The 141,878-nt window shown below is 45.2% G+C and overlaps 11 protein-coding genes and 1 long non-coding RNA gene across 23 annotated transcripts in view; 8 read left to right on the top strand and 4 right to left on the bottom strand.

Annotated features, from left to right (window-relative positions):
• The window catches only part of LOC1277403 (palmitoyltransferase ZDHHC6), a 5,077-nt gene extending 2,588 nt beyond the window's left edge, over positions 1-2,489 (top strand). The window contains exon 5 of the mRNA XM_316863.6: positions 1,726-2,489. Within this exon, the coding sequence (XP_316863.5) occupies positions 1,726-1,900 (175 nt within the window). The 3' untranslated portion in view covers positions 1,901-2,489. The remainder of the gene's footprint in view (positions 1-1,725) is intronic.
• Positions 2,490-5,324: 2,835 nt separating this feature from the next.
• Positions 5,325-11,238, top strand: LOC1277402 (aminopeptidase N). Of its 3 annotated transcripts, none has more exons than XM_316862.5 (4): positions 5,325-5,763; positions 7,143-7,342; positions 7,420-9,821; positions 10,665-11,238. In XM_316862.5, exons 2-4 carry the CDS (start codon positions 7,145-7,147, stop codon positions 10,930-10,932), a joined length of 2,868 nt encoding a protein of 955 aa, XP_316862.6. In that variant the 5' UTR covers positions 5,325-5,763; positions 7,143-7,144; the 3' UTR covers positions 10,933-11,238. The 3 variants fall into 3 exon arrangements, with proteins under 3 accessions (XP_316862.6, XP_061507139.1, XP_061507132.1); XM_061651155.1 differs by having other exon boundaries at positions 5,325-5,802; XM_061651148.1 differs by lacking the exon at positions 5,325-5,763 and adding an exon at positions 5,854-6,301.
• An 881-nt stretch (positions 11,239-12,119) lies between these two features.
• Positions 12,120-20,121, bottom strand: LOC1277401 (uncharacterized). Of its 7 annotated transcripts, none has more exons than XM_061651127.1 (6): positions 19,235-20,121; positions 18,529-18,766; positions 17,497-18,443; positions 15,612-16,131; positions 12,781-14,196; positions 12,120-12,653 (listed from the first exon to the last, which is right to left on the bottom strand). In XM_061651127.1, the coding sequence occupies exons 2-6, from the start codon at positions 18,547-18,549 to the stop codon at positions 12,621-12,623; spliced, it is 2,937 nt and encodes a 978-aa protein (XP_061507111.1). In that variant the 5' UTR covers positions 18,550-18,766; positions 19,235-20,121; the 3' UTR covers positions 12,120-12,620. The 7 variants fall into 7 exon arrangements, with proteins under 7 accessions (XP_061507111.1, XP_061507079.1, XP_061507118.1 ...); XM_061651095.1 differs by having other exon boundaries at positions 18,539-18,766; positions 19,235-20,113; XM_061651134.1 differs by having other exon boundaries at positions 19,648-20,111.
• Positions 20,122-25,211: 5,090 nt separating this feature from the next.
• LOC1277399 (elongation factor 1-gamma) lies at positions 25,212-27,754 on the top strand. Its single transcript, XM_316859.5, has 2 exons — positions 25,212-25,421; positions 25,792-27,754. The coding sequence occupies exons 1-2, from the start codon at positions 25,413-25,415 to the stop codon at positions 27,064-27,066; spliced, it is 1,284 nt and encodes a 427-aa protein (XP_316859.4). The 5' UTR covers positions 25,212-25,412; the 3' UTR covers positions 27,067-27,754.
• A 547-nt stretch (positions 27,755-28,301) lies between these two features.
• On the top strand, positions 28,302-31,781 carry LOC1277398 (retinol dehydrogenase 7). Its single transcript, XM_316858.5, has 5 exons — positions 28,302-28,445; positions 29,370-29,472; positions 30,438-30,647; positions 30,718-30,926; positions 30,994-31,781. Exons 3-5 carry the CDS (start codon positions 30,466-30,468, stop codon positions 31,638-31,640), a joined length of 1,038 nt encoding a protein of 345 aa, XP_316858.5. The 5' UTR covers positions 28,302-28,445; positions 29,370-29,472; positions 30,438-30,465; the 3' UTR covers positions 31,641-31,781.
• A 918-nt stretch (positions 31,782-32,699) lies between these two features.
• LOC1277397 (putative aldehyde dehydrogenase family 7 member A1 homolog) lies at positions 32,700-35,024 on the top strand. Its single transcript, XM_316857.6, has 3 exons — positions 32,700-33,130; positions 33,237-34,647; positions 34,736-35,024. The coding sequence occupies exons 2-3, from the start codon at positions 33,238-33,240 to the stop codon at positions 34,946-34,948; spliced, it is 1,623 nt and encodes a 540-aa protein (XP_316857.3). The 5' UTR covers positions 32,700-33,130; position 33,237; the 3' UTR covers positions 34,949-35,024.
• Positions 35,025-37,099: 2,075 nt separating this feature from the next.
• Positions 37,100-41,592, top strand: LOC1277396 (suppressor of cytokine signaling 7). 4 transcript variants are annotated; one of them, XM_061651030.1, is made up of 7 exons: positions 37,102-37,256; positions 39,138-39,653; positions 40,069-40,476; positions 40,568-40,674; positions 40,772-40,940; positions 41,017-41,215; positions 41,322-41,592. In XM_061651030.1, exons 2-7 carry the CDS (start codon positions 39,221-39,223, stop codon positions 41,479-41,481), a joined length of 1,476 nt encoding a protein of 491 aa, XP_061507014.1. In that variant the 5' UTR covers positions 37,102-37,256; positions 39,138-39,220; the 3' UTR covers positions 41,482-41,592. The 4 variants fall into 4 exon arrangements, with proteins under 4 accessions (XP_316855.5, XP_061507014.1, XP_061507007.1 ...); XM_061651023.1 differs by having other exon boundaries at positions 37,108-37,709; XM_003437076.2 differs by having other exon boundaries at positions 37,109-37,552.
• A 22,398-nt stretch (positions 41,593-63,990) lies between these two features.
• Positions 63,991-70,201, top strand: LOC1277395 (protein yellow). Its single transcript, XM_316854.6, has 2 exons — positions 63,991-64,404; positions 68,290-70,201. Exons 1-2 carry the CDS (start codon positions 64,170-64,172, stop codon positions 69,702-69,704), a joined length of 1,650 nt encoding a protein of 549 aa, XP_316854.5. The 5' UTR covers positions 63,991-64,169; the 3' UTR covers positions 69,705-70,201.
• A 16,996-nt stretch (positions 70,202-87,197) lies between these two features.
• LOC133391646 (uncharacterized) lies at positions 87,198-114,004 on the bottom strand. The gene is made up of 5 exons (XR_009765128.1): positions 113,798-114,004; positions 91,324-91,504; positions 90,832-91,144; positions 90,265-90,486; positions 87,198-90,194 (listed from the first exon to the last, which is right to left on the bottom strand). It is a non-coding gene; the product is annotated as an uncharacterized LOC133391646 (long non-coding RNA).
• LOC5666740 (uncharacterized) lies at positions 98,073-100,334 on the bottom strand. Its single transcript, XM_001688918.2, has one exon. The coding sequence runs from the start codon at positions 99,819-99,821 to the stop codon at positions 98,658-98,660; it is 1,164 nt and encodes a 387-aa protein (XP_001688970.2). The 5' UTR covers positions 99,822-100,334; the 3' UTR covers positions 98,073-98,657.
• A 790-nt stretch (positions 114,005-114,794) lies between the features above and the next one.
• LOC1277393 (cytochrome P450 4g15) lies at positions 114,795-117,059 on the top strand. Its single transcript, XM_555875.5, has 3 exons — positions 114,795-115,549; positions 115,678-116,528; positions 116,603-117,059. The coding sequence occupies exons 1-3, from the start codon at positions 114,873-114,875 to the stop codon at positions 116,761-116,763; spliced, it is 1,689 nt and encodes a 562-aa protein (XP_555875.5). The 5' UTR covers positions 114,795-114,872; the 3' UTR covers positions 116,764-117,059.
• A 4,015-nt stretch (positions 117,060-121,074) lies between these two features.
• LOC1277392 (achaete-scute complex protein T3) lies at positions 121,075-123,684 on the bottom strand. The gene is made up of 2 exons (XM_061647090.1): positions 122,063-123,684; positions 121,075-121,942 (listed from the first exon to the last, which is right to left on the bottom strand). Exon 1 carries the CDS (start codon positions 123,200-123,202, stop codon positions 122,087-122,089), a length of 1,116 nt encoding a protein of 371 aa, XP_061503074.1. The 5' UTR covers positions 123,203-123,684; the 3' UTR covers positions 121,075-121,942; positions 122,063-122,086.
• Between the last annotated feature and the right edge of the window lie 18,194 nt (positions 123,685-141,878).

The raw sequence follows: 141,878 nt of genomic DNA, 5'->3' as shown, positions 1-141,878 counted from the left end.
CATATATCTCGAAAGATTTACAAATCTCAAGGGACTCATAAATCTCCAAAGAATCATAGATCTTGAGCTTCTTATTATTCTTTTGTTTGGTGTAACAATCTACGTGGTCATGTCAGCCTACACAGGCTTTCGAAACTTCTTGCCATGTACAACACAGCCGGGCATGTTGTTAAGTCGTGCGAGTTCTTACGAGATTCATGAATCATAAGAGAATTGATGATTTTATAGAGAATCATGCATTTTTAGAGATTCACAAATCTTTGGAGAATCGATTCGAGATTCGAATGAATCTGAACGAAGGATTCATAAAAGCCAACACTGGTCTATTATCCACAGTTTATTATCCACAACTGAACCCTGCTAGCCGGTCTCGTGGTACAGTCGTCAACTCGTACGACTTAACAACATGCCTGTCATGGGTTCAAGCCCCAAATAGACCGTGCCGCCATACGTAGGACTGACTATCCTGCTATGGGGGAAATAAATTAGTCACTGAAAGCCAAGCCCCACACGTGGTTGCAGGCAGGCCTTGACCGACAACGGTTGTTGAGCCACAAGAAGAAGAAGATGAAGAACCCTGCTGAAGCTGGCTGCTTTTTTGTAACCGTCGTATATAGTCCACTTTGTTTTTCCAAACACCCCCTCTTAGAGCTATCGCAATTCTGTGTTACGTAAAGCCTGCTGAAAAAAACCTTTCGTAAACTCATCCGCAATTTGGGTTTCGCTTGGAATATATGTATTTGTAGCCACTTGTAGAATGACGACACTCCATGTCGCTACCCCAATCTGCATCTGTAAATCCTATAATTGGCTCCTCTTAATTATGCCAATATGCTAGGAAATAATCCTTTGTACCTTGCAAATACCTTAGTACACGGTGTAGATGTGTCCAGTGGCCATCTGTTGCATCACTCTGGTTTCTAGCGGTCCTTTCGACGGTTTGCAATCTTCCATACCAAAAGTCCTTGACGTACTTTAATTGATTAATTTTTAACGTACCTTGTTGTTATGTCGTAATCAATTTTCATTAGAATGAAGTTGGTTATTTCTTGCATATCTTCCATTTCGAATTCGAATTTTCCAGTTGATTTTTTTCCCAAAGAGTTTGATGCCAAAACTATATCATCGACGTATAGGATTAGATACATCTCAGCTTTCGTAGTTTTCCGAGTATACAAACAACTGCCAAACAACTGCTGACCGTGCAAATTCGAGTGTGAACATATAAATGTGGAACATTTCATTGCAGTCTGTTAAATCAGAACATATCAGAACACAAGTTTTCATTGTTGTAAACCCACCAAATTATTTTCGAAATTACCAAAATATTGTTCTAGATTTATTTTCCGGCGGAGGGTTTGATGTCGAAAACGACTAGCTAGAATCGATTCCTGCATCGACGGAACACGTAGTTATTCCTGGTATTTGACACCAGGAATGACGGTTGAATGATCGAAAAATAAAAATTTGTTTAGTAATAATCAACTTGAACACTCGATTGCAAGAAAGGCATAAGCTTGAATACGTTTTGCTACAAACCAGTAACATTAGAATAGCCACCGTTTCAATTAATATATTTGACGAAGTACAATCTGTTCTCTGAAAGCATTTAAACTTCATTCCTTAAACGCACTTTGACTGTTGAAAGAGACTGGTTTAGAAGAAGAAAATATGAATCAAAATGCCATCTAACATCTATATTAACATAATTTTCCACCGTTTCAGGCACTGGTTGTTTGGCGAAAAACTACAGGAACCAACGAAAAAAACTATTCCGAAGCGGGTTCGCGGTTGGTTTCCTCGGAAATGTGCCGTGGAGTATATCGAGCTTGATGATGACGATGCTGTGGTGAGCGGCGTACCACCAATATACGAACTTGCGAATAAAAAAGACGTTTAAAAACACGCTTGAAATACAAACCATTGGAAGAAGAAACAAGTAAGAGAACATGCCGTCCGTTCCCGAGATATGCGGTGAATGTGTTCCGAAGACATCCGCGTATGGCAAATATCACGGTTTTCTGCAAAAAATACAATTGAAGAGTGGGTAGTTTTGATTCATGACATGTTCATGTAACTTCACTTGTTTCAATATGTTTGTACAAGCAGAGAGTATAATTTTTGGAGCAAACTGATTACTGATTTGACACATGGCCAAAAAACTTAATTCAGAACATCCGCTTATTTTCAAATCCGCGCATATCGAGAACCGCATTACTCGGGAACAGACTGTATAGTTGCCCTCACAGAGTGCGCACCGTACATTAAGCAACAGATTTGAAAGATAAATATTGTTCTGATGGAAGAAAAGAACAAAAAAAAAACAAATAGGATGCCGTCAACTACATCAAAGAGATACTGTGGTTTGATTTGTTTAATATTTACTGCACACAGGCATAGGTATGTCTGCTGCAAACGGTTCCTTTATTTTCTTTTTTTTTGCATTGTTTTCGAACTAGGTTTTAGAAATACATATTTTCTGCTTCAAACGTTGTATTGTATAGTGTTTTCAGAATATGATCGAATTCACGTTGTCGCTTTGCTCATGTTTCGGCGAGAGAAACGCTGCATGTCGGCTACACCAAAAATACATATATTTCCCAAATACTTTCCAAGCCTTCATTATCTTCGGTAAGGTTATATCAAATGTAATTCTTCTAAAGCAGTGGTCGGCAAAGTCCGACCTGCAGCAACATTCAATCCGGCCCGCGAAAGGATATGACCGATTTTGAAAGATGGACAGAAACTATTCATACTCAAATTACTGAAGATCCTTAAGTATAACATTTTATACTGTAATGTTTCAACTTTAATTAAAGTACATACTATGATATGATGGACCGTTAAGTATGTTCGAACTCTAGGTCAATATCCCCGTAACATTTGCATAAAAATGGCGTTTGCAGGAAAAAAATGTCTGCTGGATGTAGAAAACAAACTAGTTGAGATAACTTCTTTACATTTACATTTCTTTCGCAATTGAAATGTGTTTATTTAAGCTTACTTGTACAAATAAATCTAAGACTTTACGAGTTGCCTTTCGTCAGTTATCCGGAACTTTCGCCATGGTGGACGAAGACGTGCGTGTAGGCACCAAGTTCTAGCTTCGATTTTCGTCCAGAAAAATGGATGGGACACATGGAACATATCGAAATATTGCCAAATTCACCTGAAATGATCACATTGAGTTTTGGCATCATTGTTTGCCGCTGCGAGGCCAGCGGAGGGGATTTCTAATTCCTGATCTGTTGATTCATGTTTCCCAAGTACTATTTCACTGTTTGACGGGTTGCATCAATCTCCCTGCCCCGTCTAACGCAGTAATGTAGCCACTTGTCCCTCTGTCTTCATTTTCAGCTTTTTTTGGCCTCAACAATGAACCTGGGCTCTCTTTCGATGCTTTGATTGTTGCCTAACAGTGCCAAGATGTTGGCTACCAAAAAGGCGGGCTTATACGACGTACACAAACTTCCACACGGAGTAGATTTTAGACGCTATGGGGTGCCACGCTTTTGAACGCCGTTGGTTTACTTTTTTGGCCATCATGGTTAGAGTTCGAGCGATAGAGATGTCAAATTTTGTTCACTGATTCATGAGATACTACTGTTCAAAGTGCTATTAACGTTTTGTTAGTGCAGCTGAAGAAAACCCCATGATAAACCTATTAACTTGTTCATTTTTGTAATGGAACCGTTTTGTAATTTTAACATGTTTTTAACACGTCAATAAGACTTTCGGAATGAAGGAAGTCGGATACGAAATTTTATATAGATAAGATACACTATAGTCTTGTTGCAATACATTTATTTATTTACAAGTTTTGCATGCGACTTTACGAAAGCATTTGACTTTCGCATACGCAATACATGCAATACAAAGTTTTAAATATAGCAAAATAGGTCTATAAATTTTTCTCGCGACAATATATTTTCTGCTATTGGTTTTTCTTAATTTCACACAAATTAGATGGTTTCACTTTTGTCTATTTTATGGATATTTTCAATCGTATTTGAGAGCAAAAACGAACATTAAAAAACCCTGTTGTTTTAACGAGAATGACGATTCCACTTTGTTGCTGTTTACGAGTACAGCGATTGTCAAAGTGCTTTTTCATAAGGTATCAGTTATCACTTTATCTGCCATGGCATTACTTGTCCATAAAGCATTTGGATAATTGCTGAATGCATGTTTGCTTCGATAATTTGTCAGCCGTTGAGACTTTTGTATCATCCCCAGAATATCGTCAATATTTTTTGCGGCGTGAGAGGAAGGGGAAATGAAAAAGCCTGCACCTGGCCCGCGGCACTCGATCATTTACTAAATTTGGCCCTTGGCCTAAAAAGTTTGCCGACCGCTGTTCTAAAGCATAAAGCCGCCCTGTTGCATAATTTATTTTGTATTTGTAGATGATGTACCTAACGATTGTTTTGTGATGATGTGAGGTGGCAAGCTTTCTAGTCAAGTTTATTTTACTCTACGAATATTTTACTTTCAGTTTAAGTTTCCTAAGGACACTCTTTTGAATTTTTCACTTTTTATACTTTTTTCTCCTCCTTTCTTTCTTATTTTTGAATTTCTTATTCTTTTTGTCCTGCTTCTAATCTAATAGTGTAAAGTAGATAAGTTAGTTTAATTTTAGTTTAAGTTAAGTTAGCGTAACAAAAGGCCCTAGGCCTAGCACCCTTTTTTCTGAAATCCTGGCAAAACCCTCCACAGCGGTGAAAAGCGAGCGTTACGCAAAACAAATGTACACATGAACTTAAAAGAAAAATACCAATAATCATATATGCTGATTCTGATTCTGATTCAGTTTAAGTTTGCGTTTGCAGGGTTTGTTGAGAGTTTCCAAGACATATTCATTACCAATAAACGCAGTTTCGGTTTGGTTGGTTCTTAAGAAATTGAATGTTTTTAAAGAGTTAGGTAATTATTTTACTTTTACAAAACAAAAAAAAAAAACAAATTAAAAACTGCTCTTCAACTGGTAGCTACAATCGAATTATTTGTTACATTTTGCCCAGTGCTATTAACTGTATCACTGTTTATACTGTACTTTAAATCAAGCTAACTACATAATCGATTCGCTGTAAGACGACTGTGCGATCGTGCAGTTGCGCTTAAAAAATTGCTACAGAAAATTACGTATAATACGAAGATAAGGCGATGGGGCTGGGGTACGTGCACGGGCATTTATAATTTTAATTCTTAAGGTTAGTGATTGAAATTCAGATGCTATCACCTCGTACGCACACTGCTGAAAGACGAATAAACCGGTTTGATATTGCGGTTTAAGGTCAGTCCTCCGTCTTCCACTGTAAAAAAAGTGGCAAATTATGGTAGGCCGTGTGTTTTTTATATTTCTATTTACCCTGTTCACTAGGAATAGGATTAAGGCAAAATGTACGTTGCGTTCTTTATAAAATACTTCCCATGTTTTCATATGTTGGTACAAGTGGAGGCTTTAATTGAAAGACCATACAAACGTGTGTGTGAGTGTGTTTTGTGTAGGCACGTCGATTAGGGTTGGCGTTCGATTGGCGTGAAAGTGCCACGAGATGCGTTGGATCAATCAGAAGAGTTAACCTTTTCTCTCTGCTACTGCCGCTGCCGCTGTTTGTATATGTGTGTGCTTTTCTGCGTGTGGTTGTTCCACAGTACTGTAAACGCCTTCAGCATATTACATGAAGCACAACACACCGATGATTCGCATATAAATTCCAAGTTCGTCGGCTGTCCGCGGGAGAAGAACCCGTCAAGATCTCGGTGAGTGCGGTCGTGTGCTGTGCTGCTACTGTGTTTGCGGTGGGCTATTATTAGTGTTTGCTCCAAAGTGTTCAATTCCCTCGAGACATGCTGTGTAGTGATTTGTTGTTGTGTTAATGTTTGATAACCTAAAGCGATTTTTATTTAAATTGAACTGCTATCAAAAATTACCAGAATTATCTGCCCATACACCACCACGATCAGCTTTTGCCTATTGACAGTTAAATACAGTGTGCAAATACTTGCAAATACGCTCAATGCTCAAATCAATGAAATTAAACCCTTCAAATCGCTTTCAAAATGTTAGCTCAGCTTAATAAGTATGATGCTAATTTTCTGTATTTTTACTTAAAAGGTTGTTTTGGGCATTTTTTAAAGTGCCGTTGCATAACCGTAACGTTAAAAAAAAGTGTAAATAATTGAACCGTTGCTACACCAACAAGAGTTACCTAATAGTGATGGGAAAAAATGAAGTTTTTGTCGGAATCGATACGATCGGCTAGCACCAAAGTTTTCTGGACTCGATTACGGATAATAGGTTCGGAATCAGCTTCCGGATTCTGGAATCGGCTCCGGAGTCGGAAATGACTTCGGAATCGGAATCGATTCCGGAATCGAAATCGGCTCTGGCATCGAAATTGTCTCCAGAATCAGAACCGACTTCAAAATCGGAGTTGGTTTCGACATCTCCATAAGAATAAGCGTTTGGGTTCAATAATGCTTTTGATGTCCGCAAAGAATCCAAATTTACTTGTAAACGATAAATTCTCATGGAGATTCCCGGACTGATTTCGCTTCTGAAACTTCTGATTTCAGTTCAAGAACTGATCCTCGTTCCGGAGCTAATTCAATTTCTGGAGTCAATCCTGATGAGCAAAAAGCAATTCCCAGGTCGTTTCCGAAGTCGGTTCTGATTCCGGAATCGATTCTGGATTCGGTGTCAACTCGAGAATTGGCTCCGGAATTGGTTTCCGGAATTGGCTCAGAAATTGGCTCCAGAATCGGATCCGGAATAGGAATCGGAAACAGAATCGGAAACAGAATCGGTTTCGATAGCCGCAAAGAATCAATATTTACTTATAACGATCTATTCTGATTCCAACTGATTCTCATTCCGGAGCTAATTGCATTTCTGGAGTCAATCCTGATTCCATGACCGGGGAAAATTGCGAATCCCAGGTCGTTTCCGATTCCGGAACTGATTCTGATTCTGAAGCCGACTCTGAAATCGATTCCAGCATCGGACTCGACTTCGGAATTGATTCCGAACATGGAGGTCCAATTCCGAGCTCACACCGCTAGTTGCTATTCGAGTTTTACTGTGCTGTTACTTTGTTTGATTTTTACGGTTGTTTAATTCCCGATTCCCGTTTGCTTAGGTATGGCGATGGGTCGAAGCTCGATGCTGCTCGCAGTAATTGCTGCAACCATTATAGGAGTGACCGTGGGTGACACGGGAGTGCCGTACAGCGGTTACCGATTGCCCAAATCGATCACTCCCGAGCATTACAATCTGCGCGTCTACACACATCTTGGCGATGAGCGAGGTTTCATATTTTACGGCCAAGTGGCGATGCGGGTAAGCAACCAAAGGAAGCGGACAACAAAAAAGTCTTGGACCTAATAACACGTGTTTGTGTGCGATGGATTTTACAGCTCATTTGCCACGAGGATACGGAGAATATAGTGCTGCACTCGAAAAACCTAACGCTTCCCGAGCAGGGCATCTCGTTGCGCGAACTGGGCTCGGCCGGCCAGCAGAACGGCTCCGCCATAGCGATCAAAAGCGTGCAGTACGCCAAGGAGCATGACTTTGTGATACTGAACGTGGCCACCGTGCTGCGCAAGGGGAACCGCTACGAGCTGGTCGTACCGTTCGAGAGCGCCCTCGGCACCGGCCTGCTCGGCTACTACCGCAGCAGCTACGTCGACAAGGCGAGCAAGCAGAAGATCTGGCTGGCGGTGACACAGTTCGAGCCGACGTACGCCCGCCAAGCGTTCCCGTGCTTCGACGAGCCGGAAATGAAGGCCACCTTCGACATCGCGCTAGCGCACGACGAGCGGTACGTCGCGCTCAGCAACATGCCGGTGAACAGCAGCGCCCCGGTGGACGGTATGCCGGGCTGGGTGATGGACGTGTTCGGCACCACCGTGCCGATGTCGACCTACCTCGTCGCGTACACGGTGAACGATTTCGAGTACCGGGAAGCGATGGCGGCGGAGGAGGGCGACGTGCTGTTTAAAATCTGGGCCCGGCGCGACGCGATCGAGCAGGTGGACTATGCGCGCGAGATCGGCCCGAAAGTAACGCGCTTCTACGAGGACTACTTTCAGCAGAAGTTCCCGCTGCCCAAGATCGACATGATCGCGATACCGGACTTTGCGTCCGGTGCGATGGAAAACTGGGGCCTCATCACGTACCGCGAAACGGCCCTGCTCTACCATCCGAACGTGTCGACGGCGAGCAACAAGCACCGCGTTGCGTCGGTCATTGCGCACGAGCTGGCGCACCAGTGGTTCGGCAATCTCGTCACTATGCGCTGGTGGACCGACCTGTGGCTGAACGAAGGCTTCGCGACGTACGTCGCCAGCCTCGGCGTCGACTATCTGCACCCCGAGTGGCACTCGCTCGAGGAGGAGTCGGTCTCGAACACGCTGGACATTTTCAAGTTCGATGCGCTGCAGTCCAGCCACCCGATCTCGGTGGAGATCGGCCACCCGAACCAGATATCGCAAATCTTCGACGCGATCTCGTACGAGAAGGGCTCGATCGTGATACGCATGATGCACCTGTTCCTGGACGAGGAAACGTTCCGCGACGGCGTCGGCCGGTACCTGCGCCGGCACGCGTACGGCAACGCGGAGCAGGACAACCTGTGGGCGGCCCTGACCGAGGAGGCGCACGCGAACGGCGTACTGCCCGACCACATCGACGTGAAGAAGGTGATGGACTCGTGGACGCTGCAGACGGGCTACCCGATCATCACCGTGACGCGCAACTACGACGCCAACACGGCGGAGGTAACGCAAATGCGCTTCATTTCCTCCGACGTGCGGCCGGACAGCAACGTGACCGACTACTGCTGGTGGATACCGTTGACCTACACTACCGCGAAGCAGATCGACTTTAACGACACGCTGCCGAAAGCGTGGATGGCGTGCAGCGGCGAGCCGAAGGGCTCGCACCAGCAGGAAGCGAAGCTGCTGGAGGATCTGCCCGATGGCGACCAGTGGGTCATCTTCAACGTTGAGCTGGCCGGGCTGTACAAGGTGCGGTACGACAGGCGCAACTATCAGCTGATCATTGCGCAGCTGAACGGGCCCCGGTTCGGCGAGATCGGGCTGCTGAACCGCGCGCAGCTGATCGATGACGCGATGGATCTGGCCTGGACGGGGCAGCAGAATTACGGCATCGCGTTCGCGATGCTGAACTACCTGCGGCAGGAGACGCAATACATCCCGTGGAAGTCTGCACTGACCAACCTGAACAACATCAACCGCATCCTGAAGCGCACGCCACTGTACGGCGTGTTCCGGAGCTACGTGCAGTACATCCTCGAGCCGATCTACGAGCAGCTGGACATCTTCAATGGCAGCCGGGCGACGACCGAACGGCTGGACGGGATCAAGCAGATCACGCTGATCGCTTCCTGGGCCTGCCGGTTCGAGGTCGGCGACTGCGTCAACCGGTCGGTCGAGCTGTTCGCCCGCTGGATGAACGAGAGCAGCCCGGACACGGACAACCCGGTGCCGGTCAATCTCCGCCCGGTGGTGTACTGCAACGCGATCCGCCGGGGCGACGAGGCGCAGTGGCACTTCCTCTGGCTGCGCTACCTGCAGAGCAACGTCGGGGCGGAAAAGATCATGATCATCGGTTCGCTGGCGTGCACGCGCGAGGTGCGGCTCGTCGAGCGCTTCCTGCAGTGGTCCCTTAACAGCACGTCGGGCGTGCGCAAGCAGGACGCCACGATTCTGTTCAGCGGCGTGTCGCGCAACGATGCCGGGTTCGCTGCCGCCAAAAAGTTCTTCCTCGAGCGGGCCGACGACATATACAACTAGTAAGTAACGGACAGCTACCGATGCCGCCGGCGCTAAACGCGTGCGTGAAGCCTCCAGCATTCGAATTACCTACCCGAGTCCGATTCCGTGTTCGGAACCAATTCTGGAGCCGACTCCGATGCTGGAATCGATTCCGATTCCGGAGCCGAATCTGGAGTCGATTCTGCAGCCGATTCCGGAGTTGATTCGATTTCGCGATCGGAGTCGGCTCAGGAATCAGAATTGACTCCAGAACCTATTCTTAACACCTATTCTTAAGGAGATGCCGAAACCAACTCCGAGTACGAGCTAATTCTGATTTCGGAGCCAATTCCGATTCTGGAGCCGATTTCGATTCCAAACCCGATTCTGAATTTCGGAGCCAACTCCGGAACCAGATCCGGAGCCGATTCTGGAGTTGACTGCGAATCCGAAATCGATTTCGGAATCAGAAACCGAAATCGACCTGGGAATCCCAATTTGCCCCGGTAACGGAATCAGAATTGACTCCAGAAATGGAATTAGCTCGGGAATATTAAGATGTTTCAGAAGCGAAATCAGTCCGGGAATCTCCATGAGAATGTAAATTTGGATTTTATACAGCTTTCAATATGTAGCATCATTCAACCAAAACGCCTATTCTTAAGGAGATTCTGATTCTGAAGCAGATTTCGACTCCGGAACCGATTTCGATTCCGGAGCCGATTCCGATTCCGGATCTAATTCTGATTCCGGAACCAATTCCGGATCCGATTCCATCATCGATTCTGGAAACTAATTCCGAACCTACAGTCCCAAAAATCTTCATTTTCCCCATCACTAGATCGAATACTAACCACACCGTTCCTTTTACTCCGTTACAGCCTGAGCCCGGACACGTCGCGACTGTCGCGCTACATCAAACCGCTCGCGGAGCAAATGTTTTCCAGCGAGGAGCTGCAGGAGCTGACCGATCTGATCGAACAGAAGGCACCGATCTTCGAAAAGGCCAACCAGGGCGTCAAACAGGCGCTGGAAACGGCCCAAACGAACAACCGGTGGTCGAAAGTGAACATTGACAAGATGGAACGCCTATTGCCAATGCTTACTACCCGGTCCGTTTCAGTGTTAAGTTTAATCGACGACCTGTAGCAAAGGGGCCCGCGCGGGTGGACGGTGCGCCGATACATTTCCGTAGGCGCCCTTCCCCAGAAGTGTAGTACTTAAAGCATACCCCGTTTACCTTCAGCCCCATCAGCAGTACAATTACACAGTCCTGCCGCAAGCATTTCTCTACATTGAAGAGGGAGTTAAAATATTAAAAAATAACACACGCACATGCTCGGTAGATAGTTAAGTTACTTTAAATATTTTCCTGACTATACCGTCCAGTCTAGGGAGTAGCTGTAGCACGGTCCTCAATTTTTTATAGAAATAAAACTAAAACATTCACAAACATACACACACCTGTTGTAGCTGATTGTGACGAAAGACGAAAGCAGTAGTGTTGGGTTTCTTGAATCTTTCGTTCAGGTTCATACATATGAATCTTCAGTGATGAGTGATTCGAATCTCGAGTCGAATATTCAGATTCATGAAATATAAAGATTCATGAATTCTTGGGGATTCACGAATCTTCAAATATTCTTTAAACAATCATGAATCCCCAAGGATTCATGAATCTTGAAAGAATCAAGAATCTTCTAAGAATCAGGAATCTCCAAGGATTCATGAATCTCTTAATATTCGTGATTCTATAAGATTCATAAATCCATTTAAGTTCATATATCTCCTGGGATTTATGGATCTTTAGAGTTATATGATTTCCAAAATATTGAATTGGCCCGATCCCACCTAAAACTTGTCCGAGTAAATCTTTCGAGATATAAGAATCTTTTTCAAGATTCATGGATCTTTCGAGATTTGAGATTCAAATTGAATGAATCATTACAATGATCCATCACGTTCATAAATATGAATCACCTGAATTTACCCAACACTAGCAAGCAGCAAAACCTTTCTTTCCATTGCGCTACAGTCTCCATGTTTGATGGTTGGCCTTGACCGACAGACGCGTTATTGCGCTCAGATACGAAGAAGAAGCAGGTTCAATCAAGGTTTGCGATTGAGGGTCATCAACGGTCATGCATAAAACAAACGCAAACGATCCCGCTAAGTATGCTTGTTGTAGATGAGAGGAGAAGGGGACGAGAGGACGTTTTATAATATTCATTTTGGCATTGAAACATACAATTTTGTGATTTTAACCATTTCAGCAACTTAAACATTATCTGATGATATTCCAGTAACAAAGTGTTTACAACAGTAAAGCGGTATGCTCTGTTTGTTCTGTTTTGTTTTATTATTCCTCTTTAAATATATTGAACATTACTCAGTTTCTGTTGCTGCTCTAATGCGGTCTCTCATATACCATATATTGTTGAATGATGTTACGGCGCACTACTCCAAACCCTCTATCATCTCTAACATTTCTCTTAGCTTTTACACTGTTGCTTCTTATTTGTCTGTCAATAAGTTAGAAAGCCGATTTTGAACCGGCTTCAGGTTTCACGATCTATCTTCGCCCTAATATAATTACTATATGCGACTCGAATGAGGAGGTCAACTATATTGCCATGCTGCTAAAGTCTAGATCTCTCACGCCACAATTCCGTGGCGGTCCCTATCCCCCTGCTCCACGTCGCACGTGATCCAGGCAGCAAGCACTGACTATCCCGTGGCGCTGCGTGCGTTGCCAACTTAAACAGGGGAGGGGATGGGGAAGGAGTGGGAGTGGGGGTTGATTTACAATAAGCCAATATAAGGCCGGGCACGACCAGCTAGGTGGTCTTGGCGCCAGGCAGGAAGTATTCCTTGAATAGAAAGAAACGTGTTTAATTTTTAGACTTGCCAGCATACGTGCCTGGAGCCTCGTGCGCGTCAAACTTAAACGGAGATGGTAGCAGATTTGGTCGCCGCCGGGACATGCTTGGTTATTACCTTATGCATTTTGTGTTGATACTGCTGTTGCTGATGCTGCTGCGTGGGCGATGCCGACTGCTCTTTTGGTTGATTATGTTCCTTTCGCTCAATGTCGTAGCGCGCGTAAAACAGCAGGTATGGCGTGGTCACATGGCGCCGGTTCGGTGACAGTATCTCCTCGAACTCGAGCTGCGTCATAATTTTTACCTTGTCATCGTCGCACATGTACCAGGTTAGCTGCTGCTGCTGCTGCTGCTGCCTTGCAACGGTATCGTCCATGAAATTGCCATAACTTAGCTCGCTATTACCTTGATTGTTAATCGACGAGCTGGACAGCAATGAAGAGTGACAGTTGCCGATGGTTGATTGGCTTTCGCCGTTCGCACCATCCAGCTTGTAGCGACTTTGTGCACAGTTCATTTCGCACATTGACCCCGCCACGATAGGCGATAGGTGATGGGGGGCGCTGCCCGGGCCACTGCTGCTGCGCAAACCGTCCCCGATCAGGCCGCCGCCCTCATCGGCGGTCCCGCTTCCGGCGTGAGCGCATCCCGCATGCCGGATGTCATCGGCGAGTATGTTTTTCGCCAGCACGGCACAGCAACCGACGCTCTGGCAATGGAGATCGTGCAGGTTCGACGCTTTGTCGCAAATACTGCGCAGCGGATGATTCGTTTTGCCGTCGCACGGATTGCTCCCGCCGCCCAGCGAACAATCGACCGCGCTGCGCGCCGAGCTGACGCCGTCCATGCTTTGAATGCTGTAAAAGTTATCACTATAGCCGGCCCGCACCGCCTTCTCGATGCAGACGGTGGTGGCGTGCGCGTTCAGCTGCAGGTTTTCGATCCCATTGATGGGGGAGAACCGATTAATAACGTTGTTTTTCAGCTTTTTGCTAATATCACCAGCACTGGAGGCTTTTTTGCTGCCAAACAGCTTTTTTAATTGACCGGAAGCACTCTTGTCGACGCCGCCGCCGTGCCCCTTGCCCGAGATTCCGACGCCTTTGATGCCGTTCGACACGCCGGCCGCCTGCGCTTCCAGGGAAGAGGCAGCGAGCAGTGCCCTTCGTTGGCGATCCTTAACACAGTTGACGTAGTGCAGCGGGATCTGCAGCGAGCTGGTGTAGGCGATGTAATGTCCGACCGACATGCGCGCACCGACGTGCGTTATCACGCTGTACAGCCGGTACACGTGGCGCTTCTCGCTGTCCGACTTGCCCAGACAGTCGGCGCAGAAGCACTGCAACACGAACGGCGTCGGGATGTAGCTGTTAATTTTTTCCATATCGCCATTGAACCGCTTCAGCTGCAGCACCAGCAGCCGGGGCAGTATATCGAAGGATATCGTACGGCAAGCCTCGGTGTAGCCCGAGCACACTTCGCACCGGTACTTGTTATCACCACGAAAGTATTCCTGCGTTATGCAAGCGTCCTGGCGGGGGAGCAAACGAAAAACATCAACCATTAATTGAGTTTTTTTTAAATCTCAGTTCATATATTTAATGTTGCATGAATGTTTGCTATAATATTGCTTGCTTTGCTATAAAAGTGAACGTGGTACAAAACAAGCCGAAATACGACGCTTGATGGATCGATTGAATTTCTAATATGCGTAACAGGGTTTTCCAAGTCACTTTCGAATGTGCACATAATTATTCACTGCCTCCAAGATGTTTTTCAACAGCTGTCAAATGGTGTTTTGCGTCATGATAAAATTTCAGTTTTTACACATAATTTTCAACACAAAAAACTGACAAACTCAAGCATCAGACATGTTGAAAATCATCCTGAAGAAATTAATGAAAATCATTCTGTTGAAACAAAATATCAAATTGATGTAGATGATCAATCTTGCACGAGATGAACAACAACGTTTACATTCGAAAGTCACTAGGAAAACCTGTATTATAATTTTTAATTTATTCGGCATGATTTTGAATAGATCCAGGCTAGATTGAGTTTGTCAGTTCTTTGTGGTGTGTTGTGAATCATGAGTAAGAACTGAAATTGTATTATGAAGCAAGTACACCATTTGACTGCTGTTGAAAAACATCTTGGAGGCGGTGAATAAGTACAGGGGGTTTCAAGTCACTTCCGATTGTAAACATTGCTTTTCACCGCGTGCAAAATGTTATTCCACATCGATGTAACTTTTCATTTCCGTCACACAGGGGTTTCCGAGTCAATTTAAAATGCAACAATGTTTTTCAACAGCTGTCAAATGTTCTATTTACATCATCATAATTTTTCAGTTCGTCTAAATGATTTTCAACACGCTGGAAGTTGGATTGAGTAGTTTGACAGTTTTTTGTTATGTGTAGAAAATCATGTGTAAGAACTGAAACATTATTGTGATGCGAATACAATGTATGATCGTAGCTGTTGAAAATAAATCTATAGGCAGTGAATAATGATGTGCCCATTCGAATGACTTGAAAACCCCTGTAATAATTTTTAATTTCTTCAGCATGATTTTCAACACTTTAACCTCCGCATCGCAGCACCTCGTCATCGTTTTTACACCGGGGTTTGAAACCGGATCGCATCACCCGCTGACAGGTAAAGTGTTGAAAATCATGTTAAAAAAATTATTATTATTATTATTATAGAAATGAAATATCAGAGTGATGGGAAATAACTTCTTGCACGCGGTAAAAAAAAAAACAATGTTTACATTCGAAAGTGACTTGGAAACCCCTGTAATTACTCGTTGGGAAATTCAATTAACTTTCATTTTGGTTCACAGTTCGTAATACTTGACCACATTTTTTTTAAAGAAATATAACCGCAAAAACAATCATTTTTACATTCCGCACATAAATGAGCCACTAACACCCAGCAACGTACCTGATAAAATTGCTGAGGATTCTTTAGCGCCTCGCTGATCTCGCTGGAAGTGATCGGAATAGCAATGTCGATCATGATTTCCTTTTGCTCGGTTACCGTTTCGCACGACAGGCACCGCGTCCTGGACACGGTAACACCTTCGAAATCTTCGCAAAAGAAGTTTAACCCCAACGTGCGAATCCGTTCTTCGAGCCGTTCCTCCGCCGCGGTCGCACCGTGCCCACCCGTCGTTGTTTCGTGCGGTAAGCTGGCCTTGTCTTTGCCCGCCCCTGCATCGGCACATTTGCTAACGGGCGCCATCGGTTTAACGCTACTGGCCAGCGGCAGCTCCACTGCGGCATTCGCTTTGCTCTCCTTCGCCGCGAAGGACTTGGCATTGCGGAGCGATTCTTTACGCCGCCGGAATATGTTGCGCCCGATGAATTGTGTGCTAGACTTCGTTTCGGTGCTGGCAGTCACCGAGTCAGCACTATCGAACGTGCCCTTAGCGGGCGCAGGCTTTTCTAGGGATGGAAGCGAGCTAAAACGATAAAGAGAAAAAGTTTGTTTAAAAATCGCACAAATAAACGGTATAAGCTGAACAGCTCCAGGACTGTTTAAATATTGCTTTCGAAATTAATGGTGGGAGCTCGGAATCCGACCTACTCGAAACCGATGCCGTGTTCGGCATCAACTCAGGAGCCGATTCCAATGCTGGAAGCGATTTCGATTCCGGGATCGATTCCGGAGCCGATTCCGGAGTTGACTCTGATATCGGAGTCGGCTCCGGAATCTATTACGCGATCGGAATCGACTACGGATTCAGAATAGACTCTGGGAATCGAAATTTGCTCCGGAAACAGATTAAGAATTGACTCCAGAAGTAAGAAGTTTCAGAAGCGAAATCAGTCCGGGAATCTCCATGAGAATGGATCGTTTATAAGTAAATTTGGATTCTTTGCGGCTATCAATACGTAGCATCATTGGGCCCAAATCCCTATTCTGAAGGAGATGCCGAAACCGACTCCGATTCCGAAGCCGATTCTGATTCCGGAGCCGAATCCGGAGCCGAATCTGGAGTCGATTCCGAATTTGATTCCGGAGCCGATTCCAGGGTTGGCGGAATCAGAATAGTCCAACAGAATTGGACCCAAAGGCATATTCTTAAGGAGATGCCGAAACCGACTCCCGAGTTCAAGCTAATTCTGATATCGGAACTAATTATGATTCTGGTGCCGATTTCTATTCCGAACCCGATTCCAAATATCAGAGCCGATTCTGGAGCCGATTCCGGAACCAATTCCGGAACCGATTCTGAAGTTGACTCCGAATCCAGAATCGATTCCGGAATCAGAAACGATTCCGAAATCGACCTGGGAATCGTGATTTGCCCCGGTAACGAAATCAAAATTGAGTCCAGAAATAGAAATTAGATCTTGAATGAGAATCAGTTCTTGAATTAAAATAAAAAGTTTCAGAAGCGAAATCAGTCCGGGAATCTCCACGAGAATAGATCGTTTCCAAGTAAATTTGGATTCTCTACGGCTATCAATACGTAGCATCATAGGACCCAAACGCCTATTCTTAAGGAGATGCCGAAACCGACTACGATTTCGAAGGCGATTCTGATTCTGCAGCCAATTTCGATTCCGCATCCGATTCCAATTCTAGAGCCGATTCTGATTTTGGATCCAATTCCGATATCGGAGCCAATTCCGATTCCGGTGCCGATTCCGGAGTCGATTACAGAATCGATTCCGGACCTGCTATTCGGAATCGATTCCAGAAATTTTTGGAGCTAGCCGGAATCAATTCCGACAAAAACGTCCTTTTTCCCATTACTATTTCTAACAGGCCAGGTAGTTTTAGGGGCTACCCCTTGCCTACTATGTATGCCACCCCTTACCTTATTTTGAGGAAATCTGGATTTTCGATGAGAGTTTTGTTCAGCTTTAAACACGATTCCCTCACGCTATCCAGTATGCACATGAGAAATTCGTGCGCGTCCTGCTGCTGATTCCCTTCGAACGTGCTGCTCACGCGCTGCACCGCCTGCAGCAGTCCGCCGGCGTGGAAAGGCTCTATCGTGTCGGCCGCCTCGTTCCGCGCAAGGCTGTGGTACAGCTCGTGCAGCGTTTCGCATACCAGCTGCCGGTTGGTCTTGGCACCGTTCCCATTGCTAACGCTCGGTTCGCACTTGCGGGACCGATTGTAGCTATCACCGGTGTAGGCGGGGGTGGACGCACCACCGTACGCGTTGCAGCCACGGGCGTGATTGGCGGGTGCGCTACACTTCTCGCTCTCGCTAAAGCATATTTCGCTGACCATCGCCGAACCATCGGACGCACTCGACGATCGGCCGTACGGTGCTGCGTGCGTCTCGTACCCGTTCACGTGCTTTTCGTGCAACCCTAGCTCCTTGCCGTTCCAGCTGTGCCCACCGAGCGCGTCCGGCCCATCCGAGCCCGCCCCGAGCAGGGAGCCTTTCTGCTTGCTGTTGATTGCGCTCTGCTCGTCCTGCCCATGCCCCTGCTCGTCGTGCTCGGGCAGGCACCGTTTCTCCGCGTTCGCTTTATGCAACGTCAGCTCCAGAAACTCGACCAGATGGTGCAAATTATGCGTAAAGTTCGGTGCGAAGCGCAAGGTGTACAGCACCGAGTTCATGTAGCACGAGTTGCCGATGTTGCATAGTGTGGCCAGTGAATTGCTCATGGTGTGGGTGACCATACTGTTGAGGCTTTTCATAGCAGTCTGCAGTGCCGCAGCAGTGGCGATGGCGGAATTACACTTGTGATGATGCTGTTCGCAGAAAAGCTCGTACGCGTTTGTTCCATTCACAATTGTTGCTGTTGCCTGCAAAGGGCCAAAGAGGAAGAAAACAAAAATTAGTATTTGTGCAACCTTGAAGACCAACTTGCTTTAAGCCTAACATGCTTACCGATACATACTGCTGAACCATGACGTACAGAACGGACAGAACAATCCACCACCATTCAATGTGCTCGTCCCAATGGGTAAGTGATCAAATTAGTTGTTAAAACAAAGTATAAAAAGTTCCTCTAATCACAATTATTTGTAAACAATCAAGTTGTATCGCCGCTTTACTGCCGTTTTTATGTTGCACCTGTCATTTGCCACCTGATTGCTAGCGTTCATGATGCATGATGATGATGGACCTAAAACAAAATTGCACCAAAACGGTAAAAGGCGGTCATATAAGGCTCAATAGAGCACACGGGATGTTAGCAATTATTATGTATCAGTATTTCTTTTCGCCATTAATCCATTGGGGAGCCCAATGGTAATCGTGTATTATGTATGATGAAAGTGTGTACATGTATATATACATATACATATCTATGCCCACACACGCACATGCAAACATTGTCCATACACATATCGTTTCTATGTTTTGGTTATCACTTTTTGGACAATTTTTGCAAACTGCTTCTATCATGTAGTGAGCCCGAAAACTAATATCTACATTTGATATGCCTTTTTTGTCACTGCTTGTTGCTTTGCAAAAGTAATCGAAAGTAAAGGCAGGCCAAACTAAGCGTACTGTCACTCGAAGCAAGCCAGCAAATTACAAGTGTAGAAAGGCCAGGCAGAAGAAAGAAGCAGTTTACGAAAACGATACTTACAAAACTATGCTCCGCAACACTAAACGCAGCCAGCATAAATGTTTGCAAAACAAACGGTAAGCATAATGTAAATATTCACACTATCTCTCATACAACCCAGTAACATGTAATACGGTTTGCCGCAAAAGGGTATCTCAGCGCAAGGTGACATCGTTTATTGATTTGATCATCATCATGTACATTGCCTGTCCAGAACTATGCTTGCGAACATTGCGAACAGGCATATAAACTATCTTAGCTCATTGGTAAGTACGTAACAGTGCCAGCATGTAATAAGGGAGTGTTGGCCGATGAACTTTACTTCCGATTATTTATCGTTTTTTTTTGTTGTTCTTCTTTGGCAAGCTGAGTCGATGCATGCACGGTCCGTGATACAGGTTTCGTCTGGTGCTTGCGTATTGTGGTTGATGCACCTTGTGCGATGTTGTGTCGCTTCCTGTGGCGGCTTTAAGAGTTCGGCAGTACGTTTCGTACACAGAACGGATTAACAATTTTTACACGAACAACTATCGATCTCTCCGCATTGTTATTAATTGTAACTTTCTTCGTCCGACTTTGGCATACACTTTGCACTCCGAGTTTTGACATGTGTGAAGCGGTGTGCTGACAGTCTAGGTTGTTAACAGCAATCGGCTAGGGGCAGACGGTACGAAACGGCAAAGCAAAGAGTGTAGTAATCGTTGATGACGCCATCAGTACGCTCGTTTATTCTGTCTATTTAACACCAAATATTGCAATCGTTTTCGGCCCGAGAAGCTTGCATTTTAAACGGTAAATATTTTTTTTGTTGCTTCGGGAATAGCGACGGGTGACGAAAATAAAGATTTAGCGTAATTCTTGGAATACGTCAATTGTACGCAAACGTACGGGACTCGCGAACATCCATGGACCTATCGGACAGTGTGCAAAAAACGGAAGCATTATGGTCAACACCCAACCAACAAAAAATAACAGTACTCGCAAACTAACTTCGAGCAGTCTGCGAGCTCTCATGTAGCCTAGCACTCCCTACAACTTCATAGCTCCAGTGGCCTGGCATTTTAGCAGCTTGTAAGGACAAGCAGTATTTTCGCCCATATAGTTAGCAGTTATATTTATAGCATTCAGCGAAACGTTAGAACAGTGTAATTGACCCCAAGTGACATTTGGTCGAAATTGTTTTCCCATATTTTACTCGATTAGTACTCGATACGCTTGAAATTGTGGATTTGTGTGTGATCAAGTGTGTTGAAAGTGCCAAGATTTGGTGTGTTCGTAAATAAGGCGTTCATCTATCGAAGGACGATGCCGTCGAGGTCAATTTTCATGTATGGCTGTGGTTTTTTGATGAAAAAACAGCTAGTTTTGTGTGACGTTATTTTATAAAAAATGGATATTACCCAAGTGCCACAAATCCACTAAACGACCACTAAACGACTTCTAAACGACTCAAGTTCTCTTCCTAAACGGAATATAGAAAGACTTCGTTTAGCAGACGGCAAACGACTCATGCATTCTAAAAATAGCGAAAAAGCTGGTGGCGCTCTCTGTTGGTGGGATACCCCAACCAGTTGAGCTTCATCGCTTGGAGCAGAGCTTTCTCATTTCCTCTGTACTGTTGTATGGTTTCGCATTGAAGTTATGCATCGCTAGAACTAGAACGGCGATACGATTGTTTAAATACTAAACTCCAATGGAAACCACCAGCACTGAAGCAAGTGAGATTTGAGTAATGGTCGTTGGTGTCGGTACCCACGTATCTGACCACACGACCATTCATATAGATTTTTGCTCGGAATGTTAGAAGGCTATATAGGTCATGATAAGATGAAACTTGTCGAAACACATTGCAAGAAAAGGATAGCAATATAATAATCAGTTTTAATACGCCATCTATTGATCAAACCAATGAAGCTGTGGAGCTTTCATTTTTTTTCTATGGATATTCAATTTTCCAGTCGTTTAAGCTTAATCTGTGGCGCTTGGGTATTTAAGTATCAAATGGAAACATAGCCAACTATAACGATAGGAAACATCATTTCCGAGTGAATCTAGAAGAAAGTAACGAAAAAGTCGCATCACAGTTGATTTTAAAGAACTTTTTCAAAATTCCCTTAAACTGGTGGAGTTTAAGGGAAGTTTAACGCTTCAGTTTAAGGGAATTTGCTCGAATTCCCGATTAATCGTGCTCGAAAATGTCAATTGAGATAGCTCACCTAAGACCTAAAATTGGATATTTCTTTGTGAAAAATCCACAAAAATATCCCAAATAGCCAGCTCGAACTGTATAGCTGATTTGAGGCTGTTTAACAAAAAATCGTTCCGATGTCGTACTTTAAGGCTGATTAAGAGAAAGATGGTACTTTGCGGAACTTTGAAGCTTTTTAACAGGCACTTGATACCCTTTGGAACCTTGCAGCTGGTAAACCTCATGTGTATGGTTTAAAATGGAAATTGAAGGGTTGTTGTGAAGGTGTGCCAAACTTGGTTGGCTAGCTTTTTATAGCTTTTTATTGCATGACATCGGTACGACGCTCTTGTCACTGTTCAAATAGACATAGAGTGACGTCTCGCGCGACAAAAAGTAGCAAAAGTAGAACCTACATGTTGTTTTGTTTGAAAACGAAAAAAATATGCTAAAGTGTTTTCTAATTTATGTTTTAATGTTTTGAATAAGTCTGGCTCGTAACCCAAGCGCCACAGATTCTAATCATGACCTAATCATCTAATCATGACCTATATAGCCTTCTAACTTTCTGAGCAAAAATCTATATAAATGGTCGTGTGGTCAGATACGTGGGTATCAACACCAACGACCATTACTCAAATCTCACTTGCTTCAGTGCTGGTGATATCCGTTGGAGTCTAGTATTTAAACAATCGTATCGCCGTTCTAGTTCTAGCGATGCATAACTTCAATGCGAAACCATACAGCAGTACAGAGGAAATGAGAAAGCTCTCCTCCAAGCGAGGTAGCTTCACTGATTAGGTATGCCACCAACAGATGGCGCCACCAGCTTTTTGATATTTTTAGAATGCATGAGTCCGTTTAGGTTGAGAGCTTGAGTCGTTTAAAACCCGTTTAGTGGTTGTTTAGTGGATTTGTGACACTTGGGAAACAAACTGGATAATTCGTTTATTTCGGATAAAGCAGAAATGTCGCGCGAGAAAAGTAAGTAAGAAAAGTAGTGTTTGCAAAATTGAGCTACTTTTTGTCGCGCGCGACGTTATCAATGTATGTCTATTTGAACGGTCAAAGTGATATAGACTGGTACCGTCAAACATCTCATTGCTTGTTGCCCAAGCTAGATAAGTTAAATGAAGAAGGAATATTGAGTACAGTGATTATGATATTTTAGTAAACTATGTGAAATTCAAGAACTTTTATAGTTTTTTAAATAAATGTTGTGTTGTGAATATTTCAAATAAATTGACAAATTGTGTTGTTTATTTCATTGATGACGCCTTGCTTAAAAATAAAACGCAAAGAAAAATAATCCCCTGCACCATGGCATAAGAAAGCTGCTTAAGCGCTATTTAAAAGATCCACCTGGAAGTTTGATGCTGTTTATTCAAGCAGCGATCTTTAGCATTCCAAAATTGGCTGCTTATGAACATTTGGCTATTTGGATTAGGACGTAGCCAGTTTTTATGAACTTCATATTTGATCAAGAAAAATATTTGTTAATTTCAAGGAATAATCAAGGAAACTATTTGTTAATTTGTACAATATAATTGAAATTAATTGTAGTGTTTTCTGTTATAAAAATGTGCTCTGATAACTTCTTCTTCTATTTGGCATAAACGTCCTACGCGGACATGCCAGCCTATACAAGGCTTTCGAGACTTAATTCATTACCACGTAGCCGGATAGTCAGTCCTCACTACGGGAGGACGGTCCATTCTGGACTTGAACCCATTTCGGGCGTGTTATTGAGCCGTTCGAGTTAACGACTGTACCACGGGACAGCTCCAAAGATGCTCTGATAACATTTGTTTAAATATCCCTCTGAGCACGTAATGTCATCTTTGTATTGAATTGTCATTACGCGCTCTGTGAAATTTTGACGTTTGAGTATTTGAGCTACGGTGCGATGTAAACACTGTACAGTCTGTTCCCGAGTTAGAGAGCGGTACTTGTTCCGACGCAATGCGTTGCGATTTTGCCAAAATGTATGGGATTTGACAGACGCATGCGTTAACGACGCACGACGCAGCGTCAAAGTAGAAAAATTTCTATTTCGACGCACGTCGTGATGCGTCTGTCAAAATGGTTTAACCATATCGGGTGAAAATCGATATTTTTTCACGTTAAATTGTTTCGAGCGCAGTTTTGCGTGTAATTGGACTACTAAATAATTTTATTAACAAAACAAAATAAATGTAGAGAAAGTAATTTCGTAATTGCTGCAAAACAGGTGTGTGCGGGTCAGTACGCAATATGCAATAAAACAGCGAAAACATGCTTTGCACTGTTTTGAGCAGAACTGGAAATGATTTTACAGTTATAATTTAACATTATAATCACATAAGAACCTATAAATAAGAGGCATTATTGCTGTTTGTTGATGTTTTTCTTTGTAAAATGTGTTGACATATCCATGCAGAACGCAGCGAACAGATACCAGCGTGCGTCACGCAATGCGTTGCGATACGCTGCGTCGAAACAAGTACCAAGCCCTTAGGCCCGTGTCTGTGCTCCATCGGATGCGATTTTATCGGAAGGCCTGTCCAAATGTTATACAGGCGGTCCCCGAGATACACGGTTAATGGGGACCGAAAACGGCCACAAAATACCGCGTATCTCGAATTTCCGCGTAAGTCGAATCTCGTGGTTTCCAGCTAAAATATCAGTAATGGTCGTGTAATTTTGCAAGTAGGGGGAGGTTATAGTTACTTTAAGAATTAGTTGATATGATTCTGACTGAATATAACAGTTTTAAACCATTTGAAATAGTTTTTAACATTCGATCAAAACGGAAATTATTTGGCAATTTAAAATTGATGTGTCAAATCAGTACAATTTGCTCAAAGAATTGTCAAATTTAGAAAACCGCGTATCTCCGAATCCGCGTATAAGAGGTACCGTGTATCTCGGGGACCGCCTGTATGGGATTTGACAGATAACGTCGGACGTGCGATTTCGTCGTACGACGGAATCAAAAATTTTTGATTTCGTCGGACGCCGCATCCGATTTTATCTGTCAAACTAAATGTGTGGTGTTTTGTAGGAACAATCTCAAATTAATTTTCCATAATCGTTATATTATTCAAATCATCCAATTAATCGCAATATTATACGAAAAAGCCTTTGACAGCACGTGCGATTAAATCGCATGCGATGGAGCACAGACACGGGCCTAACTCGGGAACAGACCTTACCTGAAAAGATACCCCATTTTGTTGTTTTTATATAAGAAATATTTAGCGATACGGCAATGTCCGATCTGAATAAAAAAGAAGAAGTATTTTTCTACCATGAAGGGGCTGTTTATGTTTGATTTATGTTGTTTCAATAACATTGCATGTGGATTGCACCACTGCTTCGTCTTTCCTACATGGCAAATCGGATCCACTGCCATGCACGTCAAATTGCGTACAAAAACGTTTGCGTCAAATCACCGTCCAAATAGACATAGAGCGACAACGTCGCGCGCGATTAAAAATAGCTCAAAATTTCACTCGGTGTAGATCAAAGTAGCTTATTTGACTCAGTCAAACAACTTATTTTTTATTGGAAAACACAAGAAAATAGATTTAAATGTGTTCAAATCTTTTTTTTGCGTTTGGCATTAATCTGGATTGTAAAAAAAACTAGATAATTCGATTATTTAGGATGAAGCAAAATTTTCGCGCGCGACGAGTAGCTCTGTTTGCAAAATTGAGCTACTGTTTTTCGCGCGCGGCGTCATCGCGCGCGACGTTGTCGCTGTATGTCTATTTGGACGGTCACACGACATGGCCGCGCGTTGACCATGCCCGCAGGATTTCTCGTGTCATTGCACCCCGGATAATCGAAAAGCGGCACGGATAAACGAGCCTTTGTCGTCCTGTGTACCAAACGTCACCAGTTACGACAGTGGCGACCTCCTTTTCATTTCCGCCATCGACGGACACGTACTTGTGAAGCACGCGAATACGCCGAATAAAGCCCAAAACGCGTGATTTTTTCTCACAATTGTCCTGCAACAGCATTAAAATGGCCGGTGTAAGTATTGGGCAGCTGGTGCGCTATGGGTCAGCTGGCTGAAATACGTTTTTCCACCTGTAATTCGAGTTCCGGGTGTATGCCGGGTTGTGTGTGTGTTGTACACGGGTGACGGATGCGGTGCGGTGTGATCGGTGTGAATATAAGATCCTCCTTGGCGGGTGTACTTACTAAAATTAGCAATTAATACGAAGCTCGGAATTTCGGGATGGTTTCGAAAAAGAAAAAAAAACGTTTCTAAAATGGAGCATTGTGTGCGGATTTTGCTACCATCCTAATCGTACTCCTTTAGTCCCTTCCCCCCACCCGCCTTCTCGCTTCCTAGCTGCTTTTCGCTTAACTAACTCGAACCTCTCTGTCCCTCTTGCAGACTCTGTACACTTACCCGGAAAACTTTCGTGCCTACAAAGTGCTGATCGCGGCCCAATACTCCGGCACGCCGGTGAAGGTTGCCGCCGACTTCGTGTTCGGCGAAACCAACTGCAGCGAGCCCTTCCTGCAGAAGTTCCCGAGCGGCAAGGTGCCGGCGTACGAGACTAAGGATGGCAAGTACCTGACGGAGAGCAACGCGATCGCCTACTACGTGGCCAATGAGCAGCTGCGCGGTGCGAACGACTTCCACCGGGCCGAGGTGCAGTCCTTCCTCAGCTTCGCCGACAATGTGCTGCTGCCTGCTGTCCAGGGCTGGACGTTCCCGATGATTGGCATCGTGCCGTACAACAAGAACAACGTTGAGCGTGCGAAGGAGGAGCTGCGTCGCGGCCTGGCCGCCCTCAACAGCCGCCTGCTGAAGCAGACGTACCTGGTCGGCGAGCGGATCACGCTGGCCGATGTGGTCGTGTTTGCCACGCTGCTGCACGCGTACGAGTACGTGCTGGATCCTGCCTTCCGCGCACCGTTCGGCGCCGTCAACCGGTGGTTCACCACGCTGATGAACCAGCCGCAGGTGCAGGCGGTGGTCAAGGTGCCGGCGCTCTGCGCCAAGGTCGCACAGGCCGACCCGAAGAAGTACGCCGAATTCCAGGCCAAGGTGAGCGGCGGAAGCGGCGGCGCTCCAGCAGAGAAGAAGAAGGAAAAGAAGGAGAAGAAGCCGGCGCCGGAGAAGCCGGAACCGGCCGAGCAGCCGGACGCAGCCGACGAGCTGCTGGCCGCCGAGCCGAAGCAGAACGATCCGTTCGAAACGCTGCCGAAGGGCACGTTCAACTTCGACGACTTCAAGCGGTTCTACTCGAACGAGGAGGAGGCGAAATCGATCCCCTACTTCTGGACCAAGTTCGACCCGGCCAACTACTCGATCTGGTACGGCGAGTACAAGTATCCCGAGGAGCTGACGAAGGTGTTCATGAGCTGCAACCTGATCACCGGCATGTTCCAGCGGCTGGACAAGATGCGCAAGCAGAGCTTCGCCTCGGTGTGCCTGTTCGGTGAGGACAACAACAGCACGATCTCGGGCGTGTGGGTCTGGCGCGGCCAGGACCTGGCGTTCAAGCTGTCGCCCGACTGGCAGGTAGACTACGAGGTGTACGACTGGAAGAAGCTGGACCCCGCCTCGGACGAGACGAAGAAGCTGGTTGAACAGTACTTCTCCTGGAGCGGCACCGACAAGAACGGGCGCAAGTTCAACCAGGGCAAGATATTCAAGTAAATCGTCCTGATTTTTGTTACTCTTAAAAAACACAACCACACACACAAAAACAACGGTCGTCTATGTTCCATCTGGCTGCCGCGCGTCTGGCTGTCAAAACATTCACCCACAACTGCTGCAATCAATCGAAACAACAAAAATGCGCAACAATGGCTACGTGAAACATCGATTTGTTATGAACTCCGCGGAAGGATAATGTGTCCGACCGCCTCTCTCTCTCTCTCTTTTTTAAAACAACTTACCACACACCACGGGCCTTCTGTTTGCAGCAGTGCAGCATCCTCCAGCCATCAATCAAATCCGCAACAGCAACAGATACAACTTCAAATTCAAGCTTGCTGCAAAGAGACAGAATGTCGATCGTTGGGGGGGAGGGGAGAAAGCGCGATGGTGGTTCTCTTATTATTGCTGAGAGCACAAGTACGAGTGTGTAATCGTTGAATTGTTAGTTTTACGTGAGGAATTAGTGTGAGTACGTACGCGAGGGAAGTAGCGAGCACACTTATTGCGCCTGGTGTAGCTCGACTTCATTTTGCCTGCAGGTTGTTCGTGTCCGGTTTGAAATTCGTTCCCGCTCCCCGCCCCGTTTCGTTAGCGATTGTCGTTTTGTCTCGGCCTCATTGAATTAAAATAAAAGAATTGCCACACCAGAAGAGAAGAAATAAAAAAAAAACTGGCTTAATAATAATTCAAGCGGTATTTAGTATTTTTTCTTAGCTTTGCTACGCTGACCGTTATTTTATGGAATTATTTGTGCTCCTATTTATTCTAAGGTAATGGATTAGTTACTAATGAGATTCTATTGCATTTATGGTGCCAACAAATCTGTAAAGCCAAGTGGAATGGATTAGGTGAGGGCAGTAAACCGGGTTTCAAATGCAAATCGATCTTCTACGTATGAGCGAAGCAGTAGATAGGAAACTTCGAACAAGCTGAAAACCCCAATCAGAAGAAAGATTCCAAGAACATGGTTTTTACCATTATCACAATAACCGTTGTCTCAATAACCAAATTTACACCTTCATCTCTACGACCGGCATACTCGGGCAATCCCATACATTTTGTGTGGGAAGTTATTCTTTTTCAAACTAAAACTTCAATATCTTTTGTTGCATTGAAAATTACAACATCAAATTAGGTACAAAGGTACGGCCGTTAATCTTATTTAATTTAGTGAATAAATGGGATTTTTTAAATCTCGTTCACTATTTTTTAATATTTTTTTAAGTTTCACAATTTGTCTTTTAAATGGATTTTATTTCTGCTGTTCTATGAAAAATACGTTGAAAGTACCTTTTTGCATTATTTTTTTAGGTGAGTTTTAATTAATTATTCTTTTTTATTGTTTTAAAGGAAATACTATAAATCATATTTGTTTGGTAAGTACAGTTTTCTCTATCGGTAATATGTTTTTCTAATTGAAAACTGATTAGAAGAGAGCACATTTGGGGAAAAAGAAGGACATAATGCATATTTGAATAATATACAAAGCATTTTGAGTTTTTTTTTATGAAAATAAATTGAATAATAAAAAATATGTTTCAAAAATATATTTTTATGAAGAATTTCTGCTTTTCTTTTCATAATCAATCAAAATAATCAGAATCATCCATGAAGTGCAACATTACTAATGCATTCAATATGGTGGCTGCATTGAAGGCTGTTCATGAAAAAATTGGTTGTTATACATTACAAAAAATTAAAAAAAATATTGAATGAAACTTTAAAAAATCCCATTCCCTCAATAAAGTAAAAAAGAATAATGCCTTGCTCTTTTAACAAAATTTGAAATTTAAATATTCATTACATCAAAAGTTATGAAAGTTTTAAAATTGAAAGCTACCACTTCCCATACAAAATGTATGGAATACCCGGGTATGCTTTCAATTTTTTTTTTCAATACAAAGTTATATCAGTTATAAAATGAAAATCATACCCGGGTATGTCGGTCGTAGAGTTAAAGGTTAAAGAAAAGAAATAATTACACATCGTGACGAAAGCGCAATCCAAACGCATCGAAACGCACGGGTACGCAAATCAGTAAATAATTTACAAAAAATGTCACGCTGCATTTCGTACGCCGGGAGCCTACATGCGCATGGATGATGGCATTACGCACGCTGCCGAAACGAATAAAACTGCTTTCTGTGTGTATTTTCTTAAACTGCGTTGATTTCACCACCACCGACGAGTGCGTTATGTAACTTATTTGAAGTCTGAGGTTTGGTGGTGTGCGTCATATGGTTAATATTCTCATATTTTCCAAAAAAAAAAACAAAAAACAAAACGCTGCGTTTGCCCAGTCGGCAACAGTACCGGGTTGATATTGCTGCGCGTTACTGCTAAGCCCGCTTAATAATAATCCCAAGATCGTCCACCTCGGTCAACCACTGCCACGGTACAACGGTGAGTAGTTGGATTTTGCTTAATTTACAATAATTTTCAGGCAGAAACTGCTTGTAAAACGGTCTCATTTGTTCAGCCGTCCGCCGATCATATGTTTACAAATGGGTGTTGCTGCTCAGAATATTTCCACCCGTGTCATATGTTGGTGTAATATTCATCATCATAACTAATGGCTAAAATACTCGATTATCTAATGAACGGTTACCCTTTTATCGTAAAGTATATTTTTGTATCGTTATTAGCTTGCTACATTCTTTTCGTAGTTTTTCTTTTCATGAGCATGTTTGTTTGTTTATTGTTGTCTTTGTGCTTAAGTTTAGTGGTGGGAGCTCGGAATTGGACCCACCTGATTCCGATTTCGAGTTCCGATGCTGGAATCGATTCCGATGCTGGAATCGATGCCGATTCCGGAGCCGATTTTGGAGCCCATTTCCGGAGTTGACTCCGGAATCGATTTCGGTGTCGACTCTGGATCCTATTCCGAAATCGGAATCGGCCCCGGAATCAGAATTGGTTAAGAAATCGGAATCGAACTAGGAAACTCAATTTTTTAGGGCAAAGGAGTCAGAAATGATTGCAGAATTGGAATTGACTTGAAACAAGAAGTTTCAGAAGCGAAATCAGTCCGGGAATTACCATAAGAATGGTCTGTTTACAAGTAAATTTGGATCCTTTGGGACTATCAATACGTGGGTCATTGGACCCAAACGTTTATTCTTATGAAGATGTCAAAACCGACTTCGATTTAGAAGCCGATTCTGATTTCCGAGCTGATTTCGATTCCTGAACTGATTTCAATTCAGGAACCGATTTTGATTCCGGAGCCGATTCCTGAATCGATTCCGGAAACGATTCCAGAAAACTTCGGAGCTAGCTGGAATCGATTCCGACAAAAACTTTTTCCCATCACTACTTCAGTCACATAAAAAAAAACAATTCATGTTATTTTCACAAAATCATTGCAGAAACTACAAACTTCTTCTACAACCGAGGATGATGACCAGCTGGTTTACCAATAATGTTAATCAAGCAAGAAACATCGTCCTTGCCAGTAGCGGCGTATGCGTTGTCGCTCTGAAGTTATTGCAGTACTGGCGATCACGATCGCTGCAGCCGATACGGAAGCTGAGCACCAAGGACGTAGTCATTATTACGGGTTGCGATTCTGGCCTAGGGTAAGCGAGTTTTGCTGCACGCTGAAAATGGCGTTTTGACTCTCTGTACATTTCCCAACCCGATCCCCAGCTACAATATGGCCTGCATGTGCCTGCAGGCCGGCATGACGGTGATGGCGACGTGCGTAAGCAAGGAGTCCGACGGATACAAAAGCTTGCAATCGCGCGGAAAGCAAACGGGGCAGCTTGTCTGCTTCATCATGGATCTGAACAGCCAGGAAAGCATTGCAGACACGCACAGCGCAATAAGGAAATGGTTTGCAGCAAATCATCCAGCTCGTGCGTACTCATAGTTGAAGCTTTTCTTTTGCATCTCTTCAAAGAATTGTGCTCCTCTCGCTTGCAGGTCTGTATGCGCTTGTTAACAACGCGGGCGTCATGTGTTTCGGGGAGGCGGAATGGCTTTCCAGCAACCTCACCAAGCTGCAGCTCAATGTAAACGCCATCGGTACCATCCAGTTCACGCTACCGCTGCTCGAGCTGGTCCGGGAGAACCGAGCGCGGCTGATCGTCGTTACCAGCCACTGCGGACGGCAGGCCCTGCCGGGGCTGAGCGTTTACTCTGCGACCAAGGCGGCACTGCGCGCCTGGACCGATGCGGTGCGCATGGAGCTGTCCTGCCACGGCGTGCCGGTGGTCGAGTTTATGCCCGGCTCGTTCTTGTTTCATTCCAACATTTGCGCCCAGCAGATGCAGTACTTCGACGAGATGTGGTCGGCGATGGGCGCGAACCAGCGTGCGTTCTACCAGGACTACTTCGATCGCTACCGGGGCTATCTGGCGCCGCTCTGCCAACCGCGCGCGCTGGAAAGCTTCAGCGAAAGCGATCCGCTAACGGGCTGCATGCGGCGGGTACTGTTCGACGCATCGCCCCGGTCGCTGTACATCTGCGAACCGTGGCGGTACTTCTTCTACTACAATGCTTTCCGCTACCTGCCGAACGTGTTGAAGGATCGGCTGGTGCGCCGATTTGTGGCCATGCCAGTGTACTGACGACCTCCAAATCCGAATACCTAGGAACTTACTACCTATTTTTTGATTCCTCAAAGGGGTTTAGCTTAGTTTTGCAGACTAGTATTTGCCTGCGTTCGTGTAATGACGGAGAATAAAGCCTCGCAGGAGATGTTATACCTATTATTAGCATTTTAAATCTAGCGAGGCATAGATCTGCTTTAGTGTTGGGTTTCATGAATCTTTCGTTGAGATTTATTCATATGAATCTTCAGTGACGAGTGATTCGAATCTCGAGTCGAATATTCAAAGATTCATGAATCTATAAAGTTTAATGAATCTTCATGAATTTTTAAATATTTACAAATTTTCAAGGATTCATGAATCTCATAAAACTTGCCCGTTGGGGGTTCAAACCTTGCAAGGACCGTCTCCACGTAGCAAAACAAACTATCCGGCGGCGGCATGGTACTTTCCAACAAGTCTCGAAAGCCTGGACAGGCTGGCATGACCACGTAGATCGTTATGACAAGAAGAAGAATAATAAAAAAAAACCCAAGCTTTATGCTTTTTTAGAGATTTATGAATCCCTGGAGATTCGATAATCTTTCGAGATACATGGATAATTCCTAAATCTTAGAAATTTATTGAATCTTTGAGATTCAAGAACCTTTTCAACCGAGATTAAGATTCAATGAATCATTCCGAAGATTCATTCAGATTCATGAATCTGAGTCAGATTTACCCAACAATAATCTGCATTATTGTTTTTACGCGCGATTTTCGCTTCTCATTCCATCGCTTTTGATTAGTAAAATACTAGTAAAATCAGTGAAAATTGCTACAAAAATAAGTCTGAACTGCATAAAGGCAACCCTGTCGGATGATTGGGTCGTTTGAATGGTTTTACAAAAATAAAGAAATATTTTTAAAGTAAACCTTGCCTGAGAAGTGTGCATTTAATGCTTACAAAGTGGACAAGATTCAACAAAACAGACAGCCGGGAGATCGACACGTCGTCGGAATGTCGCAGGGGCATGTCAACAGAGAGCATATTTAGCGTACCTCAACAGTTCTTTCCGTTACTAACGCGCCCCTATCACAACACAAGATAGGCTAGGCGCTAGGAGATTGTGAGCCATCGTTGTCTTTGGTACATCAGCATGCACGCAGACCAACTCGGGTGAAACGGAGATGAACACCGCCCAATGCTCGAGGCGAACGACGCAAACCCGCCACTCTCGTGTAGATAACGTGTGCCCCGCCGGCTGTTGTTGTGCATGCACTCTCAAATAGCCAGAATTATCACTCTTATCAAGCTGAACAGTGTACAGTACCAGTTGCCCACAGTCGCCGCAGAGCAAATCCGTCACTCGATCGCTCAAGAGGACAGCAATACACAATTGGAGGCGAAAGTATTTCCAAACTGATAACGGCCTCGCAGATAGTGTCACATGGTAGGGGCACCGCGCGCAGCCGGCAGTTGCTAACAGAACCTCCAGCGGACTGCAAGCGCTTCCAGCTAGGATAGAGTAAGTGTGACCGGGCCAACAAATCGTGCAGCAATTGGCGCAGCGAGACTAACACTTTTGGAACAACTCAACATTCAACTACTGTCTGTCGGTGGTCCTTTTACAGCATGATAGGAACACTGCTGCAAAGGGGGCCAAAGTTGAACAACGTCATTTGCAAGATTCTCGGCGCACGCAGCATGAGCGGCATGACGAAGTATTTAGTCGAAGAGGACAATTTTGCCTTCCTGCGCGATCTCGGCCTGCAGCGCGTGAACAATGGTGTGTACAACGGCGAATGGGTGGCCGGCACGGCCGGCAAGGTGCAGTCGATCGATCCCGCATCCGGCCGGGTAATAGCGGAGGTTGCTACCGGCTCCGAACAGGATCTGGAACGCTGCCTGACGGCCGGTGTGGCCGCCTACCAGGAGTGGAAGAAAATCCCGGCCCCACTGCGCGGTGACGTCATACGCCAGATTGGCGACGAGCTGCGCAAGTACCGGGAGCCGCTCGGCAAGCTGGTGGCACTGGAGATGGGCAAAATCCTGCCCGAGGGGGTCGGCGAGGTGCAGGAGTTTGTGGACATCTGCGACTACGCGGTCGGGCTGTCGCGCATGTTCGGCGGCGCCATCTTTCCCTCCGAGCGGCCGCAGCACACGATCCTGGAGAAGTGGAACCCGCTCGGGCTGGTCGGCGTCATATCGGCGTTCAACTTTCCCTGCGCCGTCTTTGGCTGGAATGCGGCGATCGCACTGACGGTTGGCAACACCGTGCTGTGGAAGGGCGCCCCCAGCACGTCGCTTGTGAGCGTGGCGACCACTAAGATAGTGACCGACGTGATCAAGCGCAACAAGCTGCCCCCGATTGTGACGCTCTGCCAGGGCGGCGAGGACGTCGGTAAGCGGATGGTGAGCGACGAGCGCATCAGGCTGATGTCCTTCACCGGCAGCACGGCCGTCGGCCGCACGGTGGGCATAGAGATGCAGCGCCGGTTCGGGCGCTGCCTGCTGGAGCTCGGCGGCAACAATGCGCTCATCATCAACGAGGATGCACCGCAGGAGATGGCGCTGGATGCGGCGTTCTTCGGCTGCATCGGCACGGCTGGCCAGCGATGCACCACGACCAGGCGGCTGATCATACACGCAAAGCTGTACGACAGCTTCATCGCGAAGCTGGTCAAGCGGTACGCCAGCCTGCTGAAGCGCGTCGGCCATCCGCTGGATTCGGCCACGCTGTACGGGCCGGTGCACAACCAGCAGGCGGTGGACAATTACTTGCAGACGGTGCAGGAAGCGGTCGCGCTCGGTGGCAAGGTCGAGTGCGGTGGCAAGGTGATCGATCGGGCCGGGTTCTTCGTCGAGCCGACCATCATCTCCAACCTGCCGCACGATGCGCCGGTCGTGAAGCGGGAAACATTTGCGCCCATCGTGTACGTGTTCAAGGCGAGCAACTTGCAGGAGGCGATCAGCTGGAACAACGAAGTCGACCAAGGGCTGTCGTCGTCCCTTTTCACCAACAACATCCAGTCGGCGTTTGAGGTAAGTGGCGAAGTTTTGGTCGGGTTTTTGTGTTGAAGAAATTTTTAATGAAAACATTATTCCTTGTCGGTTCGCTGCCAAACAACAGTGGCTGGGAGAGAGTGGTTCCGACTGCGGAATCGTAAATATCAACACTTCGCCCTCGGGAGCGGAAATTGGAGGCGCGTTCGGTGGCGAGAAACATACCGGCGGTGGCCGTGAATCGGGATCCGACGCCTGGAAGCAGTACGCGCGACGATCAACTATCACCGTCAATCATTCAACCGATTTGCCACTGGCACAGGGAATTGTATTTGAATAAGTGGAGGGGTTACATCTTTGTTTTATAAAGTTTGTAATAAATACAGACGAACAAGTCTGACTGATTAATGTGTAAACAACCGGTTCAAGTTTAGGTAATTGACGTTGCACAATCCAAAATTCCTTCATAATCGTACGCAACACGTGTTTGGCCCAACACGTGGTGCGTTGTTCAATCGGACTGTATCTGTCTCGATGTACACAGGACCCATTATCATTACTATCATGCAGAGGGTGGGAATTTGTCTCAGATAATGACTCCACTTAAAAGCGGGCTTGGCACTGGCCTAGACCAATTAGGGTTGTTGAGCCCAACAAAAATGGGTGTGCTTTTAAGAAACCACATAAGACACATTCCAGAGTTTCTGGACTGAGGGAGTGTCAAGATCAGTTCCGAGAACGGGAAAGATTCTAGATCAATTCGAGGGACAACCCCGGTTTAAGCTGGTAGGTTTCGTGGCCCTTTTAGACCAACTCCAAAAAGTTGGTTTTAACTAATCTTCGGGGGAAATATCCATGCTGATGCTAACTTATAACCCCACGGTAACAATCCAGGAGCTCACGGTGAAGAATGACTTACAAGATTTTCGAGCAGGAGCATTTATATGTGATTCTTCTGTAGTTTGCTACTTGTGTATTTCACACAGTTTTGATTAAAAACGCGAAACTTTGAAAAGCATTTCTACAAAAGAGGAAACATTTTTTGTTGCAGTGACATTTAAAATGTTTTGAAGGTTCAGCAAAAACTAAAAACAAAAAATGCTACGATTCACGAACATCATCATAGACCTTAGGAACGGTTTGATCGATATGCTTGTTCAACTGATTCAATCGATACATCGATGTCGGACGGCGATAAGTTGATTGCATCTATAGGCACACTTGAGATAGCTGCGTTTGAGTGACACAGATGAAGTCTCCATAGGAACATTGGAATTTGAAGTGTTCTGGAAAAAGAAAGTAGCAGCTCTTGGAGTTCGTTGAAGTAGAAACAAGGACCGGTATACAGCGCCGACTCTAACGATAGGCGAACGAGGCGGTCGTCTGGGGCCTCATCGATCGATAGTCTATAGTATGCAGTATGTATAAAAGTTGACAGAGTACTAGGCACTAGGGCCCTTGAAGGATGAACGTTGGGGCCCCGAGACTCGCGATTCATGTTCAACCCCTCCTCGATCGACACACATTTTGGTAGGGCCTGTGGCCGATGATCCTCACCGTCAGCAATTATAGTAGACTGTTCAATCTCCTCAATCTCCTCGCTCGCCATCTAAAGGGGGCCTCAAGACATCTTAAGCGCCTAAGGCCCCTGATACCCTTAATCCGCCACCTCCGGTATGTGACTGTTCCTCCTCATGAAATTTCCGTAGCTTGCTAGGGTAGTCTTGAATTCTGCGTACGTAAGGAATATGTAAGTTTTTGTTCCATCGGAAACAATTGCATAAATAGTGGCTGCTTGTTTTACGATAGTAGCGAACGTTTGAGCCTATTGAGTAAAGTTATGTTAAGATTAAGTTCTCCAAGACGTCTTGTTGCTATTCGTCGTGGACAGCACATGTTTAATCAGGAATAATTAACCGTATTTAGATCCGAAATATCTGCGAAGCGTTACTCTAGTTCACATTCTGATAGATTTCGGACTCTAGACTCTGCACAAGTGTTTTCTTGTACTGAGAACGAGAGTTACGAAATGAAATTACTTTTCCGAAGCTACACTTTCAACATAAACAATCATTTACGATAGTGAGAAATATAAAATCGATCTTGTTGTGCTTTGCAGTGTTGTTTATCTTTTTGAGCCATACTGACGTCTTGCCTGACATGTTATTGTGCTTTCACATTGAACAGGTGATTGTACGGTCGAGAAAGGGTGGCTGAGAATGCTTACACCCCCGAAGCGTATCGTGCCCTTTTGTGGATGGAAAATTGCGAGAAGAAGTTTTATTTTTTTCTTAAAAATTTCACAAAAAAAAACGATCGAACGACCAGCGTCGCAATTAGCAGTAAACAAAACAACAACAGAGGCCAGTGCCAATAAAGCAGCCTAAACTCAATGGTCAAGGTAGCTATATGCAAACACCCTTGCATGCTACGAGCACAACGAAACCGGGTGAGAAACCGACCCACCGGTGTAGCCGCGCCCGATGTAAGGAGCGACCATATTGACAGCTACGAACAAAGGGCAAATGTAAAAATACATGTCGACAGAGGAAAGAAATTACTATTGGTGCTTTGTGATCCTTTTACTGGAAACTGGCAGCGTTAGAATTGTTGTGGGAAAAAGTACGGCGTTCGAGTGCAAGTGCAAGGTGTGAACGTATTTCCCCGCAAGACCGAAACAAAGATGATTGGGACGGATTAACGTGTTGGCCCGCGGTACGCGGTGGCACTGTGTGGAAGCTCGTCTGTGGGTCGGCCGAGCCAAGCGAAGTGAAAAATTAACTGGCTAAATGTGTAACAGAATCGATAAAGCAATCGGGTAGTTTACAAAAAAGCAATGCAGAACGGACCGGAGAAGAACGGCAGCATCGGAGACGGGCAGCAAACTCTGCCATACGATTGGCAAATGTGTTAGAAAATTAATGCTCCACAGAGGCTAAAGGCTGTACGTAATTTTAGCTCGTCCCACACATACGCACACACGCAACACACATACACACACAAGGCAGACGGGCAGGCAACTGAAATGAGAAGAGGGGAAAAAACTGTCTAAACAAGCAATTGTGGTCTGCCACCCCCCACCCATCGTAGGGTAGTGGAAGGTATTTTTTTAGCGTCGTTGCATTCATTCATGGCGAAAGTTAGAATGCTTCCCATACATTACCTGCATTTTGTGTACTGTTACATGCATTGCTGTGGGTAACATGAATTTCGCGGATGGGCATGCTAAACTAACGTCCGGATACTTTTCATCGCGAATAAGATGTCACGAAGAACATGTTTACGTTACCTTACACTCAACAACAAAAAAAAGGATTGGTTTATCGATGCATATTTGATTCGCTAAAAGCATTAAAGGCAAATCCATCGAACGATAATGCATAAGATAAGCATAATGAGTGCATAATCGTTTCCTTGCGAAGCGCTACAACTCTACCTATTGAATTGTGTGCAATGCGTAACACGTTTCATTTATGCTCTTGGGCACCAACATTAAGATTATGCTTTTAGTTGATGCAGTGCTGTCGGCTTAATGCTATTTCTGTGCGGCACAAAATGGAAGGTTTTGTTTATTTTGCTGTGCCATTTGAGCGACGGAACATTCACTATTAAACAGTTTTCCATGCCGTCGCTTTATAGTCGCTGGATATGCATGCAGGTCGACAAATCATAAGCGATGGTCTGTCCCGTTTTGCTAAATTTCACACCTACTAATTAACGTATGCAATTAACACATTGGAATGGGCACGGTTTTGCGACCTTTTTTCGCGCAAATGCTTCTGCCGTCTATTTTAAACCGTGCGGATTTAACTCGACATTTTCATTAGTTAATTGGCGTTTCCTGGGATTAAAATAGTTAGCCTACTGTGGTGTTGGTAGCAAATAAAGGCATTGATGGCCATCTGGCCGTTTTGCTTTCCAGCTCAAGATTTTGGTTGAAAAGTTGAAGAAAAAGGCCAAACGATGGATGGTTCTTGGATGAAAGGAACATTGTCTCCCAACAAGTATCCAACTTGTACTCACCAAACAGTATTTACTATACTGGAGCTGTTTTAAGTTTTATATGTTGTGGTTTTTTTTCGTTTATTTTGATTGTGTTTTTGTTTTACATGAAACGATTTCGATGTGTTCTCATAGTTGTCGGACACTTCCTTGACTCTTTCTTATTGGAAGTGAACTTCATATGTTGCAAATTGGACTCTATGGTACGCTTTTCTGACAGGCTCCATGTAAATTCCTATTGGATTTGTCCTTCAAGGGTTCTATAGACTCCAATTCTCATTACATTAAGTTCATTTCACGTATGAAAGAGTCAATAAAGTGTCCCACAGCTATGAGCACTCCTGGAAACCCCTGTAATGTATACAATTAACACAAAAGTATTGAATTCAAAGCTTACAGAATTCAAATGATTAGTTTTTTTTTGTTGGTCATAAACATGCTCTCTGCGTTACTTAGGATAAACAGGTCAAATGAATGGTCTTCATTACCGATTTACTAATTCAATTGTAAATGTTTTGTTTTTCAAGATTTTTGCTCACTCCGTACGACTCCTTTTGGCAAGCGGTAATCAGAACGCGTGTAAATTGTAATAACCATTCTGCAAAGCAACATGAATGAGAAGAAGAATAAGTTGAAAAGTAGCGCTTGTAAAGCAAACCACAATCCGCTAAATTGTCCGCTAGAGAAGGCGGACGCGTCGGAAACGTATCTGCTGAAGATAAAAACATGGAGCCCGGGCAAGCGGTCGCAGTGCTTCGTCACACTTTACCGCCACAGTAAAAGCAATATTTCCACGATGCAACGCAATTCCAACTCGCTTCGAACGCGCCTATCGTGCTCGCATAACTCCCTGACTGATTCCATAAAAAATAAAGCAGACGATTCGGTGTTCATCACGCAAGCGATGTCACACGATGCATTAGACGACAACAAAATTCTTGATTTCTATAATGTTCCTATCGATTCTGACATCTATACCACGCCAATTGATTTAATAAGGAATACCTACAACGCGGAAACGTCTTTTTATCGCAACCGGAACGGTAAGTGCTGGAATCGGTCGTGTACGCCGGAATTGAATTGTGGTCATCTTATTAGTTTGCCTTTTTCCACCCCCGTTTTCCGTTCTCATTTTGTGTTTGAATACTGCATCCACTTCCAAATCGTGTCCTCATGGTTGCATTGCGTTTCGATTACGTTTGGTTTTGCTTACCTGTCCTGTCCTAGGCAAAATTCGGAGACTTGTATGGTTGTTTGGTTTTACCGTTGCTCTGGTGCTAGCCACACCGGAACAATACATAGGCAAGCGAGTGAAGATTTTTTGTAAGACTCTGTACAAGTTAACGAAATTACCCAATGACAAAAAAAACCTGTAAAATCATCTTTGTTTGCGTATGATTTTGGTAACCAGGACAATCTGGACAGCCGACTAATGGTATGTAATGATACATTTTTCAGAAGCATCACAGAGAAACAGTTGGAACAATTTGTTAAACTACAGTGAACAGATCAGCTCTATTAATGAGCGTAAAAACAACAAACCCCACATTATACTTGACAGAAAATCAACCAAGGTGGTTGACAAACACACCAACAGTGATAAAGCGGACAGCAAGCGCAACTCCATCTCGCACGAGATACGCGCTCAGTGCAAAAAGTCAAACTTTTCCGTAAATCTTAAGCAAAAGTTTTGTAACATTTTTCGAGTAAGCCGACAGCAGCACCACAAACCGTTCTTGGGCAACAAGCGCTCGATCGTCGCCAGCAGAGCGAAAGATAATGCTGTGTGCGTCAAAGACAAAAATGAAAGCGCGATCGGTAAGAAATTAAACACTCCACGGAAGCTGCCGCCGCTTCCTGCCAATGGTACGTTTTGCATGGAGTTGTTGAAATTCCAGCTTGTGTAGTATTGTAAATCGTTTGGGCTTTCCATTTAACGCTTTGCTACGCCTTCCAGAATCTGATTTAAGGTACCTAATGGGTGATACTAGCGACCAGAAGAAGAAATCAAATGAAAGGAAATCGTCGATGGACTTTACTGCAAGTATAGAAAAAGTTCAAGAGGTATAGTAAATCATTTTGCAATTTAATGTTGCAGTTCGTACAAAGATTGTTCAAATTCGTCTGATCATTGTGTTTACTGTTCTATCATGCATTGCAGTTCGGTTGGTACTGGGGTCCAATAACGTCTGAAGGAGCGGAAAAAATACTATCGAACGAACCGGATGGTAGCTTTTTAGTTAGAGACAGCTCCGACGACCATTACATATTTTCTCTAACATTCAAACTAAATGGAACGGTGCGACACGTTCGAATAGATCAATATCAAGGTAGGTGCTGCGATCGATCGCCCCTTAAGGATGGTAAAAAGCGTTGCCGTCTCATTACTTTCCTCTTTACTTCCAGGATCGTTTTCATTCGGGTCCTGCGCTAAGTTTAAGTCTCGTACGATAATGGAATTTATAGAGAATGCCGTGGAACATTCAAGAAGCGGAAGATATTTGTTCTTTCTCCATAGACGTCCGGAATATGGCCCCATGCGTGTTCAATTAACAAAACCAGTTTCGCGTTTCAAACATGTGCAAAGCCTGCAACACATATGCAGGTATAGTTTCTTACCATACGTTGAATTCTCCGCCCGAACGGAATAAGTATGCCCGATACGTCTTACTAATTGATTTTCTTCTCGTTTGTCTCTTTCTTTGTTTCAGATTTGTCATCCATAAAACAATCAAGCGAAAAGATCTTATTCAAGCTCTTCCCCTACCGAGAAGAGTTTTGGACTACTTGTGTTACAAAAACTGTCTTTCGGAGCGTACTGAAGTGGATTTGCTAAGCAGCCTCGAAAAACCAAATATTGTACTCCGTTAGAAGTGAAGCGAATGCACATTTTTTCGGATAGTGGATGTATAACATAATATCGAAAAAAAAAACAAAACAAAAAAAACTGAAACATATATAACCTACCCTCGTAAAACTAAACTTGGTGGAAACATTTTATTTGTTCTTGCGGAGAAAAGTAATTAGACGTTTGTCTTTGTGTATTGGCTTTTTTTACATGTATTATGGAGTAAATCTTCCGGTTGATCGTCATCTATAACCAAAACCGAGCTCATACCGGTCCTGCTATTATACTGGTACCGCTTCTATAGCGGATATTGAGCCCGTTCTGATTTTTGATTCGACTAGTTAATTTGGCCAGATTACAGGGCTACGTAAATAAATTTCAAAGATCCCCTTTACTGCAAAGAATACGCCGAAAACAATGCTCTCGTAATCCAATTAAAATGAGTTATTTATAACCACCCCATAAGAGACCGAAACCAAGACTAATTGCATACTGGTCCTGACACTAATACATAAACTTTTCAGGTAAAGAACTGCATATGACCAAATACCTTCCGGACCGGCGCTGAACCTATCCAAGTCTAGAAACCGATACTGATCCCAAACAGATCCAGGAAGCAAAACTGATCATATCGGTCCTAGAACTGATCATGTACCCATACCTGCCCTGGAACCTATCATAAACCCATAACGGTACAGGAACTGATAATGAACTCATAACAGGCTTTTGAACCTTCATTGTGGACGAAGCGATTGTAGCGCCGGATAAGTAAGTAAATGGTCATAACGTTAAGATACAAAAATACAACAAATATAAATAAAATACAACAATTTTTTAAATAATTTACAGTTAAATCTAAATTACTTCACTTAATATTGCTACTTCAAATAACTAATCTAACTGGAGCACAAACCACGAGACGGCATCTGTCTTTGACACTTTGACAAGAGCCACCTTGTACCGATGTCATGCATGAAAAAGCTATAAAGTTCCACCAAGTTCGGCACACATTCTTAAAAAGCCTTAAAGTTCCATCGTCAACCCTACAGATAGTACTAATCAGCCGCAAAGTTCCAAAGAGTACCGTGTGCTTGTTAAAAAGCTGTATGGTTCCACCAAGTACCGTTTCATCTCTTAATCACCCATAAAGTACGACACCGGAACGATTTTTCGTTAAACAGCCCTAAATCAGCTATGGAGTTCGAGCTAGCTACAGTGGCCGGCAATATAAAGTGGCCACTACTTACAATTTTACATTTTTTACATTTTTTCCGTGAAAAATGAAGTTATTGTACTGCTTTATTTTTTGAAACATTGCTCGTAATATGCTTAAGAATGCGCAGTACCATAGTATGACAAAAATGAGAAGTTTGCTTCAAGAAAAAAATATTTTTTAAAAAAATTGATCAAAATCACTGTGCCAAAATAAAGTGCCCACTTTATTCATTGTACAGAAAATATTTTTCTGAACAAATATAACACCAAACTTATAATTTATATGCGTTCCCCTCGCATTCTTTACATGTTCGAGGATCTTTTGCGTATTTTTTTTCTAATTTTTAAAGGTTTATCTAGTTCTGCATCTAGTTTTTGCATCTAGTTCTTCTCAAGCGTTATCAAGAGTTTTAAATTTAAATTTATTTGTTTATGACACCAGTTTTATCAACCTTCGCACATAGAATCTGCCACAAATTCTCGATGGAACCAATATTTAGACTTCATGGAGGACATGCAAGGTGTTTTATACGATACTAGTTGAGAAATGTTTTTTGTATTGATTGTGTGTGTGGAGATGTTAGCCTGTAGGAACATGTTTTTAGTTTTCAAACCCCATTTTTTTAAAAGAAATATCCCAAAGTATTGATGAAGAATGTTAAAAAAGGTATAATCCATAGTTGTACTTTCGATTCACACCAGTTTTCCCGCTACTCCTAAAGATAAACACCCCCTAGCTATCACATTGCAATTTTCGTAATTTACTGCTCGTTAGATGTGGCGTCCTTCAAGTTCCTCGCCCGAGCTACAGCAAGACTAACAAAGCCAATTGGCTTCAATATGATCAAGAACATGCAGATATATCGTAAGATTGTTGAAAAACTGATATTTGGACAGATGAGTCCAAATTAGAACTGATGTTCAAAAATATCTAAACGCGATCCAACAAACCAATATGTATGAAGAGTGCAATGTGATGACCAGGGAGTGGATTTCTATACGAGAAGTGGGGAGTATGGTTTGAATCGACGGCATAATGAAAGCTAATACTTATATAAGCATCCTGTGTGAATTTATCTGTTTTCTGTGAAAAATACGGAGTTAGTAAATTGAGGTTACAACCGGAAGACGACTCAAGTTATACACGAATAATTTTTTAATTATTTTTTTCAATCAAATCGAATAAAACTTTTTTAATGGCTCCCACTTAGGCTTAACTTTAATCCTATCGAGATTTCGTGAGCAAATTTTGATGCAAATGTGGTGAGAATGACGTGATTACGAAAAACAAAATATGTTAAAGCTCTGAAATACTCCTAGGAAGAACAAATGCCAAATACGTGCAAATAAAACAAAATAAATTATGTCAAAGGTCCTCGAACATGTAAAGAATGCGAGAGGAACGCATATAAATTATAAGTTTGGTGTTATATTTGTTCAGAAAAATATTTTCTGTACAATGAATAAAGTGGGCACTTTATTTTGGCACAGTGATTTTGATCAATTTTGGAAAAAATATTTTTTTCTTGAAGCAAACTTCTCATTTTTGTCATGCTATGGTACTGCGCATTCTTAAGCATATCACGAGCAATGTTTCAAAAAATAAAGCAGTACAAAAACTTCATTTTTCACGGAAAAAATGTAAAAAATGTAAAATTGTAAGTAGTGGCCACTTTATATTGCCGGCCACTGTATTAGGGTAAACTTATACCGGTCCTGAAACTGATACTGAATCCATACCGGACTTTGAACTGACACTGAAACTATATCGGTCCTGGAACTACTCATGAATTCATATCAGTCCTGAAACTGAAAATAAACCCATAGTGGACCTGGAACTGATGCTGAATTTATACAGGTCCTGTAACCGATCATGAACCCATACTGGTCCTGGCACCTATAATGCACCCAAATTAGTCCTGGAACCTATCCAGGAGTTCATATCGCTCCTGGAATCAACCACAAGCCTATATCGGTATTGAGACTTTTACGGAAACCAAACCGGTTCTGTAACTGACCACGAACCCACATAGATCTTGGAATTGATACTGATCGCATACCGGTCCTAGAACTGCTGAATACTGAATACCGGTTCTATAATTGATACTGAACCCATATCGATCCTGAAACAGCCTCCAATTGTATTCCTTCTTGAAACCGAACTTAGACCTATTTCGAATCCAGGACGAAGCGTGAACCTGTTCTGGACCCACTAACTGATTCCGTGAATTCTGAGTAGGAATTAGCGTTGGAATAAACGTATGAAAAAAATGAAAGCGTATGTATTCTGCTCAATTTGTACTGTAATTATTGTCTTGCTGAAAGCGTGGCTAGTAGTGAGTTTCTTCTATTACTAAAACATGCGAAGATGGCGTCCCAGCTTAGTTTCGAAACGAATTCTGAATGGAATGCAATTTCTCAACATCTGGAATTGTTCCTTGAAAACTTCTTCGATTTTGGAATTGGTGCTTTACTCATTGTTACAAGTGTGATGGAAAGACATTCAGAAAGAATTAGAAGCATCAATTGAGAACATAAAATAAGCTTAAGGAGAAATCGGTTGAAACTGTTAAGTGAGCGTCTCGTGAAAATAATTGGCGTTGAGGTGTAGAGCATAACCCTCAAAACTATTGCACAATATTAAAATTAAGTTGACACATGTCGTCAAAAAACAACGATAGAAACAGGAGAGGAGAAAACGAAAACCTATCTGGTTCGGTTTTTGTTCGTGTCTTGTCAGTTGAACGTTAACCCCTGCCGCCAAGATCAAATTGATCGTCAAACCTTGCAGAAGTAAAACTCGACAAAAAAAAAAACAAAATCCACTCCCAAAACCCGAACCTATCTTTTCGTCTTGTTCACTCCGCTTCTGTTGCTTTGTTGCTTTTTCTAGGCCCTCCCCGGCAACCAAGTGGACGCGGCCAACCATATTTGTTCGACATTGAGCACAGCGCGCAACGTGGCGCCCGTTGTTTCTAAGGCAAAACGGCTTGTGTCAGGTCATGAATTTGTCAGTGGCAATGAGTTTTGGCATTCTATTATTTTTTTGTTCCTTCTCGCGCGTTTTCGGGGGGCTCGGGCGAAAGATTAGCCCGATTAGAGACCGAAACGGTGGGAAACACGGTTGGGCTCCGGGACAACATTCACTTCCCGCGTGTGCACGGTTTGAAATTTCGGGGCGAACTATTTTTTTTCTGCTGCTCCGTTTCCAAAATTAGCTTCCCACTTAGCACATTTCGCGCGATTTGGGGAAGGGCCTGCGCTAAGCGTCCAATTAATTTCATTCGGTATGGCCAGGAGGAGCACGTCGAAGGGTTGGCCCGATGGCAGATGGGGGTGAAGGCAGCATTCTCGCGCAATGCTACCTTTATATGCCCCTCCCTGCTCCGCTCAGACTTGCAGGAATGTGTGACATGCGCGGGCTTAATCCGGACCGGTGGGGAGGTCTTTGCTGGGCTTCAGTTCCGTTTCATTTCGTGCTGCTCTTCTTGCGGTGGACGATAAATGGCTGTACCTGTTTTTCTTGTCGCTAGACATCACTTACGATCAAAATCAAGTGGCAGATTGAGCGGCCAGTGCACAGCAAGGCCGTCGGAAGGAAAAAAAGGCCTTGGACGAGATAAAGAAAAAAGGCAAAAAACACGCACACAAACGCACATGACAGAGCGAGTAAAACGTTTGGCTCTGGAGAAGGAGGGCCTCCTTCTAGGCGAAACGCTTCATAAAGATCTTCACAATCACGATAATCACTACCATGCCAGCCCGCATCGTGCTCCTTCCACCCACCTCGCTCTCTCCGACTCTCTGTTATTTCTGCTCCTCCTCTCCATCTCTAACATCAATTACCAACCGAAACACATGTTACCGCGCGCACGTTTGCCCCTCGGACGCTGACGGATGACGCATATCAACGCCGCAACATCGAATCAAAAGTGAAAGATGCAGTTAGTAAGTTCGAGGCGTCAGAGTATGTACGTGTGCGTGTGTATGTGTGGATTTTGTCGCTCTTTCTTCTGCTCTGCTTCATTGCAACTACTGAATGGTACGAGGTAACCACTCACAACATATGTCATTCGCACCCTCCACTACGCGGGTTGCACCTTCTCACATCTGGGATGGAGTGATGTCCCTACGCGCCACCCCACTGTTACTCTTTAGTGCATACTCATTAGTCGCCGCTGGAGAAGAACACCATACGTAGGGGAAAGCGGGGCGAAATGGTTTGGTGAGCCAAAATGGTCATCTGAATTATTGGCAAATCAAAACGTTTAAAATGGCTTCTGCTAATTGAAAAACATCAAACACAATTTTAGATGTACATCATGAACATTTCATAACCTAAGATTTTTTAAATAAATTAATAAATAAAGAAATAAAATTATTGCTTAAAACGATGTTATTTTGACCGTCTCGAAAAACAGCTTTCGTAAGAATTTAGAATTTGATGTCGGAATCATTCGAATTTCACAAGGGTTTGAGATTAGGTGACAGACTCTCCTGTCTGCTCTTCAACATTGCCCTGGAAGTTGTCATTCGATGCGGGGGCCTAGACAACGACATCCGTGGCACGATCCTCTACCAGTCTCTCTAATTTCTTGGCTTGGCGGATGACATTGACATCAACGGCAGGACAACAGAGGAGGTGTGTAAGGCATACCCCCGACTCAAACGCGAAGCTGCTAGAATTGGAGTGAGAATCAATGTGACGAAGACGAAGCACCTACGTGCCGGAGGGTCAGTCCGTGATAGGGCCCATTTGGGAGGCAGTGTATTAGTTGATGACAACAATCTCGAGGTAGTAAAGGAGTTCTGCTATCTTGGGACGGTCGTTACTTCGGACAACGACATCTGCAGCGAAATCCGAAGATGATTTGTGCAGAAGAATCGTGCATACTACGGGCTTCACTGACTGCTGAGATCCAGAAGACTTCGAGTCCATGATACATATCGCTCATTGATTCGACTGGTGGTCCTTTATGGACAAGAGTCTTGGACCATCCGAGCTGAGGATGTAAACGCTCTATGCACGTTTGAGCGACGCATGGAATGTGGAGGAAAACGATGAACCACGAGCTTGCTGAGCTGTACGGCGAACCGAGCATCCTGACGGTGGCGAAGGCTGGCAGGATACGATGGCTGGGGCATGTCATGAGGATGCCGGACTCATGCTCCACCAAGAAGGTGTCAGACAGCAATCCCCAGTTCGGCACGAGACGCAGGAGATCACTGCGAGCTCGATGGCTGAATCAGGTGATGATGATGTCCTACCTCATACCCCTTCATAGAAGTCAGAAGGACGAAGTTATCGATTAGATAATAATTAATTTTGATTTATTCGTGAACTAAATTATAACGAGAGGATGATTGTCACAGTCTGCATATGAATTGATCAGTCTGGTCGCCACAGTCACTGACAAATCAAATTCTAGAAGCCTCAGTGAAGTCGCGGTGAAGCAAGACCTGTTGGAGATCGGGCGTTTCAAAAAATAACCATTTTAATTTATTGTAAAAATTTTAAACTTAAAGTTTGCAAAATGCTTCGTTTAGGGGTTTGGCTCGTTCCAGCTTGCGGCCAAATCGTCGGATTTTTTGGCATGATCAAAATAAAGAGACTGTGGTGTAAGCAAAGGTCGCTACAATTAAATTGTTTTATATAAATAAAACTATGCTAGGGTAAATGTACCTATAGTGGTGGTAGTACCAATAGTGGTGCTATTGCTCTAAAATGCATAGGGCAAATTAAAAGTAATTAAGTTATTTACGTTAGTGTTAAATGTTCTTTAGCCTTTTACAAAGGGTTTAAAATTTAAATGGGGCCATTCCGTTACTTAGTGACCGAAAAATCCATTATTTTGTGAAATGTGTCAACATTTTTTCCAAAATCCGTAGGATTTCGTAACGAAACTCATTTTTCTGTTAACGTTCTAAACGATCACATAACCACGCAATTATTAGTTTTTCAACATAACTGTTATGTAATGTTATTGTTTTACTAAAATTATTTGCCTTTTAACCATATTTATGCATTTTTAAGTGTTTTTTACCATAGTGCCATTATAGGTACACAAAACAGGCATGTTCCTATAGTGGTTATAGTTCTAAAATCAATAAAAACAGGTCGTTTTAGATTTTTTTGAGGAAATTTTTGACATGTCGTACTGTTTTTACTAAAATAAGCAACAGAAATGATTTTTATGTAGATAATTTAGCAAAAACAGGCCAAAATTCGCTTATCTGGCTGAATGATAAATTGACTTCAAATCAAGCACACTCTTCCGGGTGTAGGTTGACGACAGGTGTGATGCAGTACTTTAGTGAATAGTTTCATCAATCAAATTTATACATTTTTTTACGATCAAATTACGGAAGAAACCAATATTATGGCAGTAATCGTTGCTATTCATACGAAAACAGCTTCGAAACTAAGTTTCATTAATATTATACACCGTTTTTGATGCATCTTTGTTTACCACCATTATAGGAACACAATACGACGACTATAGGAACCATACCACCATTATAGGTACAACGAAGCAGTCACAAAAATATGTATTTTTTCGTAAATTTGATGTATTTTATGGTAAAAATGGTTGTGATTGCGAAGATAAAACATATTCCAATTGCTATGTGTTAAAATATTCAGAAATTGTCGTTCCTGACACTTTAAATCCATTAAAACACATCGGCACCACTACAAATTGCACCACTATTGGTACATTTACCCTATATACATACTTTATCGACAAGACAAATTACTGATGAGATGTGCATTATTGAATTATTCCAAGTATTAACTAAATTATTTACCAAATCCCTTTAATACAAAACTTAAATCTCTACCCTTACAATTCTACCTAGTTGCAAGAGCTTAAAACAAAGCCTAAAGTGATATGATTCATTTTGCCTCTTTGTTTAGATGTGTTTTGACATTAGCTGTTTGACCATTTTGCCCTATTTTACCCCGTACAATACATTTTCACGACTTTTGATGTTGGTTTTTAAATTTAACTGTATACATTTATATTTGTTGCTACTACGTCTACTACTATTTTTGTTTCATGAACAAGGCGTTGAAACATTGCGATTGCCGTCAAAATATCAGTGAAAAATGGATTACCCAGTGAGATACAGAGCAAAATCCTTGACAGTGCCATTTTGCCCCGCTTTCCCTTACTAGCACTCGTGTGATAAGTGGCGCACATACACATCTCCCGTGTCGCTTCGTCCATACCCCTTCATTAACTTCATTAATCGGCAAAATTGTTCTGCTACTAAGCCGATGCAGATTGTTATTGCTCAATCGGGCTGCGGGTACTGCAGGATCCCTTTCGGTTCGTGCCCAAAACCACACACACGCGCGCAGAGCAACATTAGTCAAACTAACCTCAATGCAAGTGTGCAATAGATTTGTCATATTTCATATCGCATGCGGTCAAAACAACTCCAACAGCAGCAGAGCAGACGAAAAAAAGAAGCAAAAATCAACCAACTCGAAATAAAAAACGTCTCATAATCGATCACGGCAAAACGTACCGGTGCTGCTCGCCCCGGCAATATGTTGCCTCATTAAACGCGTCTGCGTGGCTGGTCGTGGCGGGCACTGGGAGCTAAACCGACATACTATTTTCAAATAATAACGGCAAGCCAGACGCACGCGCTCCACTTGCTGTTTGTGTCTGGCGGACGGGTTTGTGCCGTGAATGGGCTGTCTGGGGTCGGCCCGGTATGTCGCACAAATTGGATAGATTCCGGATCCGGTAGTGGCCGCAGACCGCAGTCCAATTGGGCGGTGACGGTTTGCCAACTGGCAACGCCACCAGACGCACAGCCCTAGTTGGTGCGTTTAATTTAAGCGCGGGAAGTTATTTTAGTTTTCGATTAATTAGAGTGAATGCGGGAAGTGGACCGTCCTTCGTCTGCTGCATCTCTGGCGCGAGAGACTTTTGGAGAGATTTATTTTTTACTGTGGCAATGTTTGGCGCTCTCTTTTCTGCTTGACAAGTGGGCTGCTTTTTATAACCTTTTATACCATGGGAAGTATAGATTAAAAAGGGCAACAGATTTTTTTTTTGTGGATAAAGATGAACTAAAATTTAATCAGAGCCTATTTGAAAACGTCCCATGGAAAGTTAATAGTGTTGTTAACGGTGCAAATTGCTAAAAGCTTAGTAGGCAAAACATCTGTATGTAAGAAATATTTAAGAAAAGGTGTTGATTTTTGAATAAAAAGAAGCAAAAAGTTCTTAGTACGTCAGAACGAACGAATAAAATCCGTTTTCCGCCACACTTATTTCCCCTCATCATAGAAGGCAAGATTTGCATCCTACTTGTTTTTGGAAATATGTTTATAACAAGAATGTCAAGGGGATAATGAACTGTGCTACACGACAACGCTCGTTCCCTTTTGTATGGTGTAAAATCCGCGAGGTTTTGAGCTGCAGATTTCGAGTGAATTGGTTTATAAGTTAAAATGTTTATACTGTAATCCTTACGTTTACCCAAGATTTGTACTTTTAGTAGTGTACAATCTAAATGTACAATAATTTCAAACATAAATTTCTTGCCGTCAGTCGAATCTAACTACACAATGTAGTCATTTTTAGCATACTCCTACGCCAGGAGAAACAGTATTCACAGAACAGAAATATTAAGGCTCTTTGCGTATTCACAAGGTTTCGGATTCACAAGGATTTATTTTGAACATGGGCAGGGGAGAGTGGACCGATTTTTGTAATTTTTTTTGTATAAAAATCAAATAAATCAGTATTTATTCCATCATTCACCTACTTCATCTTTTAGACTAAATTTAGTATCTTCTTTAAACCTTGATTATCTATATGGAAGTGGATTTCAATTTTAATTATTCCTATGACGTAACTGCTGAATAGCTTGTTTATTTTTTCCCCTTATGGTTATTTATTCCAAAATCTGGTTTTTTTGGAGTTATAAGCGCCGTTTCAAACACAACGTAGAATGCAAAATAGAAGGCTTTATTGAAACATCGGGAATAAATAGCTGATGTTGCTCCAGCTTACTAAATAATAGTGAAAATATTTTTTCACCATGTCAAAATTCAACCTTTTCGTTTTAGTAATCCCATAGAATCTCTACTCTATTCCTGAATTATGTGGTACATATCTTCTTTTAGTTGATTAATGTGGTCCAAATTGTGGCAAGATTTTGTTTTTCGTGAGATGTCTCATCATTGTCGAGCGAGTAATAGCATAACGCATGACTGCTGTTTTGACCGGTGCTCCATTTCTCCCATCTGTCAATGCTTTTTTTAGTTGCTGTTAGGGTCTAGTGCTCTTGGGGTCTATTTCGCTTCTGTTGCCTTACTATTACGAAATCTGTGCATCACCAATTGATATAAGAAAAAAACATATACAAAATTTCGGTATCCATCTTTCTTTATTGATATTTTGATTCATATCCGGACAGTTTCGAGCTTATGTTTCAAATTACGGACGTTTTGATTCATATTCCGGACAGCCTCAAAATTCCTTTTATAATCTTCAAATTTACACATACACTATTTCTTTTTAGTTTTTAACTTGTTTCAAGGTCTGGACACTTTATTCTTGATTCGATGTCCTTTTAGACCGACAAAACGACGGTCTTCAATACAACAAGGTTTGGATGTTGTTTATATCTCGTACTCGAAGATGAATAGAAGCCAAAACTGCTACACAATTTACAATTTACTTCGGCTCTACGGAATTAAAAACAAGATAAAAGGTCTTGCTTTGAATTCCGGACAGAATGAAACATGTGCTTTAATGAAATTCAGAGCACAATATTATAAAATACAGTTGCTCTCATGTTGATAACTACTTCTACAATGGATTCCAATGTATTGCAATGCACGTAGACGCGATCGATAGGAATTATCGAAGAAATTACACTGGCGTCGGTTTTAAGCAAAACTGCTAAGAAAGCCTCAGGCGGTGAATTAACCGATAGAAAATATTTATTTACTGTGGCATAAGGGCCTACTAGGGGTCAGACATAATTTTAATTGATTCTCGTACATCATGGCTATCATTTAAAATTAAAAAAGCTGTAATGCCAGAGACTGGGTATGAAGATATTCAACAAAAACATGCCGAATGTTCGGATTTTGAAACTCTCCGTATTTAGAATCATAACGGTATATACCAAAAACGATTCTCAAATATGATGTTTTAGTCGCTTTCAGTTGGGATCCTACATTGTTGAGTAATTCAATAATTACTTTTATCATGTATTTATGAGAAGTGTCCATCTTTCCCGCTGGTTTCGTCTTTACTTATCTTCCCATAACATAAATCTGTGAAAAAGTGATCCAACTTGTTACAGAAAAAATAGCAACATTGTTAGTCCTATCTCGATCATACATTTGTCAAGCAACCAAGAGAAAAAATAGATGCAATCGTACGAATTTCTTATGGCTATTATGGAAATTGAACAAGCATCGTTAAAATAAAAATGTAACTAGGAGTGTTCCGTGCTTTTCATCAATCCATGTACAGATTGGTACAGAAAATTAGCGTGCTAACCTGGGGGGGAAAGTAACCGGGAAATCCTGCATGCATTCAATGGCAAACCACCCAGGGCGCCCCGGACACTCGGTATCATTGATTAGTGCGCCCAGGACATTGGTTGGGCGTGCGTATTGGCCCTCGTTTCGGGGCATTACGGCATGCGGCAAACGAGCCGCGAGCCTTGCGCAATTGCACATCGATGCGCACAGGTGAGCACGACATAAACAACCCGGCCTGCCGGCCGTAAAGTTAGCGCGGGCGACATACACAACCAAAAGCAAAAGGGGGTAGAGGCAACAACTCGAGCACTCGTACCCCCTTTCCTGATCCCGTGCCTCGTAATCTTTCACGTGAATTAGATACGCGGTCAGCCGAGGCAGTGGTGGGGAGGGGTGTCTGGGCCGACAGGGGCTTGAGAAAGCTCAAGGTTGGACCGTAAGCGGCCGCAATGATCGCCGCTCCTGACCTACCCCGATGCAAACATCGCTGCTCGAATGGTCGCAAGAAAATATTACACTTACGTTTTATTTGATACACACTATCGCGGAACCGAGACGCAGTCCGGTTTTTCTTTTTGTTGTTGTTGTTGTTGTTGGTGAGAAAATCGAAGACACGCCAGGGATATCGCAATACACGATGTCGCACGGCCGATAACGCCGAACTCGTGCGCATGTGCGCGGCGGTTGTATCGTTTCCTCATTGCGCACCATTCAGAAGAAACTGATCCAGTCATAACATGCGTGTCGGCGACAGCGCGTACTGCTAAGCGTTCCGGTTTAACCGTAGCGGCGGGGAATAAAAACACACAAACAAACCCGCCATCTTTTAGGCGGCTGCAAATGCACATTCTGTAGACTGGCGAGGACTCTCACATTACTAAGCCGGGGGTAGGGAGGGGCGCCCGCAACCGCCGGAGGCTAATGGACGCGCGCACCGTATTGTGTCTGTGTGTGTGTGTGTGTTTGCGTGGGCAGCCAGCGGTGGATTATTTATGGCCGGCTCTTCTAGCACTGCCACCGCATCGGGGTGTGCAGGCGTCGGTGGGGTGAAATTGGGGCACCAGCTTTTATCCGGTACGGGTATGCAATAGCCGCCAACCAGGGAGGAGGAGGAGTGGTTGCTAGGTTTCGGCACAAACGCCGTCACCTACACGATATTATTCAAATGCAATGCCTTAACTAACGTACGGTGCGAGGGCTTCACCAGTCGGGTGACGTGTGGTTTGGATCGTTTTTTTTATATACACGCACAGCTTAATTGCAAGCAGAGCAGCGGAGAACGGGAATCGATTAAACAGTTTTTGGGTTCGATGGCAGGTTCGTCGCCTAACCACCTCTAGTGGCGCATTGAAGTCTTTCATATTAAATTGTAGCTTTGCGCTGCTTTTTCGACTGCTTTTTCGTAATTGAATAACAGCACATGCGTTTTCGTCTGGAGTTTGGCGATCGTGCCGATCCGATGAACACGATGCATATCGTGCCTTCGTACCACCCACGTGACGTTTTGCGGGTGAAGCGATTATTATCGCAAGTGGTCTCGGGCAGCCCGTTTCTATCTGTTCCCGGGCGATGTAACTCGCGGAGTCGCACAGATTGAGAGCACGTACGCTTCCCGAATCACCCGAAACTGCACTGAAGGTATCATTATGTTTCTTCTTAATGGAGTCTGGGTTCACCCTTTCTTTCGCTTTTGCATCCGACCGATCACAGTCGAGTCCGTGACCTAAAAAAAAACAAAAAAAAAAAAAAACAACGATATAAAACAAAAACGAAACACTCCATAAATTGCTACCTGCCGCTTTCTCCCGCCGTGCTTATGAAAAATTGGAATAAACGCTATACGCAGCTATTAATGGGACAACTTCTTGATCCTGGTCATGGTTGCAACGCCACTCTCCCTGACCGGGCGGCATGCACATAATAAACCGATCAAGGCAAGCGGGGACGGGCTTTCGGAGCATTTATGCTGCCAACTGTCGTGCAAAACCAAACCGATAGCACGAATCAAACGGGAATCAATGTGTCCGATGGGGGTGATTGATTTGTTTTGTTACATAACAGTGCATTACCGGCCTGGCCTGGATGTGGGGCGGGCCACTCGACTTGCTATCCTCGTGCCGGCACAATTTGCCAACCACTTGTCGCCAGCACTGTTCGTGCACAGTGACGCGAGTAGATAAACAAGACGATCGTTAGGATAATCGCTCAATCGCTTATGTCAAATGTAGGTGCGAATAAATGATCACTTATGAATGCAGTTTCTGCACACAAATCAACCCTCGCGTCGGAGGGTGGTCGCGCGTGCATACAGTGCTTCAATCATGCGCTAGGTGCGAGAAAATTCCTGCCGTGTAAATGCATTCCGTGCACGCTGCGCACAAGCTGCGAAAACCCTTGAAGCTGTGGGGTGTTTGTAAAACTTTGCAATTAATGAAATCAATAATAAACCATACTAAATAATAATTCATAAGGTTCGTCGCTTAACGAAAATAAAAATAAAACAGTGTGTTTCTTTAGTTTCGCTATGGGAAAAGTTTGCAACTTGTTTTGGTCAAGCGAAATAAATCACTGTTTGCTGCACCAGTGGCAGATAAATGATACTGCTAGCGCAAATAAAAACACCTTAACGAGGTGCAACCATCCATTTTTTTTTTGGTCCAACTGCCCAAGACAGGTGCCCGGCGGGAGATCGCGCAAAATACGAACCAGCGGAGATGGTGAGCTGTCGTCAAGTGGAAATGCACTCGTCACATGCTGCGCGCGCTCCCGCGCCTGTTTGTGTGTGTTTGGCATTAATGAACTTCCTTACCGACCCCTGTTCGACCCTGCGATCCCGCTCCTGCCGTACGCACCCGAAGCAGAAAAGTGAAAGCGCTGCAGTCTGCTGCGCTGCCGTTCGATTTTGTTATTCTGCAGACGGAAAACTGCGACAGTGCGGGTGCAAAACTGGCACCCGCACGGTGCGGGATTAAGGTGCATAGATTTTCCGTCGCTTTTCTGCAGCAGGTAAGTACATTGAGAAAGGTGACCACGGGAAACTAGGAAGACCTGCGCGTCTAATGCGCTTACACAATTTCAAACAGTTTCGAATACAAATTTGTCACTCTCCGTTTCCGGCCATCCGTTTTATTATGTATATTTTCTACGAGCTATTTTTTCCAAATGTATTACAGCACAGCTTAAGCCTAGGTCGTTAAAATGAGCTACATTGTTATGTTTCGGGCAGGGCATGACACTTTATTTTTGGAATGGCATGCCTTAGCACACCAATGCCATCGTCGTCCAGCGCACAAACGGTGTGCTCTGTCTGCGTTGTCTTTCCTTTGCTTTATTTCGGCTGCGGCCATCACGACGGGAGTGGCACGACCAGGTTACTCATGCCATAAATCACCTGATTTGTGAGCTCATTCTAAAAGTGAGCAAAAGAAAAAAAAAAGGAAGAAAACCTGCACCGCGCACAAAAAAGGCGTTCTGCCACATCCTTTCTCCTTTGCCTCATCGGTTCGCCTCCGTCTAATTTGGAGCAGCCGGGGGAGTGAGAACTAATTTGCGTTTTGCACTTTTTTCGTTGTTTTTTTTTTAATCTCAAGCTGATCACTTGTGCAGATGGATGATTGATGGAAATGGTCTGAATCTGTGGCGTTCGCCCCTCCAAGCGACCCTGGTGTGGGCACGGTTCTTGAGGGCCTTGCCCCTGTCCGTCAGCTCGATTCCACCCGCTAATCGGAGACGGTATTGAGCGGCCAATGCTTTGTTTCCTCGCCCTGTTTTCTGTCAATCGCTGGACCGGTTACGCGTTGCTTTTTGGGGGTGTTTTTGATTGTTGCTTTAACGCTGGACTTTGGAACGCGATTTCATCATTCGATGCCGTTTTGTATCCCATGAAATAGGATGTTCTGCTTGGACAGAACAACCAGTACGATTAATTTAATCAACCAAATGTTCCGGAAAGGATATGGCTACAGCCAACAGGTATGGGCCGTCACAATGGGGCGGCCGATTTTTTTTTAAATCACCTACCATAGCAGAAGATGAATCGATGCCGTTCATGCCTCCGTCTGAAGCGTTTTAAAGCGGAAATTTACGTTACGAGATTTATGGGCCGTCCGGTTGGACTTTTTTTTCCAACCGTAGCCGACCGTCCCGAGTGCGTGCGCGGTGCTATAAAAATCACGAACAAGACAACATTATTGATCTATTTCCAAAGCGCACCACCTTACCGTGTGGTCCCTCAGCAAACGAAACCTTTCACCGACAATGGGACACCATTCAAGACGTACACAAAAGGGGCGGGGAGGAACAAAAACTACAGCTGTTTTTGTGCTCGAGCGATTGCGTCATTGGTTTAAACGCACACGAGAAGTAATTTTAATGCGCTCCGCTAAAGGGAAAGAATTAGTTTACCCGACAAAGGTACGAAAATTCCATCCGGCTGACACAGAAACAAAGGACAAACCGAACCACAAAAAACACACTCAAAACACCAAGCACAATGTTGAAGTTCTTAACGGTTTTGGTAGGAAACGCACGGAAATGGGCAATTTTTGGTAGGTACTGGGCGCCGGTACGCGCAAGATTAATGATTTGCTGCGCGCGGAGCTATACGAACTGAAGGTTATGCTCGGACATCGAAAATTGGACAGGGACAGGGCAGTAGTAGTTTCTAGCTGATTGGAGTGGGTAGATTTGAGTACAATTATGCTCGCTGTTAGCGCTGCGAGCGAAGCAGAACATCTACGCATCACGGAAAAGAGAAAGTTTGGCGCGATCTTATCCGCTTCTTAGAACTTTTGCTGATTTATTTCCAGGATGTTGGTGATGCCTTTCGTACACCAGATGTTGCTGGGTTGCGTACACCAGAAAGCTGGCAATGGGAATTTTGCCTCATCTGAAGAGTCGGAAGTGGTGCCCAGAGGTCTTCTAAATATAAATTATGCATTTCGCCACCCTTTGTTGTGACTTCCAAATAGGGTGTCTTCTGGTAAAAAACATTTGTTACCGAATTCAGGACAATCTAATATCTTTTAGCTGCGTTACGCAAATTAATGAGGTAGTTAATTAGCTTGCTTTTTATTATCTGTTTTCTTTCGTCTCGACGTGTCATCATCTATTTCCCTCCTTTGCTATAGGTATCATCGTTCAGGCGAAGATAACAGTTGTTTACTTTCTTTTTGATTAGCTTCTGCTATACAAAAGAGGGGACGGTTATGTGTGCCGACATAATAAACCGCTGAAGCTTTTCCTTGAAAACATAACCTCATACAACCTGTTTATCGAAACCTCGCTAAACGTACTCTTGCCAGTGGCCTTGAGAATGTTCTCGAAAGCTAAAGAAGCTTAGTCGCTTGACCGAGCTTAGCTGTAGGGTGGAACACCAGTCGCATAAAGAAATAAAACATCTATGTAGTGCAAATTATTTAAATTAGTGTTTTACAGCAAACCGCTAAACGTGAAGAGCGATAAACTAAACGTGTAGGAGACACTCTCGGTGGGAGAAGGCAAGTGAGGCTCATGTTGGATGTCATTATTAACCTTCCTTTCGATGTGCCGTGCTGTGGTGTCATTAGTATGCCCACAGCATTATGCGATAGAGGTTGGTGGGGACACTTTTAATAGCAATACTGATTGTTTTTTTTTTAAATTAATCTCACTACATAGCTTTATATTTAATCAGTTCACGGTTCAGATACTGTCTGATACACTTGAACTGAGAGTATCTGAAGCCAAAGCTTAAAGTATACCACTACCTTTGCCAGTTTGGTTATCTATTCTCATTAGTATGCCAAAAGGGTCAATTAAAAAAACGTAGATAATAAATTATTTTTAAATGAGTTTAGCTCTGCGTTCATATCTAGTCTCCCAAGATGTGTGAATATTTTTACAATCACCATAAAATGTAGCTTCTAGCTGCACTGAGTCATAAACGTACTTGAACAGTCAGGATGTCAGTGCGCCACACGAAAGCCTAGTTTTCCTTCCACCAGACAACATGCTCTTCTTCACAATAAAAGAACAACAAAAACAGTAAGCGGTGGTTTGTTGCCCCTGACAGCTTGTTCTTGCTGGCATGTTCTTGCCAACCAAGGTGCATGCACCACTAATCAACGGTTCACTGGTTAGCTGGATCCGCAAAAGGAACATACCGCTGCTGCCGCAACCGCCGCCGCCGCCGCCGCCGGACCTTCAGAAGTCGCGTCCAGCGATGATCTTGAGCCTTAGACGCCTAGACCTAGAACAACAACGCGGAACTTGGACAGTGCCCTACCACCGAACACAAGCGGGTGTGTGTGACGTCAGGGTGACGTGGGGATCGAGGTAGGGCGGTGTAATTGGCTCGGCGGAAGTAAAACCTCCAAGCACACGGTTTGTCCGATTTCCTTTAATTTCCACCATTTTGGTGGAACAGTATTTCGGTTCTTGTGCCCGGGCGTCGCGATCTCGCTTGGAAAGGTTAGCCGGGGCCGCACACATTTGGAAACCTCCAAAAAAGGCGTTTTGAGAAACGGAAAAACGGACGATAATTGTTGAAATCAGCTGGCGGAGCGGCTCGCCAATTAGCTTTATTTGAAGCCGCGCAAAACCATGAGCCGATACTCGTCGACGATGGCTGGCGGGGTGTGGAGATGGACCGCTGGAGTGTGCGTGCGCATCACTTACGGCAGATTATCGATTACATCGATATTAGCCGATCGATCGAAATCGGGAGATTTGCACACAGGGTCAGGGGTGGTCGGAAGGCGAATGAAACAAATGTGCCATAGCAAGCAGGCGCAAAATGGTCGGGTGGAAAATAATTCGATTTCGGCACGCTTTGGTGTGTATCGCCGGCCGGGCGAGACGGAGTGGCGAGCGGGGACGCGTGCATAATTAAACGCACCAGCGTGTCTTTGGGCTCGATGTCAGCGAGTCGAAGACACTTTTTGAGGTTACGCTTTGCCACCGCCGAAGCTCCTGACCCGCCTCACTGACTGATGCCGCTGGTGGAATACAGGTAACGAAACTTGCGAAGAAGAACAAGGGAAAGGAATGAAGGAGAAGAAAAAATCTTTTAACAAAAATTGCTCACATTTGATCCGGAGCTTGTCTCTAATGCTTGATTGCAATTACATGTATTTTTTCATAACATTAAAATCAATGAATACATGTATAAGGCGCCAGAAGCTCAAAAAAGTTTATCTGTAAGGTCTGTAAGACGTATCCACAGACTGTTGGGCGCTTTAAAAAAAACGAAGCGCAACGTATCGAGCTCATGATGTCATGTGCTCTGGTTTTCATGAATAAAAAACCTGATTTGAAACTTTCTCCATGTGCTTCGCGGGATAGCAAAACAAAAAAAAACCCTGTCACAGAATTAAGAAGACCCCGCAAGCTGACATAGATAATATCTTGCGCGTACTGCAGCAAGTGGAGGCAACATTCTGCGCGCATTGCTAATGAATCGGTAATTAACAATTTGAAGACAGGCCCGTTTGAACACCTTCTCTTGGACGCTGTTTTTTTGTTTTGTTTGCGTACTTCGCGCAACAGGCAAACCAACGTGTGCTCTTACACCTCCAAATCCTGGTCATGGCACCGCAACCACTTACGCAGTTACAAAGCCTACCTTCTCAAATGAAAACGCGAGGGGGATAGGAGATGCTTGGTGGGTTTGGTGGAAATGGTTTCAAATTACCCCAAACGACAATGCGATTGCCTAGCGACTGCTAATTGTCGTCGCACAACGTGAAACACAGCGACACCTCATCATAGAAATGCTTACCTCCGAGACGCAAGATAATTGCGGCAGGTAGGTCCCTCGAATTGGTACACCGCCGCGTCGAAGGTACCACGAAGTTCTCACCCGTCCTCGAACGAGAACGAGCGTTCTCGGGCCCGGGCCTTCCGGTTAGGCACCATATAACGGTGTGTGACGAAGTGCCTTGCTACCAGCGGGAGACCATTAACGACCTAAAGACTTACCTTGTGTACAGCAACAGCTCACGAATAATGCGTGTGATATGATCGTGTTTTCGTCAACCGGCTTAACCAATTTAGGGATATGTGTGTGCGGATGGTGAAACATATGAACGTCGCAACCAACCTTAGGCCCAGCACCCTAGAGCCCTTCGCCGGTTTGCCTAGGAACTTGTGTGTGGTTGACGAGGGGAGGCGCACATAAAAATTGGAAACATAAAAATTTGTGACATTCACCTTCGCGCTGCCGAAGTCTCGCCATAGGCAAGAGAGGGAAGGCAATCGATTCTTTTGGAATCGAAGGCTGTTGGAGGTGGGACGAGGAGTTTCGCGAAATTAACGGGTGTGTGTGTCTTTTTTATTTCTTGAGACTGCGTCCAGCCGAAGATAATACTGTCCACCTCCCCCTCGTTTATTATAAATGCTCTATTGGAGAAGGTGTGCGTTACACTCCCCAGCGTATCGCGGCAATGATCTCATTTGCACACCTTTCCAGAAGTGAAGCCAATTTTCTGCACAAATTGTATGCATTAATAATACAGCACTCACACACTCACGCGGAGGCATTTAAATCGTGTTTGAGAAAGAAAGGAGACTGCGGCTGTTTCTGTGCCTGTCAGAATCTCGATAAGCAATCGAGGGCATTGGGAAAGGAACACCAAACGGATGGCGTCACCGCCTCGATCCTTCGCACAGCGCTTAGTCCCTGAGCTTGCGCGTGATCACCGCATCGCAGAGTTCGTGAGTGCGTGCGAGCGATCGAACTTGTTATTAGGATTATTGCTGATTATTGTCGATCCCACCCCGCTCGCATCACGCGCACAAGGGTTTATTTTTACTCGCCCAACCACACCATTCCCCTTCCCAGGCATATCCCAACGCCAACGAACACAGCGTCGAAATGTTAAGGATGTTGGCGCAGCCTCTTTCCCGCGCCGTCTAGACTCAATCGCCGGTCGGGCGGAAAATCGTTGGTAGCAGCAGCAGTGCTTGTAGCGGAGAAAACGGCACGCTGCCCTTCGGTCGGAGCATTTCAACAATGCCCCAAACGCATACCCCGCAAGACTAGACGGCGGTAATGTACATGACGCGCTAGAATGCACACCGGGGCAGCCGTTCTGGCAGACCCGACCGGCGGACAGATTTCCTTGCATGCGAGAGGTCAAGGTGGGCTTAGAAAAACCAGTGCGCGGCGGAATTCCCAAACCCATCGCGCAGGTATTTCCCGTGCGAAACTCCGTCCCGGGTGTGGTTTTGGGAATTTCTCTTTTACCTCGGAAGATGTGCACCGCGGTTTTGGGATGTGCGGCGGCCGGGTTTGGTTAGAGAGGTACAAAAAAAGGAAAAAGAAAAAAACGCGGGGTAAACATGAAAACCGGTCCCTAATGTACACACTGATGTCTGTTGCTGGACGCTCAGGGGTAATCGATATGCGAGCCGGGGGGCAACATAATTAACCCATTAGAACGACAGGTGAGCTGACAGTAACTGGCAGGGATGGCGACGACCGTATCTAATGCTGGCCGGATTCGGTGTAAATTGTTGGATTATTGCACATGAGACCTTACACACCTTCGAATTGAACGCCCAAGGTACGGCTGTTTTTGTCGAGTTTTAGTTCATTTTCAGCTAATATGCATCAGGGGCCGGCAAGGGTGGCTATTTATTTAGGAACTTATTGCTGCTTGAAAGTTGCTGCAAATTTGATTGCATTTTTTTCGCGAAGATATATTTGCTAACTAAAGTTTCCAAGATATTTACTAGCTGAAAAGTTCCTCTGTTGATATTCAAGCTATTTGATTTGATTTATCTAAACAAAACAAAAATGCTTAGTTAAAATGTTGGATATCTTGGAAGTAAAATATCCCGAGAGTAGAACTCAGCTCCATTTAACTTTCACGGCTGCACTAGATTGTTAGTGAGATATCAACCTTTAGACATCTTGGGAGTAAGTTTACAAAGTTGTCATCTCAAACTCACAAGATAAATTCATTCGCGGCACTGGAATCTCTGAAACCGTGCAGTTATCTACATTGTGTAACACTAAACTTCAGATCCCATGGAAATCATATCAAGGGTTGATATTCTATATTTTTTCAACATTCTGGAGACTTTTTAGCAACATGATGCCAGTACGAGCTAATTTTAATGATTTATGGTACATTAAACTGTGATGAATGGCTCTTAAGCAGACTTTTAAAATGCTTTTAAACATAATTTACCTTCAAATTCGTCCAAACCCGTTTGCTCTCCACTGGTCAGCACCGGTTTAATAACTTCACACATCGAAATAAGTTGATTACACCCGAAAATTGAGCTTCATTAAGACGCTAAATTGTTTGTCTCGCCTTTCAGCTCACCCACAACCTCTGTTACTACCCGATTTCCTCTTTTTCTGTCCTCAGGCTGTCTTAATCTTCATGTGAAGTTACTGAATTTTATTGACCTACCGCGTCTCACCCACATACACTGCCCTTTGCAGCTGAACGGAGGGCCATTACCTGGATACGGATCATAAGGCGCACCTTGCGGTTAGTAGCATCCAGGACCCAAAAAGCAATGATTTCTCTCTTTTTGTTCTCTTTCTCTCTCTCTATCTATTTTTGTTCTCTCTCTCTCTCTCTCTACCTTTCTCTGACTGATGCTCTTGTTCTCTTAGGTACGTTCTCGTGCTCGTCCGTCTCGCTCGCGGCTCGATCGATGCACACGCACGTTTTACGCTCTCGCTCGTTTGTTCGTGCTCGGTTGGATGACCGGAGGCCTGCGAGACCTCACGGGGCGTTTGGTGGGAGGTTCGTCACTGGCGCAGCGTTTCGCGCCGGACGTTGTTGATATAACCCCAGTGCCGGAGCTCGACCAACCATCAGTTGTTGTGAAGTGGCGCGCCGAGCAGTGTGTGAGATCCGGAGAAGCTACCCCGAAGCCAAGTTTTTGGGATCAAATTGTGCACAGAAGTTCCTTAGTGGCAGAAGCGAACAAACACACAATCAGAAACAGAAACGTTTGAACAAAAAGGACACGATGTACGGTGGAATGTTGCTGATGGTAGCGTGCCTGGTGGCCGCCGGCAGTGTCAGTGGAACGCAGAAGCTCCAGGAGCGCTATAGCTGGCAGCAGCTGGACTTTGTCTTCCCCAATCAACGCCTCAAGCAACAGGCACTGGCGCGGGGCGACTACGTGCCCACGAACGGTCTGCCGGTCGGTATCGAGCGCTGGGAGAACAAGCTGTTCGTCTCGGTACCAAGATGGAAGGATGGTAAGTAATGTGTGTCCTGGAAGTGTGATTTATCGTTGTTGATTATGTGTAACGTTTCGGTTCGTACAAAAGCCGCCAAGCAAAAGAGAATAGAGCGCTATTCCGTCCTAGTTGCCCAGAATTCACTCTTCCGGTTCGGTGTCCCCAAACGGATATATTGGGCGTCAACATTCTACCATCAAAAAATGCTTGTTCTTAAAAATGCTTGAACAGTTTGCCCTGTCTCAAAAAAAAAAAAAAAAAAAAAAACAACAAAAACCTGTTGACGTATAGTGCAACAAACAATTTGGAGCTGTGAAGACATGCCGATGGCACGGTTTATTTTTTGTTTGACTTGGTTAAATATGGCAACAAACTGATATATTGTTTTTACTGAAAGCCTTAATTAGCTTTTAGGCCATTCTGCAGATCCTACAGAATTCAGTTTCTGTTAATGTTTCTTAATGGGCTGCGATTTGTCATTTGAGCGCTTACCATTTCGTCACTGAAGTTAAAATGTACACGCTGAAACTCAAATCGACACTCACCTTCAACCATGTTTCTAATATCAGCTCCGGCTTGAGTCGATTACGGCGGTGCCTTGCGTCTGTTACGATTGGATTCGCTTGATGCGTTTTCGAGCACGCTTTTTTGTTTTTGTTGTTTTATTGGAGCCCGTAGTTTGTTTGTCTGTTTTTGTTGATGGGTGAAATTCACTTGATTGCTCTGGGTGAGGAATAAAGCAAAAAAAAAAAAGCAGCAACAACCGGCAGATGAATTAATGGAAGAAGCTAATAGGGGCGTGTGCTTTTGATTTATTGGTGATGACGATGCCACCGACACGCAGTTACCGCATCTCGGTGTAATTAATCCTGGGGAAAGGTTTTTTCTGCTCTCTTATTTCCACTCTCCGAAACGGATCAGTGTAAATAATCAATTTAGACTAATTTCCTACACCCGAATCGGTCGACGTCACTGCGGTCGCTGAAAACTGCTTTCCGACAGGTCGATTGGAGCATCGTTTGGGGTTGTTGTTTTTTTAAAATTGATTTCGGAGCTCACACCCATCGCATGCCTCACACATGCCCACGCTCGTGCATTAACCGAAAACGACAGAAAAAAGTTTGTTTCCGCCGTACTGCCGTCCGTATGTAGAGCAGTTTTGGAGCAGTTTGAAGCGTCAGCGAAATCGGAAGACGCATCGGCCAACGTCAACGGGAAGGCCCAAAACTAGCGTTTGAGCGGAAGAGGAAGAGAGAAAGAGAGAGGAGAAGAGAGAGAGAGAGATAGAGGGAGCGAAAGCGTGAAGAGGAAACGAAACAGGTTCCAGTGGGTCGATCTTTTTCGGCCGATGGCGTTGCAACCTGCTGACGCATTTGTTTTCGGGTTCGGTAGGTTACCCTATTCAGGCTCCATAATTCCAGTTTTTGGCATTCTGAGAACGCACGAGGTAGAAAAGATATTTAAATTGCGGACATGGTATAAAGGCATTTTTTTTGCTTTTCGCATTGGTAGCATGTCTTCCCGGACACCATAAACAACCGTTTAAGAATACTCTTTCCACATATTTTCGGGTACGCTGCAGGGAAAGCGTTCCTTGGGTTGGTTGTGATTGGTTCAGCAATGATATTAATAGTTCCCCGGCACAATTTATCGCAACCTTGGGTCGCACAAACCATCTCGCCAAATCCAAACATAAAAGGAATAAACAAAACGTCAGAAATGCCGATAGGTCCATGTAACAGCTTTTGGAATAAATTTTCCACTTAATTGGAGAGTGTATTGATTTTGTTTTCTGGCGACTAAATTGGTCTGTCGCGGAACTCAAGGACACTGTGGTAGCAATTTACATAACATAGCCTTTTTAGTTTTGTTGTGGCAACAAAGGACTCACGACGGGGAAGATTGTGAGTTACGCTCACTCACTGTTCCAGAATTCCTATCTCACGACTATGAGACGTGAGATGGTCGATTCACTTGCTCTTTTGCAAAGAAGCTTATCCCACAGGTGCTTGTTTGCAGCTTATTAACCGCTTTCGAATAGGTCCGTGAGTCGTGCGATAATGCCACTGGGCTGCTTCAGTCATTCCAACAAAACATGTGTTAGAATTAGATCGCATGCAGATCGACAGCAAAAACAACAGCATATTATCATGTTAAGCCCTTTTTTGTGGATTACCCATTCACTTGAGCAGCGCACCTTAATGATTCGTCGCAACACGGCGCTACGTGCTGCACGGACGAACCTCACAACGCAACACACAGGGGAGGCGCCAACCGTTTTACAACACCGAGCGAGCAAAACCATCCTTACGCAAAACCGTGTAACCGTGTAAACAACCGCACCGCTGCCTAACTAGGACATCTGCGGTTGGACATCGTTGGGGCCCGCAACGCCACGTTCTAGACGGGACCGGGCAAAGCGTTCCGAAGAACGCACCACGATGTTTGCAACTCCTCGGGCTTTCGAATTTTTGGAGATGAACGTTAGCGCGTGAAGACCTCGCGTAGTCCCCGGTCCAGTGGACATTTGGGGTGTCACAGCGCGTGCGCCATGAAATGTGACCGAATTTTTCTGCGCCGTGGTTGCAACAGTGTATAATGGGGGGGACTGCCAATCTGTCAAACCTCTGAGCCGAGCCACACACGTCTTTCTCGCGGGCGCGCACTGTTTGCTAACAAGCCACCAGATTGGCAGTGCGCTGAAAGCAGGTGCCAATATTAGGACATTCGGTCCAGCTCTGTCGCAAGCGGTTTGGTGACGCTGGGTACATTAGTTTTGTCTGACCGTCTAACAGGCCCTTCTTAATATGATTAGTGCCGTGAAACGTCGTGGCGTCATAAATAGCGTCCAATGCAGAAAAAAGAAAAGAAAACGGTTTGCGTTATTAGGGCCACCCGAACGAGCAGCTAAGCGGAAGCAAACATACAGTCGAAATGTCGAAATGAGGCACGCCGCGTACTTCACAACTCAGAAACCGCATGCCACATAGACACTACTTGTACACACACACACGGTGCAGTGCCCGGTGCAAACAAGCTGTCAAAATGGAAAACGAAACGGTGGAGTATGAAAAATTGCTTCGAATGCGCTTTCTGCGAGCGTGCGGAGGCCTGCGATGGCTTAGGCAGGTTGGGGCCGGAGGGCCGCGCCGGGCAAACGATTTGCATAGGTTTCGCCTCCCGCAATCGCTTGAAACCCACGGCACGAAACGCCATGGTACATGGTGGGCCGGACCGGAATTGTGGTATCTACTGCTGCCTAAAATCTCCTAATACGTTGCTTTACTCTTCGGTCACCGCAAGGTTGACACATCCGAAGCAAGTGCTTTTTGAACGTTCCCTTTCTGGGACGGGTTGAGCAGCTCAAGATTGCATCACACATGGTTGTTTTTTTGGAGCGTACGGCATGTTAAGCAGCCAGCAACAGCAACCGAAATCCAAGAGCCTCACGGTAGGATTTATTTAATAATGTGCTCCGTTTTCGGCAAGCTACGACGTCTAAAACGCACGCTGAAATCATTCAGGCGAGCGTGTCCAAGTTCAAGGACGCGCACGGGTTGCCGCGAGTCAGGGTTCGAAAGTGAGTAGTGGATTAGCTAGTTAGCGACGATGACGGTGGCTAAAAGAGGAAAGGGAAACCTTGCGCACCAGACCTACCCGAATAAACCATTAGTTGATGGTTGGTTGAGTTTCTGATGTGAAACTGGATGAGCTGAAGGTGCTTTGGGGCGAATGCCTGAGCAGCGCTTGGAGAGATAGTTTGGAGATACAGGTTCCTGGAGCTATGTGGCCTTGCAAGAAACGCGCGCTTCAGGATGCTTTCAGCGATCAATGTCAGCAGTGACGCACGCACCTAAATCATTGATCTTTTACAACTTATCTATTTTTCCCTCCCCCCTTCAGGTATCCCCTCGACGCTTAACTACATTGACATGAACCAGACACCGTCCGGTTCGCCGGCCCTCATCCCCTACCCGGACTGGTCCTCGAACGTGGCGGGCGACTGTGCCAACGGTCTGTCCACCGTGTACCGCATCAAGGCGGACAAGTGCGGTCGACTGTGGGCCCTCGACACCGGTACCGTCGGCATCGGCAACACTACGCAGCAGCTCTGCCCGTACGCGCTGAACGTTTGGGATCTGAAGACGAACCGTCGGCTGCGCCGGTACGAGCTCCGCCCGGAGGACACCAACGCCAACACGTTCATCGCCAACATTGCCATCGATATGGGACGCAGCTGCGACGACACGTTCGCGTACATGTCGGACGAGCTCGGGTACGGGCTGATCGTGTACTCGTTCGAGCAGAACAAATCGTGGCGCTTCGCCCACAGCTTCTTCTTCCCGGATCCGCTCCGCGGGGACTTTAACGTCGCCGGGCTCAACTTCCAGTGGGGCGAGGAGGGCATCTTCGGCATGTCGCTGACGCCGCCGCAGGCTGACGGCTTCCGCACGTTGTACTTCTCGCCGCTGGCCAGCCACCGCGAGTTCACCGTGTCGACGCGCATCCTGCGCGACGAGACGAAGGTGGAGGAAAGCTTCCACGACTTCCAGTACCTGAAGGAGCGCGGACCGAACAGCCACACGACGTCGCGCGTGATGAGCGACACTGGGCTGCAGCTGTTCAACCTGATCGACCAGAACGCGGTCGGCTGCTGGCATTCGTCGCTGCCGTACAGCCCGGAGTACCACGGCGTGGTCGACCGGGACGACGTGGAGCTGGTCTTCCCGGCGGACGTGAAGATTGACGACGAGGAGACGGTGTGGGTCATCTCCGACCGGATGCCGGTGTTCCTGATTGCCGACCTGGACTACAGCGATGTGAACTTCCGCATCTTCTCCGCCCCGCTGTCGACGCTCGTCGCCGGCACGGTGTGTGACGTGCAGGCGGGCCAGTTCGGCGCAATCCAGCCCAAGTTTGGCGGCGATGCGGCCGACCTGTCGACCACCTACAACACCGACACGACGCTGCTGCCGACGACCTACTCGCAGCCGCTGTCCGGCGGGTACACGCCGTCGCTGAGCTTCGCGCCGACCGTGGCGCCCCAGGTGCACAAGTTTACGCAGGGCTACGATACGCCGACCTCGCACATGTACTCCACCCAGTCCTACCCGACGACGGCCAAGGCGTACGCATACAACAAGTACCACGGCGTAGAGTTCCATGCGCACGGTGCGCCGCACCACGGTCACGGCTACCACCACGGGCCGCAGCACGGGCACGACGAGCAGGAGCAGCAGGGCGGATACAGCGGCCATCGCGGCTACTGGAACGGTGGCCACAAGAAGCAGGACTCGTGGAAGCAGTTCTTCTACTAAAAGAGAGGCACACACTAAGCCACACCGACGCGCACCCACAGACCTCTGTTAAATCTGTTTTATTGGTCGTTCAATAATACATACACATACACAAACACCGTGCACCGTGTGCCCAAAAACACGCCCAAATCGGAGCCACCAGCACCAGCAGATCGACACGGCACAGTACACACAACCTCTTGTCGCTTTTGTTTTGTATCGTGAGCGATAACACATACACAGCAAATGCGTATTAGCTTAAGGAAATGGCGCAACACGAGTGTGAGTTGCGCTTCGGGTTGGAGGGAGTAGAAAACTAAAAAAAAACAAACGACACCCGTCAAAACGATTACACTAAGGTACCGATGCCTTTTGTCGAGATGAGACACAGCTGCAGAAGGGAACAGGAAATAAATTATCAAGAGTGACACACGATTGAGAGGAAGCGAGCGAAAGAGTGAATGTAAGTTTTGTTACGTACTTCGGGAGAGCTGTAATAAAATGGTAACAAAATTAAATGCGATCGTTTAGACTGTTTCCGCTTCCCTTGCAAACAGCAACACACAGGAAGAACTCACCTAAGCGATGCATCCACCATCATTAATCCCCCTCCCTGTGCTGACACTGGTGCGTCATTAAGTGCAGGAAAATCCCTTGTAAGGTAGTGCCCGGGCGCACAACTGTCTGGCCAATCGGTCTGGTAGATTAGGTGCAACAGTCTGCTTTCTCTCGCACTGCCGTTTTGGATACGGCGCGTGGTATGGTGTAATGATGGGTAAAGTTGGCAAAAATCTGGAGTCGACTCCGATTCGACTCCGATAACTTTGGAACTGACTCTGGTAGGTAGGTCCGCAAACGCATTTTCTGGAGTCGTTCGGAACCGTCCGGAATTTCCCAAAGTCACCCAGAGTCGTCCAAAGTCATCCGAAGTCATCCGGAATCATCCGAAATCGCCCGGAGTCACCCGGAGTCTTCCAGAGTCGTCCAGAGTCACCCGGAATCACCCGGATTCGCCCGGATGCGTCCGGAGTCGGAGTCATCTGGAGTCATCCGGAGTCGTCGTAGTCGTCCGAAGTCGGCCAGAGTCGGCCTTCGACACAAAGGCCTGTGTATGAAGTGCACTCGCAAACAGAAAGAAATAAAAACACTGCGAAATTTAATGCCTGATCACAAGCACATTGCATCGGATGGCTCCTGTTGATTTCGATCCTCTCCTTTTCCAGTTGACTCCGATCGACTGTAGACGACTCCGAATGTCTTCGACTCCGGTCGACAACGGCCGACTCCGGACGACTCGGACTCCAAACAACTCCGGGCGACTCCGGACGACTCCGGACGATTTTTGACGACTTCGGATGACTCCGGACGACTCCGGGCGACCCCGGATAATAGCCGGAGTCGGTCGTGGGTGCGCTCCAAAGAGCACATCACTAGTATGGTGCGCTTAGTGAAAGAGCCTGACAGGGCACCTGCAAGCTGCCAGCGCTTTCGGGTTGTTGTTGCGGTTACGAGAATCTTTCGAGCCTCGTCAACTGTACAGGTCGCCAAGGTCTTGCGTCGTTGCGAGTTTTGGCTGCTCCTATGGCATGATTGTCACGCTACGTTCTGTAGGTCTTTCCAAATCCTAACGACTTTCAGCCCGTTCAGGGCGTTCAGGGGGAGGTTGATTAAAAGGTTTCGACAAATCGAGGCTGATTGTCAGAGTCCTCCTTTCCAAAACCGACATCAAAACACCATCAGAGCCCCACGCTTCCGGATCGCAATGTGTGTGTCTGTGACCGTGTGTATGAGGTTAGATATCGCTAGTCTAAGATCTTTGGCTATCTCGCCACAGCTTGGCTCGGATTGCGTGTGGCACGGCTGTTTCTTTCGCAATCCACCGAGCGAATTATGTTTATGACCTATTCCAAGCCGTATTTGCTGAACCTAGCTGCCCCGCTGGTGAACTAGAGCAATGCCAAACCGGAACCGGACAGCTTTACCCATCCCCCCGCAGGCCGGGCTGTCGGTACGTCCATGTCGGGTCCTTTGTAGATGTAGCCTGCCCCAGACCAGAGGGCGATAAAATAAGCACATAAAAACACACACACATAAAAACGTACGCATGAACGGGCTGAATTCGACGGGAAGGGGCATGCACGGTTTGGAAACTGCTGGATGGTTGGGGGTTCGTATTAGTTTGTCTCCTTCTGTTTCTTGGCATTCGATGGACTCATTAATCTTCAACCGAATATGACAGCCGCTCATTTACGTACAAAATGTGCACCTTACCCGGCTGTGTACGTTTGCCCTGTCCCGGGCGCTGTTTGTTTCGCTTATTCAATCGTCAGCCGGGCAGGTGTGCAAATGATGGCGGTTATCGTACATTAAAAGCAGCAAAATCATTGCTAGCGGGCCAGCCGGAGAGAAATCACCCAAGCTGGCCAATGCGTATGATCGTTTGGTCGTGAAACGGTTCGCTACTTGGTTGGCTGTTGAAGCCTCCCCGCGGTGTGGTGCTGGTTTGATGGCGAGGGTGGATTATTCGGGTAAGGTGCTAATAGCTGGCAGTACTAGAATTGCTTTTGACCAGGCGAGGAGACATTAATGAACTGGATTGCTGTTCGGCGACGGAATCGAATCGTTATATCGTACTCCGAGCGGCGACGCTACGAAGGAGGAAATCTTTAGTTGCCCGGGGCAAGGCTGCAGCTTGCACGGAATGAAGTAAAATCGTTTTATCGGTGTTGTTGGCGGTTTTGCAGTTTAAATTTGTAACCAGCCCCTCCCCCACCCCTCTCCTTGCCCCAATACTTGGCACCGTGTGGGAGTGGGGGAGTGTGGGTACGTGTGAGAGAAACCAAACGTAATTGATCTATTTGGGTAAATTGGTGCATAAATCGATAATAAATAATGTTACACGCTTCATTAAATGCGAGCTGGAACTGGTTTTTATGTATTTATTTTACGGCCTTTTTTGCGATAAAGCGAGCGACCAGAGCGTGTATTGGGTGGACAGTATGAAAGTGGAAATAATATGTTCGTCTCATTACTAACTGATACTGAACGATTATGCATGGGTGCTGGAAGCTGTAAAAAGATTCAAACATAACGTCAGATGATACGGCAATGTTTTTTTGCGTCAAACGTATAAAACGAAGAAAATTTGCGGAAATAGGGGGGGGGGGGGGGGGGGGGCGCCAGTTTCTAGTATTAGGTAAATGCTTTTCACGATGGTTTTTGGATCTGTTAATCGGTTTCTGCACCTCAGCGGATGATCTGGATGAGAAATCGAGCCATGTCCGGTCTTCTATCGTATCCTGCCTGCCTTCACCACCGTCGGGATAACTGGTGCGCCGAACAGATCAGGGAGCTTGGTGTTCGTCCTTTGGCTCTACATTCCGTGCTCGAACACTCCGTCAAAGATTTGTTTTACATTTACGAACATTTCATTTACACGTCAAGCTGGTTAAAGTTTGAAATCTGTAGAGAGAATGATGGTGATTTTGATGTGCAATTGAGCGGTGTTCCACGGTATATCCATGACATTCCAACGCCAAAGATGGTAATACACCGCCAGAATGCTTGCATCCTTCGCTCAAATGGTACTAGACTCGTGTTCATGGAGTGCTTCCAAGCGAAAACGTGAGCAATACATCTCACATTTCGTTCAGTCTGGATGTTTTCTTATAATTGAACTTCTAGAACCACTGTATTCTGGAACCGCTCGTGACCCGAACATCTAAGTTTGAGCCACATAAAGCTTGCAATGAAGAAAGTAAAATTATAAGACTAGATTTAATTATTGATGAAAAGGAATGAATGATGCTAAAATGATCAGAGTCTCTTTAAAATATACTAAACATATCATCTTGGCCTCACCATAAACATCATCGTAAAAATATCAAATCATCAGCAGCCCATCGCTGCTAGCAAACTCATTGCTCTCAAGCTACCTGATGGCGTAAATAATTTTATCCAGAGATTATGACAGTGGCAGATCTAACGGTGGGCGGACTAGGCGTTCGCCTGAGGCCCCTTCGATTTTGGTATTTGATATTTCTTAAGTTTGGAGTCCCTGTCACCCTAAAATAATTATTCTGTCATCTTTGAAAAGCAATGCAATAAAAACGATTATGAGTTGAACCGATCTTTGCAGAGCTACAGAAACTACATTAGTTCAATTAATTTTCATCACAACAATGCACCAATATTGGTTTCCGCATTCAAAAGGTCAAAAGCCTACAAAATTACTGACTACTCTGGTAGCCCGGTTGTCCGGCTATAACAACAGTTATGATATTATGCATAACGAGAAGCACACAAAATCATGACCAATTTAAAATAGTTTAGCTCAACAAACATGAAATTACCGGTCCCGTGGTACAGTCGTCAATTCGCACGACTTGACAAAATATCCAGCATGGGTTCAAATATCGAGTTGTCCAATAGCTAATTATCGATAATTGTACGATTAAGCAGTACTGTGAATACTGCCTGCGAATAACATGAAAAATATCAAATGACATTCATTCTACTTTTTTATCATATCATCGCAAAGCATATCTTTTGATTGCTATTATATAAATGAATGTTGTTCTTGGTAAGTCGTGTCATGGTAATTGTGAATGTAATGAACGAAATATTATTTTCACTAGCTTCTAACTGCAAATGTCATAAAAAATTTGATAAGTGAAAACACTGCTATGGACCATTGTGTTATGGGTAGTCAAGAAGCTAACCATAGTCAAGTTCATTAGTGGTACAGGCAGGCCTTTTGTAATAACGATTGTTGCGCAAAAAACAAAAAAAAAAAATATTCAGGAGGAACTGCCTTACCGTATTGCTAAAACAAAACATGAAATTTATAAAAACTTAGAACATTTTTTCATTTTTTTAGAACAACACAAAACGAATTAAAAATCACACTTAGGCCTATTGGCTGTGATATTCAAGTATCCGGGCGAGGTCGAGACCTGGTGGACCCGGATAAACGCCCTTCCAATGTAAAATCAAACTTATGAATCCATATCTCTGTTCCCTAGTTACGCGATTCTCGACTGCGGTTTTTTAAATTTGACAATTCCTTAGTCAAAACCGTACAATTGGCTTCAAGTATTGTCAATCGCAAACATATTTTTAAATAATTTATTTTGATTAATAAAATTTTAAGCATGACTCGTTTAATAAATATATAAGTGTATGAAATGCCAAATACAATTTAAAATTCGTAAAATGCTGAATTTAATGGAAATATCATTTCATCTCTCTTTCGTTGCAATGCTCACAAAAGAGCATGAGAATAATCTTTTATGTGGTCAAAGTAACGATCAGCCCTCTACGTTGCGTTAGCGTTACACATAACGTCTGTTTATCTCAAACCCAAGCAACATTTTTGCTGAATGCCTAATATGGTATAACAAATCACGGCACTCGAACGGAAAGTGACTTGAAAATTTGATTGTAATTAATTTGATTATTTTAAATTTTGATTCATTTAGGATTGTGAAAATGCTTATAAACGTCGATAAATTCTTTGATTCGAATTGGTTGGCATATTTCCAATATTTTCACGAAGCATTCTGTTCTATTCGACTACCGTTTGAGTGCCGGTATCAGACCGTATGTCTCAATATTAATGATTTTTATTTGATAATAATTGTTAAGGCCCAACTGATGGTCCCGTAAATAGCAACCGATGACACTCATCAGAAGTAGATCCAAGTGTGGGTACGATCTATCAGGAGATCAGCGAACGCGCGTTTGGCACGATGCTTGAGTGCTGATCGGATGAGAAGAGAATGGGACGCGATTGACCAAGGTCGTGTAACGAAGTGGTAGCAACTCGTTTATAATATTAATAGTAATAAACTAGCATCGAAGCAGAGTTGCGCGCAAGGATGCTGGCTGCCAACTGGTCATTCTACAGCCTGAAAAATCAGTTTATCTCAAAGAACCTGTCGCGACGGACGAAGCTGGGACTATATAGTACCTATATAGTACGGGTACTCACATACGCCTCTGAGACATGGACACTGTTCAAATCTGACGAAACCCTCTTAGCCGCGTTCGAGAAGATGCTCAGGACGATACTTGGTCCCGTATGTGTGGAAGGACAATGGAGGAGCCGCTATAATGATGAGCTATACGAGATGTACGGTGACCTCACTGTCGCACAACGTATCAAGCTCGCCAGGCTCCGGTGGGCTGGCCATGTTGCACGCATGGAAACGGACGACCCAGCCCGTAAAGTCTTTTTAGGCCGTCCACAAGGACAGAGGAGGCATGGTAGGCCCAAACTGAGGCGACAAGATGGCGTGGAGGCGTCCGCCATTATGGCCGGGATAACGAACTGGCAGACGAAGGCGCGAGACCGTGAGCGGTTTCGGACACTCCTGAGGCAGGCCAAGACCACAAAGCGGTAGCGCTGGATAAGTAAGTATGTAAGTGAGAGTGCTATAATTGCTTTAAATAAGGTTAATAAATACATTTTTACGTTGATTTTGATTTCAATATCCTAGTTTAATTAAAAGGTCGACAAATAAATAAATAATAATAATAATTATTATTATTACTATCATTACAGTAGAACGTCAATTATCTGGGGGCGGATTAACCAGCGGGTGACTTAACCGTGCGCATAATTTTGAAAGCTGTTGAAACGTGGCGAACATTTTTCGTGATAATCAAGTTGATTAGCAATTTTTTTGTGCAGCTCTCTAGTGTATAGTGATATTTTCGAACTTCGCTTTTGTTCTTGAATATTGATTAAAATAATATTCTACTAATAATTAATCGACTGGTTTAAAGTGAGATCTTAATCAAACCAGTAAGTTTTAGAATTTTTACATGAAACTGACATTTCTTGAAGTATTATACGTGGAAATCGTTTAACCGGCAACCTTCCGATTTTGAGCTACTCGGATAGCACTCTCACACCATACGTAATTATGATTTCAATATAATCTAATCTATTCTGCGTATTTAAAATATTACTCCAATTTTAAGTTTTTAAAGGGTATTAACCTATCGATGACTATTTCTCGTAAACCACAGTGCAATTATGGGAAGAATAAAACCTTTTGGTTCTTGTAATGTTAGACTTTAGTCTTGGTGATATCGATTTATCGTAAGGCAATTAGCTTATATTTTTATTTAAGATCTTTTTTTATTCAAATGAACTACTACCCCGGTCGGTTGCGTGGCTGACAAAATTACAATCAAAATGTTGCTTGGGAATAATAAAAGACGTGTAACGCTTCTCGATTGCAACGTAGAGGGTTGATTGTTACTATTACCTTTATCAGAATAAGTTAGCATTTGTATAGTGACATGAAAAAATGTAGAAAAGGATTATTTGGGGTGATTAAAAATTTGTTTTTTTTGTTTTTAAATTAAATTATTATGTCACTTTCGATAATCTTCTTTCATTCGGCTAAATACTCATCTTAACGAAATTCAAAATTGATTTTCTGCCACTCCTCTAAGAGAGCGGTAGTTGTTTCGACGGAATGTGTTACGATTTTGCAAAAATGTATGGGATTTGCCAGTCACATGTGTTAACGCCACACGACGCAGCGGCAAAATAGAAACATTTCTATTTCTACGCACATTGTGATGCGTCTGACTAAATGATTTAAAGATATTCGGAGAATTTTTTTTTAATTTAAATTGTGTCGGGTGCAGTTTTGCACGTAACTAGACAACTAAAATATTTTTTAAACCCAAAAAAATGAATGCAGAGAAAGTAATTTCGTAATTGCTGCAAAACAGGTGTGTGCGGAGCAGTACCAATATGCAAAAAAAATGTTCGCATGTTTGGCACGGTATTGGACACAACTGGAAAGGATATCACAGTTTTTATTCAATAATAAGAATCACTTCTGAACTTAAATTAATAGGCATTTTTTCTGCTTGTTAATGGTTTTCTTTGTAAAATGTGTTTACATACGTTCCGATACGCTGTGTCGGAACAAATACCAAGCCCTAATAATACAGTGAAGCGTTTCATTTCACGACCTGCTTGAAATATTTCAACTTCAATCAATGCTATGCAGATTGCATACCAACTCAGGGCAAAACGCTTCAAACAAGCCGCCTAGAAAATTCACCATAGCCAGCAAATGTAGTACGGTGCTATTTCAATCATCATTCGTCAACATTAATGTCACGCACTAACTACCGCGAATTCCGCAAAAGCATAGCATCGTGGGTGTTCGTCGCCAATCTGAGCGACACATCGGCCGCTACGTGATTCGTTTTGCGCGTGTTCGGCACACGACCGACATCTGCTTTTTGCTGCCGCGCACACACACACACACACACACACACACACACACACACACACACAATTTCGCGCGACAACCTGGCACACTGCAGATGAGTGTCGGCTTACGCTGGGTTTCTATGGTGGCAGCTGTGATGTGTCGTGTGTTACACACGAAGAGCATAAAAAGGAAAAAGTTTCATCTAAGTGAAGCTCTCTTTGTGAAGTGATTTAAAATGCGGCGTGAAGTATCCGGCTCGAAGGACCAAAGAAAATTTGTTTAACGTAACTGCGTTGTTGCAGTTTCTAAGATATTCCGGGTTTTTCGTCTATCATTTACAATAAACCTCAATGCTCTCCCCAGTGTCTGACTACACGGCTTTATTCAGCAAAATGCCGCTATGGCCGCTGCAAAATCGGTGCAGAGCGCGCTGGTAGACGCGCCTGTTAGTTTAGGTGCACCGTAATTTAGTTTGTGCACGTGTGCATCTTACACATGTTGCCGCTGTTTACTTTGCCCCTGTACTTCCGTGCAGAGCTCGCCCGGGGCAGGCAAGAAAAGTCCTAAAACACAAGAGCCATACATCACCACCGCCACCACCACCACCACTATTGCCTAGGAGCTGAAAGGAGGAAAAACGATCGATTTCACGCGCACTACGGCCGCGCAGCACTGGAACAAGCACGACCTTAGCGTAGGTCTCGATTTTCGTTTGCTTTCTTCGCTTGTTGCGCCGGGAGTCAGCTCGCCAGCCGGTTCTGTGTTGAGCCAGATGTTTTCCCTGGCTCGTGGAACGTGACGTGGAACGTGATCTGCCACTCCGGTCGGCCCGTTGCCGTGAGTCCTTGCTGCGCACGTAATCTCGGCGAGGGCGCTTGCGAAGAGAAGCACAAGCGAGAGAGCGGCGTTGGTAGAGGGTGGAAGTCCCATTCGAGGACGGCTTCTTTGGTGTCTCATTAAGCTAGTGGGATAGGGTTTTTTTGTTGTTGTTGCTGTTGTTGAAGTCACTGTGGACCACCGGGTTTAAGCTACTTGAAGCAACATGTTGCCGCCCGTGAAGGGTTTCAAAGGATTCACTTTCACCGAGCGCGGCGGCATCCTTGTGCGTTTGGCGATTGTTTATGCAAGGATTAACCGCAGAAACAAAAAAAGAAAAACCCTGAAAAGGCATCGGTTCGGCAAAAAGACAAGCAACACTTGAGCGAAGGCAAAGGATTGTTTATACGTTTAGATTTTCTTAAAGCTATAAACGTGCAACCGAACATCTGTAAAGTTTTTGAGCTTGAGTTAAGATGAAAATTAAAACTGCTCTCCACTAAAAAGCATGTATTAGCAACAAAAGCATCCTATCCTTCATCACGCCCTTTCCATCACGCTGCCTTTTCTAAATTTGGAAACGATTTATTAGTTTCACAAATCGAACAACGGCAGCCCATCGGCAAGGGATTTGTGTGGCCCTGAAAAATTTTGCTTTTTCCAAGCAAAATTGCTTATGTTTCCTTTTGATCGCTCTCGCTCTCTCTTTCTTTCTCTAATTCTCCTTCTCTCGCTCTTATATGCACTCGACCTATTCTGCCACCTTTTGCCGTACGCCACTTTCATTCACTCCCGATTCATAACAAAAAAAAAGGCCTCGAGGGAGTGATCGGGCGTACACACAATAAGGAAAAAGGGATCGATCGGATCGACGAAACCGATCGAAACCCCCGTCAAGCCCTCTGGATATGGGTAGGCGGTTTCTATTGTTTCGATGTTCTGTGTGTGTGCGCGTGTATGCGCCCGCGCAGGCCTTTAGCAAACAACGCCCGAACAAGGTAAGCAAGCGAGCGAAAAGGCTCCTCATCAGCAACATCAGCAAGCCTCTCGATTTCGCTACCAGGCACACAACAACGGCATACACTGGCATTTATTGGCAATGTTGATTTATTCTTCTTGCTGTTGTTGCTTTCTTATTGCTGTATCCCTGTATGTGTGTGTGTGTGCTTTGGACCGGTCGGCACAGGGGAATGCTTAAAATCCGCTTAGAAAATCAATATTTGATTTACTCCCGTGTTGTTGTGCGTTTGTGTGTTTTTGTTCCCTTTCTGCTCTTAGGTGCACCATCCAGCGGGACGGAAAGGCTCGCCGTAAGAGCGAGGAAATGCTTTGTGGGGGAAAATGACGAATAAAAGCAATATCTTCCACATGGACGCGAATTAAATTCTATCCCTGCTGCTGAACAAGAAGATGAAGAAGAAAAATAACTCACAAAAAATACACACACACCCTACAGAGTGGGAAAGTAATAAAATGATGAAACCATTACGGTCACCGTGCGATCGGATTTGGTCCTTCGAACCGGATTCCGCCAGTGAAGACGCTGTTTTTGATGCGCGTGGTGATGCTGCACGACAAAACATTGCGGAAGAGCGGGAAAAACACAACGACAAAAAAACGTACAAAATTTGTTTCCGCTTTGTCTCCGCTGACACATATTATCTTTTCTTTTTCTTCAGTTCGGCTGAATGGTGCAACGAGATTTTTCAAACTCTTGGCACATCTCCGGGCAAACGGGCGATTTCCCGGCCGCCGTGCAATGATAAATAAATAATCCCTTCCCTCATCACGGGCCTTTGCGGGGAGATTATTTATGGCTGGTCCGTTTGGCTGTGATGGCGATCCGATCCGATCCACGAAATTTCGCTCCGACCCACGGATCGGCCAAGCCAGCCTGATCGGAGCGCGATAGCAAAATGCTTCAATTCAATTGAAACGATCGGTTCGTGTCCTTTCGCCCCCTTCCAGGGCACCGGCCATCCGCGCGTTATTAATGACAACTTGCTGAGGTTTGAAATAAATTATTCCCTTGCCGAACGGACGCTCCCGGGCACAATGGGTCCCCTCTGTCCGGTCTTTCTAACGTTTTGCTTTGTGAAGAGGGTTTCCCGTTTTGCTCGCCTTGCGCCGCTCCGTGCTTTTACCGAATGTGATTTGATTTTTCAGCGCACCCTTCGAAGCACCCTCGGACACTGTCGCAAGCCTAAGGAGCGATCCGGCGATCTCAGGTAACGTTTCGCAGGGGACATACTCACACACAAACACGTTTGGCATTGTTCATCATCGACAGAGTCCGTCATTACAGGCTGGGATGTTGAGTAATAAAAGTGGATGAACACACAGGCGCGCGCGCGCGCCCGAGAGGGCAAAAGCTGTTTGTTTATCGGACTGCGCACTGGCCTGGGCTGGAGAGCTGGGAAATCGCGGGACGACCACGCGCGTTCCCGGCGTGCCTTTGCTTGCTTTGCCGCTTTTCAGGCTGTCATAATTGTTGAGATGTGTCGTGTGTGTGTGTGTGTGTGTGTGTGTGTGTGTGTGTGTGTGTGTGACGACGGTAAAGATGTAACAAGTTTCGGCATCTAAGCCACTGAACGGGCTGCACTTCAAACGCAACGCTGCTTCTTGGGCGACAAGCGAAGTTCGAGCGCGAAATAATATCCTTCAAGAAACGAAACCCCACGTCGAGCGACGTTCCTGGGGCGGGTCGGGTCGGGGAACTTTCTTCAAGTCAGCATGCACCCATCAGCCGAGCATTAGTGCACGTCTTCTTGCGAACAACGAACGTTTTTTCGTAAAAAAAATAAAACAAAAACCGAGGAAACCTGTTTCACCCCGGGACTAACGATCGAATCAGTAGAGAAATTAGTTCGCTCGGAAGGTTTCGGGAGTTCGATTGTGGTGTACGCGCGCGCCTCATCATCGCTGAGGATGGCGGGTAGTGAGGCAAGTGTTTTTCACACGCTCTTTAACACACGGCTGCACGCTGTACGCAGTGTGAAAGATGCGTTGCAGGAGCCAGAAGAAACCAACGGCCAGCTCGAGCTCATCAGTATGCATAAGCGTGTGCCCCGAAACTGTATCGACGTGGTCGTGCGGGGATGCAGGAGTTGGGAAGGTTTAAAAGAGGCGTTTATTTTTCGGCGCACGCAAACATCCCCTCGCCTCCTTCGCTTAGCCCCATGCCATGTTTTTTTCTGCTCCATTTCCACCACCGCCCTGAGTGTGCGTGTGGTGCGTGAGAGCGCCAAGGAAGCAAAATGCCAAGCGATTTTAAAATTGTTTTGTGAACAAATGCTACCCTGCGTATGTGTGTGTGTTTTTTTTTTCTTTTAGTTCCTTTTTAGCTTCTGCATGCAGGCTCGCGAACACCTTCCGTGTCTGAGCACCAGAAATTTGCACACCACCCAAAGTACCCCGCTTTACCCCGCTGTTCGGTGGTTGGCAACGCTTGCAAACCGTTTTCGGTGACAAATGCGCTCGCGCGAGGGGTACGAACCTGTCGAGTTTGTTCTAAATTACACCGGGCACAACACTTTTAGGCATGGTTTGGGAAGTTTTTCTAACACCAGGTATTTGGCCGCTTTCGTGCTAGTGCTAGCCCCGAGTAAAGTGATACCTCTCGCCAAACGAACGAGCGCAAATTTATCTGCGCTCACACACGGCATAACTGCTCACGTGAGGGTTGAAAGGCGAACGTGTTCGGCGAGAGGAATTAATTACCCGCCGAATCCAATTTCATTGCACGTCCGAACAGAACATTTTACAACACAGGTTCTGCGAGAATCAAGCATAATAAATGAAAGAGTAGAACAGTCAGTAATATCTGATTAGTATTTTGAACCTACCCGAAACCGACCCGAACCGACCCGAAACCCGGGACTGTCACATTATTTCAAACTCCTTTGAAACTCATGACAACCATCATGTTGTACCTTTGATAGGAAGTCAAGATTAATATTATGAACTTATGTAATTATGAAATTATGATACAGTGAAATTTTAAACATTGTGAAAATTATGGAAATTTATTCAGGGAGAACAATGCCCAAGCACAACTCTGCAAAGTGAGAACTCTGAGCTAGCTCCGAATGCTCGATTCTCTCGATCGATTGAATCAAACTATACTTAAGTAGTTATATACCAATATGTAAAGCGTAATATTAGAGCGTATTCACATTACGTGCAAGTCTGTGGAGGTATAATGAACTCGCCAAGATAGCGATGAGCGTGAGCGGAGCTAGACAGAGCTCACGGAGGTACTTTAGAGCTCGAGTGTGTTAAAGGTCAGCGCTCGGTAATCTTTCGAGGTAAAGGGCCAAATTTAGTAAATAATAGAGAGCCGCAGGTCAATAGAATGCAGTTTTGTTTTAATTTGGTTTTGAGCTTTCCACCTGGACACAAAATAATAATAATAATAATAATAATAATAATAATGATTTCAAGCAATACAATTGATGATATTGTTGTTTCTATGTAGTTATATTGTCCAACCAAAGGATCAAAATTGGTAGTTCATATTATTAAAACTATTTGCAAGGATGTAACAGTTAAAAATCGGAAACAAAAAGCCCTAAAGTTTGATCAGTTCAAACAACTAAGCACGAGTAATATCGCTTCTTATTCGCCTTTCACGCGATATCGCCTCCTCAGGTGCCGCAAAACTATAGCCCAATGTTAGAGATAGTTTAGGAAAATACTTATTCGGCTGTTATGGTTTTTTTTAAATATTATAGTAGGTTGTTAGAGAAGTCTCATTTTTTCCATCAGAGCACCAGTTTTGCAAATCTATCCTGGAAGAAACTGGTTCTATAATATCTATATCGCTTCATGACAACCATGATGACAACCATGATTCTCATACTTTTTATTCTAATAAAAGATATTTTATTTCTTTTTTGAATGAAGTTACTTGCTATTAGTGTGGTATAAATCAACTATATTACTAGTAAACCCGTAAAATAAAACACCTTCCGCAGCTCTGATCTTAAGTCAGGGTCGTTTGAGTCAAGTGATTGACGAAATGCTTTGTTCATTTGGAGATGTCCAGCATGAGATAAATCGTGTTGTTTAACACGCATCATAATACAAAATTAATTATTTTTAACAAAATCCTTTCGTGGGCCGAAATGAATAATACGATGTGTCAATATAGTAAATAACATTTGCTGAAGAGTGCTGATGAGATCTGTTGTAGTAACGAAATTTTCTAACAATCTTTCTTATTTGGATGCAGAGATTGACACATGACAAGCTCTTAAGATAGTTCAATGATTGAGTTGTGGACAAATCAAGTATATTAATTAGAATATATTTCAAAAAGTCATATCTTTTCATAATATTGTTTAACATACAATCATAATCATTGCACATCACATTAAAAACTCCTTTTTTGTCACTACCTGTTCATTTTTGCTCATCACACACACTCTCTCTAACAATCAAAAAGATACACACGCACACACATCAGCTCCTTCAGATCGGACAGAGCATCGCAGACATCATCGCAGCCAGTGCATTCTACATTCCCGGAACGTATCCCCAAATGATAGGTGTACCCAATCGGTTGGGTTTCATTTTTATCGAACGTTCGACATTATCATCATTAGACTGTGCCGTGCGTTTCAAGGGCCGGGCATCGTCCGTCATTTGAATATCCTTCTCCCCTTTACCCCGGCACTAAGTGGTACGGCCTAATGAAAAGCAAACAAGCAACGACAACGCCAGCGAACGGTGGGAGGCGTCGGGATAAGATAAGATTAAGGCGCGGTGGTGCGCCCGTTTGTGTTCCGCTTTCGGGCCCGATTGCAATCGGGTCCGGCCTCCTGCCCCGGCAAAACCTGCGCTTATCCCGGCAATCCAACCGGCTATCATATCCTGCGACTGTTGATAGTGATCGCGCTGCATGCAGAAGATGTAAAAGCCAAAGGGGCGTACCGGCCAAAACTCGAACCATGAATCATGATCGCTGCTGCTGCGCATCGCTTCTCTGCGCCCGGAAATCTGCATCTTCCGTGCGTCCACTAATCGCCCACCGTTCTGTCCTGAAGAGGGGTGGGGGGGGGGGGGTTCAAGCGGGACCGCTGATTATATGTTTGTTTTTGGCAAAAGTGGCAACCCGGCTGCGTATCACCGGACGTGTTGAAGGCTTCACAGCTTTACTGCGAGCAGGGGGTGATGCGCTTTGCGGTAGCAGTGCAGGTTCTAGCCTCGAAACACCAGAAGGTGACGGAGAGTGTCTGGAAAAGGTGCCGTTTTGGCCACCATGTATCGATCGCCTCCGAGGTTCTCGGGGGGGTAGAATTCAGTCAGTCTAGAACTTTTGAGACGTTGGGCGGAACGGCACACGAAATGAATTCCAGCTGCCGGTGCGCTGTAGCTAATCGTGCTTTGCCAACAACGTCTAACCGTATTTGTTGGCGGAAAGCCGACATTCGATTCGGCGCATCAAATCGTGCACACATATAAACACAGCGAGAAGGAACAGGTATGGTCTGCCTTCGCCAGGCATTGTTCTAACCGCCTTGCTGGAATGGCAGGCACTGGTTTCCAGATGTGCGCTTTGCGCTGCAAAGATCCGCATTAGAATTTCGAAGGAAACTGGGCCCCGGGAGTTGATGCCCAGCTGTGTCTGTGTCGTCTTGACGTCTCCCGCTGGATCGCTGCGGGAGTGATTTCATGAAATGCTTTTGGAAGTAGTGCAGAAACTTCTGTGCAATTGATGGTAACATTTCGTAACTAGATTAGTGGGTTTGAATTAAGCCTGGAGATGTGTACTTGGGTTGTTACTAAAATCAAATTGACGAATTGTTAGAGCCTCGTCGGATTTATGCAAACGATGTCTTGGCAGCAACGGCATGGACTCGGCCTACCATTGGTAAATGTACCGGGACACAGACAGCAGGTGGTTTACGGCTTTCAACTACGACAACCTTCTTTTCGCCAGCAGAGACCGAGTGGCCTCGTTTTAGCTCATCCTTTTCTTCTCTGTCCCGTGCACTACAATGGCACCAAAAATGGCACTGGCGCACGGCATGGCGCAACACGCCAGGTGGACCGAAGCCCCCGGTGTCACGCTCCTGGCGTGAAATTTTCTATGGTTATTTGTCCGTAATCGTTCGCTCATTAAACCGTTTCACAGAATAGTGTCCCTTTGCCGCAGACAGTGCCCGCCAGTCCTTGGCGGCAACCGAATGGCAAACGAATTGACCGAACGCCTGGTGGGGGAGTACCCGGAGTCCCCGAGGGCACTTTGTCTTTCCGAGTCCGCAGCAAATGGGCAAAGAATAGATTGCGCACCCTATTATTCTCTATGGACCGGGCGCGGTGTCATCATCAGTTGTCACTGCCACCTTTTTCCGTTGTGTTTAGTGCTGGCATGTGCCGCTTCTGTCCAGTAGGCGAGCGGTGCCGTTGTTCTCTGTGTACCCACCCGGTGTGCCTTTCTTAACCCGGTACACAAATTTGCTAGACCTCTCGGCAGGATGGGCATACTTTTTGTGCATTTTTTAAAATGTTTTTGTGTATGTGTGTGTGTGTGTGTTACTGCTCCGTTTGTCGGTTTCAGTTTGTGCAAAAGATCACTTGCAGACAGACAGGCTCTGGGTAAGTGTTGCCTGTGGCGTTCCGAAACTGCAGCTTTCCATTCAGTAGGGTTATCGCAGGGGCTGGTGTGTTTTGTAGGCAGCATAACAATTAATCGCGCAACTTTGAATGAACTGATTTCCGCCTACCTATTGTGGCACTTCAATGGCATGGCAGTTTGCAGATTGTTCTCTTTTTTTTTGTAGCACCGAAAGCCACATGCTGTCACATTGCTCTTGTTTTTTTGTTGTTCCTAGAACAATTTTGTTCTCCCGATTGTTGTAGCCTCTTTGAGAAAGTGGTAAGTCATTTTCAATGTTTATTTGTATCAGGGCAGATTTTCAAGATAAATTATAATGGCACACGCATTTAGCGAAGCATGTTGAATACTTGTTTGAGTCCGCAGCATTGAATTTGTGATATTGTGTACCGCGCTTGTGATATCAAGTGCAAAGGATGCCATAAGCGAGATGACGTTCTGAAAACAAATGATACGCTTCTCCTGTCAATTGCTGCAGTTACGTTTAACGTTGCACGTTAAACGCATGAAATCAAGTAAAAAAAACCTGTAATACATACAGGAAATTTTTAAAAAGAAATTACACTATCAAAAATGTCACGAAAGCAATATTTTTCATGATGTGTGGAAACATCACAAGGAGGAAACTACAACGTTTTTAAACTGTAATTATCAATGAAACAAACTTTAGAAAACATAATGTTTAAAACTAGTAAAAATCAGACAAATAGATTTCTTCGCATCAATTTCGTTTCGCAGAGGTTCGTTAATCAACTTCGTTGCGTTTATGTCTACTGTTAAGTCTGAGCGTTTTTTGCTGCATTGAAATAACATATTTGACCATGGATTCGAAATAAAGTGTTAATGTTTTATTGCTTTGCTATAAATATAAATATTTATTTTTTTCCAGAGTAGATATTGAAAGTTGTAGTTAACGAGGAACAATGTTAAGTGTAAAGTGCACATTTAGCAGTTTTTTTTTAATTTAAAAGGAACGGCTCCCGCCCCGACTGCTGCACGTTTAGCAATTATTAGTTTTGAATGTTAGATTAAATATCACTTTTCAAAACATTTGCTGCAGATGGCTCCGGTTCGTCGCCTGCTCTGCAACTGAAAAGAACAGATTTTACAAGCCGTCCTGCAGTGACAGAAGGTAAAAAGTGTAAAAGCGTAGAGATACGACTACAGGCTACTTTAACATTAGGATAATAACACGATACACTTTACGATAGCTAAGAGGCTGCGACTAATAAACCAAAGCCCAAACTTCAAGGCAAAACCATTAAATGCAGTCCAGAATGTGACATGCACCAGAGTCCCTCGATCGTAAACCGTTGCACGCACACATGGTCAAACGAAGCGATCATCGATCGTAAGCGCGATCCTTGAAGCCAACAAGAACGGTCCGTATCCTTGCCCGTAGGAGCATTGATTACCATAATCAAACAATTAAACATTGCTTTGCCTTGCAGCAAACTGGCTTCTGTACTTACACCCTCTGACGCCCGCTTTCTCTCTCTTTCTCTTTCTCTTGCACTCTGTTTTAACTCCCTGTAAAATTCATTTACATTTGAAGTTAAAATCGTATTCTCAGCGCCAGATGGGACATTTGCTTTAGCGCGACCTCGTCCTTTTTGCGGGAACTTTTCCTTCCTTTCCATTAGGGTACTTGGTAAAACTGTTTTCTTCCATTAAAAGTTGCACACCCTTACTTGGTTGTAAAGCATTTTTACGAGCCCGACGAGCGTTGTACGGCTGCTCGAGGACATGCCGCTTAGAAGCGGCTCTTGAGCAAAGTGGCACTCGATGAAAGATAGCTGCCAGAGTTGAGCTGTCGAGAAGAAGATCCAACCGGCCGGTAAAGCCATCGCGCTGAAAGATGTAATCTTAAATGTGCATGAGCGTGTGAGTAGTTACATAGAGAAAGGGTTTTTTAAAGCATCGGTTGGTTTCGATTTCAGCCGTCACACCTTGAGAAGTAATCGATACGCGATACCGAAAGAAATCATTGTAGCTAATGTATGGCGGCGGTTTGATCGGGTTACACGTATAGGCGCTTATACTGCATGCGCTTAGATCTCCAGGGTAGGTCGCGTACCCTTATTATCAACAAACGATTCCACCCGGTGGTCCATCGGGTGCCGCCGACCATCGATCAATCTACTGTTAGAACCGGTAAAACAAATCGAGCACGAGAAAACCTTGGTGTCCTTGGGTGTCCTTTCGCTTGAATAATCTCTTATCTTCAGAAAGGTAGGGTACATTCGATTAGGAATCCATCATCACCCTGTGGTTTGGAAGGATATGATGCTTCTTTTTTCTGGTTGTTTGGTAGGTTGATCCTCATTCATTCGCCAATTAAAATTAACCCTAACGGACCGGTCACGCCGCACCGCTTAGCTGCCAGCACATTCCTGTTGCGATAAAAAGGGAGTAAATTGAAAGAAACCTTTACCAGCAATTAAAGCGATAGGGCCGAAAGGCATCCAGCAACACGGGCATCCTGCGACCTACCGCGGGAAACAAAGGATAATGAAGCAATAAAAATATTTGAATCATGTTTTCTAATTTTCCAATTACATCGAGCCTTGAGGGTACGCTGAAGCAATCGTAGCCTTGGGTCGGGCGAACAGATACGGCATTGGGAGCGATATGTAGAGCAGTTCGGGTCGAATGCACGCAACGACGAATGACTTAAACGCTACGATTACAAACGTTTTTCACCTTCAGCTGTGGAGGAGGATGAGTGTTTTTTTTGTCTTCTCGCAAGAGATACTTTACTAACCCCTCCGCTCTCGTTATGGACACGCTTGCGTTTGTGTTTTCTTTCCAAGATCGAAACAATCAAGCATGTAAGCGATCCTAAAATTTCAGGTTTCGAAATTGCGAAAAGGATTCCTGGGATGGGATTGCTATTAATAAGGAGTAAAAACGAAACGGGACCGATAGGATTGCTTTCTAGCCAAGGTAACGCAGGGAAGCATCCGATAAGGACGAGAAGATTGCTCCTAAAGCCTTAATGTTTTTTTTCGATTTCTATTAATTTTCTACCTCTTCTACGGCTGGGTTCGTCGCTTACGCTAAGTCCTTCGTTCCCTAGCATTTGTTTCTGCTTCTCTCTACAGTGATGCGTTGCTTTTTTCTTGCCCATCTTCTCTCACAAGCCGCTCGGGTGGCTAGAGAAAAGGGGTGCAAATTGAGTGCAAGTATTAAAGGTTTTAGTGCTGCTGCACCCCAAACGCTCTTCCTGGAAGATGGATCGAAGCGGCTATGTGCTGCGACCGTTAGCGAGGCTAGCGAATTCAAGGCTGAAAAGGTAACCCCGAGTGGTGTAATAATTATTGCAATTAAATGAGCGAAACTAGCACCTTTAATTGAGGGTGCTGTAAATAGATATGTGTTCGTGTGTATGTGTGTTGTGTCTCAAAATAGATAAAAAGTAGGTCAGACGCACAACCCGGTTTTCGAAGGGTTGCAAATAGATGATTGATGATTGAAATTGAAAGGAAAGCGATTGAATAATAAAACATAATACAGGTAGATATAAATGGATTTAATTCCTTGCTTGCATTTGATGTTTTTGATGATGCTGCAAAAAAAAACTGTTGGTCTTCGATCAGCTTTAGCTTAACAGTAATATTGATCTACTTGGTAATTTTCCTCCGTCAAATACACTGTCTTAAAGAAATTGGAATGAGATTATTCATTGTGAAGAAAACAAAACAGAATAAGATTAACATAGAAAAAAGGACCCACATTCACGTAAAATGCTGTGTGCGAAGGAAGGAAAAATCTCTTACCTCGTAAGATGTAGAATATCCTTAATCCACCGAGGCCGAAGGACGGTTCCTATTTCGAAGGAGGAAAAAATCAATCTTAATTTTTCTTTTCTTACAAACATTTTCGGTATTGTTCCGACCGCTCGTCTTATGGCTTCCTGTTCTTGCACACTGGTCTCATCCTTTTTGCCCGGTCCTGGTTCCCCGACACGGCTCACAAAGGCAAAACGATGGCCGCGCGTGCATGCATTTCGCTTCGTCGTATTGTTTATGTGCGCTTGTATGTCCGGATGCTAGGTGATGCAAATAGTCCGGCTCACTCGTCTGGCCTTTAATGCAATTCTCTTCCTGTTGGGACAAATCTTTGTATGCAAAAAAAAAACAAAAAAAACGGCGAATGATAGATAAAGAGAGGCAAAATAAGTTGGAAGAAATCACTGGCTTCGGAAGGAAAAAGTCAACCGGAAGGGAGCAAGCGAAGGAGGCGAAGCACACGAAGAAGTTTAGAAACAACACACACATACACACGGGCAAAAGGAGGAAGTAAAGACAACTGGAAGCGCTACCACGACAACGAGCGAATGCAATCGTTCAATGGCCATCGGTAGCACAAAAGCAGACGACGAACCCGATTTACACAGCCGGAATCCTATTTTCGTAATTCGGTCTTCTTCGACTTTTTTTTCTGATTGCTTTCGAATGCTTACCTTGCGCTGGCTGGTGTGCTCTTTGTTTAGCTGGCGCATTGTTTTCTTTCGCTTTTTTCGACTTAAGGAAAGCAAGCAGCACACGGAAGCAGCGCACGGAACGGCTGTATAGTGGCTTTGAGTGCCAGGAAGCTGTGCGCCATTTGCATTCCGGTATCCACTTCCGTTGTCCTTAACCTTGCCCGGGACACGGGCCTCGGTCGAGTTCATTGTTCGGTCGTCATATTCGTCCCCATGACTGGTGTGCATCCGCCCAAGCGAAGGATCTAGCGACGGCGTCGGCATGTGAATGTGTGCATGCGTGATCTTGAACCTGGGCAACGAGAAGAAAACGCGGCCAAATCGTGATTGTGGATGCATCTTGAGGCTTAATAAGATATGTCCTACAGTGAATGATGCTGTTTGTTTGGTTTTGGTTGAATTCAACAAGAATTGATAAACTTTAAATCCGAATATAAAAGACAACATGTTTTTAAATTATGCTTTACTCACCACTCTAGTTTCAGCATAGTAAAGACGCGTGCTAGACCCAGCAACCGAAAAGAGCAGTCAGCTGGTATCGGAAGCATTTATACAGTCGGAGGGATCGGATTAGCAGTTAATCCTCTTCATTCGGGTTTCGTCGCTTCAATCACCGATTCCCTAATCCCAGTACCCGAAACGGAAACTCGAGCTGTGCAATGCCAAAAAAAAAAAGAAACCAAATGAAAAGAGCAACCCAAGTAATTACTACGCCTCGAAACAATGCGCATGTAGTCAAAACAAATAATGTAAACCCGGCCGGCTTAGCACCGGGATGGGTGGAAAAAAACGAAAGACTTTCACCACTAGCGCACAGTTTCACAGACAGTTTCTGCGTACTATTCCGTGTCATTCTTTTTTTTTGCAAAAGTTTTTGAGCATGCCGCTGTTTCCATTCGTTGGGCTCATTCTCAATACATCACTGCTCTTGCATACTTTTAGGCGCAGTGTTTGTCTTGTGTAGGTTTCTATTAAATGCTTTCATCTCAACCATATGGTGCGGTGAATGGTGCTGCGAGCTGAAAGGATGAAATTCTACGAATAACACTCATCAGAGATTGAAAAAGCTGTCACTTGCCGTCGACCCCCGTTTGCCTGACAAAGCACTTTCCAATGTGTACCCCTTTCGGTGTTGCTTTATTCCCCGCTTTTCCATCTCCCAGTCGCACGCCGACCATTTGTTTCGGTTTTCGCACAACCCAACCCGACCACGAATTGATGAATACGGCATTGTTCCTTCGCCTGAACATTGCACATAAGCGACTGCAAACTAGAAAAAAAGCAAAATCTGCCTCATCACGTTCTGCGCATCGAGGATTTGCTGCGCCTTAAACCCTTTGAAAGGGATCAGTTTGAAGGATAAACAATTGGGTGACCAAAAACGAAAGATAGAGAAAAAAAGACGCCAGGAAGCATGTACACATCAAGGAGCTGTTCCCTTTTCCTATTTGAATTGTTGTGCAGCGGAAAAAGCTTTCTATAGCCAACTGTTTCAGGCCACAGCAGAAAGCAACACGGTTTTAGGTCGAAATTCCGGCCTAGGGCATCTGGATGCGAGGAAATTCGATCCACCGAGCCGAGGGTGAGGATTTTTTTTATTTGAAGCATTATTTGGCTTCAACCATTTTCAAGGTTAATAATTCACAGGGAAACAAGTATTTCTAACAAATGACATTAATTTAGGCAGTTGAAATTTACATACATAACCAACCAAGCACTTCAACTTGTGCAACGCAGTTGTTCCAATTGTTCTATAGCACGCCAGGATAAGAAACAGATTTAAAAAAATCTAAAATGATAATCAAAAGACCTCGATGACCTCGAGGACACGAACTCTAAGGGAACAGATTTAGTATTTGGACACAAGTACCCAACAACTTCAAACAAAAACAAACACTCATATTCCCCACCACTTCTCGTTATTCGGGATGCTGGTGTGTAGAATTATAATCAAAACCGCATTGAAACAAAAACCGGGATTTACCTTAGCACCTTCCTCTATTCCGTTAAAGTCAAAACCCTTTCACATTTATCAAACGACTCCAAGAGCAAGAAGCAACCCAACAAAACTTAAAAAAAAAAAACTCAGACTCATTTAGCCGCAAGTGCTTTGCCAATTTATTTGCGAGCGAAAACAGGCATGATGCTTTAATATTGCGCACGTCTTCTTCAATAGCCGCTAGGGAGTAACGAAAAAGCGGCAAAAACGCACAAACAGCAACGCCAAACCTTGGAAACCTTCTAATGAAGAGCACAGCAACGCTTGCTTCCCCGGGAGCCTAAGCGCAGTCCGTTTCCCCCTTTCTTGCCACCCCCATGGAAACATCCCAAGGTATATGTGTGTGTGTGCGTGCGGTTGTGTACACGTTCCAAAAACTGTAGTTCGGTTTTATTTTTATCGTTTTAAATTTCGGTGCCCCCTGAAATGAGCTCTCTGGGGCGCGGTGCACCAAAACGCACTGGAACTGCGATACACTTGTGCCACAACACCGTAAGCTCGACGGGAAAGGGTTGTGGCAGGGTGGGTAGACGAAAAGGCACACAAAATTAAAATAATGCTCCCGCACGATACAGACGCACGGCGTACGCGCGCGCGCGCTCACGCTCGCGTACGCTGCCGCGCCGATCGCAACCCAAAATTGAATTTCTTCGGCGGTTTTGTGGAGTTTTTGTTGTTGTTGTTGGAGTTTATTATCGCTTTTGCCCTTCTTCTTTCACTAACACACACACACACACAGCCAGAGACGGTTATCATTTCGGCAAAGCGAATACCACCCTCCACTCCGCATTGTAACCGCCGATGTCCGTCGGTCGCCTTATCGTCGTCGCTAATTCTCTCATTCTCCCATTCCAGCGTCCACAGTGTGTCCTTTATCATTATTGTTATTGTTTTTATAATATTATTATAATTGCGCATACCTCTCTCGCGCGCGCGCGCGCCGAGTGGACCTGCCGAGAAATAGGCACGTGACGGGCTGGAATGTGTGCGGCGGAACCGTGTGCGCGAAACGTGCCCCGGGATTTTCAGAAGTTTTGATCTAATTACGGGTGAGCCGCGCTTAAAGCTACGGTGCAATTTTCGGAGCTCATCCTTTACTTCATTACGTTGCAGCGCGGTCGAAACTTGGGATCGGGTAGAGCTGCCGGGAGTTGTTGTTTCCTTCTCGCCTTGTACTTTCTTTCCAATAAAGCAACAAAGTTTAATTTTGCTAACCCTCGCGCGCTTCGCTTCTCGGTAATGGGAGCCATAGTAGCGCTCAGCAGCTATCGTCCAATCAACCGTGGTCTGCAATCAGCCAGGGAACTCCCGCGCAAATTAGGAGCTGCTGCATCGGCAAGTTGTCCGGTTGGATTTTAGTGTAGCGGAGGGTTTGTAGAAACTGGAAATCGAAAACGACGGCTCCCCTTCGCATAGAAGGTTTGTTGTGACAGGGAGAAATTCGGCAAGCTGTCAAACAGATAAAAAAGAGCTAGCAGTCAGCACAGCGATACAAATCAATCGACGATCACTTGTTATGTTATTTTTTTGTTGTGGCGTAGTTCGTCTCTCTCTCTCTCTCTCTCTCTCTCTCTCTCTCTCTACCTGTCTCGCATGGTCGTTCTAGACACTTCCTGGTGTCCCTCACTCGCATTCTCCGCTCTAGCCCTGCTCCTTCAAAGTGCCATGTACAAAAGCACCTGGACCTCCGGCACACACACTGTAAGTCGTCGCGTGGACGATGCGGGATAAACACGATGGCGCAGGCGAAAAACATCTGCTCCCGTGGTGGTGGTGGTGTTGGTGTCGATCGTACCAGGACGCACCTTTTCACGAGGAAAGGGCACTCGATCATCTTCCACTGGGGTATTCCGATCGGCGGGGATGTTGTGTCTACTTCAGGCAGGAAGTTTTTGAAGAGCCTTGCCCATTGCTCTAGTTCGTGCAAGTCGACAGCAACGAAGACACTTCTCGCAGACGTCGTTCGAGGGAAGGGGTTTTTTTTAGCTCTTTCGAGTGTCCTTAAACGAGCGCTCCGGGTTTTGTGTCGTAATGCACGATTAGGTGTATTACTGCGCGCACTGTTCTGACTTTGAAGGCACGCGAGTCCCGGAATGCCCGGCGGGGAGGGACCCGTGCAAACCCCGGAAGTGACGCGCACGCGCACGCACTTCTGCACAACTCGCGCAGTATCGCAGTACCTTTCCAAGAGACAGTTGGCACGTGCGCTGCGCGTTGGGGACGATCCGGCGCACTTCCGGTAAACACCTTAGGGCCGTACTTCCGGGAGCGGCGCACGGCCCAGTATTAGTGACATTCGGGTGCAAATCGTACCCCGGGGGGAACAAACAACCAGAAACGGAAGCAGAAATCATAAAGTTGAACGCAATTTCAATGATACGTTTAAACGTAATGTTTATCGTGCAGGATCGTGCACGTAACAAAAGCACCCCTTTCATCATTTTCTAGGATTCGTAGAAAAACTGGGAGGAATAAATTAATGCGTATTTCTCTCCCTCTTTCTCTCTCTCTCTCTTTCTCTCTCAGCAATACCGCTGGCCCCTTGATCGCATACTCCTGTGCGTGTGTGTAATAATTTTCGTCACCCAGTTACCCAGCCCGCGTTGCACACCGCGCAGTTGCGCCTTATCGTGCGGCTGGATTCATTTATAGCGTACACCGTTGCAGATGGTCCGGGACCGGTCGCGCGCGTCCTTTCTATCGGTCGATCTTTTATTCGCCACGCTCCTTCGTTTCTTTTCCATCCCGTTCTTCTGCCCGCCGCCGGGATCGTTTCGGGCTTCGTTTTCTCGCTCGTCGCTTTCAGCTGTCCCGGTGCCAAGGTGGATTGGAAGCTACGGGTACGGGTCGTGTGCCTTCCGATGCCGTCCGAAACGGCACGCTTATCCGCCGAGCCCGCACCCATGCCGATGCTCCCTATCCCCGGCGTCCTCGGCGTTTTGATCCTTGCTTCATTTTTGTTGTCTTCTTTCGATTACCGTTTTCTTCCCTCCTGCTTCGTCCGTCTGCTTCGTCCACGTTCATTCCACTCTTTTGCTGCCGTCGGTGCCTAGAGTTTGGTCGTCCTTTTTGGTACTGTAGATGCAGTTGATTTTCTACCATTGCTTTTGATTTCTGTGATTCATGGGATTTTACACGGGATGGGTTGTCCTTTCGTGCTGCTGGAACCATTCGCTCGATCGCCGCAGGTAGGCGCAAGGATTCAAGGCATCGGGCCCTCGAGGATCCAGAACAAAGCGGTTGCCAAGTGCGGCGATGCCGAGGTCCCCGCGGAACTCGGGTCCTTCCAAACACGGAATGTGCTCGGTCGAGCTCGCGCACGCTTGCGTCACAATACGCGCTTCGTGGCGAAGTTTGCGCCCAGCAGGGGACACTTTTCCAGCGTGCTATTGTGTTGCTTAGTATGAAGAAGAAAAAAAAACACATATACACACACAAAAGAGGAGAAAAACAGTAGTCACAGCGATAATCCTAGATTGAGTACCTCCTGGACTTGAAGATTGGCGTTTCGATCGCTCAAGGGTTAGCGCGTAGGGGAACTGGGGGTAGTTCAGACACCTATACTTTAGCCGATGTAAACTTACTAGTAGACATCTAAAAAGCTTGTTTGATTCATTGTCTACCATCTTACGAAAATCTACGGTTCCTGGATTGATTTTGATAACATTTTGATATAAATAAAAAAGTGTGTTGCAGTGCGGGTAAGATCGACACCATGATGGGGTTAAATGGACACCTTGTGGGGTGATTTCGACACACTGGTTATATCTTTTAAAATAATAAACTCTGATGGCCGGTTGTTTTTCCTTGAAGTTCAACAAAGTATTTCGTACCAATTTTAAGAAAAGTTAGGATGTTTATTTGTTTTTAAAATTGTATTTTTCTGCTAACTCGAGAGTCATAAGTCGAACATCGATTATTGTGATCTCAAAAAAGCGACAATTTTGTTCTTCAATTAAGCCTAAACCGGCCAAAAATAAGCCTTAAATACGGCCGAAGTCGAAATAATATAAATTTTAATATGTCTAAACCCAATATTAAATAATTTGGCAAACGAGATAATGAAGAGTAATGATAGCTAAATTCCATAAATATAAGCTACTTGGTTTGTTGATATCTCGGGTCTTATAGCTTCTAAGATATATTTTAATTGAGTCTTTGCTCAGCGTTTACCGCACATAGTTAAGAGACATCTTTAGAAAATAAAGGTTCTTTCAAGTTACGATATAAATATAATGTTAGCATACCACAAATAAGCGTTAAACTACTACCAAGTGTGATGTCGATTTAACCTCCTTTGACCAAACAAGTTCTGGTAACATTTTGTACTATATAGTTGAACATAAAGATACGCATTTTGATACAGTACTAATAAAAAGTATTTATAAAACAATACTATTAAAACGGAAACTGCAAGTTTGTAGAATAAACGCCCGGAAATAAAATAATACATCAGCTGTCAATCAGAAGCACCATGTGTTTGTTTTGTTGTTTATTTTGACAATAAACAGGTTTATTATCAGTAAAGAGTGACTCAAATGATTGAAACAGTTGATGTGAATGAGGCATAGCAATTGTTTTTTATCAAAAATTTCTTTAAACACTAAAACGACGAGGTGTCGATCTTACCCACAGTGTCGAACCAACCCTGACTTCCCCTACACAGCGTGCGACTTGCGATGTTGTGGCTGTAATCATACGAAAGAGTCATTAGAGAGACAGAGAGAGAGACAGAGAGAGAGAAAAAGAGAGAGAGAAAGACAGAGAGAGTGAGAGAGAGAGAGAGAGAGAGAGAGAGAGAGAGAGATAGAGAGAGAGAGAGAGAGAGAGAAAGAGCGCAAAGATACACAGCCACACAAAGCAATCATGCATGGCGCAGGGACACCCCGTGTGTTTGTATGTATCCCTTATATACACTTCCATATTGGAAAATCCTGGTACTGTTCGGTTGCCGAGGAAAAATTGGCGGAATTTGTTATACGCACCCCTTCTTCTCCCCCCTCTTGAAGCCCGTGTGAATTCCAGCATCTGCATTCGGTAGTTTATTACAGCTCATTTTTCCCTCTCCCTATTCCTTGCTCACCTTTTCATCATCGCTCTCCCAGCAAAAAAAAAAAAAAAAAAAAAAAAAAAAAAAATACGACCGCCCCGAGGGCCCCCTCGAGATCCTTCTTCCAGCATGTTTTCTTTCTGTTTCATCCAAACACGAATGCAGCATTGCTATTGTTTCTTCCATTTTAATATTTTTCCTATTTATTCATCTTCAATCTTACATACACACACACATGCACGATGCACATATACAGTCAAAGTGAGCTGGTGTGGTGGGGTGTGAGGGGGGGGGAGGGATGGTAAGGGGAGGACTGGGAAGGGTTTGATTTTCTTAAATAAAACATACAAGCTACCGCAAGGTTTGGTCTATATCAGTCTGGGTAAATATGCAACTATTAAACGTAATACTTATACATCTGTCAAAAAGCAAAGGGTGAAATGGCATCCCCTGACAGCTCGCACAGGCACTGGAAAGTCGTTGAGGCTTAGGGTTGACGTTGTGCTTTTTCGGTTTTCCCTTTTTTGTTTGCAATCGCAACCTAGCCTAAATTTGTTGGAATGCTCGCTTCGAAATCGTTTGAACGCTTACCGCCGGGCTCCGCCGCCGGGTAGTAAGTCCCTTTGGTATATGGGGTCTTTGGATGCGCCCCAAAATGGACGACGGTGAGTTGTGCACCGGGTTGCGCTGCCCCTTCCCGTAACGCATACTAATAAATACAATAAATAATCGCAAAAATCTCTCTCGCGCCGCCGCTCAATCGAGCAGGCCCGGCTGACTGTGGAGCTGCTGCTGAAGGTGCTGCTGGAGCTGCTGCTGCAGCTGCAGCTGCTGGTTCGCCTCGAACCAGCTGAGAAAGGATGCGTCCTCGGCGAGGTCCGCCTCGTCCTGCAGCTCGGACTTGATCAGCATCAGGTCGTCGTACTGCTGCTGGTCGAACATGCCTCCGTCCGGTTGGGACACCAGCGACTGGTAGAGCGAATCGACGTCGCGCTTCGAGTCCGTGTCCGGCTCGAGCGTAAAGTTGCTCTGTGGGGACAGGGCGATCGCCGACTCGCTCAGCAGATCCCCACTGCTCGAGCACGTGTCTTCTTCTTCCCCCACCACCTCCTCCTCTTCGTCCTCCTCTTCCACATACTGGTGTCTGCCACTGCGCGGAGGTTCGGTCCGGCCGACCGAACCGCTGTCCTCTTCGTCGTGCAGCCGCCCGGGATCCAGATACTGGAAGGTGTTGGTGCCGGGGATGCGCATGTACTGGTGCCCGTTGATGATGGTGATCTGCGTCTCGGCGCTACCGGTCGGCACGTTGCCACCCGCGAGGTCGGTGCGGGGCTTGATTGCGAGGAAGAAGTTGCTGCCGGTCTGGCCGGCCGGCTCGGGCGGCGGCGTGGCGGGCAGCTGCGTTTCCGGCGTGTCGACCGGCGGGAAGGCCGCCGGCAGACGACCCGCCGCCGTGCCCGACTGCTCCAGCAGCCGCTCGAGGCTTTTGATGTACTCGACCGCCATCCGGAGCGTCTCCACCTTGCTGAGCTTCTTGTGGACGCCGCGGGCCGTCGTGCCCGCCTCGAACGCATCCGCTATCTCGTCCGGGATGCGCTGGCGCAGCGCGGCAAACCCGTTGTTGACCTGCTGGACGCGGTTGCGCTCGCGCGCATTCCGCCGCTCGACCGCGGACACGGCGGTGCGCGGCTCGCTCGAGCGCTTTCGGCCGGGCAGGCCGAGCGCGGCGGGTGGGCCGGCGCCCGCCAGCTGCTTGGCGAGGGTCGCGATTGTGACGGCTGGGGGCAGCACGTTGTCCGCGCTGACGTAGTTGCCGAGGGGCAGCTTGCGCTTGAGCGGCCCGGTCGGCAGATCGCGCATCGTCACCACCATCTGGTTCTCCTTCAGCTTCAGCCGCTTCGGCGGGTTGAGTGATGACATTGTTTGTTGTTGTTGTGGTTGCTGTTGTTGTTGTTGGTTGGGGAGTTGTTTGCTCCTGGTCAAGTCGTCACACGGTGCGAATTTGACGGGCGGGATGCTGATATTGCAGGGACATCTATCGCAAGGCACTTAACACACTACACACACACACACAGACACGCATACACATGCAGTCACTCGGAAAGGCACTAGAAGCTGTAGTACACTGTCTGGCGTGGACAGACGTTGAGAGATCTGCGGCGCTGTTTTGTCCTGTCGCCGCCGTGGTTGCCGTTGTTCTGGCGAACGTTGGTCGCGTGCCCAGCGCTCGCAGCCGGCCCCGTTCGCCCCGAGACGAATTAAAGCAGGCAATGCCGGCGCTCGACTCGGTTCCGATCAGCTGTGTGTGTGTGAGAGCGCGCGCGCGCGCGTGAGTGAGTCAGAAGTTGTACAGACACACCTGGCCTTCTTCCTCTCTTCCAGTTGCGTGTGTGTTGCGCATCAGAATGATCAGCAGCAAATGGGGACTTTTTGCCGTTTTGCTTCGTGTCCCTCCGTGTGTGTGTGTGTGTGTGTGTGTGTGTGTGTGTGTGTGTGTGTGTGTGTGTGTGTGTGTGTGTGTGTGTGTGTGTATTTTTTGTCGTACATACGCACCCCTGGGTTACCCTCGGTTTGGTAAAAGGTAAGGGACCCCTCTATACCTTTCTGTTTTTGGCAGCAGCAGCACCAGGGGAAAAAGACGGAGAAGATGACGAGAAAGGTCCTGACGGCATTGTCCTGTGCGAGGCTAGAACCACATGAAGTCCTGCCGCGTCCACCGTACCACCCGTTCCCGTCTCCTCACGATTCGCCATTCACACACATAATACTGCCAGGCGCAAGAGGAGCGGGAAGGGGACGGGGTGCTTTTTGTACATTACCCGCTCCCTTACCCGGCTCCCCTGCCGTCCGCCACCAGGTAACCACTGGGCTCAGAATTATGTATCGAAATGACGCACCGCAAAAAAAAACCCCGGAGGGAGGCAGAGAAGCGAATCCTAGATGTGGTGCGAGCGGCAAAACCGGCTTCAGGATACGCTTCGGTGCGCAAGGACCCCTCCGACACGAAACTCAACTCATTTGTACATAGCCTCACCCATACAGCGCGAGCGCAGGGGGTTTTTCTCTATTATGATTATTTCCAATTACATTTATTCGCACACACACACACACGGCTGGAAGAGGGTTGGGCTCGATTTTTGGCTTCGCTTCCGCACTGGATCGCGCACCCTGGATCTGGTTGCTGCGAGCGGCGGAAGGTGAGGCGTTAGCAGGCAGCGACATAGCAGAGACCTTAACGGAGGTAGAAGCTAAGTCGCCTCTCGCACCGAGCAATTTCCCGCACAGTGGCGCGGGAAGGCTCTAATGGTGTCGCCGAGTTCCGAGCGACAATTCAACTTCGGCGCGTTCCCAAGGACTCTCAGGGGATTGCACAAGTACCGAACCCAACGGCAGGACTTGGCTACTGGTAGCGAGCTTCGTTCGAAAAACTCTTCAGATTCCGCTACACGCCGCGTCGCTGTTGAACTTGAGGCTGCATCACGAAAAACATTTTAAGCCTGATCGTTGGCGACGGCTTAACGTCACGCAACCCAGAGCGAGATGTGAACCGAAAGGAAATACAAAAAAGTAAAGAAAGAAAAATACCCAACTCCGCTCGAAACGTTGAAGATGTTATTCTCGCTATCAATTCTCGCCGGTCTGTCCCGGGGAAAATCCATCCCACGGCCTCAGGGTCGCGTGGGGAAAACGCTGTGTCTTCTTTCCAAATACACACACACACACACAAACAACATGAAGATGATCGACACTCGTTAGAAAATTGGGTCTCGACAGTTTTGGCGAGGAGAGATTTGAGCAGTTCGTTTCGATTCCTTGCCCTGCTTCCTTTTCCAGGTTTTGTTTTTCCTTCCACTGCGGACCGTATTCCTATTTCTAAGGATTTCGGGATTCTTTCCTTTTTTCCGCGCTTGCTGGTTTTACTGGTAAGTGTTGTCGCATCGTTGCTGCCAACAAGGACGCTGCAGCCCCGCAGGGCTTTGCCTATCACGGGCAAACGGAACGATGCATCGAGACGATGTTGGAAGAGGGACGATAATGAATGTGGCCTGAGCACGGTTCCAACATGGATGAAATAGGAAAAAGGACATTTTTACAGGAAGATGTAAAGGTTACGCTTGATGATTGAGTGTAACGAGGTTTTCATGTCGTGTGGGAGTAAATAAAATGTTTTCAGACGCAACAATTGGAATGCTGAAATTTTAAACGTTTCTTGAGATTTTCTAAAAATTTATTACCTCTAAACGTATTCCAAAGGATAATGTAAAGTGCAAGTTTTAACTGAATAGGCCAATTCTTCATAACATTTTCTAGCCATCCAAGTTTCAACATTGCTTGAAAGTAGGCTTATTGTAAAATAATTGTCTGAAAACTTGACCAAAGACTTCGGCGATCAAAATACGTAATGCAAAAATTGCAATTTCTCCTTTTGTAATAAAATGTTACATTGAAATAAGCCCGTCTCAATAAATTATGTAACATATAGCGATAACTTCCTCCCATTGCTTGTTTTATTGCATGAAAAGAGGATTTAAATGAATTCTACATTTCATTAAATGCTACTATACTGTTGTTCATTTACATTTGCAGAATTGAAACATAATCCATCCATGATCCATTGCAACATCCAAACTCTATCGAAGCGGGAACGATCCAAGTGGTTAAAAAAATCACAAAAATGGTGGTTTCCTTTGATATTTTTAGAACATTTTGGCATATTATACGCATTATTGAACAGCACACTCTTGAAATAAATTCAGTCGTCGTTTCAAGGCATCTGCAGCTACCGTTCCTCTTCAATCGTGTATGGGATAGTGGTTGAATGATAGTATTTTTTTACAATTGTTCAAGTACAAGAAGTTTGAATCAAATCCTTACCGATGTAGATAATTGGATCATAGCTCTAGCAACGCTTCTTGCACCAACATTGCCGACAACCTCATTGATACAACCATCCTCTTCGTTCTCGATAAATATGTCTATCTTTTCACGTAACTTACCATGTCAAGCATATTATAACACCATATTTAAACATATTATTTGAATCACATGATTTGCAATTTGGGGTTTTGAAGGGATTTGAAGGGATCAAAAGATTAACTCTTTGTACATTGAAAAAGGGTTTAGAAGCATTTTGAACTTATTAAATGATTTAAGAAAACATCCATACGTACGATCCGTTGTCGAACTAACTTTAGCTAGTTTAAGACGAACCAAGTAATCGTTTCAGAAAAATGATAATTATATAGTGATCATATTTAATTCAAATTTATTTATTTTTAGTCATGTGTTTTGCGATTCATAACAATTGTGATTCTTCCCAATGTAAAAAATGGTTACGTTTAACGATATCTGCTCCACCTAATGAACATTACGTGGTTGATGGATGACGCTCAACTGAAATCATTAAGATTCATTTGTAAAACATCTTTGATTTTATTTTTATACAAAAAACAGATATTTTAACTTAACAAAGCTAAGTAAAAAAGTGAAATGATATTGTTATTAACAACGGCTAGTATTCAGATGAAATCTGCGCGCCTAATGAACATTACGTGGTTGATGGATGACGCTCAACTGAAATCATTAAGATTCATTTGTAAAACATCTTTGATTTTACTTTTATACAAAAAAACAGATATTTTAACTTAACAAAGCTAAGTAAAAAAGTGAAATGATATTGTTATTAACAACGGCTAGTATTCAGGTGAAATCTGCGCGTAAGATTTCTCTTAACTACTCCGGTTTTGCTTTAATACAATATGTATTTGAACGTTTTTCTCTAAATTCATAATCTATAATTTTATATCATTTACAGATGCAGTTTGAAAATCAAAGATACATAAAATAACAACAATAGAAAATCTTTTTGCATCCATCAAAACAAAATCATCTCTCGAGATCGGCTAAAAAGGACTTATGAATGTATGTTGGGATCCGGAACTCCATACATTGCCCGACCGTCTGTGCTGTGTCCTGGCGCAGCTTGTCAGCTACAAAGTATGTGTTTTTGTAATACTTATCATAAAAGGGACAAGATTTACGATCCAGGAACAAAAAATCATATCACAACCACTCGGTCGGAAACGATTTTGATCTTGATTTTCTGTTTACGTTCGTCGTTTGGGTGCTTCACGTGAGATTGTGCTTGAAGCGGAATGAAATATACAGTTTTAGAATCTTCCATACACATACACAATGCAGCTCATGAAACTAGACCAATAATCCTTTTGGTATGGATTAATCAACTTTCTTTTTCTTCCTGTACCCAATTTTGCTAGAACAGGACGACGCCAGGACCGCGCAGGTATCAAGATGATATCCCGTCGAGTAGAAGAAAAGTAGAAACACATCTCAGAGAGAAAGAAGGAGAGAGAACAAAAGAGACAAGAAAAAACTGTCACACACCGTGATTGTGATCCGTTGCTACACACAAGGCGGTTCTAGAGGTTCTGTCCCCACGCCAGGATCTAGTTTGCAGCGAGCAGCGATTGCGGTAAGGATCGTTATCTTGTTCCACGGGACATTTATGAGATGTGTGTGGGGAACCGACCTGAAATTATAAATGTGTATCAATATAACCACAGCGAGTGGGTGAAGAAGGATGTCCCAGCAAAGATCGACGATAAGGTCGGCCTTGCAGCATCGCCTGAAAGGACACGAGCTGGCAAAAGGACGGCATGCGGGCATTTTGAATTAATTTGTTTCATTTTTTTGTTGAGATTCTGTGTTCTTGTTTGGAATTCCGTTGAATTATAATAAAACAGGATATCGGGTGAGCACAACCATTATAATAAAATCATAAACTTAATGGCACCCTTGCACCGAATGCCTGACACGATACGGTTGACGTACTATCAAAGTACACCTGAAGGATACTGGCGTGCATCAAGGATGTAAATGCAACAACGAGTAGAAAAAGAAAACAACTCCACTCACACGAATGAAACCCTTCTGAATTGTAATTAACGTGCAGTAAATGATGTTTTTTTTTATTTCTTTGCTCTTTCATTCTCGCTCAATACGACATGCATTGGATCACAAAACCATGCATTTGATTAGTTTCGTGTCGAAAACATAGTGATTGATTTCCGTGCGGACTAACCCCAGAAGCGGTTGGTTCGTTGCACTCGCGGCGTCTCTCCGAAAAGTCCTTGTAAAATTTCGATAGCTCCAGCGCAACCGGATGTGCGCCTATCACATCTATCCTGTGTCCTGTCGAGGCCGTTTCGCCTGCCGAATTCTGCCTGTTGTCACGATCGCCGCACGTTCACCCCGAGGACTATAAATAAAGGGTGTCCGATCGGGCGAAACACGGCCCCTTCGGTTTGGTTGGTTGCGTTTTGCGCGCATTATTATTTCATTTCCGGATTGTCTACCATGCGTAGTGGGGAAAAGGGCCAACGTAAGCAAGAAACAACCGCACATACACACACGCACACACACATAGACACGGACATCTTCCGTTTTGTACAATTTTTCATCTCCATCGAAACCAGTGCCAGGCAAACAAACTGTGCCAAGGGCGAGAAAGCGTTCCGGGACGAGAGACACGAGCGCACATTGGGTAAATATCATGAGTGACGGGTAATTATTATATTTTAAATATTAAGGGGTTTAAAATACCGCATGAGTGGAAGACATGTTTATTTATTTATTTATTTATTTCATAAACAACCGACGGACCATTGTGTCTAATCGGCAACCTTATAATTAAATTAAGATATGTATAACAATGATCATTTATAACATATAAATAGACCTCTAGTTATAAGCAATGTTAGTGTGCAACACTGCAAAAGATGTTGTTTTCTTTTTTATTTCTATGAAATCAGGATTTTTTTTAAATTTTAATTCTATGGTTTAAATACTGGTGGTAAAATTAATTAATTACATTAATTTACACTAAAAACATTCAAATAAAAAAATTCAATACTCAAAAAATATATCCTCCAAAAATATATTTGAAACATATTTAAAAAATACTTTGCAAATTTTTCTTTCTAGAATAATAAGTAATTCTAGGGTTCAGAAGATAGCGACAAATTGCTAATTGCTGGTTTAGTTTCAATTTAACTAAAAACATATTATTAAAACAAAAAATTGAACATTATTTCAAAAATTAACTATAAATCTGAAGTTTATAATTCCAAAGAAGCTTTTGTATAACATAACATGTCTCTCACGTGTAATAACTCAAAAAATATCCTGAACCATAGCAATTTCTCGATATAAGTTCAGCATTTTTTTATTCTTTTTATTTTGTAATATATAAATGCTTGTTTGTGAATAAAAAATATGTTCAGCAAGTATTTTGCATTTTATAAAAAATCCTCAATGATCAAGCTTTTGATGATTTGACGATCAACACATATATTCTGTTTTTCATAATTTTCCCATAGTGCCATAGTGCTTACGCTCTAATAGCCAAATCATTTGCTCGGTAAGCCAAACTCCAACGCATCAATGACGCTCCAATATGTACTCTCCCGTCTGCTTACCGCACACCTGAACCCAGCCCAAGACGGTACTGGTTGCGGTTTTTCCTTTGCTTCCCCCAAAACCACGGCGCAAAAAACTCAATGTCTTTCCACCGTTCGGCAGCGGGGTTCGTTGCTTGCTTCTTCTTAAATATCATTATTTCATTAAAAACCGTGCCCTTGAACTGGTCCGATTAATGCCGCTACGACACGGCGGGAAGCGAAATGATGAACGGAGGCGGTCAGGAATAGCAGGGAACTCGAAAACGGGAACACAGGAAACGCTCACAAAACCGCACTTCCTTCGGCAAACCGGCAAGCAATCCTGATCCTGACCAAGCAATCCTGATGAAAAAAACATCGGCGCACCAGTGCACGTCTAGAGTTTCAACGCAAACGCACTTGATATCCGTTTCCGCCCGTGCAGTACGACGGAAGGAATATGGTTAGGATTGAAGTGCGTGTGTTGGTGTTGTTGTTGATTCTTTGCTAAAATTTGGTCCGAGATGTTTATTGAAAAAGATGCCCAAAACACAGTCGCCAACACGCCCGTCGAAGCTCTGTCTCGAGCTCAAGTACGTGTCCCACGCGTCGGTCCTTTGGGAATGCAAGCGTCTATTTTCAGCGAAAGCGATAGATAAGTGATGGAGTAGAAGGCGGACAATGCCGCTCGGTGTTTTGGTGTTAATGATTTGTGCTCGTCCACCCCGAGTTCGCGGAAGTAGAGGAGTGTAGGATTTCTTGATCTTGCGCCAGGCGCTGTAATGGGACACTCTGGCCCACGCACACACGAGCACGAACTGGTCACTCGATCGCTAATGAGTATGGCTTCACCGTTCAAGACCTGCCGATGCAGGAACAAGCTACAACACTGACCTGCGCAACAACTGTCCAACGGCAGATGTGTGGCGCTCTTGGAAAACACTTCTGTTTTACAGCAGCGCAAAAGCTGGATCATTATGTCGCAGCTGGATGTCGCGTTGAATATTAGTTGGTTAAAACAAACAGCAAGAATGTGAGTATGTGGCGACAAACATGTTGCTTTGGGATGTCAAAATAATGTTCGTTGGACTTGAAGGAAAATTGCGGGTTGGTAAAATGCTTCCTGTGTTGAGTATCTCTAAATATTCACTTTGAGACAAAGGCTGTCAAAAGAGCTCCAGTAGCTGGAGATGTTACGGATATGAATCAGCATTATTTCTGAGCATGTTTATGAACCGTTCCACCAACTATGGACATTGAAACTACCGTAGTTTTGAAGATTTACTGACAATACAGTGGATTCAAAACGTTGAAGTTCTCACTGATGGGGCTACCATGTGTTACTATTATTTTTTTTGTAAATCCTGTGAGTTCCTTTCAAAGAATGTTTGAACCACATATTACAACACCTCATCGTGTCCCTAGAGACCGCATCCCAAATGGCTAACCGGCCCGACGACTCGATGACAATTATTTCCGTTCCTCCCGGAATAGCAATAGTGCGACACTTAACTTACCAACGATACCAATAACGCGCAACGTTTCGCGCGCCCTTCCTGGATTATTTTTACATCCTGCCCATTTGGACATCAACTGGCACGAGAACATGCGAGAGCGCACCAAAAAATATTAAAACTAAAGATGCATTTTGGTCCGTTTCGTGACATGGTTCGTGCGTTTGTAAGGGCACAAAACACATGTTGCTACTGCTGCTAGTGACTCATTTTTCCAATATTTCCCAGCAGTGACGAGTTTCCGGGAAGCTGCATGGCAATGGCAAGCATCTGTAGTGATGCACTTTTGCCCGTGCCGGTCCACTCTCACATTTCTACCATACGAATGTACCATTTGCAGTACGGTTCACATGTGTGTGCAATATACGGTATGTGCAGCCGATCTCGACTCACTGGACGAGCATTGGAAGAGATCAAGGTTGGAACAAACGGGGAATGAGAACGCGCTAGTTTCTTATAAGATGTGTTTATGGTTTGTGTTTCCTTAATTAACTATCGCCTGACAAACTGCCAATAAAGTCCGCTTCCGCCACACTGTGCCATCGTATCACGCACATGGTACGCGGGTGTTCCACACAAATACGTCTATTTTTGGTGACGACGGTGACAGCCATGCCGTGCGATTACGTTTCCAATAAGAAGTTTTGCCTTTTTGTTTGTTGATTCAGTTCTGTTTCGCCCTTTTCATTTTCCTTTCTTTTTCTTTGTTACATTCTTCACAGTCCGGTTCGCGCAGAAAGGGGGAAAGTCATAAAAGTGAATCATAAACAGAATCGCGCGAAACGTTTCCGTCCTGAGCGAGGCGTGAAGACTCCACATGGCGAGAGTGGAAGTGTTTTGTTTATCCCAAAACCATTGAGCGCATAATTGTCGACGAAGTTCGAAACTGGGTGTCATGTTTACCATAAACTGTATTATTTTTAGGACATCTCGAGCACTACTTGGGAAGATGTTGGAATTCTCTTGCTGCTGTTGAGCATCGCCGAACGAATGAATTTTTGTATTACCGTCATTTATGCATGCAAGAGCAAACCATGATAGTTTAAAAACATGATTTCCAATACAGCAAACAATTGTAAAAATTGAATTCAGTATCTCTAACATGCGTGCCCGGTTCCTCAAATAAAAGGATCTCTCTGTTTCGCCTGATACTGAATGATGAATTGGTTTTGAAATCGTTAATTCAACCCGAGATAGTTTGTGAAAATAAAGCCTATTACAGTAAACGTCTACAACAAAAACTCCACTCAAATCAAACTTTATCGAAATGGGAAAAAGGAAATCCAAAAAACAGTAAAGAAAGAAGGAGAGAGATAAATGCTCGTCCTTTTCGTACCGAAATCTGTATCCGTACCGCCGGATCAATCATCGATCGATGGATTTGAACAACCCAAAGGAAGCGCGGCAGAAACAGAATCAACAACAAAAAATATCCCTAAGCCCTTTGACAGCCATTCTTTCCCGATCACGCCCGGACTGGTGGGTTGGGGGGAGAGATAGAAACGTGCGTTCGCTTTCGTTATCGCTTCCGGTGGAAAAACCATCGATGGACGGTGGCGGAGAGGGATTTTCATCCAGGATGCAATCCTATTTATTTTTTACAATTTTCACGCCTAATTTCCGTCCACTGCGGGATGAAGCGCTTAAAAAAGACGAAATAAAACAAGAAAAAAAAAACACACACACATTTGCTATGGTGTAAAGGTTTTGTGTGTGGGTATGTGTGTGTTGAATTTAATTCCCGCATAGAAACACCTGGATTTGCGTGTATCGCACAAACGCATTGAAGTGTGCTGAACGCTGTAAGGGGAAAGGTTCCAATCACAGCCTGTCATTGTCCGGCAAATGAAAATTAAACTAAAGCGTCATTATCGATGAGTGCGTATGCAATTCCACACCGTCGCAATGGCGTGTCCTTCTGTCCACGGGCCATCACACCTGTCTGCCCATTTACCATTAACCCTTGATTTTGTTTCGCTGTTTAACTTTCTCCCTCTCTTTCTCGCTCTATTCAATTCTTTTTGTATCGGTTGGCTCATCCGCATGGAACGGGAGCATGTCCAGCAGTGGAATAATCCCTGCTTAGTTTTGAAAATCCTACTCCGCGCGCTTCTGCTTACGTGCGGTGACTGTTGTCGTGTCCCCCGTGTTGGTAAATTTTGTGTTGTTCAAAACAGTCAATTAGTAACGACGGAAAGGTAAAAAAACGGCGGAAGTTATTGTTACTTATTGTTTATGAATGTATTATTTAAAAATATTGCTACATGCAACACAAATAAAAGGGACGTAAGATTGAACTCAACATTGAACTTTAAGTTTAAAAGATATTTTGTTTTTTCGAGTTGATCTGCTCCCTAAAACTGATATGTTGTTTATAACACTAGTATAATTGTGTATCCCAGTGTAACTCAATCTAACTAAACAATTGTACAATAAACATGGCATGGAAAATAAATCTTCTGCTCCAACCTGAACGAAAATAATGTTGCAACTCTGATAAGCTGCCAAATTTCTGTCATTCCGTCACAACCGTTCTAAATATTGTAGAAAACCCCTGCACATATCCAAAAACGAATCCTTTCAGCTTGTTGCCTGTGCTGACAAGATTACGCCTAATGACCTAATAGCTCAACGAAGTACGATTGTTGTTCTTTAGATTTACTGGAAAATCTTTCACAATTGGCAAACGGCACAAAATCCCAGCATTGTGACGCAAAATCACGCTCAGTGTTGTTCTAATCTTCCCCTTTCGCGGTGAACCAGCTGTAGCGGAGATAATTGTTTCACGAACATACCCAACAGCTGAGAGGATTGAGTTTGGAGGTTTAGAGCTTCTGTCCGGGATAATCCGCTTACGTTATGCCCAATGATGGGATAAGTTCGAGCAGGTTGATCGGTTTTTGGATTCACCGGACATTGGGCATGTCGTATACGGCACGGGGCCGATCGTTCCCTCTTGAACACAATCGTGGCATTCTGGCCTGTGGTGAGCATTTAAACCGCAGCGCGCGCGCTTACCCGTTTATTATGTAATTTCACGGATGATCTATCCCGGCCGTGCCCGAACGGACATATTCGACTCGTTTAATACGGGCGTGCGCGCGTGTGCCTTAATGGTTGACGGTACGCTCCCACTTAATCGGTCTGGTGTAAATAAAAAACGTGTTCGCACAAACGAAGGCAAGCAAATCAAATCCATAGTGCAACGTGCGACATCCCGAATTCAGGTGCTTCCTGAGCAGCGGCTAGACGCAGCTTGCAAGCAACGCAAAGAAACGTTCCTCTTCATCGAGCACGAGTCACGTGCCGGGCAGGTTCTTCTGCGCGGTTGGGAATGGGCTGAGAAGAAATGGAGAAATACTTTAATTCAAATGCTCAAAATGAAGAAGAAAATCAGAGGTACCGGCATAATTACTGGATATTCTGACGGCGCAAAGAAACGGGCGTTGAAAAACGATTGTTCCGATCTATTCGCTCCTAACCTAGCCGGACCGGGTGCGGCTCTAGCGTTGCCGTGGAACGTTCCTTATTTCTGGTGGGATTATGGCGCGTACCCCAGGACTTGCGGGTTTTAATGCAATTTTAATGCGAATCATAGCTCCGGGAGCAAAATGCTGCCTCACGTTTCCACGTGTTGGCAGGGGTATGCCTATGCGCATAAATTTGGCACAAAACACCTTCACCTTGCACCCGCGCGGGTTGTGCCGATCGGAAGACAGGTAGGTATGAATAAATTGTACCCATTTCAGAGCGGAGCGTGCGCAATAGCAGCTTGCGTCGAAATGCTCACTGCTCCCAAAGTGAGCCCACCAAAGAATAAAAGTATAATAATCACGAGCAAATATGGTCGATGTTGGAGAAGAAACGGACATTTACAATTTAGAATTACCGTGTTCAAGATAACTGTTCACATCGACCATTCGTATCACGGAGTCACGTGCGAGATGCACCACTTCTACTAAAGCTTTGAAGCTTCAACTGTACCAGCTTAAACTTCAGCTGCACCACACCGGTATGGTTTCATAAATCGCCCTTTTACCTGCCTGGTAAAGCACACTCCGTATTGCCAATTGACAATTAATTTATGACACACGCGGTTTCATCGCCCGAGTGCGCCGGTTGATAAGGCGCTGGAGGGGTTGGTTTCGGACGTACGGGTCAATCGATCGATGCACGGCACTTTTTGTGTGCGGACATCAAACAACGAGCAAAGCGATTAAAACCAGCAGAGCGTACATACACTCACATGGCAGAGCAGAAATGGATTCGAATTGCAAGCGCAACGAAGAAGGTCAGGAGCGTATGCAAATTGGCGGTCGTTAGTTTGTTGTTTTGCAAGCCAGAATCAGCTGAGCAGGGTGGGTGAGTGTGTGTGTCTGTCCCAAACACCGTCATCGAAACAAATCAGTTTGTCGTTTGGATGAGCACAGTTCAGGCGAGAAGCTGCCGGTAGCCGACACGGTGTTGAAGGGAGATTTCAATTTCCGAAGGTACTCTGAAGGTTTGACTGATAGTGAGGGATTCTGTATGGAGACTGATGAGATTTGACTTAGCAATAGAAATCTTCTCCGAAGTCGTAGAGAGGTAACATTAATTTTTGAGAGCTTCATCTGTACTGTTGTAGGTGAAGAGATGTTCATGTCTGAAACATATTCAAGCACTCTGCTTATGATTAGTAGCGTCACTTTACAGCAGAGATAGCAAAATATGACTCTCAAGCCACATGCTAGTCTTTTTTTGTTAGATAGCGCCTCTTTTTAACTTCATAAATCATCATGCGTTTTCATACATGTTTTGTTTAATAATATGGCTCTTTACGTTGAACTTTAAGGATATTTTTAGATTTAGGATCACTTAGCTCAAAAGTTTGGTAACCGCTTTAGAGCATAGATCATATAGATTATAACATATATAAATTAGTTGAGAGACATTAAAACTACGCTGACATCTAAAAACAAAGAGTTGTAATAATCGAACGCTACTCCCAACAGGAACGCTGTCATTTTAAAATGGCGCCAAGATTTTTGGAGCTTTTCTCCTCAGTTTTGGAGAAAATATATTATATACACTTATTAATCTTCTTCTTTGCACAATAAGCGTTGTCGGTCATGGCCTGCCTGTATCACTACTAATGGGCTTGGCTTTCAGTGACTTATTGATTTATCCATAGCAGGATAGTTAGTCATACTACTATCCACTGTGCATTCGGGGCTTGAACCCATGACGGGCATGTTGTTAAGTCGTACGAGTTGACGATTGTACCACCAGACCGGGGTACACAGTTGTTACGCGGATTTATAACGTATTGAGATTATATTTTACACAACATGGGAGTAAAAATTGTACGTACGTTTGCTTTAAAGCAAATAGAATCCCTCAATGTCGTAATGGGATAAAATATTAGAGAATACAAAAGATTGATTTGATTTAGCATGTATTGGAGTTGAACTCCATGATCATATTCATCATCGTTTTCCTTGCAAATAATGAAGTTTTAGACTTTAATTTAGGTTTAGAGGTTTAGGAATGTGTTCTGACGTTATTTTCACTTTGTAATGCAATAAAGGGAAGCAAAAATGTGTAGGTATTTTAAATACATCATGGTTTTTTTTGCACTTCATATATGTGTGCTCACTTTAGAAGGATGTTAATAAATTTATTCTTAGCTCTGGTATGAAACTGATTGAAGAATAATGTGTATATAATATGTGAATAATAATATATACTTCATTTCAAATTTCTTTACAGATACTCTAGATACTAGATACCAGACCAGTTACTTAGACGTTTGTTTTGAGCTTTGAGACATTTCTGAGCACTCAGAGATCTTTGAAATGTTGTTGACGTTTTATTTGATTTTTTTTTCAAAATTTATCCAATTGATTAGCCTGCAAAAGAAGGTAATATTCTCACGACGCCCTACCTTCCAAGCACGTTCTGGTCGCCTCGATACCGTAGCATTTGTCCATTCCTTTACGCTACATATCCAATAAATCGTTCGCGTGCAGGAAGCGCACCAAATCGGCCTGCGCCTGCTGCACAAATGATGGGAAGTTTTCCGACAGGCAAAAGCCAAACCACGGTTGATAGGCCGTCCAGTGCACCGGCGGTTGATTGCAAAGAGGGTTTGATTGATACACGCCCGAACTGAATGTATGCGAACACTCTCGCCACTCCATAACGTACACTACTGCGAATTCGCGCGAGCACCACACGGGCGGCTGCACTGGCTGGGCAGTTGCAGCCGTTTGCAGCGGTGTTCACCGGTGCGCCAGAATCGTGGTGTCGTTCCCCGGTCCGGGCAAAATTTTAGGGCGAAACGAAATGCACACAAAAAAGGAATGATGTTTAGGATCGATCAGGTGAGCCGATTGAGGCGCGAGGGCCGCGAGGGTGCGAAAGGCAAGTCAAGTCAGCCGGCCGGCACGGTCAACCTGATGAATAACCATTGCCATTTACAATTTGATGAAAAGTTTATTGCTACAACGTACCCTTTCGCCCCTTGTCGCCCGCAACCTACCCGCAAGTGTCCCCATATCATCGAATCAGTCGATCGGTGCGCTCACTGTGAGTGATTTGTATATTTTTTTGTGTCGTTTTGCACCGTTTTGTTTTCCCTTTGTATGCACCACTTTTTGGTGGGTGAGGAGGAGGACGATGAATACGATGGGGAGGAGGAGGGTAGACTGCACCGGAGCAGTGTGGCCAGTTACGTTCGCAACCCGAGTCCGATTATAAATACTTCGCCACAGGGCGGTTGATACCTCAGAGCAGCGGCTTGGTTCAGCGGTGGTGCATTACAGTGGTGTTCTCGTCACACACGCAACAGTAACCGAGGACCCAACATCTAGTGACCAGTTCGAGAGGTGGTGTGCCACAGCATCCAGTACAACATCCAGCACCGGTCTTCATAGCGTCATCGCGTGCAAACGTGTGTGAATCGTGTGTAAGATCGTAGTGCGTACACAAGTGCACGTTGTGGCCTAGTGAGCGAAATCATGGGCATTGAAACGATCCCGGAGCGAATGGCGATGGATGAGACGGTCCCGGGCAGCTGGGTCCTGTCGGTCACGGTGGCGACCGTGCTGCTGCTGGTGGCCGGCACACTCTTCCACCTCTGGATGCAAACGCGCCGGTACGTGCAGCTCGGCAACCTGATACCGGGCCCGGTCGCCTACCCACTGATCGGGAACGCAAATATGCTACTCGGGAAGACGCACAATCAAATCATGGAGAAGGCGATGGAGCTGAGCTACATCTACGGCACGGTAGCGCGCGGCTGGCTCGGCTACCATTTGGTCGTCTTCCTGACCGAACCGGCCGACGTCGAGATCATCCTGAATAGCTACGTGCATCTAGAGAAGTCGAGCGAGTACCGCTTTTTCAAGCCCTGGCTCGGCGACGGACTGCTGATCAGCTCGGGCGACAAGTGGAAGTCGCACAGAAAGCTGATCGCGCCCGCCTTCCACCAGAACGTGCTGAAAACGTTCATCGACGTGTTCAACGACAACAGTCTCGCGGTGGTGAAGCGCATGTCCAAGGAGGTCGGCCACGTGTTCGACTGTCACGACTACATGAGCGAGGTGACGGTGGACATTCTGCTCGAGACGGCGATGGGATCGACGCGTACGGGCGAAAACAAGGAAGGGTTCGAGTACGCGATGGCTGTCATGAAGTGAGTGGGGGAGCGCAGTGCTCCCAAATACATGCAATCGGTGCAACAAAACCGTCATTTTTCCTCCGATTGCACACTGGGTAGTGTTTTGGGGGCTTTAAAATGTACAAATTTAAACTTTCTTGCAGAATGTGTGACATCCTGCACAAGCGCCAACTGAAGATCCACCTGCGCCTGGACCCACTGTTCAACTTGACCGGCGTCAAGAAGGAACAGGAGCGCCTGCTGCAGATCATCCACGGCCTAACGCGCAAGGTGGTGCGCGAGAAGAAGCAACTGTACGAGCGCCAGATGGCCGAGGGCAAGATGCCGTCCCCGTCGCTGACGGAGATCATCGGCAAGAAGGAGAAGCCGGGCGAGGGCCAGCTCGGCGGTTCGCCGGCCTTCATCTCGCAAGGCTCGATGCTGCGGGACGATCTGGACGACAACGACGAGAACGACATCGGGGAGAAGCGCCGGCTCGCCTTCCTCGACCTGATGATTGAGACAGCCAACAACGGGGCGAACATTAGCGACGAGGAGATCAAGGAGGAGGTGGACACGATCATGTTCGAGGGCCACGATACGACGGCGGCCGGTTCGAGCTTCGTGCTGTGTCTGCTCGGCATCCATCAGCACGTGCAGGAGCAGGTGTACGCGGAGCTGCGCCAGATCTTTGGCGATTCGAAGCGGAAGGCCACCTTCGGCGACACGCTCGAGATGAAGTACCTGGAACGGGTAATCTTCGAGACGCTGCGCATGTTCCCGCCGGTGCCGATGATTGCGCGCAAGATCAACGAGGACGTGCAGCTCGCGTCCAAAAACTACACGATCCCGGCTGGCACGACCGTCGTGATCGGCACGTACAAGATCCACCGGCGCGAGGACCTGTACCCCCATCCGGAAACGTTCAACCCGGACAACTTCCTGCCGGAGCGTACCCAGAACCGCCACTACTACAGCTACATCCCGTTCAGTGCTGGCCCCCGAAGCTGTGTGGGTAAGTGTAGCGAATCGGTTATTGGGTGGGTGTTACACACCAGACAAATTTAACTTCTCGTTCTGTCCCCGCAGGTCGAAAGTATGCGATGCTTAAGCTGAAGGTGCTGCTGTCCACGGTACTGCGACACTATCGCGTTGTCTCCAACCTGACCGAGAAGGACTTTAAGCTGCAGGCCGACATCATCCTGAAGCGCACGGACGGGTTCCAGATTCAGCTGGAGCCGAGGGCATGATAAGACCGAGAACGCATCCGGGGACACACCAGACGAGGATACATTTCTGGGAATCTGTTGTGTGGGACACTTTTAGAAAAAAACGACAACGAAATAGCTTCAAAGCAGGCATGAACGGGAAGGCAGCAAAACATTAGACGTCGGCTGTTTATGCATTTGGGCCGGCAGAGGTATGGGCGAAGAAAGGAGAAAAAAACATTTGCTAACCATAATCTCACTGCTTTATTTTTTGTTTTGTTTTAGAGCGCACTATGCTCTCAACGTTATAGAAAAATAAAAACAAAGTAGAAACTTAATCGATAACCTTTACCGAAGTAAAGACGTCCAGCGGTTCGTGTGGTGTGGTGTTTCGTTGGAAAGTCCGCCGAAAGTCCGCAGCTACCTGTTGGTCGGTCCGCGAAAGGGTTTGCAGGTTAGTCGGGTGCCTTATCTTCGCTACAAAACCTCTTAGCGAAAGGGATCGATTATCTTTGCTTTTATTTTGTTTGGGTACGCTGTACGACTTCATCGCAAGGCAGCGAGGAACAGCTTTATTGAGTTCGGCGAGGATCTGGGAACGTTGATATGATGTCGCCGGGTATCTTGGGGGTTTTGGCCTATCGAGCGTCACCATCTAGACAGTGTATACGTCGATTCCCGAACAAAATAGAAAGAACTGTTTGTTTTCATATCTACCAGCGACATGTGTCAAAATCCATCAATTGAACCTCACTGAAAGCATTGTCCTGAATGGGAAGGTTTTGTCCCGATAAGGTATATTATTTTTACCAATGCAAGAGCAACCGAAGCTATCGGAGTGGCGTTGTTCCGAACAATCCTTTTAAGATTGTAGATCGTAAAGTGAGCCTTTAATGGGGTACTAGTGCAGTTTACGACCACGAGAACCTTTACAACTGGCGACTGAGCGACGGCGAAGAACACGACACAAACACGCTTGGCCCGGTCGCTTGAACCCAGCAACGGTTAATGAATGCGACTCGCCGTGCACGATTACCCAGTCAGCCAGGTAGGCAAATAATATGCACGGGAAAGCGAAAGTGTTTTCGAGACCGTTGTGTGCTTTCGATCGGCAAGCAAACGCCTACGCTTCTTGACTTTTCTCACCTTTGCTTCACACTGTGCTTCACACCTTTGCGATCGTGCATGTGTGCTCGTCCTCCCTAGCTTATCAGTCGTCCGCCTGTCCGTGTCGTCCTGATAAGTTGATGTACGCAGGCGACCAACGTTCTTCAGAGGGTTATTAATTCCCTGCTTTCGGAGAATGTCCGGAGAAAGGTGTTAGAAGTTCATGCAACAGTAACGGATACAACCACACAGGCTCATTATCAGGATGCACAGGTACGTTCTAAGCACGTCCCAAACGTCTGGATTGCGCAACAGCGACATCTTCGACATCCAGCAATATCCGAGTATATCGTTTCGGTCTTCAAGATAATTGAACAGCTGGATCAATCTACACGCGACGGGGGCGCCCAATGCCATGCTGGGCTGTTATCGACCGATTCCTACACACCCACAACCCAGTGCAAACATTTAACCGTATCGTTGACCACACTTTCTACACGAACTGATATGGGTTCGATACAAACACGCGCCTCACGCGGTGGGAGCTTGTGCAAACACGCCATGCACCCTGCGGCGCACTCTACCCAGCAAGACCACACAGCTGAACGGGTTCCACGAACGGTCACGTGGCCGGATATCTGCACTTCCTGCGGCTGTGCCCCGGTGCCATTAATTATGGTAACATCTTTTATCAAGACATACCAGCCCATGTGTCTTAGTGCCAGATTGTTGTTTCCAGGACCCGAGAGCCGAGAAGCTGAAGGTGGTATTGCAAATCCCGTGTGTCGATGTCAGATCAGGTCTCAATTATTCTAGCCATCTTCGTCTGCAAGGAACACAATTCAATTCCAATCACAAAGCAGACAGTTTTGTGTTTTTGTTTTGACTGTTTTCATGACACAAACCAAAAACATCCCTTTTTTCTGGTTCCATTGTCAGAGTTCCTTGTGTTCCTTGGCTAGAAGGTGACAATTATCTTGTATGCTGATGCTACAAATAATAGACACCTCGTGCTTGAAGGATCATCATCTACATGTGTCTCGATTTAAAGATAAAAATAAACAAACACACGACAGCACAGCAGGCCTCGGCAATAGCAAACCAATTTCGGACTGGTGCGATGCAAAAGAACGGAGAAAAACGGAGGAGCCGTACCGAGATTGCGATCACCCATGCGTTTGTCCCGTATCTTGCAGCGTTTGCACTGTGTGGTCTGAAAGAAAAAAAAAAGAAGAGCAACACGATATAATTACTCTGCGTGGTAAGCCACACACGGTCGCCGCAGGACATCTCGAGACATCTCGGGGACCGTTGCTATCGATCAACCCAGGCGCGGATGATGGGACTACGTGTGGTCGCATCGATTTTGCCAGCTTTCTCTCCCTCTATCTCGATCTTCCCGGCGGGGGTGTGTGTCGTTGAACGGTGCTGAAGGTTGTACATATTGTACATGAATTTATTGTACGGTTGCGATAGGGCGTGAGGTGCGATTACCCTAGCATTAATGCAATGCTGTAATTGCTGGTTCAGCCGATGACAATATTTGACATACTGATTTCATCAGAATTTTAGCGCAGGTAAGGGCACAGATGACGGTTTTATTCCGTTCTTTTCTTTTTAAAACTCCCTAAATTCTCAAGCTCAATTCATGCTGCACTTGCGCTTCTTGGCACGGCAAACCGCGCGGTGCTGTGCTGCCGGACGTGAAATGGTCAAACAGACGTCGGTATAGAGAAATATTCTGTTTCTTAAACATTTGCAACTAACCTATGACTAATCCTAGCCGCGCTTGAGCGGGATGGCGCACGACACCGCAGCATATCTTGTTTACATTCCACGACACATTATGTCAACATGTGGGCATAGAAAAGAAGGGAAAGAGAAGAGAGCGCAAAGGTGGAAGGGGGTGGTGGGGATTGATTTGTCGTGCGACGAAAGCGTGGACTCGAAACTGCACGCGCTTCGCACAGGCTGTCAATATTAACACACGAGACAAGTTATAGGTAAGATTGGTAGGAGATATCGAATCGTTTTATAGCAATCGAGACTTTGTTAACTGTAGCAATGTTTCTTTTTTATATTATTACGCACTAAGCGATATAAAAATGCTAGAAGGGAACAGAAATGTAAATGATTCAATGTTTCAATGTACAGAGGAGTAAAGAAACGGAAATGTCAAAATCCGACACCTATGTCCGCTTATCAGGCATCACTTCCGCATGAGACGTACAAGCTCGTAGCTGCCAGCCAATCAATTGGAGCCATTATTTCCTCGACGTCATCAATTATTTAAGCGCACTACAATATTAGGCTCATGCTAATTATTGATGGATGGTTGTAGCTGCTCCAATATTTTACCTCCCATCCAATACCGATGGTCGGCATATCTTCCCGACACGGTCTACCAAAATTTCCGAAGTAGACGGCACGCATCCCCTCACACGGAATAGGTTGAGTTCAAGGGTTCCCGGGTACTTGCAACGATAAATACACCGTATTTGTACAGTCTAAGTTACGTGCTCTTTCATATCTGCGCCTTATCTGCGCTACAAATTAGCATCGTGAAGAAGAATCATAATCGATGGCTAGCAAAACTGGACCACCGGAAGAGACGGCGCACCAACTAACTCCGCACACGCTCCTAAGAGCTCTAGATAAGATACCGAGCAAGAAGGCTTGTAGCTCAGGGTTCTATAAAAAATCGCTTCCGACTAGAGAACAGACAAGTCGATTGTGTCGAGGTAGGGACGCAGAAAAAATATTATTGATCTATTGGAACAGTGAAGTTACCGTGCAGTGCAAAAGGAGCGGATGGGGCGATATAACTCGTGTTAGTTGATTTCTTGGAAAGTCAAATGTCCATGATTCCATGTTGCGTGCGCTGAAGGCATTGACTAAATCACATCATGGTTTGATTTTGTTCACTGAGCCTAGATTTGACATTCAATATAGAAGGATATCGGATGAGACGACTACTAGAAAACACCCTAAACGTAGGATCTTGCATGAAGTGTTTCAGACAATCATTGATATAACCTTTTTTCCCTTCAAAAATCCCTTAACTTTCATCTTCCAAAGGAAATGTGTATTCCATGCAAAAAAAACCTCAGAAGAAACTTCAATGCTTACCTGGTTGGACAGGTACTGCTTTCCAAACAATGTGCGCAGCAGGTATTTCTTATTGTTATCATCTTTTTCTTGTAAAAACTATAAAATTCAACCAAATAAAACGTACACCATTTAGGGATTTTTTTTTTCAAATACCATACACTCTAGCACCTCTGCTGTTCGAGCGAGTGTGTGTTTGGCTGTGTGTGGGGTTTTCTTTTATTAAATTTCTACGTGCAACGCAACGTAAATTGCTTTGTACAATCGCTTCACTGTATAGCGCGCTAAATAATATTTGAACTGCAATATATATATAATATAAAGATGGCCGACAACAGTACTTAACAACTTATACACTATACTAACGCGAAAAACTAACCCGACGCGAAATTGTTTCACTGGTTTGCTGTTTTTTTTTCGAATCGCATTGCTACACTGATGACTATGACTTGTTCTCTCTCTCTTTCTTTCCTGTACAATCCCTAGCTGCTAACTTTAATCAGTGTCTAATTCTCTCGTGTTCCCTTTTTGTTGGGCAATGTGTAACTATAAATAGTACAATAAACTTAAGCAAGCAAGAGCGATGGTTCAATAGAAACGCTCGCAATACATGTACATTACAAAAAAAAAGATTAATAAATGATAGCTCCGTAACGTGTGTATAAACATCAGTAGTATAACTATAATAAAACATCATTTTGCCGTTGCATACAGCTTCAAGGACCGAGGCTACAAGTGTAAAAAAGGCACTATGCGTGATTTCAACTGGGTAGGTTGCGGAGACGCACCGATAAACAGGCTTGCTCAGGCGTTGGTACGTTCATCCTCTGTGCTCCGGATACGCGAACACTGAGAGGAGATTGCACCTTCACAACACTCTGGTTACGAGTGGACCTCGTCACTGGCAAGCATTTGCTGGTGTGGGTGTTTTATTGGCAGGAGCACGCACTCGCACACACGCGCGTTGACTAGACCGTTCCCTCGGGGCATCTATCGATTGCCGTTTCTATAATTGCGTGAGAGGAGAGAAAAGAATGGAAGGATGGTATTTAGTACATGTTTGACATTTGTTTTGTTTTGCAGCGGAGTAGCTCCCAGGGTTTGCGGGGCGAGTGTGAACACCTACCGATTAGGATGCTGTGGGGGCGTGTTACTGCTGCTGCCACCAGGAGATGTAGTCGAGCAGTTCCTCGTCGTCGGGATTCTGAGGGCTCAGCTCCTCGTCGTACTGCGTGTTGTCGTGCAGCTCGGTCTTGAACTGTACCGGTGTGTGGTGAGGATGACTGTGGTACTGCTGCTGGTGTTGCTGTTGGGGCTGATGCTGATGGTGGTGCTGCTGCTGCTGCTGCTGCTGGGCAAGGATGTAGTTATTGTTGTCGGTCGCCGAACCTAGCACCGTCGAGTGGCCGCCGGTATGCAGATGCACAGACGAAGACGTAACACCGCCAATGCCATGGTCCGAGCCGAACGACGGTGTCGGCGAGCTGGACGGATCGACGTAGATGTCGTACGGTTCGTGCTTGAAGCCGCCGGCGATTGGTGCGTAACAGCCGCCGCCGCCGCTAGTGCCACCGTGCGACGAGTGGTCGGACAGATGGGACGGTGCCGGCGAGGAAGCGTTCGACGGTTCCGACATCGTGCCGTAGTAGGTGGAGCTGCCCGAGGAGGCCGAGCAGAGTGAGCTGTTCGACAGTTGATTGGTGCTGGAGGCGCTGGTGAGTTGCTGCTGCTGCTTGTTGGACGGCAGCTCGCCACCGTTCTCGTCCAGCATGCGCTGCAGGCTGCGGATGTACTCGACCGCCAGCCGCAGTGTGTCGACCTTGCTGAGCTTCTTGTTGGCGCCGCGCGCCCCATTCGTCAGCGCGGTCACCACGGTTGATGGGATGTGCTGGCGCAGGTTCGCGAACCCATTGTTCACCTGCTTGACACGGTTCCGCTCGCGAGCATTGCGCCGCTGTACTGAGGCTGATTGTTGCGGGGTCGCGTACGGCAGCCCGCAGTAGGCGTACTTCTTGCTGCTGTTGCCGCTGCCGCTGCTGCTGCTCACTATCGGGCCGGCACCGGGCAGCTTCGCGTTGGCCCGGTGGCCGCCCAGCACGGTTGGAGCCGGCGCAAGTGGCCGCTGCTTGCCGAGCAGGGAAGCGGCCGAGCTGCTGGTCAACTGTCCGGAACCGATCGGTTTCTGCTGCAGCGCCAGCCCACAGTTGCCCGGCATAATGTTGTGTAGATTTTGGCTGAGTGCCATACTGCGCACAGCTGCTGCCATGGTTTTGTCGTGGTTTGTCGCTTTTGGAATGGAAGTGTCCCTGCAGAGGGATCAGCTCAGATCACTTTGGATCGCCAAAAACACCACCCGCCACTGGTTCCCAGTTGCACGCCGATGCCAAAGATGGGGTTTGAATTGATTGGAGAATTTTGAACGAAAGCGACCGCTACTCCGGAAGGATTATTTCGGGATTGCTGCACGAACCTCAAATTTCTGTTCCACTTTGCAATAAATTCTGCTCACCACCGAGATCACACAGTGTTTTTTCGTCTCTGCACGTTAAATTCCTGCACTACACTGATCACACGCACTTGTTCCGCCGGTCAGGTCTTGCCGAAGACTGACTGTCCTGTTTGCAAGTAGACACCACACTGAGCGCACCGCACTTGATCTTCAGCTCCGCTTATACTGGTCCGAGAAGCGAGTAGTGCGCACGCATCGGAAGTTGCTCCCGAAATGATACCTTCTGGGCTTAGGGCAATGCGTTTTGTACAGTTTTTCGGGCCACCACGCCACCTTCGCCGCACTTTGCTCCGGGGCGCACAGGCACTTGCGTACGGAGCGAGCGAGTGTGTGCACGCGGCCGCACGCCCGCTCTCTTCGGCGCCGCTCCATCACGCTCTCGCTGCCGGGCTCGTACGGCAAAAGATCGGTTCCGTTTCGCTCGCGCGCTCCCCGTACGTGAGAGAAGGTTTTTTCGGGTTTCGCTCTTCGCTTTCCAAAATCGCTCGAGAAGATCCTTTTTGATGCACACACACACAGCAAGACGATCTTGTATCAGTTTCTGCTCTCGTTCCCTCGCTCTCTCGTTAGTGTCTTTCTATCTTTATCTTTCTTCCCTTCAACCACTTGCCACACCACCTCCTATCGTTCGCTCCGTTTTCTTCTGCCCTTCGTTGTGTTTTGTAAGTTTTTTTTTTCAGTTATTTGTTGCTCCTATCTGTTTTCTCAGGCGCATTGCGATATCTCTCTCTCTCTCTCTCTCTCTCTCTCTCTCTCTCTCTCTCGCCCTCTCTTCAGAATTCATATCTACGAGATGAGTAGTCTACAACCAGCCGAAAGGATCACGGGAGAGCGAGATCGGGCGAGATCGCCGGGAGTCTTCGGGGGTCGGTTCGGTTCCCAAAAACCTACCCCTAATGCGTGTGTCGCTCCGTGCGTGTGTTTGTAGATGCGCGCGCGCGCGTTCGACGAGCCGGTCGCGTGCCGCATTCTGATATTTTTTTTTGTTGCGTTGTTGCTGCGCGTACGATCATCCTCAATGCGCTATCGGGGCTCTCTTTCGTTTGCTTTCGCCTGCCTCATTTGCCGCTTCATCTTTTGCTCCTTGAAGAGCGATAGAGAGAAAGAGAGGGAGAGAAAAGAGAGATAGAGAGGGCGAGAGTGAGGAAGAGGGTCGGGAAAAGGAAAGTCGCGGGTTGACTTGCCTTTGCTCGGGATGCGGGTGCTCTGCGGCTCCTCTGCCAGCCTGCAGCAGCCTAGCGCACGCAGAGGGATGCAACGCGGATCCACACACTAACAGGCCCCGGCAGATGCAGGATTCGTGCACTCCTCCCTCCCTCCTCTCTCCTCTTCGCGCGCGATCTTACGATCACTATTCACTTCCCTCGATCCACTTTCCGCTCGCTTCCTTTCGGAACGGTTGGGGTATGTTTTTTTTTGTCGCTGGTTTGCCGTTTGGATTGAGAAAAATACGGGAAAACCATCGCGAACCCTCAACGGTACGATGGATGGTGTGTAATCTCGCAACCGGGGCATAATCTTACGGTTGCTGTTAACACGGTGTTCGCGATCGGGCGGCTCGACTGCAGCCATTCAGCCGTTCAGTCATTCCAGGCTTTCCTTAATTCAAATCAAATTCCAGCCTCCTGCGATCAATCACGGCGAAAGATCCCGATCGGTAATTTAAGGTGAGATCTAAAGTTCACAAAATTATAACGTGAGGCCTTGCGAGAAATTTTGCCAATAGCAAAACGAACTTCCAGTGTCTCGTCTAAATCTTTCCAGTGAGATAATTTTGCTCCCATCAGACAGCGTTAAAAATCACATAAGATTTTCCGCAGCTCCGTACGGTCGAAAATGGCAAAGAAAGGCAAAAGGAACAAACGGCACCCTTTTTGGGACGAACGGCCCGCGCGGGGAAAAAGGGTTTTTGACGATCGGCCACACGCCGGATCGTGATTTTTCGTTTCTGCTCTGTGGTGTCGTTTTTTTTGTTGCGCCGTGCTTTTGTGTCTTCTGGCCCTTCTGGCGGCATTTTAAGGATGTGCTTTGCGCACCCCGTTCGCCCACCTGCCCGCAACAGAAGCATAAACATTAAATACACATCACCATCAGCGGCAGCGACTTAGGAACCGGGTGCGTGTGTATGCGCCGGTCCCCTCTTTCCACCTGGTAAGCTGTGGAAGTGGAAGCCGCATGCTCCGACAATTTTGGCACTGACAAACACACACACACATACACATGCACACAAGAACCTAAAACCAGCGACGTGGATGCACCAAAGACAAGCGGTTAGACATTAGAAATGAGCGTGTTCGCGGCTCTTCATCAGCACCTAGTATCGGGGTCGAGAAAAAAACTCCAATGATGCACCATTGAATTATTCATTTGTCTAAGTGATTCGTTTGAGAGGAAACACGCTGCTCCTATCTGAGCGCAAAAAAGGAAACCGTCCGAACACTCCTTAAGCTGTAGCTACAGCCCAAACACAATCATCCGCATGTTGTTCTGCCGCGAAAGGAATTTCTGGAACATTGGTCGATTCATTACGAATTGATTGAGATGTTGCAGCAGAAATTGTGTATTTTGGTTCTTTCTATGCGAGATAGCACTGTCTTTATGAAGAAATCTGTTGCCTTCATTTTTGCCCGGTGGCAGCCAATTCCTGCAATTTGAAACATGTCGTCATCCGCAGTGGAAACATATGGTATTAGACCCTGATGAACTAGCGTAACAAAAAAAACGAAATCAATTTCTTCTCCAAACTTGAGCAATATGAGCATACGAAACGACACGCGCCATATGTGTCTACCAGGCAAACCGGCATGGGCCAAATGTGGCCAGCATCGGGTCTCAACCGGTGGTACTAAGTCACAGGACAAACCACTAGGCAACGTTTTGCGCGCAGCCGAGCAGACGGGCCGAAAGATTGCGTTACTTGAGTCATCCCGGCTGGGGTAATCCGATACGGAGCGTCATCTTCTTGCACGAGGATTATGTGACAGACGAACCGTTTGCGGGCGAAGTGTGCTATACTCGGAAATTGGTTGAATCTGAAGCCCATGCGCTGAAGATTCTGGGAGTAGCTTACGAAGTACATTAACTACTTTTTTGCGTTGTTGTGTCCTTTCTCTATACCGCGCTCTCTTTCTCTCTCTACTTTATAGACACGCACGCTGGTGTGTTGTTAATATTGTCACGGTTCCGTACGGTACATTACCACTTTGCCACTGCACCATGACGATAGCATGATGGCGTGTGAACAACGTACTGCCGATGCTGTGCAGCGTATTCGACCACCGGGAAGTGCAGTTGGGCGCACGAAAACCTCGCGTACATGCGCACCAAACCAAAGGTACGGTAGGTGTGAAGCGACAACTTAGTCTATTTGTTTTTCCGTCCGATTGGAGTGTGCCGGTGGACCTTGCGCGGGCTTTAGTCGAGCTCGCCCGAAGGCACCATCCGTTCCCAGACAGGTAGTTGCCAGGGGCCCCGCGTAGAAGGTCCTCGAACTGTGCGCAATGATTTTGCAACAAATAGAAGGACCAGCGGACCTGCCTTAACCCAGGTAAGGCCGTGTCTCAAGACACGGCTAAGATCCAGACAGTTTCTCTTTTGCTTCGATACGCATCCGTAGCAGCTCATTTTCTACCGAGGGTTCGTTGCATTATCGCGTGTGCATCTTTGCAGCACAGAGGAGAGGACAGAACGGCGGAAGGGGAAAGTCTTGCAATATCTTAGCCATTAAAGTTGCTGGAAGAAATGCCGTAATCTTGTGTACCTTTGCGACGCAATAGCGAAATCCCGGAGCACCGAGAACTGAAAAATTCAAGGCAAAATGGAGAGGAAAGCAGCGAACCTGAGCAGCAATTGTAAGACGTTCGTACGGGATGCTGTGTGCTGGAGGTTCTCGAGGGACGAGATTTTCTATCCCGAGCTACCTGAGACTTTGCAACATCAACCCGGACTCAAACTGGGACAATGAGCTGGTTTCTTTTCTTTGGGTGAGCAAAGGACTCCTTTAGGAATCAGGACGAACTTGTTGTGTGGGGTTTCAGTTTTATTCATTCTTCCAGCGCCCTGTGCTTCTTGTCGTTCCTCCTTCCTTCAGCTTTGGGAGGCTTTGGTGAATTGGTACACTGATAGAAAATGAGAAGAGCAAGACCAATGCAAGCAACTACACGAAGATACGGCCCGTGGGACACGGTTCTCATCGATCTCGCTTGATAGGGACACCCTTGGAAATCGAAAGAAAACACTACAATACCGCATTCTTGCAAGGCTACGAAGGTGCTCCGGAATAAAATATCACCCTCCGGGGCGAGTCCTGTCAACCTACATCGTGTGTTTGTGTGCGTGTGTGTGTTTGGTACGCACGTAACATTTTCTTCTTCTTGTATTCGAGGTACGCTGGAATTCGTCGTCTTCGTAACGGGCCCCGGTGCTGGAGAAGATTATCCCAAAATGCACCAGGAAGCGTATCGTAAGCGGACAACGCGCTGGGACGACAGGCTACTGGGGTCGCGCTGACCGAAAGTGACCTGGATCTTTAATCGATTTGTGACGGCAGTAGCGGTACTTCGGCACTTGAACGCTTTGCTACGCTTTGTAGGCTATTTCTTTCGCTTTGAGTGGAGCGATTTCCAGGAAAACGATTGCGCCTGTGTGAAGAACTAAAAGGTAAGGATGAGCGGCATCAAAGATGGGTAAGTTAGCTCCTCACGGATGACCTTAGCACAGCAGAGTGTTCCGATTGAAGGAATTAATAAAGGAATAATTCAAACGATTTTCTTCCTCCAAACGCATGAAAATGTGATCCCCTGATTTTTTGCAGTGCCTTTTTTAATTCCGATGGATTAACGTTCTTCTATGAAATACTGTCACCCCTGTTTTGTTAATACGACTTGGCAAAAAAAAAACTCTCAACCTTTTACTTCAGAAAGGGTTTCAAACTCCCGTATCCTTCCAGTTCACCCTTGGTGCTTAATTCACAAGCATTGAATGTGCTGGCAAGAGGATTTTCCAGTGTCCCAAACATGTCAGATGTCAAACGGGAAACAGTATCCAAAACCAGGCACCATCAACAACCACACCAAAGCTGACCGGGATGATCCTTGGATGAAGCAGAGGAACAAAAAAATCAATCACCATCTGCAGGTTTCTTCTTCCACACCCTTCCCAGAGTGCTCCCCATCAAGAAACTCTCTGACACCTTTTTTTGCTGACGTATGTAACAAAAATAAAACATCCGGTGCATTGGAGAACCCAAAAGCCCCGACACGAAACGACACAGTGTCATCATCACAGTCAAAGTCGCGTGTCGTGCGCTATGGTGCCTGTGATCTTTGCGCCTGCCGACAACATCGGCGTATTTGCATTTTTATCTCTTCGCTCCATTCTCCATACTCTTCCCCGGGCCAAGCCGCGTAAAGTTGCGTTGGCTGCCAATTAGGTATGCAAAACTGCAGCCCAATCCTGTCGCGTGCTGATTGGAATTGGAGCAAAACTATGCCGCACTATAGAGACGAAAAAAAAATCCTCAAAACACACACATGGCCCCCAAAGCCACCGACTGCAGTCGTTTCCGTTTTTGATGGCGCAAATTAGCGTTTAAATGCCGCTTAGCTGCACCGGGAGCCGTATCGAAGCGGGTGAGAAGGCCGCTCCACTCTGCGGCTGTCATCGGCGTAACGTTTAGAATTTAATTGACGTTTATGTGACGGGGTCTTTTTTGTTTCTGCTCACAAGCGCTCGTGCCACGCACAAAAACAAGTGGGGCGAGGCGGGAGGCTCATTCCTCGTCGAGGTGACGAGTTCCGGGGCGCCCATCGGCTGACAAGATATTAAGAGATAATACACTTTTTGGGCGCGTTTTGTTTGTTTTTTTTGTGTTGTTGTGGACGTAGCTTCGAAACTGCGTGGCGGAAGCGTTTCATGCTTCGCCGTCGTACGGTATAATGCGTTTACCACCCACAACGCAATCTACGCGGGACCTTGGAGCAATATCCGAAGGTGGAAAGCGTCCTGGGTGATGTACGGGTTATTCTAAGTTTTTCCACAACGTAAAAATTTAATCATATTAATCATTCCCATCCATAAGAGTGCGTGAGCCGCCTTTGAAGTTCGCGTTCCAGGAGCTGAAGATTGAGGCGGCCCTTTGAACGAAAAGATTAAAAAAAAAAACACTAACGGCATCTTCTTTCATATGATGCATTCTCATATATTGGTGGTATGATTTATGAAAGCAACTCCAACACGTCAAGGTTAATAGTTTTGTTGGAGGAGCCTTCGGACGGATCTTTCCTTTAGGACGGGCAATGAACTAAAGCATCACGATAAGCGCTCATTTGACCCGGGCATTCATGGACAGGAATCGACGGATTAGCGATGTGGTCTCGTTATGATTGGTTTATTACTTTATTGGTAGCTCAACATTTACAGGATCTGGAGTTGTGGAGCTCTCCAGCCACGTCGTACGAAACAATACGGAACGCTTTTTACTTGATTTTCATCAAGAAAATACACGCCCGTACAATGCCAGATTTTATTGCATCCTAAGGCTTCAAGATGGGACTTGCAGCGCAGGCGAAATGAGACCCCATCGTAAACATGTCATTGGGTGCGCACTGATAACTAGTGCGGGCATTCTTTTATTGGAGTCCGTGAAATGGCGTGTGAAACGTACCGAAAGAAAGGTTTTTTTGTAGGCCATCTTGCGAAGAGAGCCCCTGAGAACCACTCCCGATCGCGAAGGCGATGCTTATACTCATATCCAAAATGCATCTGCCCCCCAAAAACGGGGGAATTTCTGGGATGCCTATTGTTTGGCCTGCCGATCGACCAAGATGCCGCGGCATCTTCTGCTCTGTGTATCTTCTGCTTTCCGTGCTCTGTGGTTCTTCTCTGCAGGGATTTCCAGGTTGGGCGCAATCGTTAACACACGATCTTGCACGGAGCCGACAGGTCTCGAGAACCCGATTTGCTACAAGGCAACTGTGTAAGCTTCATTACATAATTGTTCCAAAGCTTTTGGGGTCGCCGACTGCCGACCTGCCGCTCAGGATTAGGGCTAATTTGTGCGCGGCTGCTCTGCCTGCGGATCTTCCGAGATTACGCTACAAATTGGCATCTTCGTCCTGGACTTCGGCTACAGTCGAAGATACGGCGCGCATCCTTTGCATATATCAATGTCCCGGGATCAATGGCTGCGGCTCGGCCGGTCACACCTTTTCGCTTTGCTGGAAGTCTTCTTTGCGACGGTTGACCGATTTTCCATACGTCTTAGGACACCTTCTCCGCAACGGTGACGGTACTGGGGGCCAGCTGGACATCCGACGTGTGCGCATGCGGCTATTAGAAGGTATTTTGCGCATTGTTTGGCTGCTGGCTAATTTGTTGAGCCATTGTACCGCCTATGGCAAAGAAAAAGAAATGCGTAGCCCATATGAGCGCCGTGTGCTGGGCAGATCCTCTCCGGTGAGCTAATTATCGGCTCGGGGATTTCATTCTCTTCTTCCTCCCGCTGCTCAACCATACCGTTTTGTCTTTGGTTTTGTCTTGGATGGCTTGCGTCTAAGCCATCACAACCCCTCCTGGCAAAGCCGATAGAGCCCGGGTGGCATCGGAATAATCGGGACACGACCACCCACACCAGACATATACGGTACAGGGAAATTACCGGAACGAAGCGCACACACACACACACACATACACATGCAGTGACATCGGCACTGCCTGCTTAGGAAGGGACAAAATCATGCGTGAAACTTGGTCCCTCCGTCCGGCAGCAACACGTAACGGATTGCGATTCGTCCTGCCCGGGGACTCTTCATAGGGAACACAGCTATAGTTCGCCCAGATGCACATTGGTACATTTTCTGCACAACACCGGGTACTGGGTTCGGATTTTTAGGACCACGAAACCATTACTCACCACTCGAGCGAGAATCGCGGGCTGTTTTCTTCGCCTCTTTTCGCTTCTTGTCATCGTTTCTCGTCGCTTCAAATGTACCGTCCCTTTGTTCGGCACCTCTTGGGTGCATTCATCGTCTAGATCGATTCAATGCGAGCAAAAGCATCGGCGCACGCTTAACTCGCTCTACTGAAGCCGGCAAGCGGTCCACCAACGGGACACCTTTGCCTCGTTCGCGGCAAGTGATCCTTTTCGCTGGTCGGCACAAACGACGAACCTAGCCCTGTTCACTCTTTTCTTTCCCCTTTTTCGGCCGTCTGCCTCGCGACACGACATGAAAAGGGCTTTCCAAAAGCGATCGTCGAAGGATATCTTAATCCTTTTTTATTGCTCGCCCACCACGGGCTTAAGCGTTTTGATACGGCGCACGTAGTGAGACCTTTTTTTTGTTAAGCGCGTCCTTTTTCCACGTGGGCCGAGGGAAAGGATGTGTAAGACTTCTAGTTGGACAGTCAGAAACAGCATTCGAACAGGCGGGCTTCCCTTGGCACCCTCGGTGCCACGACAGGGCAGTCTTTAACACGGGGTCTGCCGAGTTCTCGCTATCCAAAACCCCTTTTTGCTTCCCATACGCTTTTCGTCGAGCCTTTTGTCCCCCTTGTACGGGGACTGTTTTGTTCGATTTTGCGCAGATACACGGACGCTTTAGAATTGTTATTCAAACGAAGTGGAAAAAAGGATTGGTTTTCTCATATTTTTGTTTAATTTCCCTTCATATTCTACCACACGGGAAGAAAAAAACATTTTATTAGAGTGAGACAAAGTGATGGAAGGGGTTCGAATCCAAAAACATTCATCTGCCCAGGCACTTACGGATGATGTATTGCAAACGAGGAGGGTTTTGTAGGTGGCATGTTTGAGGTAGGTCTGCATTAAAAATCAGCTCATCAAACATTGTCAGCCAGGCTGCTCAGTTTGTGGCACCCTTCCGTAGAACAATGGGCAGATCCCATATATAAAGATTTTATATTTGAATATTTAAGAAATTTAAGATAATAAGCAATTTATTGATGTTTGGTAAGTATTCTATGTGTTTGGTTATTTTTATTTGATGTGTAGTAAACTGCTGTGGTAGATTTTTTAATTGTTTTTAACACAATTATTTTGACCAAAGAGTGTCACCCTCTACCTTAATATTAGTTAAAGCGAATTTTTAAGTGGAATAAGTCTTTATGGTGATAAATATCGCTACTTGAATTAAACATAATAGTCTACATAACTCAAAGTTTGTACCCCCGAATTGTTAGTGCACAACAAGCAGATAAAATCGTATTGACGAGTTTGCAAGAGCATCGCCTCAGCTGCTGTTTGGCTTACAAAAACGCTGCTTAGAAGAACGACATCTAATACGGCGGGGCATTGCAGGGATGGTCGCATATTTCTTATGAATATGTTTAGCATATTTTTGACAGCAAAATTCAAATCTCAAAAATATGCCCCCCTGCGCCCCGGGATTTTCCTGTTCCTACCTTTGCTTTTTTAGTGTAGCCAGGTAGCTCGGGTTGACGTGATGACATAAAATTGCATAAAATGTATCTTGATGACGGGTGGTTCGCCTGGTGGCCTCTGCTCCAAACTCTGCCTCTCTTTCTGTTTCGTTGCGTCAAAAAATCAATGGATGAGTATTTTGTCTTTGTCTACTGCGCTCGCATGGAAGGACCCGCAAAAAGATTGTCTACAGTCGTCAGATGTTGGTCAGATGCGACACTTTGAAAAGAAAAGAAAAATAAAAAAAATCCAATAAGCTTGCAGACGGGAGAAAAATAACCCATAAACGATGCACACGTATAATCGAATATGATGTGGATAAAAATGAAATCACCTACCGGTGATGTTGGCTATGGCGAGCTTGCTGGTGAGTCTTTTTGTATTCTGTCTGTTCTTTCTGTTTGCAAAGTTGGCCAAAATCTCAGTCCACAGCAAAAAAAAAAAAAAACCTCACCATTTAAAATTTAGATACCGAACGCCCGAATGTTTCGGCATTAGATCGCCGACTGTTTACGAAACAAACAACACGGCCAGACGCGACACTAAATAGCCCACATATTCGGTTGGGAAAAGATGCTCACAGCGCGTAATTCTTATTGGATTCTGAGAGGCTGCGCGTGTGTATATGTGTGCCACAAGACACACAGGGTGGCTCGGCGTGATCGACAGCGCGGAAACTTTAAAAACGTTTTGGCAATGGAAAGTTAAATCTTCCTTGTTTTTTTTGGTTTCCATTCATCCATTATGACGTGCAAAGAAATATAGTCATCAAGACTTTCTTTTCAGTCTCGTCGAGTTTTGGGGAACAAATTTATGATGAATGTAATCAAATGAGATACAATTAAATTTCGTTTGCGTTGCTTCGTATCGGACCGCACGCCACGTTTTGGGGATAGAACATAAAGATATCGAGAGAGGGAGCGAGACAGAAAAGGAGAGCGAAAGAGAAAGAGTTATAGAAATGAAGATCCATTTGCTAATAACTGCCAACCCTGCGGTGGACAGAAATAATATTTACAACCAGCGCAAGCCACACAAACTATATACCTTCAAATGTCATTTCCAGGGATACTGGGGCTCGCTTTTGGAGATCTGGATGTGCTGAGCATTGCTCAAACCAAAAAAAAAAAGAACGATCAATCAAGCGCCGTTTAATAAAGCAAAGGTCGTAATAATGATGACATCAGGAGAAAAGCACAAACTGTCCTTTCCTAAATCTTCCAGCGACCGCTTGTTAGGGCTTCGATTCGTTGCTGTTTTTCTGTTGGTTTTGGACGGTTTGGACATTTGGATTTGTTTTTGTTGCGTGTGTTTTTTGTAGTTTGACTGATTGTCCCGGTATGTCAAACGTATTTCATTTTTTTCTACCCTAGCCGGAACTTTCGCTCAATTTACATTTGGCTGGATGGAACGTTCAAGAGGGGGAGAGGGTGAAATATACGATCACCATTACGGAAGAGCCTGTGTCCTGTTAGAAACAAGGACAGACAGATACAGACAGGGCTGTACGCCGAACGGGGATGATCGAACTCTTTAGGCACGGTGTCTCATGGAGACATCTTCTGAAGAAACTCTGTGGTACTTCTTTGCTCCAGTTTAAACTCGCAGCAAGTTGATTGACTTGCTGGTAGAAAAGTGCTGGGCAAGGACCAAAAATCCATCGATTTATGTATCCGTTGGTAGGGATTGCAATCGTTCCCCATGCTTCGTCGTCGACGGTAGTGGCTATAGGATGCAAGACGCGAACGCACGTTTTTGTTGTTTGTGCTGTAGGGATGGATTTATTTCCTTCCCGCTGATTTCTTTGTCCACCGTTGGTGGTTAGGTTCTTCCTGCTGCTGCTGGCCTGTTGTCTAATTGAGCCATTATTGCCGAAGAAAATGCAGTTGTCAGCTGAGAGATCGGTGTCCCCTGTCCGATCTGTCCCGTAGGTCGTGTGGTATTTGGATGCGATTGCTTTTTTTTTAAGTTTTAGTAGGTTCTTCCTTCCGGATCTTCACTTCAAATTGCACATACAGAAAAAGGGAAAACGGAAGAGAAAATGAGAAATAAACGGAAAGGAAGTGTCCGTTTGCAGCACCGCCGGGGTGGTCTACTCGAGCCGGATAGGTCACACCCGGGAGGGCAATGGGAAATAATCATGAAGTTTCGGTATCATTACTGGGTCGACAATCGAGTTTCATCCATCCTACTTCTCCTTAATCGCTTCCAATGGAATATGATTTTGCCTACCCAACGCGAATGATGTTGAAGGCGGATGCGAGCGTAAAGATGATTTGGTGTCATAGGTTGTGCTTGTGCGAGGTTGAGCTGTAATAAAGTAATTCAAGCACCTTAAGGTAATTGGAAAAGGTCAACGATTTGTGCCGATGAGCCGTTCGTAAAGGTAACCGGTACATCATTTTACAACTTGAGCATCGTTTTCATTTTTATGGTTTCTTTTGCATACACAACATCGTGAGATTTGTGGAATATTTGCATTCCTTCATATTGACTGGTAGAGTTTTATGAGTTTATTGGTAGTTTACGTCTTTATTTATTTTCCATTTTTTATGGTAAGACATTGAGAAGAAAAAGCCATTGAAATGGAGTCATCCAATGGGTATTTTTACTAAACTGATCATAAAAATAATTGGATAAAAATGTGAAAAAAGATGCTTGCGAAAGGATGTTTTATTGATCTTATGAATTTTGGTAAACTCTTTTGCCGTTAAATATGTTAGGCGTGATCGTTTATCGTAAGTGTTATAAGAGTTAGCAAAAGGGGGTTTACAGCTGTACATGTAATATTATGACTCAGATATACCTCTCATTTATTGAATACAAGAGTAACAATAAATGGCTCAAAGGCGCGAATGAGGCCAATCGGCTCAAAGTCTCCTTAAAAATAAACAAAAAATAAATTGCTCGAGACCTTTATTACAATATTTATTTAATTGATGAGTGGCAATTTAAATTTACTTACATTCCATTTAATTAAAATCTTTAGTAATTTAATGCGTTGATCGTTGAGGTGCAATAAAACTTGTTCGAAGCGGACTCATCGCCACTTGATCGTCCAGGCGATCATAAAAATCTGGAAGGCGTTTCCCTTACTGGAAATGTTGAAATTTGGAGGCCTTACCTTGGGTAGCGGGACATATCCAAATTCTTGAAATGAGAAGTCGATTGATTTGGAGGAAGAGCATAGTCTTATCCACCCAGTCCGAACGAATCTGACTTGCCATGATCGGTGGTGGTTTTATTTAAACTCAAAAGATGCTATGGATCTGTTACAATTGGGATTGGAATGTGTTTTTGTGCAAATTAAAGCTCATTGATATGAGGTGCCGTCTATAAAATGTCCATATGTGCCTATGCCGCGCTTTAAGTGTATTTACAAAATAAGGTTTTGACTGTTATTGCCATTTCACGGATGCGTTCGTTGATCTTTGTACACGCTGCGATTTTAGGGTGATAAGGTGTTTGTGTACATTGCTGCAGTAACGCTTATTTTGCTTATGTTTCGCGTTTCGGTTGTTTTCGTCTAGTGTGTCTCAATTGTTTTTGTATGAACAGTGTGGCCTTTCGAGTGTGATGCTTTGTTGTGATCTAATTGGTTGAGTGTGTTATAATCATGGAGAGTTTTGGATTTCCTAATTGTGTTACAATGTATACTTTTTACATTATAGTGTGTATTTCAGTTGCTTCTAGAAAGTATATATGATACAGTAAACTAGATTGTAATGTTTAAACAACGCCTAGTTTAACACTACTCCAGTTGATAACGGTTGAGAAATGCTTTTATATTTCAGGCTTTTCGCTAAACTCTGCTAAACATAAAATAAATAAGTCTTTCCTGGTACAGCGGGAAATGGTTTAAACAGAATATGTTTCATTAATTATTCAACATTATCCGCAACAAAAAGCACCCACTAATAAATCAATACACTATACAAACATAACATCTTCAATACATAGCGTACGAACGGTGGGAATGCAGGGCCGGCATACAGAATGCAGACGAAAACCTCGAGCCCAATCGTTGCAACAATCTGCCCCGGCTCTTCCAAACTGCTGCACCACGTATCCATTTAATCGATAATAAATTATTTGATTCTTAAAACACAAGAAAAAACAAAGCACCACTCACACCACACTCAAGCACGCAAAGGCAAGCAAGATTCAAGTCCCGCGGGACGCTCGGTGGACGTCCGTTTTTTCGCGACTAACGGCCCACTGTAAATGTGAGGCACAAAGAGGGGACCGAGAAAGCTACAGGTTAAAAGACAAAACAACAAAAAAAGGAAATAAAAGGAACGCATCGTGCAAGGTGCATCCAGGAAGCATCGTGATCAGGGTCAAAAGGGCAATCCGCGATAGATGATCGATGCGTTGCCTTTATCCCCTCGGGGGACGGGGGTGTGGGCTTCTGCGACTTCTGCGGCGGTCAGGCATTGGTCGTCCTTTTCAGCATCGTGACCGTGCCGGCAGGGAGTCGGTTATGCAATGCGCCACAATCACAGCACCGTGAAGGTGTAAAAAACAAATACAATTTGTAGAGGGATTACTCCGATTGATTGTTGACCGAACGAGTCCTGACGGAGGTGGAAAGTTTGCCGATCATTTATCACCGTAGCTACGGGCACACTTGGTTGGTTGAAATACCTGAACCTCAAATACTAGAATCTGGATCGGTATGTATGTATGTGTGAATGCACTGTTAGCAAGCCCTTCGGTGCGCTTGTGCTTACCCATTAGTCAGAAACTAATTATTATCCCGCACAGCACTATGCGCTTGCACTTGGATGGAATGTGCGCTCGGTTTTTTTCTTCCTGCACTGGGGAGAAAAATCGGATGGCTATTAATTACAGCCAAAAACACGCGAGTTAATGTGAGCGTGTGTATATGTGTGTCCACGAGCAGTAACCCCATGCTGGCAAGACAAATGTGCTGAAAGGTGATCCCCCCAACAGAAAAAAAAGAAGAAATAAAAAACGTAAACCCCGGTTGCAGCAAGACCCATCAACGACACACGCTCCCGAGGATTAATGACGACACGCTGCTCCACGGTCACAAATTCCATCAGCAAGGAATGTCTTGCCCTGCACAGAGTGAGCGATAGAGAGAGATACGTTCAGTTGACAAATCCTTTCGGGGTTTTGGTGCATCTGGATGTCTTGATTTGTGGAGCGGAGTGTATATCTGGTTGAAGCAGTTAAGGTGAACAAATAAGAAAATGAACCACCCGACTGTAATCCCGCGCCTGAGTAGTGCATATCATTTAATCGGGATTGTGCGGCTGATTTCTCACCGGCCGGGCGAAAGTTCGCCTCCTCCCCGGCGTGCGTAGCAGGGTCCAAGCGGGATAAGAACATTCCCAAAAACGCACCAGCCCTTTTCGGCGATTTCGAAATAAATTCATCTCAATTTGCCAATTCATGCGATCCGCATACAGCCGCGACCACGGTGATTAAACGTACTAAGAAAGAGGGAGAAGGAGATGAAACGAGACTGAGGATGCTGGAATCCGAGTGGGCTGGGAAGAAATGATGCTGCGATTCGGTGCGCGCTTTGATGTTTTCCGCTGCCTGTGCAAAGCGTCTAACGATGCACTCCGAATGTCCCACAGGGAGCTCCCGCGAGCTGGTTGGAAGATGCTGGGAGCGAGCTCTAGGCTCAAACCTGGTCGTATACCTGGAATATCTACCGGATACTTTGTTAGGTTCGCTTCGAACGTGTTGCGGAACGCAAATGGATCGAAGGATGTCTATCGGTAAACCTTTCAGCAGTCGTGGTCGGGCTGAGAAGATGCGTTCAGAGATGAGTTTTGGTTCGTTGTCCTTACAGCAGCAACCGGTTGCAGCTATTCGAAGCATGCTATTGGATTTGACTTTGTGCTTCGCACTAGTAGAGCTATATATTTTTTATTAGATATTTTTCTACTGTATCAAGTCACCATTGGTTTTGCGGTCCAGTACTCCTAGGAATTCCGTACGGTTGAATTCTGTGTTGAAGCTTGTTCTAATGAAGGATTGAAATTGGTGGGCAACACCTTGAAAACTTCGTTTCTTGATGCAAATATCTAGCACGAAGGACCTTCGCACAAAGTTATCGCTAAGCATTAGAGATTTGAGTTTGATGAAGGAAACTTATGCGTTTATTATGATTCGGGAAATCGCTTCGGTAAAGTATTTGAATAGCTGACAGTGGGACTTATTCTAATCTATTTCTCGATTCAAGTCGAATCGATAATCTTGTCTTGATTGCTTTTTTAAATAACCTGATTATTACATAAGTTTGCTTGGGAAAATCCATCGATACGGGAATCCAAAATTGCAGTAGATCGCCAGACCAACTCTCGGAGATTCATTTAAAATACGTTAACAGAATTTGAATGAAAGTAAAAAAATAAGGAATTTCCTAAAAGATAATCAAACGAAATCATTTTTCATGTAATTTCATTGAGTTATTCCTTTTTGTGCCTCGTGATCCATCAAATTTCATTTTATTGGCATATCAGTTCAATTTAATTTAACACATATCAGTACTTTATTTTTCATAGTAGAAAACTCGAAAATTATATTTCTAAACTGCCAAAACATCGTTTCCGATCCATTTCTCCCAAGGTTTTTGATATCGAGAATGACCGGCCTGAATCGGCTCTCGATTCGAAAGAACACCTATACGCTTACATGGTTAAACCTCGCTTACTTGATACATTTCCATGGAAACCTTGAAACCGCTGGTGCAAACGGGATAGTTTAGTTGCATAGTAGACCTGATTTCCTTAGCAATATTCAACTCGACGTCGAGACATCTCGATTGCAAGAATAGAATAGGCCTAAGTATCGAACAACATGAAACACCATAGTTATTTACAAACGTATTTTGGGCCGGTCTGGTCTGGTCAACTCGAACGGCTCATTAACAAGCCCGTCATGCTCCCATACGTAGGATTGACTATCCTGCTATGGTAACAATAAGTCACTGAAAGTCAAGCTCACTTCACTAGTGGGTACAGGCAGGCCTTGACCGATATCGGTTGTTGTGCCAAAGATAACATGAAAAAAAAAAAAAAATCCTGGTAGTTTCAAATTTTAGATGGAAGATCTTACAATTTAGAGACTGAGAAACTGTATGTACGCCAAAGAAGCTTAAATCAAAGTAGGTAGATCCGTATAACTAGTAAATGTTCCCCTCCTTTACTGTAATATTGAGTTTCTTTGAACATCTAAGAGTAGCAGCAATGAGATTTGTTGGAGATGTTATATTGCCAAATTTATTGGACCTCCATGACTAAGAGATATAGGGTGGTCCCTTGGTACAGTCGCCCAGTCTCAAGACTTAACAAACTGCCCGTCGTAGGTTCAAGCCTAAAAGAGGTTCCTCTTTAGAATGTTTTAGAATTCCCAGAGATTTCAATGCCCGAAGCAAACGTAGTTAGTGTCAGTTTATACTACATTCTTCTAACAATTTCACGCAACAGGATCCGTTTCTGGAAGATATTTGATATTTCTCTTGTTTATGTTCACGTTACCCAAACACTGTCGCGCAATATCCAACATTCTGAGCGGTCATCCGCCAAAAGTTGTATCTGTCAATTTATGACACCTTTCCTGATGATGATGAGCGAAACGACTCAATCCATTCCATGGGACGGTAATCTTTATCGGTTCCCTTTTTTCTTCAACGTGACCCCATCTCAACTTCCAGACTTCTGATTTCAATAATCTCAAATGACAGAATTTATCCTGATCTTGCCAACTGGTTATCTCCACTCGGGAGTAGCTAATAAAGCCATCGTCAGCGAGCCTTGCTTCGTCCTCTCCGTTTTCGAAGCGAAAGAATTTATGTAAAAAAAATCAACCACACACACAGACACACACAACAGCGCATAAAATCTTATTGCTTTCATTTGCCTGTGCTCACACTACGCTGTGCTCGAATTGATGCTCATTGGTTTCGCTACGCTTTCCGCTTTTGGTCGCCTAATTGTCCCAGCGGGGTGTTTTCGAGCAGGCCGGCCCGCGATGGAATCGCGAAAGAAATTTCAAAATAATAAAAAAACAAAAACAAAATCACTGACATCCTCCACTGCTGCCGCGTGTCGCGAGCCGCCTGTCGACGAGCTCCCGCAGTAAGCCCGTTTTAATTAAGTTTTATTTATTTTCCCACCGCGATACGATTTGTCTTTACGCACGCATACAAACACACACTCACATACAGGCACACACGAGGGAATTGGCGAATCCGGGCCGTTAAATGAAGCCGCAAAACCGGCATCCCGCTGAGGGAAGCGCGTCGGTGGGATTTCGAATGGGTAGTAGCAATTTTTCGTTTTCGCACTCGCACACTCCGCCTGTTCCCATTAGCGCGGAAATCGATTTATGGGCCACTGGTACCGTGCAATCGGCAGGCCGGTCGATAGGCTTCCCGATCGTTTTGGTTTAATGTTTTCATTCGAGCGCGCGCTGGCTGTGCGAGTCCAGCCCGAGGCCGCATCGGAAGCGAGGTCACGTGGGCTAGGGAATGGGTCAGGAATGCTTTTCATCGAGGTCACGTTTTGGGCAGCTTCGGTTCGGCTCAAAGCGCGTCGCAACTTTACTATCCTTTTGTATCCGTGCTTTGGCTGGAGTTTTCGTCATCCCATCAGCTGAATGGGGAAAATTGAACTTGAGACAAGGAAAGCGGATTGATTAAAGAAAGTGTGTGTGTGCGTGTGCTTGAGCCTGGAGAGAACGAAAGAGGATGAACAAAACAACAAAAATAATACAAAAAAGGCTCGTAGAGCGGCAGGTGTAAGTGACAAATTGATTTCAGCTCCAGCGAGCAAATCATCCTCACGAGAGTCCTTTTTCTCACCCTACGTGTTCCCCTTTGACTTCGCTCGATCGCTAGCGGGAGCTCTCATGTTTTTCTTCCTCTTTTCTGCCCAGGGGAAAGGTAACGCAAGTAAGTGAAACCGGATTGTACCGGAGGCTCCGTACCGCACTCCCGAGGCCGGCACACTC

This window comes from Anopheles gambiae, chromosome X (genome assembly GCF_943734735.2).
Source record: "Anopheles gambiae chromosome X, idAnoGambNW_F1_1, whole genome shotgun sequence".
NCBI classification, from domain to species: domain Eukaryota; kingdom Metazoa; phylum Arthropoda; class Insecta; order Diptera; family Culicidae; genus Anopheles; species Anopheles gambiae.
The sequence above is the reverse complement of the archived record's forward strand: the minus strand, read 5'-3'. Positions and strand labels throughout refer to the sequence as shown.

Bases quoted from the DNA above. Each gene is read 5' to 3' on its own strand.
- LOC5666740 (XM_001688918.2), bottom strand. From the start codon at position 99,821: ATGTCATCACTCAACCCGCCGAAGCGGCTGAAGCTGAAGGAGAACCAG.
- LOC1277397 (XM_316857.6), top strand. From the start codon at position 33,238: ATGATAGGAACACTGCTGCAAAGGGGGCCAAAGTTGAACAACGTCATT. The intron at 34,648-34,735 runs GTAAGTGGCGAA...GCCAAACAACAG, and splicing joins ACATCCAGTCGGCGTTTGAG to TGGCTGGGAGAGAGTGGTTC.
- LOC1277401 (XM_061651075.1), bottom strand. From the start codon at position 18,583: ATGGTGGTGGATTGTTCTGTCCGTTCTGTACGTCATGGTTCAGCA. The intron at 16,132-17,496 runs GTAAGGGGTGGC...TTATCGTTTTAG, and splicing joins CCAGATTTCCTCAAAATAAG to CTCGCTTCCATCCCTAGAAA. The intron at 14,197-15,611 runs GTACGTTGCTGG...CTCCCCCGCCAG, and splicing joins ATCCTCAGCAATTTTATCAG to GACGCTTGCATAACGCAGGA.
- LOC1277395 (XM_316854.6), top strand. From the start codon at position 64,170: ATGTACGGTGGAATGTTGCTGATGGTAGCGTGCCTGGTGGCCGCCGGC. The intron at 64,405-68,289 runs GTAAGTAATGTG...TCCCCCCTTCAG, and splicing joins GGTACCAAGATGGAAGGATG to GTATCCCCTCGACGCTTAAC.
- LOC1277393 (XM_555875.5), top strand. From the start codon at position 114,873: ATGGGCATTGAAACGATCCCGGAGCGAATGGCGATGGATGAGACGGTC. The intron at 115,550-115,677 runs GTGAGTGGGGGA...ACTTTCTTGCAG, and splicing joins TACGCGATGGCTGTCATGAA to AATGTGTGACATCCTGCACA. The intron at 116,529-116,602 runs GTAAGTGTAGCG...CTGTCCCCGCAG, and splicing joins TGGCCCCCGAAGCTGTGTGG to GTCGAAAGTATGCGATGCTT.
- LOC1277398 (XM_316858.5), top strand. From the start codon at position 30,466: ATGATGACCAGCTGGTTTACCAATAATGTTAATCAAGCAAGAAACATC. The intron at 30,648-30,717 runs GTAAGCGAGTTT...CCCGATCCCCAG, and splicing joins GGTTGCGATTCTGGCCTAGG to CTACAATATGGCCTGCATGT. The intron at 30,927-30,993 runs GTGCGTACTCAT...TCTCGCTTGCAG, and splicing joins TGCAGCAAATCATCCAGCTC to GTCTGTATGCGCTTGTTAAC.
- LOC1277402 (XM_061651148.1), top strand. From the start codon at position 6,232: ATGAAGTTTTTGTCGGAATCGATACGATCGGCTAGCACCAAAGTTTTC. The intron at 7,343-7,419 runs GTAAGCAACCAA...TGGATTTTACAG, and splicing joins ACGGCCAAGTGGCGATGCGG to CTCATTTGCCACGAGGATAC. The intron at 9,822-10,664 runs GTAAGTAACGGA...ACTCCGTTACAG, and splicing joins GCCGACGACATATACAACTA to CCTGAGCCCGGACACGTCGC.
- LOC1277396 (XM_061651030.1), top strand. From the start codon at position 39,221: ATGAATGAGAAGAAGAATAAGTTGAAAAGTAGCGCTTGTAAAGCAAAC. The intron at 40,675-40,771 runs GTATAGTAAATC...CATGCATTGCAG, and splicing joins GTATAGAAAAAGTTCAAGAG to TTCGGTTGGTACTGGGGTCC. The intron at 40,941-41,016 runs GTAGGTGCTGCG...CTTTACTTCCAG, and splicing joins TCGAATAGATCAATATCAAG to GATCGTTTTCATTCGGGTCC.
- LOC1277392 (XM_061647090.1), bottom strand. From the start codon at position 123,202: ATGGCAGCAGCTGTGCGCAGTATGGCACTCAGCCAAAATCTACACAAC.